The sequence below is a fragment of the Crotalus tigris genome, unplaced genomic scaffold, assembly GCF_016545835.1.
Source record: "Crotalus tigris isolate CLP2741 ecotype Arizona unplaced genomic scaffold, ASM1654583v1 scf7180000019942.648020, whole genome shotgun sequence".
Taxonomy (NCBI): Eukaryota; Metazoa; Chordata; class Lepidosauria; order Squamata; family Viperidae; genus Crotalus; species Crotalus tigris.
Window position 1 is genome coordinate 1,623 of NW_024097781.1, and position 144,179 is coordinate 145,801.

The 144,179-nt window shown below is 37.7% G+C and overlaps 1 long non-coding RNA gene across 3 annotated transcripts; it reads left to right on the plus strand.

Annotated features, from left to right (window-relative positions):
- The first annotated feature begins 14,392 nt into the window (after nt 1-14,392).
- Nucleotides 14,393-107,884, plus strand: LOC120317926. Of its 3 annotated transcripts, XR_005559351.1 has the most exons (6): nt 14,393-14,506; nt 86,466-86,598; nt 88,862-88,889; nt 100,039-100,149; nt 103,499-103,613; nt 107,297-107,408. It is a non-coding gene; the product is annotated as an uncharacterized LOC120317926 (long non-coding RNA). The 3 variants fall into 3 exon arrangements; XR_005559350.1 differs by lacking the exons at nt 88,862-88,889; nt 107,297-107,408 and adding an exon at nt 107,436-107,884; XR_005559349.1 differs by lacking the exon at nt 88,862-88,889.
- Nucleotides 107,885-144,179: the final 36,295 nt, after the last annotated feature.

The following is a 144,179-nucleotide window of genomic DNA, read 5'->3' on the forward strand; positions in this document are numbered from 1 at the left end:
ATGCTTCTCCATTGAGATTACCTTTGTAGTATTTAAAATAACATTGTAAATAGCATGTTTTTACTAAGACGGCTTTTCAGAATTGAATAGCATTGTGTTTGCTGGTGAATTTTAAATGTGACTGCCATATAATTCAAGCTGTGAGCCAAACAGTCATAGATTGAAGACAGCTATGAAACATAATTTAGAAAGAACTGAAGAAGGATCTCTGATCAAAGGCAGAACATGGGCTTTCCACACAGAATTTAATCCCCAGTGTTTAAAATGATCAGGCTCTATCTGATGGGGGGGGAACCTCTGTGGGTATAGAGGGATACTGGACTAGATAGATACACCTGGCTTCCAGTGGTTCTAAAAAAACTCTTATCAGGTCTTCAAAGCATTATAAGTCAATCTTCTCAATTGTTCTGTCATACAGATTGCTGTATGATGTGTTGAAAAAAAATCAGGTCCAGTTCCCATCTGACAATAAAATGGATGCTGCTTAAGAAACAAGGTTTATTGATGAGCAGAACCAACAACAGCCTGCAGCTCTGGGACAGCTGACAAAATGGAGTTGAGACTAGGTGGGTTTTTACACCTTCTTTGGGCTTTGCATCTGAGATGCCTGTTCCTGTGCAAGAACATGTCCTTTAATATTCTAACGGCTGTTGCCAGATTCCTGTGTGGTCATGTAGGGATCATGGCTGGCTCTATAGGCAAAAGGGGAAATGCAAATCTTAGATATTTGTCTGAGCTAATCTTTTCAATTTTTGGCTTGCTTTCTGCCTTTGTTAAGATTTTTCTCCATTTTTCCTCTAGAGGAAATATTCTATCCTGCCTCTTTTAATAGTCCCCAAAATATTTCATTCTCTGGGGAGGGGGAGTGCTGACTTCCTACAGATGCTAACCCTATGCAGTTCAGATGCAGTTTTCTCAATGAAGCCTGATAGGACTCTGTTTACCTAGGAGTGCAAGGTACAACATTATTTAATCCCAGTGTCATGGTTCCAATAGATGAAACCCATCAAAAGAACTTCAAGGCAAAAATTCTTCCTTAAAGAACATTTTATTCAGGAAACAAAGTATCGGCACTACATAGTTGAACCCAAAAACTAAATTCCCTTCCCCGGGATACAAAGTAACAAAGTGCAATTCTCACCGCAATAAGCTGTCATAAATCACATTCTCCAATTAGCCTAAAAGGCAGGCTTTCTCCCTAGCTCATCAGCCCACCAAAACATTATCAGTTCGTCCTTGGGTTCCCACAAAGCAGCATTATTGTTATGGCTAAGTGAGCTCAAGCTTTCATCCCACCCCCACCCCCCTTCTGCACCTAATTTCTAAATACCAGAAAAAGCATGTTAAAAGCAAAGAGAAAATGGATGCAATTTCCATCAGTTGTCAGAGCAGGAAAATCCAATGTTTACAGTGTTGACACCCAGTCTTCCTCAAATTAATAATTTTGAATGATATTATAGTTGTATCCTTCCTTCCTTCCTTCCTTCCTTCCTTCCTTCCTTCCTTCCTTCCTTCCTTCAATTTTTTTCTGTCCAATTCATAAGTATGTTACTGTGTAGACATGTTGACAGATTACCTCTATAAATAGTTTCATATAATTATTGAACAGCAGCCCCCATAGAATAGAATAGAATAGAATAGAATAGAATAGAATAGAATAGAATAGAATAGAATAGAATAGAATAGAATAGAATAGAGCTGGAAGGGATCTTGGATGTCTTCTAGTCCAGCCCCCTGCTCAAGCAGGAGAACCTATATCATTTCAGACAAGTGACTGACTAGTCTCTTCTTAAAATCCTCCAGTGATGGAGCGGTCACGATTTCTGAAGGCAAGCTGTTCCACTGGTTGATTGTCCTCATTGTTAGGAAGTTAATCCTTAATTCCAGGTTGCTTCTGTCCTTGATTAGTTTCCAACCATTGTTTCTCATCCTGCCCTCAGGTGCTTTTGAGAATAATTTGACCCCCTCTTCTTTGTGGCAGCACCTCAAATATTGCAATACTGCTATCATGTTGCCCTTGTTTCTCCTTTTCTTTAGACAAGCCAAAACTTAAGTCCTGCAGCCGTTCTTCATATGTTTTAGTCTCCAGGACTTTGATCATTTTAGTTGCTCTTCTCTGGACAAGAAGGGGACATTCAGGAGCAAGCTTGTCTAGAACTGCATTTGATTACTTGTTCCAGTGGTTAATCAGATATTCCACAAAACTGCCTGCCAGAGCTTCCATAAAGTTTTCAAATACTTCTGGGCAAGCCAATCAAATAGTTCCCATCTCCCTGCTATGGTCAAAATGTACATTGTTATCTGAGTAAGAAGGTTTTACTGCCTTTTCTGTAGTGAAAATAAAGCCCAATGTAACAAAAAAAAAAAAACAAAAAAAACCTTCTGATTCAGCTTTATGTGGCTTTTTTCCACTATTCTTTTTAATAGGAGTGATATTAGCATTTTATCTTGACTTCCATGCCTTATTTTGAAGCTCAGGGAACTGTTCTCTTTTTTAGTCAAAGGGCCCTCTCTCCCCCCCTTTTCCTCCTTTCCTTTCCTTTCCTTTCCTTTCTTTCAGACCCTCCCTTCCTTCCTTCCTTCCTTCCTTCCTTCCTTCCTTCCTTCCTTCCTTCCTTCCTTCCTTCCTTCCTTCTTTTCTTCCTTCCAAATGAACAGCCCAAACACACAAATGGTGTTTCTGTCATACTTGTATTAATACAAAACACCACTTCCACTTTAGCAAAATAGGCTGGACTTTGATCAATTACTAGGACAACATGGGGAGGGTGTGTGTCTGTACATTATTCAGAGCTGTTGCATGTTTCATGAAGACTTAATTACACAACAACATAAATTAGCTAGAATAGTTACCTCCTTGACTAGGGACAAAGAATATTTTTAAGAACAAAGGAAGGCCAACCAATCCAGTGGGATTGACACACTTCTTAGCTGCAGGGTTGGAGTTGAGTGAAACATTTATTATACAATGTACTTTTTTAATGTTTGCTTGTCACCCAATGTTGCCATTATTCTCTTAGTTTGGCCTCACAGAATACCCCATAGATCCCAGGCAATTTCAGATGTTAACTACTTGCTTACTAAATATAAAAGTGGCTCAGCAAACTATTAATAGCTTGAGAACCAAATGAGGGTTTTGTTATCTGGAATCCTGGGCATTATTGTAAGGTTTTTTTCCCATAAAGCACCTGTGTCTGCTTTTGAAATGCAGGAAATCATGTTTCTTTTCAGCCACAGCCATTTTTAATTAGCTATTTTTTAGGTAATTCATAAACTAATCAGTATATTCTGGAGTCCTTTCATGATATGAGTATCAAAGAAACAAGCCTATCTGGGAAAAGTGAAGATGTAATAAATTTTAGGGGTGTCTGCCTTTTTAACATCTAATTGGTGTCTTTTATTCTTGTTTTCTGACACACCACATATACCAATATTTTACACCAATCATTTCTGTACCTATATAGAGACTTCCCCCCCACTCTTAATAAACAGTTCTTGATTTGCCCAATTTGTGGTTCATACTGGGAGGAGGGGTGAGGGGATTCACTTTGTACAGTTAGCGTCTTTCTCCTAAATTCAGAGACCAAATTCCCAACAGCTTCCTCCCCTGTTCCATGCTAAATCGGGTGCCTCAAATTTAAAGGCAACAGTACCAGAAAAATGTGGTAAATTCTATTTTTCCTTCTCAAGATGCTGTTTAATTCAGAATTTTAAAAATGGAAGGTATTTTATTGAAATTTTATACAACATTAATCAAAACCTTTTTACATTTTTGAAAATATTTGTCAAAATTTCACAGCATGTATTATAAATAAATTGATTTATGGTCATATTGTTAGTCCAAGAGTTCAATACAGAAAACTCTTGTCAGTTTTACCTCAATATCTTCCTGAGATTGTGAGAAAGTAAATGGACTAAAAACATCCAGTAAGCTCCTTCACAGATTTAGGCAACACCTAAAGTATTATTCCATACCTCCCTTTGGACTTCTCTTTCTTTACCTAAGGGGGTGGGGTGAGGGGGAAAGACAAAGATTTATCCAAGCACCTCAGTGAAATTATGACAGGACACTAAACATGAAACTATCTAATTTGGTTTCTCAGATGCTGTCTGTTTTGCAAATCAAGATATATAGTAAGCAATAGCTAAGCAATAGCTAAATATACTTTCAGTTTAAGATTAATAATGGAACAGGTGAGTGATTGATATCTTAAATGTCTATGGAGATTCTCAGTCATCCAGGTCATAGTTGTCCCAAAGGTGCTTTTTTATAGGCAACTGGGACTTCAGTTCTGAAGCTGAAGGAGCTTCTTGGATGATAAGTGAAAAGTCTTCAAAGAAAAACAAGAAAGTCCAGTTGCCTTGTGAAAAAGCAACTTTGGGATTGTTATCATACTACTATCAACCAGAGATAAGTAAAAGAAAGGTTGTGGTGTTATACATATATGAACCACCATACAATGAATTTAACAGCATTTGGAAAAGTTGGCCTTGAGGTGCCAAATTTGATTTTAGTAAGTTTGTATGATTTATCCCAAATGTTTCTGAAATCATTTGGACATCAATTCCTATTGGTCATTATTTTCATAGAAGAAAAAGTATCATCATACATATAAATCTTTTAATTTCAAGAGAATGAAAATGAGAGCATTATTTGTTACTCAAAAGGTATGTTTCAACACGGCAAATCTAAAAAGCAATCATTTTCTTTCCATCTAACTCAATCACTAACCTTTACTCTAACCCTCATCACACTCATGTAAAGCATGCATTTTAAATTAAAAATAATTATCTCACATTGCTCTCCAGCATGGCAAGTGCAAAATCCCATCTGAATTATAATGAACACCATTGATTTAGTTAAACTACAACTGAAAGAGTGATTGTTGTGATTCAGGCATAATGGTAGGAAAAGAAGTAGGACAGAAGATAAAACAATATATTAAATTCAACAAGCATATAATGTCAGAATGGCCAACTTTATCACCTTAATTTGATCCTTGACAGATCACAAGAGAGTTACAATACAAAGAGTTTTTCAGTTTTTTGCCAATGGATGTTTTGTAACTTTCAAGGAATACTTCTACTAATAAAGATGTAGAAAACAGATAAACAGCTTCAATTGACTCAGAATTGAGGACCAAGCACAACTACACAAGGGATGATTACAAAATTCTCTTCATCAGCATTTCTTGCCATACTTGGGAATTCTCATTAACTCAGTCTTGTTTTTGAGGAGATAAGAAAATGTTAGTAATCAGGTTTTTCTCTGTCTTTGATTTTAAGAATTCATTCAGTCTACTTTTCATGTGTACATTAATTCACCAACCAGAGAAGAATCTTGATGTGATCATGCAATTTTCATTAAGATTGATGGATTTGCAGTACACATCCTTGTCAGGTAATGACAAAACAGACTTTAGGAAACAGTGGCAAGCTGTATGGCTACCATTTTGAAATTCATTTGAGAAACTCTGCAAGATATATTAGTACAGAATAATAGAATAAAATGAAGACCAAATTGGTCCATTTATCATTACAAGTACCCTGTTTTCCAGGTTGATTTAAAAATGCCAAACGAGTGAAATACTACAAATATTACAAGTTTGGGAGTCAAACTACCTTGGCAACTGCTTTAGGATGCAGTTATTGATGCCAGGCCTGTTCCAATTATTTGAAGATTGTATTAATAGAATAACTTAGAACAACCAAGACATGTTGGAAATGAGATGAGCTTTTTCCTGGAATGTCATATAAAAAAAACTACATGACGCATTCATATACCTAGGTGAAATCTCTTAATAGACAAAATTAAAGTGTATGAATATGTCAGAGATATTTTTGACATGTCATTCCAGGAAAAATCTAGGTGAAATTATTTATGTAATCTTATAAATCATTGACTCTTATCAAAGCTAAACTTTCTATCTACAAAGAGGTTTGATTTGACATTCATTGAAAGTTCTCCTCTTACTCACCTTCATTTGCTACTTCATGCTATATATGAAAATCTGCCAAACTTTAGTAATGGGGGACAAAGCTTTTGAAATACTATGGGATGAATCTGAGGTAGTAGAAGATATTGTCCCATCTGTTGTATGAGTGAAGATGGAACTTGAGATCCAACTCACAGTACTATAATAACAGTAATCAGTTGAAGAAGGAATGGTGTGCTTTCTGCTTCAACAATGTGTTTTAGAACATTCTTGTGATGTAATGTGCACCTGGAGGGTGAGTTTTGACAACATAGACAGAGAAATGTATTAAAGGACTGCATAGTCAGAGCTGGGTGGAGAAGAAGTTCATGGTAGCCATACCCTATTATCTCCCAGGATACATCTGGTAGGTTAAAACAGGGGTCCCCAACCCCTGATCCATGGACTGGTACTGGGCCACGGCATACCAGCAACCAGTATGTACAAACAAGCAAAGCCCCATCCGCAGGATGCAGGCAGCATACAAAACTACACCCCTCTAGTCTGTGGAAAAACCTGTGTCCATGTAACTGGCCCCTGGTGCCCAAAAGATTGGGGACCTCTGGGTTAGAAAATACAGCTTTAGTGTGGCAACATCCTTGGTTGTAAGCAAATAAAGTGCTGTACTTGGTTGGATCTTGCTACGTAGTCTTTGGGTTTGGATCTGACAATTTTTGTATCTCATGCTTATACTTTTGAACTTGATTTTCTTTTGCTAGTTTACCCCCACACAGACACACACCCAAAGATAAAAACCAAATTTGGTTGAGTTCTTTCTGTTTTCAGAGTAGTTTTGCTGATGGATACACAGGCAGTAGAATCTTGAAATGTTTTCTTTTCAAATTTCTTCAGGCTGGAAGCTAGAACAAGGCAGAGAAAAAATAAAGAGTATAGCTTCTGGCATTTTACTTCTTTCATTCTTTACCAGCAGTGAACATAGGGAATCGTCTGCCTTTTCTTTTGTGGGACAAACTAATGTGGTGTGTATGTATTTCTACTCACACAGTGTTTTGAATGACTGCACTGAGCAGCATAGGTCAGACAGTATATGCTCCTCTCTAAGTCATGTAACCAAGAAGCCTGGAGCTTAGAATGGAACATTCAACAATATAGGCAGTCCCTGACTTATGTCAACTGGGTCCAGAATTTCAATCGCTAAGCAATTTAGCTGTAAAGTATGACCGCAATCTTAGCAATCCCAGTTGTTGTTGTTAATTGAATCCCATAGATGTTAAGTGAGGCAAGTTCCTGCTGGCTTCCCACAACCAAGTCAAAGTGAGAAGCTGCAGAATGTTGCAGGTCCCAGACCATTCATAAGGAGGTCAGCAGATCGACAATTTTTTTTTCCAGGTGGAAAAATGTGTTAAGGAAATGAGGATAAAGAAAGATACACAAGAGTGCAAGGGAGGCATGGCAATGGTCAGGGAGGTTATGCAAGGTTGCATGAGGGTGTGAGGAGCATGGAGAAGGCATTATGAGGATCAGGGAGAGTGCACAAGAATGTGAGTGGGTGCACAAAGGTGCAGGAGAGGCACAGGGGGGCTCAGGAAAAGTGTGTGCAGGGGAAGCATAGAAAGACTAGGAGAGGATGTGTTGGTTGGGGAGACTTACTCCAGCAACTTGTGACCTGCCTATCTGGCAATGACTACCTGTCATTGACTTTCTGGGAAAACCAACTGGGAAAATTGCAAATGATGATTACATGATTGTGGGGCACTAAAACTGGTTGTAAGTGCAAGCCAGTTGCCAAGAGTCCAAATCACAATCACATGGCTGTGGGAGTATTTGAATAGCCAGACCTACAAGAACTGGGTGCAACCACCATTTGTTCAGCACCATCATAACTTCAAACAGTTTGTAGGTTGAGGACCATCTGTGTTCAGAAGCACTGCCCAAATGCCTTGCCCTTAAGGGTGCACTGGGGAATTTATTTTCACAGTTTTCCCCCTAGTTTGAGCTAGATTAAGGCAATCCAAGGTTTTTTATACTCAGTTTTCTTCTGCCAGCTTCTCATATATATCAAACCTTGTCCTGTTCTAATCAGTTTTCAAATATTTGTCATGCTAGGTAGAATGTTGAGTTCCTTTACATAATTTTAGAAGAATGAATATACAATGTACAACAATTTCAGTTGACTTATTCTTGATCTATTTATTTTTCTAAGTTATTTATTACCAATTCTTTGTCCATAACTTACTCATGAGTTTTGAGTATGCACTAGGTGTTTCAGTTTCCAAACCAATTCAGTTCTTGCCTTTTCCCCAAGTATGCTACCCACTTAATAATTGTATCACAAATCAATAAAATACAACCTAAGTCAGTGCTGCAGAAATGCTTTGTTTCATAATGGGTAATCTACACATATTTATTACCATGGTAGGAACTCCATGGCAACAAACTCATACAATTAAGGCTATGTACTATTATACTGATTACAAGAGAACACATACTAATTAAATATACATTTTCACAACTTAATCTCTTGAATCATGAAAGGGGAAAGCACAGAATGGATGTGGTAAGTATATTATTTGAGGAAATGTGTGAAAAAGCCTGCTCTTATACGGTAGTAGGCAAAAATACTAAAACAATGGATGGCCAAAAGTAGCAGCACACATTCCATTGTAAAAACCAGAGTTAGCCCATAAATCTCAGATAAATCACTTTATAGCCTTAGTATTTTAATGCCTCAAGCACAATTACTTCACAATAAAAAAAGGTCTCTGTTTATCAATTTTTTGGCAAGAGTTTGAGCCAAGGCAGACATGAACAGTTAGAAGCCTAGGCCTAGTTTTATAGTTCACGTTATTTTGCAGTCAAAATTTATTCCAAAAAAAGTCATAATGAAATGATAGCCTTGCAATAACAGTTAAATAACTGGTGTCACAAGAAATACAAGATCAATCAAAATTTCTGTGTCCCAAGTTAGAAATTACTTCTCTCCTGCTGACTTTACAAAAGCTTGCATTATTTAGAGAGAAGGAAACAGAGTCTTACTTTAGAGGTGACATGAAAACATTTTACAAAAATACCAGATGGAACACATTTTAGATTCCATGTTGACTTAGGAAGAAGCCTACATCTAATGGATGTTCTTCAAGAATAGCCTCTTGAAGTGCTCATTATAGTGGATAAGATTTGAGACTGCAAAAGCATAAAGGATGGTTGCTAGATCAAACTGTAGCAGACAAGGCTTTAGCCTCATTATAACAAAGAATTGTAAGAAGCAGGCATCTGATATTCAGGCAATGTGCAGCCACCAGAAGCCTGAAATCATCATGCAAAACTTAGAGGCAAAATGGCCAATTTTCAGTAGTGCAATTTTTTTTTTGCAATGTGTTTTTGTTTTGTTTCTTGTTTTGTTTTTTTCTAAAAATAAGAAAGGAAAAGAAATAAGAGATCTCTGAGAGGCAAAGCATTCTCATTTCCATCTTTGTCAAACAATCCAAAGCTATAAAAATGGCCAGTATTGTGCTGGAGACACTTTGCTGAAGAATTTGGAGGGTGGGGGAGCATTACAGGGAAAGCTAAAAGTTTAAAGGATAGACATGAGAGCAGTTTGTCTCCTAAAAGCTTCTTATTCCCATTCCCATTAAAGAATCTAAGCAGCTCAAAACAGAGCAAAAAGTTTGCTCTTTTGATCTCACCACCATTTTTGTAATTACAAACAGACCTCCAACTTGTCCAGAGAACTAGTAGCTAAAAGTTTCCCAGCCCTTCTTTTAAATATTAATATTTTTAAGTATAATCATCAATTATTTCAGGGGTGGGTAATTCATTTTCCCAAGGGCATCATTAGAAAATGGGACTGTTGTGGAGGGCCAAATCAATAGGACTCTGAAGGTGCATAGGCATGCATGCATGCACACATGTAAACTTAAAAAATAACAGTCGCCTTCAAAATAAAACCAACCCATGTGGGAAGGACAGGGACAGCCAAAAGTCAGGATGTGGCCCAAGGGCCAGAAACTGCCCAGGTCTGCATTATTTCATTAATTACCAGGGCATTATTGAGAGCATAGCTCTCTAGTAATGCACAATGAAGATAAAAATAGCAAGAAAAAATGTATTTCTCTTGGAAAAAAATGCACCTGGTTTGTTTGTGACTAAGTCATGCAGTTAATGGTAGGAAAGCTTTAGTTCATAACTCCATCTTCCCGAAGCATAATTGATTTAAATTAAAACCAATGATATACAGTAAATGAAAGTAGCCTCGGATAGAATGGTGTTTATTTATTAAACAAATTTATATAGCACCCATCTCACACACAGTGACCCAGTTCGGGGACATTATGCCATTTATACTTTAATTTTCTGCCATAATACTTTGATTATAGTTGATATGGCTTACTGAACAGAGCTCAAGACTTGGCCCATATGTTACATTTACAATCATGGGTTGTCATAACTAGACACAACTGGTAGGATATTGCACAGTGTCACGTAATCTGTATAGTCTGAAAAGTGTCCTGAAAAATGTTACATTCTTAGCTAAGCACTTTTTCAAATCTTTATTTGTAAGGTAATAACTATTCTCGAGCTAGACTGACATTTATATTGTCTATTTTTTTTTCAATGAACATTTATAATTTATGTGTTTATTATTTTTAAGACTATTGGCTTTATTGCATGATTTTATTTAAGAACCCTTTTAATATTCTCTTGTAAACTGCTCTGGCTCATGGATGAGAAAGACCAATATAGAAATAAAATGAGAATTGTATCATATTGTATTATATTAGGTTATATTCATTTAAAAAAACCTTTTTTGTTATTATTGAAAAAAGTTGAATTGGGCAATTCAACAATAAAATATTTAGGGAACTTTCAAAGCAATCTTTTGTTTTGAATAGGCTCCAGTCTGAACTTCTCTTACAGCCATATCTATTTTGAGAGCTCAGGGCAAGTACTGTATTTCTGATTTTGCTCTCATTTATTGGAACGGTAGCAATACTGTGGATTTCTTTGTACTGCTGTGGTTCACAGACCTTGTGGACAAAATATTTTCCCACTGACAAGAAGTGTTTCATTCTACAGCAATGGTCCCCAACCTTTGCGGCTTGGCAGCCCAGCTGGAAGGGGAAGGGGGGAACTGCACTGCACAAGTGGCAGACCGGCAGACAGGCATAAAGCTTGACTTGAACAAGCAGAAGGCCAGGGTGCACATACATGAATGCCACCTAGCCCACTGGTTGCCCAAGTATGAGTTGTGTGTGTGTGTGCTCCAGCCAACCATTCGTGGCCAATTCCAAATAGGCCATGGCCCAGAAGTGGGCTTCAGGGATCTCTGTTCTACAGTGCCTATGGCTTCTAGGATCAAGTCACCATTTCTCTTTCACACTCTCATTCACATGCCCATAAGTACTATTTTATTCATGAAGCATATGTCCTCTTATATGGATTCTCTACAGTTTCTCTTGTCATTTTCCCAACTCAATTAACAGAAATACGCCACCAAGATCATAGTTATTTGAGAAAATCCCCAGCTTTACAACTCATAGAGACTTTTAAATACAAGATCAGAATGGTAGAAATAGAACTGGGAGACTTCCTAGAAGTTCACTGTTTTTTGGTATGCATTGAGGGACTTTTGGAAGATTGAAATCTCACTTAAGAGGTTGTGTGCCATGGCAGAAAAGGTTCATTTCCTGGTCACGCTAAACATAACCCCTTAGCAGACAAGACCCAGAGCATTCCTTTCTTGCCAGACCCAATGGGATGGGAAGATCTATTTTGGAGGTAGTCCCTCAAAATTTTGGAGGAGCCACAAAGTTTTGGAGCTATGGAATAGAAAAATATGAAAATATAGAAAAACTGGACTTTAAATAAAACCCAGTGTAGATAAAGAGCTTATAGAAAATAGTTAAAATAGAAAATAGTTTTATCATTAAATTAATTTCTGATTGGGTTGAAAGTACCAATAAAGGAGAATATTTGTAGCTCAAGGTTGAAATGAGGGATCCTTGGTGCTCTCTGAGCTTGCTTGTTTTCTTGCAGATGTTTCATTAACCAAACTAGATAATCATCAGTGCTAGTAAGGAGTGCAGTTTGCTTTGTGAGGGATTGGGTCTAGAAATGGTGGTGGTGTATGTAAGTACCCCAGATGTAGTAATTAATGCCAAGACTTAAATATTTTCTGCCTAGTATTATATTAGGGGACTGGAGGCTAAAGCATACAGTATAAGGAACGACTGCTGGAATTGAGTATGTCTAGTTTAATGAAGAGAAGGACAAGGGGGGGGACATGATAGCCATGTTCTAATACCTCAGGGGCTGCCACAAAGAAGAGGGAGTCAAGCTATTCTCCAAAGCACCTGAACGCAGGACAAGAAGCAACAGATGGAAACTAATCAAGGAGAGAAGCAACCTAGAACTAAGGAGAAATTTCCTGACAGTTAGAACAATTAATCAGTGGAACAACCTGCCTCCAGAAATGGTGAATGCTCCAACACTGGAAGTTTTTAAGAAGAGACTGACAGCCATTTGTCCAAAATGGTATAGGGTTTCCTGCCTGAGCAGGGGGTTGGACTAGATGACCTCCAAGGTCCCTTCCAACTTTATTATTATTATTATTATTATTATTATTATTATTATTATTATTATTATTATTATTATTATTATTATTACCAACAGTCAACTCCACATTTAAGCAACACACATTCAGTGGTTCAAACCTAATCATTTTGTTATATGCCTTCTCAGAATGAACGAATATGAAACAGACTTTTGTTTTTACACTCATACATTTCTCAGTGATCTGCTGAAGAGCAACAATGTGATCTGTATATTTTGTTCCCAGCATAAAGCTATACTGTATTTCCAAATGTTCTTATTGTCAACTTTGTTGTTGTTGTTTTGTTGTTGTTGTTGTTGTTGTTTGTTTTAATGGCCATCCTGGCTAAGCCAAAACAAGTAGGAACTGGATAACTGTTCAGATATCATCTTGAAAATATTCAACATCAAATTCTTAAGGGGGGGATTTGATAAGAATCTTTGTCCTAATTTTGTGATTTTTAGGAATTTGGGTAGAAAGTAAGCTTCCACTTTAATAACAGAACAAACTATCAAATGCAAAGTTGTGCTGAATTATAAATAACAACTTTAGGCCATCACATTCCAAATGGACTTTCCAAAGAAGAGAAAAAATATGATGGAGAGAGATTAATAAATTCTTTACAGACTATTGGTTAATCTTCCTTCCTTCCTTCACAATGAAAAATCTAACTTTATTGTTAGATATGGTTGCTAAAAGCACCTTTGAGAATGTTCCAAGATGTCATTCATTCCTATTATTCTGCCTGTACCAAATAATATTTTATTTCCTCATGGCCTGAGGGATACTATGATTCAGTTTGTTTCCATACCTTCCTTCTTGATTCACAGTTATATTTGGTTTCTCTGTTGTACCAGATTTTCAGTCAACTTGCTGACAGCTCTTCTAAGCTTTAGGGATGGATGTAAGATTTACTTGACTTATCATTTTTCAAGGCCAGTGTTGAACACAAGTTTGATTTGAAGTAGGTGGTAGTTAGTTTAAAGCAAAGGCACAGATTTATAAGGTACCAACATTTCTAGTTTGCTAAATATTTAATCCTGAAAAATTTACAGCATTTACCCTCTTACTGGGAAGGAAGCCACACTAAACAATAAAGTTTATATCTGAATAGACAGATATAGAACTAGGTTGTAACTCTATGGAATAATGGAATAACAGAGTTGGAAGGGACCTTGGAGGTCTTCTAGTCCAGCTCCCTGCACAAGCAGGAGACTGTCTTGTCACTGATGCCCACAAGCAGATTGATCCCCTAGGATACATTTACATGCAGTTTAATTTGCCCTCTATATTCCATTTCCATTGTCATTTCTCAACTGTTTATAGTGTCTTGCCTTTTTGATCATTAGGGTGCATCATTAACTAACAGAAGGTGCATCATTAACTAACTAAGGCAAGGTGACAGAGACAAATGTGGAAGACAAAGACTTCAAACAATGGGAGAAAAAAGTAATACATTTTAAAGATTTTTCCCTTTTTCAAACAGAAAACAATGCAGAGTATATATTGCAATGTGTTAAAATGGGACAAGACGAATAATATTGGTTTACAATCTATTGGTCTTTCCAAGTATTCAAAGTTTGTCAAATTGTGGCACTAAAATCATGGAGATCTGTTAAATTTAGTCCTGCTTATTTCAAGGGGACAAATCTATTTCAAATCTAAACACAGTCACGTCTGCAAACAGGCAGCTTTAGTGATTGGTTTGGCAGCTTCCTAGATACCTTTGTGGGGCATGGGTGTAGGTCACAAAGGTGGAGGAGCAGGTGGAGGAGCAGGTGCCTTTTGATAGGAGGATAAGGAAGGCAGATCATCTCCTTGGGGATTCTAATAGCTTTATGACTTCATCCCTGCAGGCTAAAGTGTCAGTTACTGTCAGTTATCAGAGTGAAGATGTCTTCCTAGAAATAAGTTGCTCTTCAATAGGGCTCCTGGACTCTGAGGAAGCTTCCTTCTTTTATAGTCAATTTTCAGAGGGGTAAGTGAGGATAAGAGTTTGGGTTAGGCTGAGAGTGGGGGTGAGGGTGAATGGGCGAGAGGGAGAGACAGGCTGAGAGGATAAGGTTAAGAGCCAGGGTCAGGAGCAGGGGGAGGGGACAAGGAGGATAATGGGTATGGGGAATGGGAAGAAAGGTAAAAAGGGGAGGGGAGGGGGAAAGGAAAATGGGAAAGGGGGACAAAAAGGTAGGGTAGGATAGATAGGAGAGGGAAGGAGGATATGACAGGGAGGGAAGGGAAGGGAGAGGGATGAAGAAGGGGAAAGAGAGGGGGATGAAGATGGAATGGGCTCAGTAGGAGAGGGGAGGGATGGGGGACAGGACAGATAGAGGTTAGGCACAAATAGGAAGGCAGGGATTTGAATGCCTTTATGACTTCATCCAAGTTATTATGAGAGGTAAGGGAGAGGGAGGGAGAGGGATGAGGAGGAGCGGGAAAGAAGTGAGAGGAGGGAAAGGCTAGGAAAGAGAAGGCATGGGGGATCAAGAGGTAGTGGATTGGGATGGAGTAGCAAGGGGAGAGGAGGCAGAAGGGACCAAGAGGAGAGGGGCATGGAGGGGGAAATTCTAATGTCTAAGACTTTGTCCATGCAGGTTATTATCAGAGATAAGGGGAAGAGAGGGAGGGTGAGGGGAATGGGGAGAAGAGACGCAGAGGCAGGAAAGTCAGGGGGATAGGAAGGAGGAAGGGGACAGGGAAAAGAGACAAGAGGAGGAGAGGGAGGGGGAGAAGAGCAAGGGGGTGGGACAGGGAGAAGGGAAGATAGAAACACATGGGGGTGGTTAATGTTTTCATAACTTCATCCATGCAGAGGTAAGTGAGAGGAAGGGAAAAGGAGGATGAGGGAAATGGAGACAAGAGAAGCAGAGGCAGGAGAAGGAGGGGGAAAGGTAGGAGAAAGGGGAGGGGGACAAAGAGATGGAGTGGGACAGGGAGGAGAAGGCATGGGGAGGGAGGGGAAGAAGGACTGAGGAAGGACAAGAGCAATGGGACTCTCATTGGCTTGTGTGACATAAAGCTGTTAGCACTTTCAGAATTTTTTGTCTTCATTCTTATATTAGGCATATATAATAGGGGCAATCATGTGGGAGTCAAGAAAGTGAAAACGTGACCATGGCAATGTCACCAAAACTTTCCCCCCTGAAAGGAGGATGCATAAAAGGCAGAAGGGTTTCCAATTATGCCTTTTCTCTTGACTTGATACCCCATTGCAGATGTCCCTGATGTATGAAATCTAATACTTTTGTGTAAGCACTGAACAAATTTGGTGTGCAAGTGATTTCATAATTCATCATGACTTTCTTCACGTACATATTGCTGAATAGTTTTTCACCAATTTTAATAGGATTACATTATCCATACATAAGGTACTTCATGAAGTATAATATGTGAGTAGTATTTCAATCTAAGCAGAAAAAATAGACATAGACCATTTCCAGGTTGTGATGCATAGACTGAGTCAATCCTTCCTCTTGTAAGCAACTCCATTGCTGTGGGATTACCATCATTCTATCTCTGCCTTTATTATCTCTAATCTCTATCTCTATATCATCTCTGTCATCTCCATCTCTACTTCTATCATCAATCCAAATCTATATAACCACCAATCCACCAGAAGGAACTTTTGGCAACAATAATAAAATTATTTAAAAAATAAAATACATAATAAAAGCACAGTACACTAAAAAGACAATTTAAAACAATAAACATTAAGACCCTGATAAACTTCACATTTATGTACCAACCACCACATGCTAACTCCATCAGTGTTCTGGTCCCAGTGCCTGGAAAGAAAACCAAATCTTAACTGCTGATGTTACAATCTGATGTCTTCCTGTTGCAATCTCAAGATTTTTGTAAGATGTGGAACTTCCATTTCAAGCAGCAAGTATCACTGTGGGAGTTGCTGCATTGTGCTGGTTTTTATTTTCCGAGGCCTTCTGTACAAACTATTGAAAAGTCAACTGGGTTGCCTAACTCTTATTCATTATTTTTTTTTCCACAGCCATTAATGGTAAAATTATCCACTATATGTTATAGAATTCAGGTGGTGTATTATCCCTGCCAAAAACTCTAAATGGCCTATTTCATGGCTAGTATAAAAATATCCCCTAAATCAGGGCTTTTCAACCAGTGGTATAGATACCACTTGTGGTACATTGGCACCTGGCAGGTGGTACATGACCATCCTAGTGGGGGAGGGGAATGAGCTGAACTGGTGGCAGCATCGCACAAGCCTGAGCGAGAGATGGCTGGAGCTGCAGGGCTGTCAGGGCTCAGCGGAAGCGCCAGGATCAGTGCCAGGCTCCAGCTGGAGCTCGGCGCTGATCCTGGTGCTTTTGCTAAGCCCTGAAGAAGCACCAATCAGCTGGAAAGCAGCACTGATCCTGGCACTTCTGCTGAGCCCAGAAGAAGCGCCGATCAGCTGGAATGTTGCAGCATCTCCAGGGTCTTGTGATTTACATTCAGATGCTTGGCAACTGATTCATATTTATGATGGACATAGTGTCCCAGGGTCATGTGAAGTGACCAAAACCTGCTGCAACCACCCAGCAGATGGGGGGAATAAAAAACAAACATCCCTCACCCCACCCCTGCTGCCAATCCTCAACAGAAATGCTCACAACAATGAAAACCTCAGATAGGAGGAAGAGTGCTGCTGGGTGGACAGGCAAGTGTCTTGCTCGGCTGTGGCTTGGGGGGGCACTTTTTTCAGTGGCTTTGTAACTTCAAACAGTCACTAAGCGAACTGTTGTAAGTTGAGGACTACCTGTACTTTATCACTTTTTACCTTTTTTGGGGGGTCATCAAGTTTTTGACACCTTGCTAGGTGATTGGTGGTACTCGGACGTTGCCATATCCTAAAAGTGGTACAATGGGTGAAAAGGTTGAAAAGCCCTGCCCTAAATAATATAAACCAGTTATACTTCTGCAGTATATTTAAAGTCAAAAGCAAACATTGCTTAATGCAAACAAGGAATGTGAGGAATGCTACTAGCTTTAATGAGAGAAGAATTTAAATGGCTTCAGGAGATGACTAAAACTTTAGCCCCTAGAGCATTAATCAATGCTGAGCAATTAGGGCTGTTTTCTGTTTATCAGCATTAAGACTACATACTGCCAGCTTATAAACATGCTCAGATCAGCTAGTTTCTCACAGATATCTCTAACAGGAACTGCTGGTAAATGGCACTTACCATCAAAACTATCCTGTTGCATTTTGGTCTGTTGTTTCAAAACCAAAGGTTCCCTATTATAAAACAGAAGTGGACTTTAGCTACATACTGTCATCCTTATTTCATTCACCCCATTGGCTCAAGTGCTGGATAAGCTCACTGGGTTTGAGCCTATCTTAGATTGTTCTTCCCAGCCTTTAGAACACTATTGAGTGAAAATTGGAGGAGAGAGTGCTGTGTAGATCTTGGTGGTCTCCTAGGAGAAGAATAGGCTAAAAATCTACCCTCTCCCCCAAAATACCCCACAAACAAACAATCAAACAAATAAAACATGCTACAGTGAATATTTAATAATAATAATAATAATAGTAAAGTTGGAAGGGACCTTGGAGGTCATCTAGTCCAACCCCTTGCTCAGGCAGGAAACCCTACCATTTCAGACAAATGGCTGTCCAGTCTCTTCTTAAAAACTTCCAGTGTTCGAGCATTTACCGCTTCTGGAGGCAGGTTGTTCCACTGGTTAATTGTTCTAACTGTCAGGAAATTTCTCCTTAGTTCTAGGTTGCTTCTCTCTTTAGTTAATTTCCATCCATTGCTTCTTGTCCTGCCTTCTGGTGCTTTGGAAAATAGCTTGATTCCCTCTTCTTTGTGGCAGCCCCTGAGATATTGGAATACTGCTATCATGTCCCCCCTTGTCCTTCTCTTCATTAAACTAGACATACTCAATTCCAGCAACTGTTCCTTATATGTTTTAGCCTCCAGTCCCCTAATCATCTTTGTTGCTCTTCTCTGTACTCTTTCTAGAGTCTCAACATCTTTTTTACATTGTGGTGACCAAAACTGGATGCAGTATTCCAAGTGTTGTAAAGTGGTATTAATACTTCACGTGATCTTGATTCTATCCCTCTGTTAATGCAGCCCAGCACTGTGTTGGCCTTTTTGGCAGCTGCAGCACACTGCTGGCTCATATTTAAGTGATTGTCCACTAGGATTCTGAGGTCCCTCTCACAGTTACTACTATTGAACAAGGTGCCACCTATGCTGTACTTGTGCATTTGGTTTTTCTTGCCTAAATGTAGAACCTTGCTTAACCTTGTTAAATAAACAACTCACTGAAAGCTCACTATTGTTTATCTTCTTTTTTTATTTTTCAGAAAATGTTTTTATTAAACCTAGAATGCATACATGCCTACATATCCACCAATTTCTTGCTTGCTGAGATTTTTGTTATATTTCTGCTTTTTACAGTAATTTAATGAAGTGAATTTTGATTATTTATTATTCTTATTTTTTATTATTTCCAGAAAGTGTTTGCTTATTTGTTTGAAATATTTCTAAACTGCAAAAGCTGGCTTAGTTAATAAAGTCACAGAGTAATTATTTGGCTTCAATGCACAAATCTTTAAAAGCTTTCTGAAAAATGAAACTCACTAATCTCCTAATCATCCTTATGTTTTCTGTATGCTATCTTTTGTTATAGCCTCAAAACCATATAATCTAAGTTGCACCTCTTATGATTTATAATATATCCCGTCAATCATCTATTATAATCAGCTGGATGCTTTTGGCAGAGATAGCTAATAGTTTTCGGGCTCAAGCTGTTCCATCCTATAAAAGTAGGCATTTTGAAGGTTTAGATAGATTTCTTCATCACTGTTGAAGTTTTTCTCTGTAAGGTTGTCATTTAAACATCTGCTAGTATGCATATCATTAATTGTTCATTGGTTTGGGGTCATGTAATTCTAAAATGTTCTAATAATTATATGAAATATTTTGATGCATTTTATTGTTTTATAAAATTTATTGGCCGCCCATTTTACCATGGGATAACTCTGAGTGGCTTACAGCTACATCTAAATTAAAACATAAGAAGTTAAAAGCAAACGTTAAAACCAAAGACACATGATGGAGTGTGTATGTGGGGGGGAATCTGTTATTAATCAACTACCTCTGTTGTTCTGTTTCCCTACTGGGGCCCCAAGACGACTGGCAAAACCACATCTTTAGGCCCTTACAAAAAGATAGGAAGGTGGGGGCCAATTTCACATCAGAGGACAAGATGTTCCAGAGGGCAGGAGCAACAGCAGAGAAGGCCTTCCTCCTGAACTCCGCCCGCTGGAATAATCAGGCTGACAGGACCTGCAGCATGCCTCCTCTGCTGGCACAAGTGGTACGGGTCAATCCCAGTGGGGTGAGACAGTCCCTCAACAACCTGGACCCATCCTGGGAAGGGCTTTAAAAGTGATTACAAACACCTGGAATTGTGGAATCAGATTGGTAACCAATGCAGCTTGTGGAGCAGTGGTGTTACAGGGGCCATTCTTGGGGACCCCAAAACTACTCATGCTGCCACACTCTGCTCTAACTGTACATATTTAAGTGCTAACTCTTTTCCAGAGAGCTTTAGATTTATGTGGACTAGAATGAACTCCTAAGTAAACATGCATAAATGGCTAGAAAAGAATTTGTGTGTCCCAAGTGAAAGAAGAAGAAAAAAAATCCTATTGATCAGAATTCAGGGAGTAAACAGAATGAACATTTTATAATAAGTTCTAGCATATGGCACTAATAGTTAAAGCAGCAGGCTAGAAAGTGGGAGACCATGAGTTCAAGTCCCACCTTAGCCATTAAAGTCAGATTTTACTTTGGGCCCAACTCACCATACAGGGTTGTTGTTGTTGTGGGGAAAATAGGAGGAAGAAGATGTGAAAAGCCCTCAGTGCTCTCTGAGCTTGGTTGTTTTCTTGCAGACAGTTCATTACCCAAACTAGGTAACTTTACCAGTACTGGTAGAGAATGCTCTCAATGTATACTCTAGTGGCTTGCCCCATCAATGTCAGTGGGAGTGATCTTGGTGGGTTTTTTTGGTTGGACTCTTTATTGTTGGCTTATGTGCCAGTTCTTTGATTGGGGTATTGTTCACTTCTTGATTTCATTTCAAACCTGAGCTACAAACATTCTTCTTTATCAGAAGAAGATGTATTGGATATGATTTCTGCCTTAAGTTACTTGTAAAAATAATACAAACACAAACAAATAAATAAATAAATAAATAAATATAATACACATGTGTTCTAATGTAAGAAGATAAACTTCTCTTGCAGTGCAAATTCATAGCTTGTAGGAGATGACCAGGTTGAGCCCAAGGGAGGCTGTCAAACATGTCATCAATCATGAGCCCCTTCATGCCCACAAGAGATCTACCTCTAGCCCATTTTGAATTCTTTTTCTTGAATTCTTTAACTCCCACTAATTTCCCTGGACCGTTAGTAGTTGAGATTCTCGTGGAGAGCTTTTACCTACAATAAATCTACGCAACAAAACTTCATACACCTGGATCGCCTGATTTCCCTCGGGCTGACATAGTCTTACTCATCATTTGATCCCCCATTTAAAAAAAATCTAAAAGTCAATTCATTTCCACCTGAAATCCACAGACATCCTCCACATAATGAGCAGCTCCTGGCCATGCAGACCTGTTATATCATGTTTAGTCAAATTTTGGCAATCTGTCTTCACAACTTTGGGGACAATCAGTAAATAGTAGACAGCCTATCTCCTCTGCATGGTTTTAAAATGCTCAAGGAAGAACATCTTATTTAGGACCAAGGAAAATGGCAAACATATTTTGGAATGGCATCAATGCTGGTTGTTTTTTTTTCAGATGGCATATTTGTTCATCTTCCTCCTGTTCATTTTTATGAACAAGCATGGATGTGTTTGTGCAAATAAGTGTGGGGAATTTATATCTGTTCTCACAAGCATGACAAATATTCATGGACGATAGAAGTTGTAGTTGCCATAACACATAGAGGACACTAACTTGCTTGCTCTTAATATTTCTTATCTACCTACCGTATATTCCGGTGTATAAGGCGATCCGGCATATAAGACGACCCCCGTCTTCGGCGCCGAGTCGCATGCCTAGAAAGTCGTCTTATACGCCAGAAACTACCACAATTTCTGGCGTATAAGACGACTCAGCGTATAAGACGGCCCCCGACTTCGGCGCCAATTTTAACGCTTGCGAAAGTCATCTTATACACCGGAAAGTACGGTACTCCTCTTTATCTGGTTTGTTAGTTCAAGGCTAATCTCCACCGTCATTGAGAACTTTATCTGTGGGAACATTCAGGTTTTTGATCTATCATTTGTAGGCTGAAATTATACAGCCTAGAAATTGTGATACCATATGATCCTGGCTGTTGTGCCTTTAATCTTTCAGGAGTGCTTGAAATCAACAGTGCCTAACCTATGTATGTATACATTAAGAAAGTGCAACATCCTGAATGATAATTCTGCTGTTCATACCTATATACTCTTTTCTATCCCAAGTGATTTAAAAAAAAATCACTTATGATTAGCAAAGACTGTCCTTATCATTAAATCTAAAACAGAGAATTCTGAAATATTGTGCCAGTCAGAAACAGGCTAGGTGAGTGGAAATAAAGAAATATCTGTTTTTCTTTCTTTCTCTCCAACTCCCTCTGTGTATTTCAGTCATTCTCTGGCACTGTGAGTTTCTCCAACAATTGATATAAATTTTCCCCAGAATAAATAGCTTCTTGAAATGTGGGAAAGAGTTTAGAAATCACATTCTATTTTAGCCTTAGCACCACCTACCTGCTTAAAGATTCTTTTTGGACTTTTCTATGTTGTGATAACTTAATATCAAAAACAGTCCTACAGAGGGAGAGATCACAGAGAACCTTATCCTGACCTTGAAGAGGGAAATCTAAAGAATCTCGTGTTCTCTAAAACTTAAGAGATACCTAGAATGATATTGAAAAACAATCAAGAATGAATGAACATAGACACCAAACTCATATTTGAGGCTATATCTTCATAATTCTAGTAAAAATCAATGCTTTTCTGTACTTATTATATCTATAGAGTATTATCTTAGATTGTTATCCAGCATCCCTATTTAAGATCCCTAAAATAAGGGCTAGAAGATCAGTTAATAAGTTACTGTGGTGAATTTGCAAGAATCTATAGAATAAAAACACCCACACTCACTTGGACATTGGCTGGAAGGTATGTCATAGATGTCTTGCAAGATGTCCTAGGAATAGTTTGAACTTGTCAGTCCTGAGTTTTTGGGTATGGTCTTCTGCAATGTAAGCTGTGCTACCTATACTTTGGATCCTTGTCACATCTGGGAAATGGCAGAAGACTGGGCATGGAAAGTAGTTAAACCATCATCATGAAAGAAGGCAATGTCACTTTCTTTGAAGAGGTGTGGCCCTCCTGATTTAATTCATTTGATTTCAACACCACCCAACTCAAGGGATCAACTATGGCTGCTTTGTGAATGATCACTTACACTGTTGTCATCTTATATTTTGATTATTGTCAATTCCTCTCAATGGATCTACTCTTAAAGAAGCAGGAGAAATCTATGTTAAAGATTTCCCTGAGAAATCTAAAGGAGACCAACATAGTATTAAGTAGGAGCACAAATTGTTTATTACAGCATGGAAGGCACTAGACGTAATCCCTCAAAAAGGGCTGGGATGTAACCTTGTTACATACATTTAAGCTAATTACAATATATAAGCCAGTTTTGTATAGAAGCCAGGAAACTGAGTTGTAGTCTTACCTTAGGCACAAAGCCAGCTGGAAGACCTTGAACCAGTCTCTCTCTCTCTCAGCCCTAAATAAAAAGCAAGGGCAAACCAGTCCTGAAATCTTGCCAGGAAAACTTCAGAGACAGTCACCAGGAATCAAAACTGACTCAAAGGCATGCTTGCATGCACACATGCACACACACAAAAAGTAGAATAGAATAATTTATTGGACACACCACATATTTTTGACTAAATACACATGTTCATGAGGTAACATAGAGAGCCACGGAGATGGCCTAGAAGAAAATATTCAGAAGCAGTTGTAAAAACAAACAAAAATATATAAACTTGTAATAGTATGTGATAATGACCTTCAGAGAAAAGAGAAAGAGCCCTTGACTAAATAACTATTATACAAAAAGTATCTGAGTTACCAGAAGGAAAAGAAAAGTGGGAAGCATAGGTTGCCAATGGCAATCAAGTCTCCTGCTTATTTTTACCACAAAGAAGTTGTGTGGCGCATTCTAACATGTCAGTTGGAAACTATATAAATCGTGTGTTTCTGTGCATGCTTCTGTTGTTTCCTGTTTTCAACTTTAGATCTTGGTATTCTTGAATGCTATCCACATCTGATTAGCCATATATCAGAGCTAACACTGATCACTTGTTTGAGAGGGAAAAATGGATTTAATTGCAAATATTTGAAGCACACTACAATGCTAATACTAAAATACTGTACATTGTACTGCATAATTCTAATGTAAAATTAATATGATATAAACTGTGACTACCATTCCACCCCATTTAATAGTAAGAAATGTCAAAACACTGACAGTATGTGTTTACACCCAAGTGCAGTATAATCAAACAATAAAAATAATATAAGCAATTTGATCCATATTCATATTCATTCAGCCTCTCCTCCATTCCTGCCTATAGTTGTTGAGAGTAAGAATAAGAAAAATTCTACATATTCCCTGAAGGGGAAGTTAGCTAATCTTATACAGGTTAGTTGGTTTTTATACTATAGAGGAGAGGCTGTTGATAATTTCTTTCTAATCTCTAGTGGAGGCCAAGGATGAGGCAGAGCTCCCTTTTAAAGGAGGGCTTTATATTGAAAAATTGGCATCCACAGGTTCCAGAACCTCAAAATTCAGATAGAAATCATCCTTGCTTTAACACAGCAAAGCATTCATTTTTAGAGCTGTAATGTTAATACTGCTAGTATTCTTATGGAAGCTTAGTAATATACTGTAAATTTGTAGAATGTTTATATAGTATGTGTTTGCAACCAAGTGCAGTATAATCAAACAATAAAAATAATATAAGCAATTTAATCCATATTCATTACTATTACTTTGCAAGCACCTTCTAGAATGCTTCCTGAGGTTCTGTTAATAACGTTCCATGAATTTCAATTTCTATTTATTTATAGCACAAATTTCAGTGTGGTGTGTAATAAGGAAATTATACTTGTATATATTCACATACAACATTAGCCTCTGCTTATGAACTATCCTAAAAAAAATTCATGCACAAAATCACATGCATGAAATATTATATGAGGCAGCAACCTCCCTGCTCAAGGAAGCAAAAAAAAATAGTACAAAAATATCAGATACATTGACCTACTTATATATATTGTAATTTTTATTTTTATTGTATATTGTATTCATTATATTTTATTTATTGTAATTGTACTGATTTTAACTCAGAAGTGGCCTGGATTGAAAACTGTTCCCAGAATAGGCCAATCCCAACATCTGGCAAAAAATAATAATAAAGATAATTCTAAACTTAATTTTCTGAAAAGTTTATAATGTGTTAAAAATAACTTCACCTGTCTTCCTAATACTCCTATCAGGGCTGGCTTCCAGATAAAAATATGCTCCTTTAAAATCAACGGAGAATGGCTTTAGCAATAGAAACACATTCCAGATGCAGAACTGTAACTTTCCTTCTCACATGAATCAGGTAATCATTTGCAAGCCCATTCAGGAGTAAATTGAATGAAGTAACAGGATTGGAAGAGACCTTGAGGTCTTCTAGTCCAACCCACAAGCAGGAAACCTTATACCATTTCAGACAAATGGTTGCCCAATTTCTTCTTAAATACCTCCAGTGTTGGAGCATCCACAACCTTCTGGAGGCAAGTCGTTCCACTGATTAATTGTTCTTAATTATAGGTTCCTCTTCTTCTTGATTAGTTACCATCCATTGCTTTTTGTCCTGCCCTCAGGTGCTCTGGAGAATAGGTTGACACCCTACTTCTTTATGGCAACCCCTTAGATATTGGAACACTGCTATTATGCCATTAAGAACTTAATAACATTAAAAATGTGAATCCTGGGTATACACATATCAATAAAAATATAGAAAAAACGAACACCAGGAGCCGACGAAAGCTCAGTAACTCTTTTACTTACAAGCTTGTTTATATTAAGCGGTCTTGCTTATTTTTATCCTGGTGTTCGTTTATATATATATATATATATAGGTCTTTGGTTGTTCGGGTTTTCTCCCGCGTAAAATTGGAAGTGTCTTGGCAACGTTTCGACGAAGTCACATTCGTCATCTTCAGGCTGGTGTTTTTAGCTTCTTGCTTTGAGCAGCAATGTGGGGTTTTAGCTGTTTCTTCCTTTTAACTGCCAGTGAGGGTATGAACTGATTGGATGGGAGCTTGGCTGTGTTCTGATTGGGTGGAGGTGTGTTCTGAATGGTTAGGGGCTTGGCTGTGCTCTGATTGGCTGGGGGAGTGTTCTGTTTGGTTGTGCTCAGGTTAGCTGACGAACAACACCTAAAACCCGAACTACACACTCTCACCAATGTACTAACATCCAATGGATTCCATAGAAATAAGATTACAAACCTAATCCAAAAAGAAACCCCCACCAAAATCCAAGACAAAAAACAAGAAAACGGCAAAGCCCTCCTCCCATACATAAAAGGCACCACAGACAGAATCAGTAAGATCCTTCATAAACACAACATCAAAACAGCATTCTGCACAAACAGAAAAATATCCACCATCCTTAGAAACCCCAAAGATAAAATTGAATTAGAAAATCAAGGAGTATACGAAATCCCATGCACCACTTGTCCCACCACATACATCGGACAAACCAACAGAAGAATAAGTGCACGCATTGAAGAACATAAGAACTCAGTCAAAAAAGAGGAACCAACATCTTCCCTGGTCCAACACCTTAAAGCCACAGGACATGAAATTGACTTTAAAAATACCAGAACCATTGCCAAAAAGTGAACATTTTAATAACAGAATAATCAGAGAAGCCATCGAGATAGAAAAACGCCCACACAGCATGAACAAGCGAGATGATACCTCCCGCCTACCAGCCATTTGGAAACCTGCCCTTATTGACAAACGACTCCCTAACCCCAAAATCTTAAACCCCTCTGCAACTCAGACTAACCTGAGCACAACCAAACAGAACACTCCCCCAGCCAATCAGAGCACAGCCAAGCCCCTAACCATTCAGAACACACCTCCACCCAATCAGAACACAGCCAAGCTCCCATCCAATCAGTTCATACCCTCACTGGCAGTTAAAAGGAAGAAACAGCTAAAACCACACATTGCTGCTCAAAGCAAGAAGCTAAAAACACCAGCCTGAAGATGACGAATGTGACTTCGTCGAAACGTTGCCAAGACACTTCCAATTTTACGCGGGAGAAAACCCGAACAACCAAAGACCTATATACAAATACCCGCGAAAACCTCAGAAAACAAATATATATATATATATATATATATATATATATATATATATATATTATATATATATAATATAGGATTAAAAAGGTAAAAATGTGAACCCTAGGGATATTCATAATAAAATATAAAAATGAACACTAGGGTAATAAAAACTAAGGAAGTTTTTAATAGGTTAAAACTATAAAAGTTTTAAAAAGCGCCAAGCTTTCGCCGTCACCTGCCGGCATCCTCAGGGCTGGCGTGCCAGAGAATGAGAAGGTCTTTTTATAGGCGTGCCGAGGTTTGCGCTCGGCTCCTTGATCTTGTTATGGGGCCTGATTGGTTCAGCCGTATGTAGTTGGCCTGCACTTTTTTTCTCTTCTTAGTTGTATTTTTATCCTCGTCCGTCTCCAGTTCTCCCAACCTCAGATTAGCTGAATGGCAATTCCAGTTATTTCGGTTGCTTTCATGTTCCGATCTCCCCTCAGGCTTGGGTGGTGGTGGACGTTCCAAGTTCCTTTCTCCACCCCGTTCTGTCCGGTTGCTACTTTTAGAGTCCCATATATTTCCGGTCTCAATGCTTTCGGTTTTAATATGTTTATCATCCTGGTAATCCCGTAAATTGTTACGAGTCTGGTGTAGCGTGGGGGGGTATTCCGCATGGTGGAGGGGTCATCTCTTGTTCGTTGTCATGCCCAGCTGTCTCGCACGTGTCTTACTGATTCTGTCTGTGGTGCCTTTTATGTATGGGAGGAGGGCTTTGCCATTTTCTTGTTCTTTGTCTTGGATTTTAGTGGGGGTTTCTTTTTGGATTAGGTTTGTAATCTTATTTCTATGGAATCCATTGGATGTTAGTACATTAGTGAGAGTGTGTAGTTCGGGTTTTAGATGTTGTTCGTCAGCTAAGCGTTTTGTTCTGGAGATGAGTGTCTTGGCTACAGAGTTGATCTGTGCTGGGTGGTGGTGTGAGAGAGCGTGCAGATAGCGGTTTGTGTGTGTTTTCTTCTGGTAGATGGTGTGTCCTAGGGAGCCATTGGATTTCTTGTAGACTAAGACATCCAGGAAGGGAAGTTGGTTGTTAGCTTCTGTTTCCATGGTGAACTGTATTTTGGGGTGTAGGCTGTTGAGGTGTGTGAGGAAGTTGTCCAGTTTTTCTTTCCCATGTGGCCAGATTATGAAGGTGTCGTCTACATATCTGAGCCAGAGCTTGGGTTTCAAAGTGTTCCATGTAGAGGTTGGCAATGACAGGTGAGAGGGGTGATCCCATGGGTGATCCTTCTGTTTGTTTGTATTTTTGTCCATTATAGATGAAGTATGTGTTGGATAGGCAGTGGTTAGTCAGATCTAAGATGTGTTTGGGGGGGTTATATTTGTTTTGAATAGCTGTCAAGGCTTCTTTGATAGGCACTTGGGTGAAGAGGGATATGACATCGAAGCTCACTAGTAGGTCGCTGGGCTGTAAGTTTTGTTTCTTTATGATCTCTATAAACTGGAATGAGTTTTTTACATGTGAGGTGATGGATTCTGCATAGGGCTGTAGTTGTTTGGCGAGAAATTTGGCTAGGTTTTGTAGAGGTGAGCCTATGGAGCTGACTATAGGTCTGAGTGGGGTTCCTTCTTTGTGTATCTTGGAGAGACCATAGAGTTTGGGGCATCTGGATGATTTCTCTCTGGGAATGATTCTTTGCTGGATCTCTTCGCTAATGGGGGAGGCTATTATTTTGGATCTGGTGGTTTTTTCCAGGTAGGTGGTGGGATCTGTATTTAGGGGTTTGTATGTGGAATCTTGGAGTAGGTTGGTTAATTTGGTTTGGTAGTCAGATGTGTTCATAACCACCATGGCGTTGCCCTTGTCTGCTGGTAGGATTATTATGCTGGTGTCTTCTTTCAGGTTATGTAGTGCTGTCAAATTTCTCGCCAAACAACTACAGCCCTATGCAGAATCCATCACCTCACACGTAAAAAACTCAACCAAACAGAACACTCCCCCAGCCAATCAGAGCACAGCCAAGCCCCTAACCATTCAGAACACACCTCCACCCAATCAGAACACAGCCAAGCTCCCACCCAATCAGTTCATACCCCCACTGGCAGTTAAAAGGAAGAAACAGCTAAGACCACACATTGCTGCTCAAAGCACGAAGCTGAAAACACCAGCCTGAAGATGACGAATGGGACTTCGTCGAAACGTCGCCAAGACACTTCCAATGTTACGTGGGAGAAAACCCGAACAACCAAAGGAAGCTTTGCAAATAGCTGAGGAAAGAAGGGAAGCGAAAGGCAAAGGAGAAAGAGAAAGATACACCCAATTGAATACAGAATTCCAGAGAATAGCTAGAAGAGATAAGAATACCTTCTTAAATGAACAGTGCAAAGAAATAGAAGAAAACAACAGAATAGGGAGGACCAGAGATCTCTTCAAGAAAATTGGAGATATGAAGGGAACGTTTCATGCAAAGATGGGCATGATAAAGGACCAAAATGGCAGAGACCTAACAGAGGCAGAAGAGATTAAGAAGAGATGGCAAAACTACACAGAAGAACTATACAAGAATGAGCTTAACATCCCAGATAACCACAATGAGATGGTCACTGACCTCGAACCAGACATCCTAGAATGTGAAGTGAAATGGGCCTTAGAAAATCTGAGCAACAACAAAGCTAGTGGAGGTGACAGTATTCCAGCTGAGCTATTCAAAATCTTAAAAGACGATGCAGTAAAAGTGCTACACTCAATTTGCCAGCAAATTTGGAAAACTCAACAGTGGCCACAGGATTGGAAAAGGTCAGTTTACATTCCAATTCCAAAGAAAGGCAATGCCAAAGAATGTTCAAACTATCGCACCATTGCACTCATTTCACATGCTAGTAAAGTTATGCTTAAAATCCTACAAGCTAGACTCCAGCAGTATGTGGATCGAGAACTACCAGAAGTACAGGCAGGATTTCGAAGAGGCAGAGGAACTAGAGATCAAATTGCCAACATACGCTGGATCATGGAGAAAGCTAGGGAGTTCCAGAAAAACATCTACTTCTGCTTCATTGACTATGCAAAAGCCTTTGATTGTGTGGATCACAACAAATTGTGGCAAGTTCTTAAAGAGATGGGAGTACCAGACCATCTCATTTGTCTCCTGAGAAACCTATATGCGGGTCAAGAAGCAACAGTGAGAACCGAACACGGAACCACTGATTGGTTCAAAATTGGAAAAGGAGTCCGGCAAGGCTGTATACTGTCGCCCTGCCTATTTAACTTATATGCAGAGCACATCATGAGAAAGGCAGGGCTAGATGAATCAAAAGTTGGAATTAAGATTGCCGGGAGAAATATCAACAACCTAAGATATGCAGATGATACCACTCTAATGGCAGAAAGTGAAGAGGAACTAAAGAGCCTCTTGATGCGGGTGAAGAAGGAGAGTGCAAAAGTTGGCTTGAAACTCAACATTAAGAAAACCAAAATCATGGCATCCGGCCCTCTCAATTCCTGGCAAATAGATGGGGAAGAAATGGAGGTAGTGACAGATTTTATTTTTCTGGGCTCCAAGATCACCTCAGATGGGAACTGCAGCCAAGAAATTAAAAGACGCTTGCTCCTGGGGAGGAAAGCTATGGCAAATCTAGACAGCATTCTAAAAAGCAGAGACATCACCCTGCCAACAAAAGTGCGTATAGTCCAGGCCATGGTTTTCCCAGTTTCAATGTATGGCTGTGAAAGTTGGACCATAAGAAAGGCTGAGCGCCAAAGAATTGAGGCCTTTGAACTATGGTGCTGGAGAAGACTCCTGCGAGTCCCTTGGACTGCAAGGCGTTCAAACCGGTCAGTCCTAGAAGAGATCAACCCCGACTGCTCTTTAGAAGGCCAGATCCTGAAGTTGAAACTCAAATACTTTGGCCACCTAATGAGAAGGAAGGACTCACTGGAGAAGGGCCTAATGCTGGGAAAGATTGAGGGCAATAGAAGAAGGGGACGACAGAGAATGAGATGGCTGGATGGAGTCACTGAAGCAGTAGGTGTGAATTTAAATGGACTCCAGAAGATAGTAGAGGACAGGAAGACCTGGAGGAACATTGTCCATGGGGTCGCAACGGGTCGGACACGACTTCACAATTAACAACAAGATATATATATATATATATATATATATATATATATATATATATATATATATATATATATATATATGTTTGTGTGTATGTGTGTGTGTGTGTGTGTGTGTGTGTGTGTCTTTGGTTATTCGGGTTTTCTCCCGCGTCAAATTGGAAGTGTCTTGGCGACGTTTCGACGAAGTCTCATTCGTCATTTTCAGGCTAGTGTTTTCAGCTTCGTGCTTCTAGGAGCAATGTGTGATCATAGCTGTTTCTTCCTTTTAACTGCCAGTGGGGGTATGAACTGATTGGATGAGAGCTTGGCTGTGTTCTGATCGGATGGAGATGTGTTCTGATTGATTAGGAGCTTGGCTGTGCTCTGACTGGATGGGGGGTTGGCTGTGCTCTGATTGGTTGGGGGAGTGTTCTGTTTGGGTGGGGGCTTTGTTGTGCTCAGGTTAATCTGAGTTGCAGGGGGATGTGAGATGGTGAGCATTGCTATTGTTTGGCTTCGCATTCGTGGTCATGCCTCATCTTCATGGTGGGTGTCAGTTTGCTTCATGTATGGATTGGAGGGGTTTAAAGTGGCTAATGATACAGCTGTGGTCTGGCTTCTGGTTTGTGGTCATGCCTCATCATCGGTGTGGGTTTGGGTTTGCTTTTTGCATGGATGTGTGGTGGTGACATCCTGTGCGGCTTTCATGAGTGTGGGTCCTTTGTGTTAAGGACTCGTTTGTCAATAAGGGAGGGTTTCCAAATGGCTGGTAGGTGGGAGGTATCATCTCATTTGTTCATGCTGTGTGGGCGTTTTTCTATCTCAATGGCTTCTCTGATTATTCTGTTATTAAAGGGTTCAGTTTTGGCAATAGTTCTGGTATTTTTAAAGTCAATTTCATGTCCTGTGATTTTAAGGTGTTGGACCAGAGAAGAAATTGGTTCCTCTTTTTTGATTCAGTTCTTATGTTCTTCAATGCGTGCACTTATTCTTCTGTTGGTTTGTCCGGTGTATGTGGTGGGACAAGTGGTGCATGGGATTTCGTATACTCCTTGATTTTCTAACTCTATTTTGTCTTTGGGGTTTCTTAGGATGGTGGATATTTTTCTGTTTGTGCAGAATGCTGTCTTAATGTTGTGTTTGTGGAGGATCTTGCTGATTCTGTCTGTGGTGCCTTTTATGTAAGGGAGGAGGGCTTTGCTGTTTTCTTGTTCTCTGTCTTGGATTTTAGAGGGGGTTTCTTTTAGGATTAGTTTGGTAATCTCATTTCTTTGGAATCCATTGGATGTTAGTACATTAGTGAGAGTGTGTAGTTTGGTTTTTAGATGTTGTTCATCAGCTAAGCGTTTTGTTCTAGAGATAAGTGTCTTGGCTACGGAGTTGATCTGTGCTGGGTGGTGGTGTGAGAGAGCGTGCAGATAGCGGTTTGTGTGTGCTTTCTTCTGGTAGATGGTGTGTCCTAGGGAGCCATTGGATTTCTTGTAGACTAAGACATCCAGGAAGAGAAGTTGGTTATTAGCTTCTGTTTCCATGGTGAACTGTATTTTGGGGTGTAGGTTGTTGAGGTGTGTGAGGAAGTTGTCCAGGTTTTCTTTCCCATAGGCCAGATTATGAAGGTGTTGTCTACGTATCTGAGCCAGAGCTTGGGTTTCAAAGTGTTCCATGTAGAGGTTGGCAATGACAGGTGAGAGGGGTGATCCCATGGGTGATCCTTCTGTTTGTTTGTATTTTTGTCCATTATAGATGAAATATGTGTTGGATAGGCAGTGGTTGGTCAGATCTAGGATGTGTTTGGGGGGGTTATATTTGTTTTGGATAGCTGTCAAGGCTTCTTTGATTGGCACTTGGGTGAAGAGGGATATGACATCAAAGCTCACGAGTAGGTCGCTGGGCTGTAAGTTTTGTTTCTTTATGATCTCTAATAAATGGAATGAGTTTTTTACGTGTGAGGTGATGGATTCTGCATTCTCATGTAGTTGTTTGGCTAGAAATTTGGCTAGGTTTTGTAGAGGTGAGCCTATGGAGCTGACTATGGGTCTAAGTGGGGTTCCTTCTTTGTGTATCTTGGGGAGACCATAAAGCTTAGAGCATCTGGATGATTTCTCTCTGGGAATGATTCTTTGCTGGATCTCTTCGCTGATGGGGGAGGCTTTTATTTTGAATCTGGTGGTTTTTTCCAGGTAGGTGGTGGGATCTGTGTTTAGGGGTTTGTATGTAGAGTCTTGGAGTAGGTTGGTCAATTTGGTTTGGTAGTCAGATGTGTTCATAACCACCGTGGCATTGCCCTTGTCTGCTGGTATAAACACAGATCCCACCACCTACCTGGAAAAAACTACCAGTTCCAAAATAAAAGCTGGTTTTTGTGAGTGTGGGTCTGGTGTCATTCTTTGTGTTAGGGACTCGTTTGTCAATACAACAAACTGTATAAAGATTTGGAGAGAGAAATATGTAAATTTAGAAAAAACAAAAAAATAGTAAACCATTTTTATAAATATTGGGTAATGCCTCAAAGATTGTCAAATATTCTTGTGGGGAAATACTTTATACTCTTTTATGTATACCGTGTTTCCCCAAAAGTTAGACCCAGCCTGATAGTAAGCCCTAGCTTGATTTTTGGGGGTGGACCTAATATAAGCCCTACTCCAAAACTAAACCCTAGTTTTGGGGTGAGGCACACCCCTAAAAATCAAGCTAGGGCAGGTGTAGAGGGGTGAAGCTGCCCCACGTGCCCCGCATCTGCTTACCTTACCAGTAGGACCACCAGAGTCAGGCTTTCCACACCTCAACACCTGTTGCACCTCTACTTGACTTCTTTTGTGGCCACATGCAGCCACTTGTGGCCAGCTGCCATGTGGTGCATTGCCCCATTGCTGCCCCTCTCGGCAGGATGCTGCATGGGGCTTTGGGCCACTTCCACTACTCACATGCTTCAGGCTGCTTCCACTGCTTGCACAGCACTTCTGTTGCTCACATGCTTTGGGTCATACCTGTTGCTTGCAGCAGGAGGCCACATGGCGCTTCGGGCCATTTCCGCTGTGGAAACAGCCCAAAGAGCTATGCAGCATCCTGCTGTGAGCAGCAGAAGCAGCACAAAGCACCATGCGGCGTCCTGCCAGGAGGACCAGCAATGGCGCAATGCACCACATGTCATCCAGCCGCAAGTGGCGGCAAACAGCCGCAGAAGAAGTCAAGCAGTGGCATGACAGATGTCAGGGTGTGGGAGGCCTGGCTGTGGTGGTCCTAATGAAGGCATTGTCCAAAATTAAGACCTGGTGCATCTTTTGGAAGTAAAAAAAAAATATAAGACCAGGTCTTATTTTCTGGGAAATATATAGCACATTCATTGTCTAGAGTTATGTCTTGTAGATAATTTAGGGGAGTTGCACATTTCTGTTCCTATTTTCTGTTATTGTATGAGCCTCATATGTTTTGCAGTAATTTCTTCTATATTTCTTAAAGGGGTCAAGTTAACAACTTTTTTCCTAACTCTCCAAACAAAATAATATATTTCTATGTATAAATTCAGTGACACACCAACACAGTTATAAAATTTATCAGTTTTAGAGTCAGCAGCACAATACTTGTAATCCCCTATCAAATGCAGCATCCTATAAGATTCTATCAATTTAACCAATGACTGATACCTGACATAATTATAAATCTTATGACACTTCAGTGCTTGTTGTGAAATTTCATAATATTTGGGGAAAAGAATGTCGAGCTATCAATGTTTTGGCTATTCCTTTACTGTGCATTTAAGCAATTGAATTTGATGTTTTGCAGCACCTGCAAATACTGCCAAACCTTCAGTAAAATAAAAATTGATGTGGAGTTAGTGGTCAAACACAACAGAAACATAATTGCTACAAATAAATTAGCAATGTCATTAAACCCAAAGAAACATTTTAGCATTATAAGCTGTTCTTAACATTTAATATAAATTAACTTAATTCTTATTTCCTGAACTTGTACAGTGTATACAGGGTTAGGGCATACATTTTAATGTATGTCAATTAGTGTACATTCAAAGTGACAATAAAGTTATTATCCTATCCTATCCTATCCTATCCTATCCTATCCTATCCTACTCTACTCTACTCTATTCTACTCTGTTAATACTTTAAACTCTGAACCTCAACACTGCCCAACATGGCATAACTCATTGTAACTATTTATTTCTTCAGAAATCAATCAATCAATCAATCAGAATAGAACTGAAAGGGACCTTGGAGGTCTTCTAGTCCAACCCCCTGCTCAAGGAGGAGAACCTATATCATTTCAGATAGGTGGCTGTTCAGTTTTTTCTTAAAAACCTCCAGTGATAAAGCACCTACAACCTCTGAAGGCAAGTTCTTCCATTGGTTAATTGTCTTCACTGTCAAGAAGTTTCTCCTTAATTCCAGGTTGCTTCTCTCCTTGAATAGTTTCCATCCATTGTTTTTTTGTCTTGCCTTCTGGTGCTTTGGAAAATAATTTGACCCCCCTCTTCTTTGTGGCAGCCCCTCAAATATTGCAGTACTGCTATCATGTCGCCCCTAGTCCTTCTTTTCTCTAGATTGGCCATTCCCAATAGTTGCAGCCATTTTTCATATGTTTTTGTCTCCAGACCCTTAATCATCTTAGTTGCTCTTCTTTGTACTTTTTCCAAAGTCTCAACATCTTTTTTCTAATGTGGTGACCAAAACTGAATGGAGTATTCTAGGTGTGGCCTTACTAAGTCTTTATAAAGCGGTACTAATACTTCACATGATTTTGATTCTATGCCTCTATTTATGCAATCAAGTATTGTATTAGCTTTTTTGGCTGCTGCTGCACACTGCTGGCTCATGTTTAAGTGATTGTCCACTAGACTCCAAGGTCCTTCTCACAGTTACACTTTTTGAGCTAGGTTTCACCTAATATGTAAGTGTACCTTTGTTTTTTCCTGCCTAGGTGTAAAACCTTGCTTTTCTCCTCATTAAATTTTATGTTGTTGGATATGTCCCAAGTCTGTCAAGATATTTCTGGAACCTGAGCTTGTCTTCTAGGGTGTTGGCTATTCCTGCCAGCTTAGTGTCATCTGCAAATTTGATGAGTTCTCCTTCTATTCCCTTTTCATTTATGAAGATATTGAAGATGGAGCCTTGCGGTACTCCACTGCTTCCTTCCTTCCATGTAGTACCATTAAGGATCACTCATTGAGTGTGGTTTGCCATCCAGTTACAAATCCATCTGGTGGTGATGCTGTCTATCCCACTTTTTTCTAATTTACCATGAAATAGGTTGTGGTCTACTTTGTTGAATGCCTTGCTGAAATCTTAATATACTGGTCTGCTGGCACCTAGTTCCATTTCACTGCTGCTCAGTGGCCTCCGTTTGCAATGCACTGCCCCTGCTCAGGTGTTGGGCTGTGTTGCTAAGCTGCCTCTCCAACTCTCAGGTTGGCTGTCTCTCCTTCTCTCAGATGGGCCTCCAGGCCACTTCTAAGTTGGAATACTGGGCTGCCTCTTAGCTGGGCTATCTCTCAGCAGGGCTGCCATCATTAATTTGATTAAAATTAATCAAAATAATTAGTATCTGGCTAATTAGGCATTGTAATGAAAGGTGAGAATACGTACCATTTCTTCCTCATGAAAAGCAAACCTATAAGAATTCTTTAGTTGCTTATCATCATGAATTTATTTTATTTTATTATTTACAGGTGAAAGTCGAAAAATTAGAATATCGTGCAAACGTTCATTTATTTCAGTAATGCAACTTAAAAGGTAAACCTAATATATGAGATAGACTCATTACATGCAAAGCAAGATAGTTCAAGCTGTGATGTGTCATAAGTGAGATGATTATGGCTTACAGCTCATGAAAACCCCAAATCCGCAATCTCAGAAAATTAGAATATTGTGAAAAGGTTCAATATTCTAGGCTCAAAGTGTCCCACTCTAATCAGCTAACACCTGCAAAGGTTCCTGAGCATTTAAATGGTCTCTCAGTCAGGTTCAGTAGGGATCACAATCATGGGAAAGACTGCTGACCTGATAGTTGTGCAGAAAACCATCATTGACACCCTCCATAAGGAGGGAAAGCCTCAAAAGGTAATTGCAAAAGAAGTTGGATGTTCCCAAAGTGCTGTATCAAAGCACATTAATAGAAAATTATGTGGAAGGGAAAAGTGTGGAAGAAAAAGATGCACAAGCAGCAGGGATGACCACAGCCTGGAGAGGATTGTCAGGAAAAGGCCATTCAAAAGTGTTGGGGACTTTCAGAAGGAGTGGACTGAGGCTGGAGTCAGTGCATCAAGAGCCACCACACACAGACGGATCCTGGACATGGGCTTCAAATGTCGTATTCCTCTTGTCAAGCTGCTCCTGAACAACAAACAAGCATCTTACCTGGGCTAAAGAAAACAGAACTGGTCTGTTGCTCAGTGGTCCAAAGTCCTCTTTTCTGATGAGAGCAACTTTTGCATCTCATTTGGGAACCAAGGACCCAGAGTCTGGAGGAAGAATGGAGAGGCACACACTGCCAAAAGCACCAAAACCTGGTTCAATGACTGTGGGATTACTGTGCTTGATTGACCAGCAAACTCGCCCGACCTGAACCCCATAGAGAATCTATGGAGCATTGCCAAGAGAAAGATGAGAGACATGAGACCGAACAATGCAGAAGAGCTGAAGCATCCTGGTCTTCCATAACACCTCAGCAGTGCCACAGGCTAATAGCTTCCATGCCACGCCGCATTGAGGCAATAATTGCTGCAAAAGGGGCCCAAACCAAGTATTTATGCATGCTTATACTTTTCAGAGGTCTGATATTGTTCTACGTACAATCCTTGTTTTATTGATTGCATGTAATATTCTAATTTTCTGAGATTGTGGATTTGGGGTTTTCATTAGCTGTAAGCCATAATCATCTCACTTATGACACATCACGGCTTGAACTATCTTGCTTTGCATGTAATGAGTCTATCTCATATATTAGGTTCACCTTTTAAGTTGCATTACTGAAATAAATGAACTTTTGCACGATATTCTAATTTTTCGACTTTCACCTGTATATGCAGTCTTTTAATCCAATGATTTTAACATTACTTTGTAAGCATATTACAATATGCATTGGTTAGTGTATCATATAGGATTCAAAATTCAACATTTAAGGGACTGGACCCCAGAGATTTCCAAAAAACATTACCAAGAATTGACCAAGTAAAAATAGAAAATGTTCTCTAAGACTCTTGGGGGGGGGGTGGATAAATCTGAAATACTTCTTAAAAGCTAAAAAAAAAAAAATGGCTAGGTAAAATAGATGTAAAGAATTTTCAGCATACAATGACTTTGTGTTATATAGCTACTTGGAGGTTTAGTCCTGTGGAAGTGGAGTCGTTTCTAATGTGTACATCATCCAGGATCAGAAGATACAGGATGAATAGGGTTTCCAGTAATTAATGATATTCCTGCTCATTGGTATGAAACTCTTGAGATTCTTAGATATTGTGCTAATATCTAAGCTAGAGTTCAGCAATACCCTTAAAAATACAACAAGAAGATCAGATGCGTAGCAGAAATTTTATGCTGATAAAAATTTCATGATAAGATGCAAGTTGTTTTCCATTTTCACAAGTTCTTTATTCTCACATAATTAGTTTCATTATGGTCTTTGAACAATTGCTATAACAATATTGTATTTCACAAAACTAGGAAAAGTATATGGATTGTTTTTGAGACAATTTATTAATGATGTATAATTTGGAGTGGTGTCTTTTTTAAAGGAAGAACCAGCACATCAATATGTTTAATTATGTCATCATTTTCCAAGGTAGTACTTTATACATACATGCATGTGTGTGTGTGTGTGTGTGTGTGTGTGTATAAATTTGTTCTCAGCAGGAAAAATTATTCTGAATCAAAATATTCTGCTTTTCTTATAAATTAGGTTGTATATGTGATAATGTAATGTACAGATGGTCAATTTATTCAACTAAACATGCAAATAATCCTGTTATCAAATAAATTATTCCATGTCTTCCTTTCATGAAACCTTTTTGTTTCAATTTAAGCCTTTTCTTTTTAATTCAAGATTCCCTCACTTTATGCTAGGGTTAAATTCTCCACCCACCCCCATCTTGCATAAACAAATTTGCATAAAACAAGAGATGAAACCAGTGCAAAAAACCAGTGTGGAATATGGGTGTCAGATTTTATAAATAGACTGACGAAAGTGATCATATTTTAGAGCTTTATTCTTTAGCACTACATTACCCAGATATGATTTCTTTCTTGGTTCATGTTCTATTGGCAGCAAAAACATTTTCTCCATCTTTTCTATAGCTGGATTTCAAATGAAGCTGGTTATCATGGCAGGCAAAGAAAATCCATCATAGCTCTGTGGATTTGATTAGCATGTTTTGGAATGTAGCACATAGTAGATTTGACCAGATTAAATGCTTGTCCTAGGGCTGAGATTCCTGATATTAGAGGGTCAGATAAATTGTTGATAATCATTTAGATCCTATAGTAATAGTAGTAGCTGCTCCAGATGTGGAAGTAAATAGAAGATGGATATAAAACTAAAATAACCACACAACTTGATGGGATTTTGTGTGAAATCCTGCCATGCTTCCAGGTGTTTGACACAAATTGACTAGTTTGGCACAAACGGCATAATAAAAATGTTTTTTTCCCCACATAAAGTGATTTCTTGGTTATTGTATAATGACAAATTTGCATAAAGTGAAGAAAACCTATACAATACATTGCTTGCATATCAAAAAATATGCAAGATTCGCTGTCTGTCTGGTTAATACTCTCTTTGCTGCATCGCATATCTTAATATATTAACCATGTATTATTTTCCTTATAATGACTATCAAAACAGCAGGAATTATATTTTTTTTAGCAGCTCCACTAGGCAATCTGGGTAAAAATAAAAAGGCATGTAAATGAGGCAGTATCACATATAAATTCTCTGACTAATTTTGATTGAGAACGGAATGGGTATTCCATGCCCCCAAAGATCAGAATATGGAGAAGCAGAACAATTTATTCAGTTCATTTCACAATAAGAAAACAGAGTTCTATTAATCCTTCACTGCATCTCAGGACAGAACAGCCTTCCCTAAACTGGTCCCTGTCAAATCTATTGGAAAAAAAATTCCCCAAATCCCTGGGCTATTACCAAAGTTGCATGAAAAGTTCTGTCGTGTTCTGCTCCCTGTGAAACTAATTTCCTTTGGAACTACCTTTTTCAGAAAGGGCCACAAGAATGCGCATTTAAACATTCAGGTGTATATTTAACTACTCACCGTGACCGTGAAAACTGAAACAAAGATGCTCAAAGGAGGAAGAAATTTTGGTGAAATGTTTGGGACCAAAATAGTAGCAAATAGAATTTTGAATGTGCTTACACTTTTGAGTGGGTTTTGACTTTTGGCAACTACTGTACATAGACAAATTCATGCAGTTTCCTTAACAACGTTTTTTGGAAGTATTTGCCATTACTTTCTTCCCAGGACTGAGAAAAAGTTGGCCTTGTGCCTCAAACAGTACCAGAACTCTCTGAGTGCCAGATTTTAGCCAGGTCCCTTTAAGTACTATCCCAAATTGGCTCTAAGCAGGTAATAATATATTTTACTTAGTACCTGTAATTAAAGTACAAGTAAGAACCAGGGGACTGAACTTGTACATCCACCCTACACCAAAGGAAAGTTGATTAATGGTTGGTTGGTCACTGAGCTATTTAGCCATTGACCTAGATGGCTAATAGCTCAATGACCAACCAACAAACTCATTGACTGAGATGAGTATCTATAGAAACTGAATAAATAAATATTTCCCAGTATTCTTTGAAGTAGGGTCATTGCATAGCTTTCATGAAACATCTACAAATTTACTTTTTCTGCCTTAAGCTAATTAGTAGTTGGAGAATTCTCTATGTGCATTCCTAAGAGTGGGAATTTGACCTGAGCAATGATTACTTAAATAAGCTGTACAACTACCTTAGAAAGAAGGTTTGCTTACAGAAAATAGATTAAAGGAACTCATTCCACCAGAAGAAGATTTGGAGCACATGCCTGTGTATTGAGGAAGGTAAAAGAAATTATCTCAGATTTAAAGTGTCATAGACTGGAAGCAAGCAAAGTGATAAACACATAATAAATCCTTAACTCTCTTTCTGCCCTCAGTGATCAGTAAATAAGTAAATAGTCAATACTATTAGATTTATATTTCCAACAAAACATAGAAGTCATTGAATCAGAATATGATCCCCAGATCACATGTTTTAAGTGTGGGCTCAAATGTCTTTGTCTGCCTTCTAGGGCTAAGAGAGGAACTGGCCCAAGATTTTCTGCTTAAGGTGAGCTGGAATGGATGGTCTCACACTTTTTAGCCCAGTGCCTTAGCCACTTCACCAAAAGATATAATTTTGGATTTTCATGGTCATTCTCACTTCTTAAAGCACTATGCTCAGTCTACAAGGGCCAAGGAACTGGACAGAAAAATGTCCAATTTTTCTGGACTGAAAACACCATTCTGCCAGGGGAAAAAGATTCATCTTTTTTGCCATCTAAATTAGTTATATGCAGAAGAATTGCTTAAGTCACTGGTTCTCAACCTTGTCTTCACCACAAGCTCCCTTTAAATATCTTTTGTGGCCATGAAGCATGGCCACGGAGCCCCAAGACTTAACTCAAGATTTAAATCATGATATTTCTTCAAGCCTTTGTGGACCCGCTGTAACAACATTGTGGCCCCAGGGCTCCACAGACCACAGGTTGATAACCATTGGCCTAAGTAATTGCCCAATTGTCCTGTAAAGAGAAAAGGAAGAGGATTACAGGAAAAGAGTCAGGATACTTTGACTGTTTCATTCAATGTGCAGACCAATTTCATTTATTTCAGGCTATACAAGAGATACAAATTGATGTCTAGCAGAGAAAAATGTATAATTTTCCCTTCCTGAAGGAATAGTGGATTTTTACTGCAGGATTATGCCTCAGTTAACTCAACATTGTTTCTGTTATTGTGTAGCATGACTCAAAAGCAGTATCTAAAATCTTGTATTGTTGCAATAAAAAAAAAACCTGCAGTTTATTTAGCTAGAAGACAATTACTGAAAAACTAATGTAAAATAGCAAGAGCTGGATGCATGCAGCTTAGAGCAAAGCAGTGAAAACGAGCTAGTTAAATGAAATAATGATGAGCCAAGGAGCTTATGAAGTCCTTTAAAATGCTCTTCTCTAATGAACTGTACATTTTCCCCTCCCATGAATTTTAGATGAAATTTTACCAATTAATTACATTTGGAGGTTGCCAGATAGCAATAGATTAGAATTCAACATTACTTGTTGAAACCTAGCTGCGAAGGAATAATAATGACCAGATGTGTGATATTTCACTTGCATCTATTGGAGCATTATTTTATCTTAATTTGCAGAAAATTAAGTCATATATATAGCTTTGAAAACAGGCGATGGAAGAACAAAACTACATAAGTATAACATTTGTTGTCTTACCAATAAAGAGGCCTCTTGTGTATGATATACTGTATATGTTTTCACTCAAGGATCTATAATCAGGTTGGTCAAGCTGAGCCTCAAAATGGTGGGCACTTCATCACTGGAAGTTTTTAAGAAGAGACTGGACAGTCACTTGTCTAAGATGGTATAAGTTCTCCTATTGAGCAGGGGGCTGGACTAGAAGACCTCCAAAGTCCCTTCCAGCTCTATTATATTATAAAATAAGCTGCTTATACTTTAAAAGAACATTCTAACTCCAAAATTCCCCAAAAAAGCAAAAAAAATTGTTATATAGATGGGTTTTTCCATGGGTTCCATTTGTCTAAAAGCCATCAAATGTGTCCCCAAACCACAGTTAAAATCAACTTACAAGAAATAAAAAAAAAATCTTCATTATTTCAGAACATATATCCATTCATCAGGGTCAACTCTGAATTATGAATTTTGCTTGATTTCATGAGACAACAAATCTCTTCAAAATTCATTTCAGGTCCAGAATTCAGCTAACTTTATGCACATCTTAAAATAGAGAAGCAAAACTTTGTTTTTTTTTCTTTTTTGGGGGGTTATTGAATATGTATTTATAAAATTCCCTTAAAATGATGTCAGTGCCAATGATGTCAGTGTTGGAGAGTGGATTGGAAGTCTGTAGTATCTCAGAATTTTCTGCTACTTTATTGCATTGTCTATTGCTCAGGTCCTTTACAGTGTAATTTTCTAAGCTTCTTCTAACTTTAGTCTAATCTTTTGTCTTATGGTTAATTCACCTTTCACTTATTTTTATTTTTACATTTCTATCCCACCTTTATTATTTATGATTTTCACTTTCATTATTATTATTTATGATTTCACATTAGGAAGTGTGATTTTCACCAATCACATTTGGCCAATAAAGAATTATATTTTTTAAAAAAACATATACACTTGTATTTGGAGAAAAAATAGCTGCCTTTTTTAGAATTTAGAATTAGCCATGTTCTTCAACTTTTTCAACTACTAAGAGTTAGATTCACTGTGGTGAGATGTAAATGCAGTAAATAAAATAAACTATTTATGTAACAAATAAATAAACCAAGTAGTACCACAGGTTCCAATGAGTAATTTACAAACAAAAAATATTTTTGAACAATGAATAGCAATGAGTAAATTAAAGAATAATTTCTCCTGTTTTCAAAATATAATTGTTGAGGTTATTCAACTTGATTAGAATCCATGTCTCTATATTGTTCCATTGTTGTTGTTAGTTGCGAAGTCATGTCCAACCCATCACAATCCCATGGACATTCCTCCAGGCCTTCCTGTACTCTACCATCTTCTGGAGTCCATTTAAGCTCATGCCTACTGCTTCAGTGACTCCATCCAGCCACCTCATTCCCTGTTGTCCCTTTCTTCTATTGCCCTCAATCTTTCCCAACATTAGGCTCTTTTCTAGTGAGTCCTTCCTTCTCACTAGGTGGCCAAAGTACTTGAGTTTCAACGTCAGGATCTGGCCTTCTAAAGAGCAGTCAGGGTTGATCTTCTCTAGGACTGACCGGTTTGATCGCCTTGCAGTCCAACGGACTCGCAGGAGTCTTCTCCAGCACCATAGTTCAAAGGCCTCAATTCTTTTGCACTCAGCCTTTCTTATGGTCCAACTTTCACAGCCATACATTGCAACTGGGAAAACCATGGCATTGACTATATGTACTTTTATTGGCAGGGTGATGTCTCTGCTTTTTAGTATGTTGTCTAGATTTGTCATAACTTTCCTCCCCAGGAGCAAGCGTCTTTTAATTTCTTGGCTGTGATGGTCTTGGAGCCCAGGAAAATAAAATATGTCACTATCTCCATTTCTTCCTCATCTATTTGCCAGGAATTGAGAGGGCTGGTTGCTATAATCTTGGTTTTCTTAATGTTGAGTTTCAAGCCAACTTTTACACTCTCCTTCTTTACCTGCATCAAGAGGTTCTTTAGTTCCTCTTCACTTTCTGCCATTAGAGTGGCATCATCTGCATATCTTAGGTTGTTGATATTTTTCTTGGCAATCTTAATTCCAACTTTTGATTCATCTAGCCCTGCCTTTCTCATGATGTGCTCTGCATATAAGTTAAATAGGCAGGGTGACAGAATACAGCCTTGCTGGACTCCTTTCCCAATTTTGAACCAATCGGTGATTCCGTGTCCAGTTCTCACTGTTGCTTCTTGACCCCCATATAGGTTTCTCAAGAGACAAATAAGATGGTCTGGTACTCCCATTTCTTTAAGAACTTGCCACAATTTGTTGTGATCCACACAATCAAAGGCTTTAGCACAATCAATGAAGCAGAAGTAGGTGTTTTTCTGGAGCTCCCTAGCTTTCTTCATGATCCAGCATATATGATCTCTAGTTCCTCTGCCTCTTTGAAATTCTACCTGTACTTCTGGAACTTCTCGATCCACATATTCTTCCGTAATCAAATATAAAGAGAGAAGGATTTCTGATAAGACAGATCTTGTATGTATAAATAAGTGGTCCAGTAGGTGTTCTTCTATAAAAAATGGTATGCATCTTAAATATTACTGTCAAAGCTGTTGTGATGTGTTCTACAGAAAAATAAAAATAGAAATTTATATAAACATTGAGAAGGTGAAGTGGATACATAAAAACATAAAGCAATAACTAGACTTTCTCATCAGAAATAAAATAACCCAGAATTGCTACAATTACATGCAATCTCTTCAAAATACAACATCACACCCAATCAAATGTTTCACTTATTTATAGCCTTCATCTTCAAAACATTTATTGGGGCTGGGGGAAAATTGGCTTTGAGTCAGTGTTTTGACTCCTGGCAACTGCCTGGACAAGTCCCTACAATTTTCTTAGCAAAAGTTTGCCCTTTCCTTTTTTCTGCGGCTGAGACAAAGTGACTGGTACAAGGTCACCCAATTGTTTTTTTTTTTGTTTGTTTTTTTGTTTTGCCTAAGACAAGGCTAAAACATACAGTCTCCCAGTGATTAGTCTAATGCCCTAACCATTGCACTAAACTGGCTCTCTTTAAATCAAATTATTATTACAATCCAAAATCAGAAGTTCAAAACCCAAATCTCTGTGTTCTTCACTTCCATCCCCCAATGTAAGGCATTCTAAGTATTAATCTGATTCTTCCAAATTCACATCCACAAATAGGCATCATTCATTAAAAACATCAATAGTCAGTTAAGGTAGCATCTTATAGCCATTCATGCCCAAATAGTTCTTTAGATGCAATGGGTAAACAACATGATACATATATTTGACAGCAACAATTATCTGCTATCTAAGAAGAAAAACGATTCCACAAATTTAGCAAGAAAAGTAACTGTTTTGGGCTGTTCTTTTGAATTCCTCAATCTGAATAATTAGGCAGGGAATTATCTTCAGAAAGTTTTAATCATTGCTAAAGAATTCAAAGACATGGGTTCTCCTACTGTACAGGAAATGAGAGGGAGGGAGAGAAAGAGAGAGAGGGAGAAAGAGAGAGAGGTAAGGAGGGGGAAGAGGTAGGGAAGGGGAGAGGGAGGGAGAGGGAGGGAGGGAGAATATGAAGATCTTTTTCTTTACAGCACTATCAATCTGGCATGTTTTTGAAAGCTACACATACCTTTTAAAATTAAAATAAAGTGACTGAATTAAAGCATGGGTATGCACTGAAGGAAATGCAGATAGCTTGTCTCTCCAATCTTGGCAGTAGTAATGGAAATGCCAGACAAATGAAGATAGGAAAGCTTGATTTTAAAGGGAGAGGGCAAGAGATTGAGTCCATTGGAGAGAAAGAAGACAGCTGCAAGTAGCTCTACCAATAAGAGGTGCAAAATGAAAGAATACCCAAATGCACAAAGAAGTTATGCCAAATAAATGGGGGAGGGGAACAATAACATCATTGAAATTCCTACTTTTTTTCCCCCTTAGCATCAAAGAGACAGCTGCAGTGCAATCTGCTATTTATGTACAGAAAATGCTAATAGGGAGAAGGACAGCATCCTCCTGGGAACGTTTATGCTAAACTTATTATTAACATGATAGCCACCAAGATAGATGGCTTTAAATGAGGATTTGAGAAATACTATGGCAATGTGTACTTGTTGTTGAATTCCAGGTGCAGAAGCATTATCTTCTCATTCAAATCCAATCAGTGGGGATTATATTTCAGAAGGTGGCAACCCTGGGCTCCTAACCTATTTGTGAGCTTTGTACCAACACCCATTTGGCTTCTGTGGGAATAGTATGCTGAAGTAGTTAGGCCATTGATCTGATTCAGCACAGTTCTTCACATATCCTCAATAGATGAAGCTGTATTATGCTAAAAGACACTATTTTCTCTAACCATACAACCACTATTGGGCAAAAAGAAGGGAAGCTTCTACAATACCCAATTTCTTTGTCTTGTCTTGGTCTTGTTTTTCTTTGTTCTCCCATACTTAAGGGTTGCAGGCATCTGTCATTTTTATTTACCAAAAATGATTACAGAGCCAAGTAAAAATTTAAAATGAGATTTTTTTTTATTAATGAAATCTTCAAAAACATTTTTTCAAAAAAGTCAGTTGGTACAAGGAAGCCGGGAGATAGCTGTAGGCACATTGGGACATGCACTTGGTATTTAGCAACTTCATGTGGACTGTTTCTATAGCATTTCCTTCTGATAGTTGTTCAGCAAATGCTAACATCCCCAAGGCTCTATCTTTCCTAGGGTGATTTAGGTAATAGTTTAAGTGTTAGCCAGGAGTAAACATGTAGTATATCTATGAGGAATAAATTCCCCATTATTTAGAACAATGTCTGCTGAAGCATGCACTGTGCATAAATCTATTGTACATCTGAGCACACTATAAAAATGCATTGATTCCAGATTATAGTGGATATTTATCAGTTTAAAATTTGTGCTTATATATCAAATTCTCAACTTTATTCATTTATGATCTTTCCATCTAATATTATACAAAATAAAATGGATTATATATATAAATGACTACACTAGTACTTATATACTATATAATATTTAATAAATGTTTATATTTATATTTAAATAAAATAAAACAATATTTAAAACTACTATTTAAATATTGTAAAATTTATGGATGAAATAATATAAACATTGTAGTCCTTGACACCTATTTTTTTTAAAAAATTCTTATGTCATTGAAATTAAAGCAAAAAGAAATTGGTGAGAATTTTATTAAGGTTATTCTCAATATTAATGTTTTAACTTTGTTCATTTAAATGTTTGAGAAAGACAGTTACAAATCCCACAAATACAATGGCCTCTCCTTCAGGCCAAAGAAACATGTTGGGGAAAGAAAAAGAAAAAGTAGAATTGGCAATGAAGTTTGCAGAGTTTGCAGATACAAACGATTCAAGAAACAATGATGATGACCCAAGAGGCAATAGCAAATAATCATGAAGAAATGAAAATACATCATAAAGAAATTAAGAATGATATTGGAAAAATTTGAGATGAAATTAAAAATATGAATGATAAGATAGCTAATATACAACAAACAATGATGGAAAATGAACAAAGAATTCAAAAAGTTGAAACAAAAATGGAACTTGTTGATAGTAAAATAGAAGGGATGATACAGAAATCTGATCAAGCAAATAGGGAGTTGACTGAATCTATTGCTTTTCTGTAAATGAACAAAGCTTTGTTTTGTTTAAGATTTCAAAATATTGTTGAGGAAAAGGAGGAAGATTTGGGAGAAAAAATGGCAAAGAAAAATTGGAAGTAAAAAGAGACATGGATGAAATATATAGAGTATACACAAATTATGCACGAAGGCATAGATTGGTGAGAGAGGTTTATATAAGATTTACTAGAAGATCAATAAGGGATGAAATATATAAAAAACAAGAGATGAATCAATAATGTATAAGGGTAAAGAAATAATTGTATTAAAACAAATACCACGAAGTATACGAAATCAGAGACGAGAATACCAATTTTTAATGACTCAATTAATTAAATATAAAGTCAAGTTTTGTTGGTTAATACCTGAAGGCATACTTTTAACTTGGCAGGAGAAAAAAATACAAGATAGATACACTTGAGAAAGCACAGGACTTTTATGAGAGTTACTTTTCACAAGGAGAAGAACAAGAAAGTAGGGAAGAGCCGGAGAGTAAAAGTTATGATGAAGATCTATTAGAGGAAGTTGATCGAGAGCGAGAAATACAAAAGTTACAAGAAAGAGAAAGGTTAGAAAGAGAAGCAAAAAGAAGACTTATAGAGACAATAAGTATAAAACAAAATAAAAACAAAAAAATAGATCAAGTTAAAAATGGGAGACGTAATTAAGCTCTTTTCTATAAATATTAATGGATTAAATATATTAAGAAAAAGAATTTAGACATTTAACAATTTAAGGAAATTGGATGTAGATGTGATGTATCTTCAAGAAGTTTACATAAAATAGGATTATAGAAAATTACTAAAGAAAGTAAAATTTAGAAACATTATACACAATATTAGCATAAAACAAGAAAGAAGGAATTATTATATATGTCAAAGAAAAATAAAATTAAATCAATATACTTGGATGAAAAGGGGTGAATTTTAATGTTGGAAATAGTATTAGGGTAAAAACAGTACATGCACTAAATAATATGAGAATATTTGTATGATCACCATGCTTAGATGGAATTCCGGTCAAGTCTTATAAAAAATATGAGTGTTACTACAATGAATAATATTGGATTCATAGTAAGTAGTAGAATATGAAAGAAGGAAAATGTAAATAAGAAACAATGGGGCAATAAGTACAAATATTTCAAAGAAGAAAGAGGGGGAAATGTAAAGAATAGAAGAGTACTGTTACAAACTGCTGTTAACAAAAAAGGATATATTACGTGTATATGTGTGTAATGTTTGTTGTGTTTTGTTTTGTTTTGTTGGTCTAAAATAATAATAAAAAAGAAAAAAAGAAAAAAAATAAATGTTTGAGAAAGCAACCATCTAGGATAGTGATTCTTTTAACACTGCAGTATCTGAATCCAATCACTATATCTGTATATATAAGTATATATGTAATTTTTCTTTTTCTATTATATATATATATATATATATATATATGTTTGTGTGTATGCACACACAAACATATATATAATAGAAAAAGAAAAATTATAATATAAATTATATATACAACTGTCAATCTTTTTTTTAAAAAAGCCTACTATCAAAAAAACCTACTTTCCTGCTTTAACAAAAACTATTATTCAGGTTTATCATGATATAATATAATAAAAACCTTTATTAATTCTTCCAACCTTGATGGGGGCTTTAAAATGTGACACGTCTATGACAACTATTAATTGGAATATTAGGTTCTGATATCTCATATCCTTGTCTCAATTTTAAGACATGGTACAATTTACAGCCATAAATATATCACCAAATTCAGATAACTGTGGTATAATTAGTGCATTAGTGGCAATACATAATTATGGATGCTAGTAAAATCTATTGCTACACTAATCTATCATGCATTTTGCAATATTTCAGAGAAAGCACAGCTTCCAAATGCATCAGAGATGAAACTAATTATAGCCTACAAGCATACACTGCCCACCACTCCTATAATTAATATAAAAAAGAGAAATAACATTTTAAGAAAGGAATATCAATATGTAAAGCCTTGACAGTTGCTATGAACATTCAAAACCATTCCAGAGACCTTAATAAAACATTCCATGTCAGTGTAAAATCACACCAGAAATGTGTAGGATGACATTTCAAACCGTTATACAATTAATGTGATCAGTCACAATATACTCCACGGTCACAATTATTTCAACACTGGCATGATCCATTTTGCCTTCAGTTGATAGAACCAATGAAAAGAAAACTTACCCTTCTTGATTTGAATGCATTTCATTCTCTTTCTCCTCTTTCTCATCCCCCCCCCCTCAATTCATTTCTTGTTTTGTCAGACATACTCTTATATATTTATCTCCCACTGTTTCCCCTTCTTATGTACTTATAATATCTTTTCTACTTTGCAGCTAGTCTTCTCCTGACTTAAATATCCACAGCTGTTACAAGTCTACAGGAAGCTTTCTTCATAGGCACTGATTAAAGTCTCTTGCTTGCTTGAGCTTGTCTGTTTTGGTTTGGTCTCTGAATAGTAGCGGTGCATGTGTGTTTTCTTGTTTCTTAAATTGTCTAGATTGTGTGTGATCTCTGTATTAGTTTCTCATCCTATTACTTCTGCTTCACTGTCCATGAACAATGTGTATCCTACATTTGCTTCTGTCACTGGCTCAGCAAGCAAAAGTGATTTTCTCCACCGGGTTTCTAGTGTTCCACAAGAGAGAAAGAGAAAATAGTTTCTCCAAATAATATTTGCATTTAAATAATAGGGATTGATGGTGTATAAAATATGGAAAGCAGCTCTAGTAGACATAATGTTGGACTGAATCCTAGATTGAGGACAGATTCCAGCTCAGCATTTGCAAGTGTTTTTCTCATGCTGTGTTGCCCTTCTCTTAAGTGGGATGTTGTTAATTTTTTCCTCTGCTCCTTACTGGATTTGGTAAAGAATTTAATGTATGAATATACATATTTGTTATTGTGTGGAGAAGAACAATATTCTCTGGCATCAGGTAATCCATAAATTCAAAGCAAAACTAGTTTATAAAAATAGAGCCAAAACTACTTTTATGTTTTCCCCAATTCTTATAATATGGTATTATATTTCATTAACAGAAAATATAAAGGTATTGGTTCAAACACAGTTGCTTTATAGCTGCAACAAAACAGATATTTTTAGTATCCCCAACTACCTATTTTTCTTTAGAATGTGATATGAAAGACACAGTTTCAAATAGGACCCCCAAAAAAGAGAGAATAGCAGAAAAAGCCAATTTAACTCCTCAAAATGTCTAATATGGATCTAAAAACAAAGCAGTCAAAACATTGGAGCATGGTTTCTAGAATTCCTTGCAACCCCTTAGCAATAGGTCCAATTTGAGTCACATGACTAGAAAAAAGACCAGAGCAGAGCTGAGGGATTGCCCAGTGTTCATTTCTGAGATCCTGTGCAACTACTACTTTGACTGGGATTGTTTTATAGAATTTCCTTCCTGACTTTCTGGGCGGAAACCAGCCCCATTTCTTATTTCTGTTGGCTTCTCCTGTCCTCCCAAATATTCACTCTGTCCTGCTGAATAATACAGATACAGTTCAAAGAGAGGGCAGCTTCTAACAGTTGCTCAATGAAGATGCCCAAATGCTAACAAGGAGCAATGGATGCTAGTTTTCAGGCTTCCCAACCAGTAGATATCTGTTATTGTGCAAAAAGAAGCAACAGGATTAAAGTTTGAGAATGATAACTAAGAGCTAATTTTAGATCAACATAGGAAATCCAACCAATGAATTTCTATATAGCCAAAGTTTAAACAGCTGTTTAAAACCGACGTTTTTCTTATATGGTCTCCTTTTTATTTTTTTAAGTTTATTTCATTTTAGTAGAGGTTTAACCATTCTTTCTATACAAGTGATATCATAAAAAGAGAGAGAGAGAGAAGTAAAGACGCAAATAAGAAAGAGAACAGCATCACCCAAGGCAGCCTTCCCCAATTTTTGTTATCCAGATATGCTATGGTTACAACTTCCAGCCTTTCTTTAGCTGTGCTGGCTAGGAATTTTGTGATTTTAGTATAGTCAGCTGGAGGCACAAGAAAACTGATAGCTTGCAATCTCGTGAAAACCACACCAAGTTTAATGAGACTGGCATACAGATGTCTCATATGATTTAATTAGCTAAGCCAATGGTAAACTACACATGGCTAAATGTACACGTTTTAAAACTTCTGTTTTCTTTTAATTGTTTTTCTCATTGTTGTATTAATGTCTTGACTATTAAATGAATGCTTATTTGGATAATTCTTGCAGCACACACACCTCTATAGCCTCTTCTGCCCCAAGTCTATTCAGAGCTGTATTAAGCAATGCTGTGTTCATATTCAAAGCAAGGATGCTAACCATGTTACCAAAAAATAGGAAAATCCAGCATTAATTCATAAGGATATGTCTTAGCAAATATGAAAATGACCTGAAATAAAGATAGAGAAGGATGACAAGAAATAAAGGAGGTGGAGATGATAAAAATAAAAGTGAGATGAATAGAAACAAGTAGAAAATATCAGTTAACTCTGAACATAAATCTAAACTACAGGTAGTCCTCAACTTACAACAGTTCATTTAGTGACTGTTTGAAGTTACAACAGCACTAAAAAAACTGACTCAGGACCATTTTTCACACAACCATTGCAGCATCCCCATGATCACATAATCAAAATTCAGATTTTGGCAACTGACTCATATTTATGACGATTGCAGTATCCTGGTATCATATGATCCTTTTGTGTAACCTTCTGACAAGCAAAGTCAATGGGGAATCCAGATTCATTTAACAACCACATTACAAATTTAACAACTGCAGTGATTCACTCAACAACTGTGACAAAACAGGTCAAAAAATAGGGCAAAACTCATTTAACAAATGTTTCGCCTAGCAACAGAAATTTTGGGCTCAATTGTGCTCCTAAGTCGAGGACTACCTGTACTGCATCTTAGGGTGCTTAAAGAACTAACTGATGTGAGTTGAGAATGAAAGTAGAATGACTTCAGGAAGAGAAAGACTATGTGGAAATGTGGAAAAAGTGTTAGAATATCAGCCAATCTCCTACTGAATAAATTCAAATAGGATGTACTATAAGAATATGATTAAGAATCAAGGAACAGTTAATGTCAAAAGAAGCAGACAAGATGCAGACCAATTTTATTCAAAAAAAAAGTTTGCGAAGTGGGCTAAACAAAAAGCATCCACTAGGTTGAATGTTGTTGTTGTTGTTGAGCTGCTAAGTCAAGTCTGACTTTTTATGACCCCATGAACCACAGCACGCCAGGCCCTCCTATCTCCCATTCTCTCCTGGAGTTTGCTCAAATTCATGTTGATTTCATCAAGGACACTATCTAACCATCTCACCCTCCGCCACCCCTTTCTCCATTTGTCTTCAATAACAGGCTGAATAGAATCAGAAATAAAGAAATGAAATGATATGATATGGGATCAAACTGAATTCAGGGAAGTTCTATGGTAATGATAGTGATAGATAAAAGAATTAAATTATAATTAATGTTATAAAATGATGAAAAAAAGTCTCTCTTTAAACATTTTGCTGAAAAAAAAGGTAAGAACTTGAGTAGAGAATGAAACAGAGCAATGTTAAAATATGGACGTGGTTTGCTCGTGGAGTGACTGTGTAATTTGATTTACCTATGTGTGAAGGTTCCATCTGTGCCTGATGATAGGAAGAATGTAGCTATTGTTTAACTATAGAAAGGAAAATGTAACAAGAAGGATGTAAAAATTACTGAAGTGTGTGTGTTTAGCTTGATAAGAATGCCTGCAAAAGTATTTGCAGGAAATATGACTGAAAGGAAACAAAAAGTTGACAATAAGAACATTTGGGAAATACAGTATAGCTTTATGCTGGGAACAAAATATACAGATCACATTGTTGCTCTTCAGCAGATCACTGAGAAATGTATGAGTGTGGAAACAAAAGTCTGTTTCATATTTGTTCATTCTGAGAAGGCATATAACAAAATGATTAGGTTTGAACCACTGAATGTGTGTTGCTTAAATGTGGAGTTGACTGTTGGTTATGATAAGAGCAATATATGATAGGAACAGAACAAACCTAAAAATAAATGGAATGCTTAACAAATGGCCCTACGTTGATCATGGAGTAAGATAAATATGTGTAATATTATACATGCCAACAATAGTATTGTTCACTTAGTCATTTGTTGTAAATGTTAGAATGGTTAGAATCAGTAGAATCAGTAAGAAACATTAATATGAGTGTTAACTTATCAAAGAGACAGGTAATTGAGTTTGACAGATTAAAGCACCCTATGTACGTTGGAAGAATATCAACTAAAGCCAGAGAAATTCTAGGATATGCAAATACTTATAGAAAAGTAGTGGTGGTGTGCATTCTCTTGTGAAAAATACAGATATTTCAAAGGGTCAAAAAATGTGTAAAAGTGAGCTTCTGCTCACTTTGTTATAGGGAGTTGAAAGCCGAGTATGTTCAGAAGTGTGTGAAGTAGAAACAGGCGGGTATGGTCAGAAATAAATGGCTATGGAATGAATGTATGTTTATTCAAAAAGAATCTAAAAGAAAGCAATTAAGTTGATCTGATCCTATAGAAGAAATAAATGGAGATCAAATCCCAGAACAAATTATATGAAATCTGATTGGTTGAGAAGAACAGAAAGATTAAGAAAGTTATGGTTAGCTGCAGTTGAGATTTCCTATTTTAAAAAAGGAAGAGAAAGGGGCGTTGTCTTACCTGAATGCCTTTTCTCAGCATGATGATGGAGAATCCACGGATGGGTTGTCTTAATCTATCTGCTCCAATTAGACTAAGTCTGAAATTTAGTACCGCCCCCTCTGTGCCAACTGCACCCCAGTTTTAGGCTAAGGCGATACTCAGACTTTAGTTCGACGCGTCTGAACAATATGGGAACCAGGCCAACTGACCTAATGGGAGGGAGTGGATTCTCCATCATCATGCTGAGAAAAGGCGTTCAGGTAAGACAACGCCCCTTTCTCCAGCATGATTGGATGGAGAACCCACGGATGGGACATACCAAAGCCCTGTGTCCCTAGGGTGGGGAATTAGATTGGGCCTGGGTCCCATCCAACATTAATGTGTGTTCTAGAACCTTGCGGTCAATGAAGCCGTAGAAGAGGCATATATATATCCATCTTGTAGTGATGGACAAGGGAAGAGGGCGATGCCCATGTTGTTGTTCTACAATTTCCCTCTATGGAGGCCTGATTAGACCAGGCAGCTGTAGCAGCTGCGCCCGGGTGGAATGGGCCGTGAAATGCCTAGGAGCTTGCAGTGATTGAGACTGGTATGCCAGAGAAATACAAACTCTAATCCACCTGCGTATTGTGGTTGAAGAAACCTTCTGATCTGGTGATGAAGGGTGATAGGACACAAACAGAGCCTCTGTTCTGTGGAAAGATGAGGTTCTCTGTATATAACAATATAAGCCCTGCGCACATCGGATTTGTTCCACTGAACCTCTATGTCATTAGATGGGTTAGGACAGAAGTCCGGCAAAACTATTTCCTGAGATCTATGATACAAGGACTTGACCTTAGGCACGAAGGAGGGGCCTAGCCTAAGGGTTACCCTGTCCTTATGGAAAGTACACAGGTCCTTCCTCACTGAAGAGCAGCCAGTTCAGAGATCCTTCTGGCTGAAGTTACAGCAACAAGAAATGCCACCTTCATCAATAACTGTTTGAACAAACCAGTGTCAATAGTTCAAAGGGTGCGAAACAAGAGCCTATAAACCTGATGAAGATCCCACGAGGGGTATCTATGTACAGTTGATGGACTGACGTTGTTAGCTCCTTTTAAGAAGGAGCGTATCATAGGGTGATGTGTTAAGGATTCATTGCCGCAGGAAATAACTGTGGCAAGTGATGCTACCTGCCTGCGGATGGTGCTTGTGGAAAGCCCTTTGTCTAGACCATCCCTCGGGAACTCCAAGATAACTGGCATTGAAACCGCCAAAAGGTCAATTTTTCGAACTAAACACCAATTACAGGAGCCTCTCCATGTGACATCTTATATTCTATTTGTCGAGGGTCGCCTGGATTGCTGAATCATAGCTATGACCTTCAATGAATATGAGTCTCGGCCTAAGGCCTGCCTCTCAAGTGCCAGACAGTTAACTGGAGCCATTGAGGGTCTGGATGGCGTAGTTCCCCCTGAATGTGGGAGATGCGATTTGCTGGGATCCTCCATGGAGGGGATGCGGAGAGCTCCATCAGGTTGGCGACCAAGAGCGTCTCGGCCAATGCGGCACAACCAGGAGGACCTCTGCTCATTCGCGAAGGATCTTCCTGATCGTGGCAGGGGAGGGAAGGCATAGAGCAGTTTCCTGGGCCAGGGACTGCGGAGTGCATCTGTTCCCTCTGCTGATGAAGATGAGAACCTGGAAAGGAACCTGGGAACTTGTGAGTTAATTGGGGAGGCAAAAAGGTCTAAGGTTGGGGAACCAAACCTGTCCACGATCTCTCTGAACACCTTCGGATCCAGCTGCCATTCGGAATGGTCCACGGTGGCTCTGCTCAGTGAGTCCGCCTGCTGGTTGGTCACTCCGGATATGTGCTCCGCCCTGATGGGGGCAAGATTCAGTCCCGCCCAGGACCTCAGCAATTTGGCCTCCTGCATGAGAGGCCTGGACCTTGTCCCCCTTGTCTGTTGATATGGGCCTTGGCTGTAATGTTCTCAGTTAAAATTAGGAGATGTTGGCCCTGTACTATATCGGTGAATCTCTTTAGGGCCATATGTATGGCTCTGAGTTCCGGCCAGTTTATATTGTCCTTTAGGTCCTGTTTGGACCACCGACCTTGAGCCCAGTGCGTGTGGAGGTGTGCCCCCCCACCCAAACAGGCTTGCATCTGTGGTAATGGTAATCCTGTCTGGTTCTAATACTGCTCCCTGTGACAGCGCCGGGGAGTCCCACCATTGAAGGGAGTTCAATACCGACGTGGAACTCGGACCTTCTGGTGGGATGTGCTGGTGTGAAGTCTCTGAAATGGAAGGAGAAGCCATGTAATTCTCTGGCATGGAGGCGTGCCCATGGCACAATTTGCACGCAGGACACCGTCTTCCCCAGTAGCTGTGATAGGGAGGTCAATGTGACTACTCTGTCCCTTCGGATCCGACGTACAAGAGTCTGAATAGTTCCTTCGGTCCTAAGATAGGTAGACCATACAATTGTCCGTGTCTATAACAGCGACCAAATGGAGGAGCCGGGTTGTTGTATGACTTTTCTGGAAATTAACAGAAAACCCGTGCTCCTGAAAGACCTTGATGGTTAGGGCGAGGTCTGACTGAGTGTTTCGGAATGATGATGACTGAATTAGTATGTCATCTAAATAGCATTGAATTCTGATTGGAATTTGTCTAAGGTGGGCTGCGAGCACTGCCAGTACCTTGTAAATACCCTCGGTGTCGATGAGAGGCCAAATGGTAGGGCTCTGTACTGGTAGTGGCGTTGGGCATAGCTGAATCTGAGGAATTTACGGTGGTTAGGAAATGTCTCAGTTAGGTCTATTGAGGTAAGAAAGTCACCTTGCCTTGCTGGCCAGGATTGATTGAAGTCGTTGCATCTTAAACTTCTTATACCTCAAGTAAGGTTTAGACCTTTCAAGTCTAAGATTGCCCTCCAGCCCCCCAAGTCTTAGGGATGATGAAGAGGTTTGAGTAAAACCTTCGTCCTTCTTGGTCTTGTGTACTGGTTCAATTGCTCGTATCTGTAATAAATGAGCTATGGCCTCTGACATAAAGTCAGCCCTGGACCTGCTCGTTGGGATAGGGCAAGAGCGGAATTTGTCAGGTGGTTGAGAACAAAATTCTAGTCTCAGACCTTGGGTGATGGTGTCTAACCCCCATGCATCTGTAGTGATGGCTGTCTAAGTGCTGGAATAAGGGGCCAGCCGGCATCTGTAGTGGCGACTGCCCAAGTGCTGGAATAAGGGGCCAGCCGGCTTCCTATGGGAAGTGAGACTGTGAGATCACTTGCCTCGTTTAGAGGAACGGCCCCCCAGGCCTCGAAGGGGCCTCTTGGCCTGGATCTGTGGTCTGCTTCTGCATGCTGAACGATCCGCCTGGGCCCAGTCCCAGGATGGAGCTGGCCGAAAGGCAGCCTCCTGTAACTGCTCTGTGACATGAGTTAACCAGAGTTTTACGTTTGTCCTTACCTTCAGTTAAGTATGGTTCTAGTGCCTTACCAAAGAGATGTCCATCTGTGTAAGGTTTAGAGGCCAGACGCCACTTGGTCTTGGTGTCTGCTCGCCAATTCCTGGGCCAAAGGAGCCTTCATGCTGAGATGTCTGCAGCGATGGTCTGGCAGTGTATCTAGCCATGTGCAGAGAAGCATCAGCTAGGTATTGGGATGTAGCCACTAACTTACCCAGATTTTGGTGAGCTCTGAGCTGGTCCGGAGGGATCCTGTCCTGGAGCTCACGTAACCCAAGGGCTGAAGCCCTGGCGAAGAAGGCCATGGATGTTGCCGCCTTTGTTGCCCAGGCTGATGCCAGATGGGAACTACGCAATGTGGAGTCAATCTTTTTATCCTCCGCCCTAAGTGCCTCATTTATGTCCCCAGGGATGTTAGCATTGGGAAACAATGAGTTCAAGGCTCCTCAATCTCAGGAATCTCCAATAGGGAGGCCAGAGAATGGGCAACATTGAATAATGCTCCCTCTACTGCACCGGGGCTTAAGAAGGATCCTAAGTTCTCCCATTGTTCTTGAACTATATTCAGAAAAAGGGGAGGGCAGGGAATATTGTTCTGCGAGACTGAGGGCTCGTTGTATATGGCGTGGGGACCCTTGGACGTTGTAGGTGGTGTCTCTTGTTCTTGGGGGAGGTTTGCAGTAGTGCAGGCCCTGAGTATCAGGGAATTAAAGAATGAATGGTCAAAGAGACTGACAGGAGGGGTGGGGTCAGAGGGAGTGATGCCTTCGTCCTCAAACAAAATCAGGCCAGATTGTTCAGCCTCTGTAGATTCCAAATCTGATGAGGGATCCTCCATCAAATCTGGAGATTGTGGATGATACGTGGCCTGGGGGGGGTGGCTGTGGGATGTTGGAGGCCATAAACTGAGCCACAGCCTGGGCTATCATGGACTGAAGGAGGTCCGGATTCAAGGCCTGGTTCTCAGGAGGGCGAAGCCCTGCTGCAGTGGGGGTGAACGTGGCCTGGGGTCCTGGGGTGTCCTGGTTGGTTATGCCCCTCCCTGGGTCCCTCTTGTGGTTAAATCTAATTGGGGAATTCCCCTGGAGGGAGACCAGGCCCCTGGGGCTGAGGCACAATGTGAGGAAAGGGGTTCAAAAATGGACCTTCCCATCATGCCTGTCAGATCTGGGGAGGCCGCTCTCAGTCTTTGGGACTCCTCCTCCCTCTGTGGCTCCCTGCTTGGCCGGGCTCGCTTGGTGGTGTTCTTTCCACTTGCCTCTGTTTGGCGTTTCCTCTTGGCCGGCTCGCTGATTTTCTCTGCCATGATGAGTTGCTCTGGGCTCAACCTTGGCAAAACGCCCCCCCTCGGCGCTGTAACTCACCAAGGGAGCCTGCAGAGATGATTCAGCCCTTGAGGGGGGTGGGCGGGGAATTAATGGGCACCGCGTCCCTTGGGAGCGAACAGGCCCTCCCCGATTCAACGCTGTAGTCTCGAAGCCTCTGCCACCGGTGATGAACACTGCCTTCAGGAGAAACTCCAGGCAGTCTGGGCCTCAGTCACACACAAAATGGCCGCTGTGAGTCAATTCAAAATGGCAGCCGCAGAATTCGCGCCAAAAAAATGGCAGTTAGAAGAAGGCCTTGAGGCCTGAGGCCTAAGCTGCGATGAGCCCTCGTTCCGAGGAATCGCTTGGGCTACTAACGCAGCGAATGGATTCCAAAAAAAAAGGCCATTAGAAGAAGAAGAAGGCCTTGAAGCCTGTGGCCTAAGCTGCAATGAACCCTCGTTCCGAGGAATCGCTTGGGCTCCTAACGCAGCGAATGGATTACAATTAGGTGAGCTGAGAGAGGCTGAGGCAGGCCGAGGCCTAGTAAGGCCTCCAGGCTCTGAAAATTGGATCAGTGCCAAAAACTTTCTCCTGCTGCTGAGGCGGTCTGCTGAGGCCGAGGGACCTAGAAAAGGCTCCCTCCAGGCCTGATGAGCCTCGTCGTCCCTTGCGGAGCCCCCCAGTCAATAGGCAAGCTTACCCCTGCCTCTAAGGCCTCCAGACTCTGGTTAGAAGAATGGAGCCTCTGATGCAGAGGAACAGCCCCTGGTAGGAGATTTCTCTTGCTTCTGGGAATCCAATTTTCAAGCTGATTGTGAAGCTGAAAGGTTCTCAAAGGGAGAAAGGGAAAGTTTCCCCCCCCCCAAAGGGAGGTTTTGTCAGCCTGTCAGCCTGCTAGGCTACAGGTTGGGATGAAATAAAATAGGAATACACAGTCTTCTGCTCCAGGAGCGAAGAAAAAACGCGTCTTAGAGCAAAGAGACTAAGTCTAAAAACTGGGGTGCAGTTGGCACAGAGGGGGCGGTACTAAATTTCAGACTTAGTCTAATTGGAGCAGATAGATTAAGACACCCATCCGTGGGTTCTCCATCCAATCATGCTGGAGAACTTTGGAGAATAAAAGGGAATGTATGAAGTTATATATAGGTGTAATGGAAGTAAGGAAATTTGCACACCTAGAAAAATATAGTATGGTGGATGCTGTTGGTAAAAAATAGATTTAATCGGTTTACCTGTTCTTTTCTTTTATCTCTCCACTTAATTTTTCTTGACCATTACTTCACACTCTTTTTTGTGCATTGCATAACATATTGTGGTTCAATCATTTCCAGTTCTTTATGGCCTGATAGATATAATTTCATGAGGATGCATGGTAAATGTTGTCTAGTTGCTGAATATATAACTTGTTTGGAAATTATACTTAAAATATCCCAGTCAACATGGAAGAAGAGGTTATAAGATGTGTAAGTAATACAGAATTAGAATTAGGTGGGATAGTTAATATCCTATCAAGCAAAATAATATTTAGAACCATATTAATAGGTTAAAAAAATGGTAGAAAATAACAATGAAATATAACAAAGTTCTTCACTCAAGAAACAGAAATGAAATATATAGACATAGATTGGAGATTACTTTGATTGAGGAATATATTGGAATAGTAATTAATTAAAAATGAATGTTAATTAACACTGTGACATGGTTACCAAATAGAAACTAAGATTTAAAAAAGCTAACTGAGTTGTTCAATTGGACAATTAATTACCCAGAAGTGATAGGTGGTAGGTTTCCTTCACTCCCTATATTCAAGTAGAGGCTAGATAAGAATATGACTAATGTGCTTTGATTTGGATTCCTGCAATGAGTAGGTAATGGCTTAAATGGTCCCTTTCAACCGTTTCTTGCATCAAAAAAGCAGCCATCACATTAATACAAACTAGACATAATGTTCCACTTCTCTTCTTTGTATTGTTTGAAAGCCACAGATTTTTAGATTCTAACAGATACAACAATCCCATCATTCTGTTTCTATAAATTTGAAAAGCCATTGAGAAACATTGGAAAGAACATTGGAAACCAGAAGACAAAGAGGACTTGTAGGCAGCGAGAAAATGTAGAAGCAAACTTGAGTAAAGATGACAAAAAGAACCATCAAGATAGAGGAAGAAGATGATGATAGAAGAAAGCAAAATATTTAGCGTATGGCAAGCCATTCCACCAGTTAATTGTTGTCATTGCTAAGAAACTTCTCCTTAGTTCTAGGTTGCTTCTGCCCTTGATTAGTTTCCACCCATTGTTTCTTGTCCTGCCTTCAGATGCTTTGGAAAATAGCTTGACTCCCTCTTCTTTGTGGCAGCCCCTGAGATATTGGAACACTGCTATCATGTCACATCTAATCCTTCTTTTCATTAGACTAGACATACCCAATTTATTCCCTAGTCTCTACCTGAGATGGCCATTTCACAGTTTTGTCTGATGAAGGGCTAATTATATTTTTCCCTTCAAAACTTTTTGTCTGTTTTTAGAACAAAATCTTACATCAAACTGAAATCCTCTTCTTGTATCACTTGATACCTGTCTCATTTTAGGACATGTTTCAACACTATTTTTTAAGAAACCTGCAGATCAAAATATAATTTTACTAAAGTAGTCTTATCTGCAGTCCAAACACAAAATTTCGTATAACTTAACAAGCTAAATAATAATAATAATAATAATAATAATAATAATCCCCCCAGTGAGGCACTACCTTGACGTGGTTGTGGGGCTTGTGTACTCTGAGGAAGATGAGAGCTATGTCAGAGGTTCAACCATACTGGACAGGTCTCATCAGAGGAGTCAGATAAAGAGTGTCTCTCCCATAAAAAATATGGTGAGACGTAAATTTCAGAATGCCATACCGGCTCGGACGTCGCCCGGGTTAACAAGGTCCGCACTAGATATTGGAGTTCCTGGATATCTGGTGAAAAATGGGTTACAGGACTCAGGACTGTTGGCTGAGCAACCAGGGCCAGCAGCTGCAGAACTACTGGAAGAAAAGGTGTTTACCCGTCGCAGATACACAGTGATGGAAAACAAAGAAATAATGATCTGTTACTACAGATCAAGTCCAACAAGACGAGGATATCTAAAACGAATGCACCAATTCTGGAAAGAACAACATCCAGAATCAGAAATAACAGAACAGAGACTAGCAGATCAACGCCGATTTATAACACGAAATAAAGTATTTACAGAAACAGAATTGGACGAACTGCAAAGGTTTACCCAGGGCAAAGAAATCAAAGCCTTACCAGAAGTAATTCAGAATGTAGAGGCAAACCAGGGGGAGTTGGCAGTGAAGGAATCCAGTAGAGATATACAACTGTTCTCATTTGGAAACCAGGCACCTCTTCCTCAGGAAGAACAAAACCCTCTAACTAAAGAAATAAAAGAATTGAAACAAAGAATAACTGAGCATCTAGAACAGCACAAAAACAACAGAATAAGGCTGCCTGCATTGAAGCTTGTTCCAAAGAAACAGCTAGCACAAGCATTAAAAGATGCAAATACTGCAATATCAAGTATAAGCACCAATTCACTGCAAGAAACAAACCAACTAATGTACAGCACAGCTGCAGTTATAACAGAATACCTGGGATGCAAAATCAACAAAAAGAAAAACAAACAAACAGTGCACCAGAAAAATGGAAGGTTAGACTAGAAAATAAGATCAGCAAGTTAAGATCACATGCAAGCAAGCTAGAACAGATGAAAGAAAAGAAGCTGAAGAACAAGAAGACCAAAGAATACCTAATCAAGAAATACCACTTAGAAACAAGGAAGATCAAGGAAGCACTGGAAATAATAAAGCAACAAATAACAGCTATAGCCAGGAAAATCAGTAGATATGAAGCTCGAATTGCAAACTATAGGCAGAACCTCCAATTTCAATCCAATCAGAAACGTTTCTACCAATCCATCAATGGAGAAACTGCAAGGAATCAGTCAGTACCTGACAAGGAAGAAACAGTGCAGTTCTGGAAGCAGATATGGGATAACCCAAAGAAATACAACAAGGATGCGGCTTGGTTAAAAGAGGTGGATGCAAATAAAACAGAAGTTGAAATGAAAGAACTAGTAATAACAACAAAAATGGTAGAAAAAAGAGCAAAGAAAATCAAAAATTGGTCAGCACCAGGTGAAGATGAACTGCATGGGTTTTGGTTGAAACATCTAACTGTTATACACCCACTCATTGCCAAGCAGTTCAACAATATACTACAAGGAGGAGAAATTGAAAAGTGGCTAACAACTGGGAAAACCTACCTAATAATGAAAAATCCAGCAAAAGGGGCAACACCAGGTAACTACAGGCCAATTACCTGCTTACCAACAACTTTCAAATTACTAACTGGTGTGGTAGCTGATGCAGTACAACAGCATCTAGTTGAAAACAATCTCTTTCCACCTGAGCAGAAAGGAAACCGCCCCAATAGCAGAGGAACAAAAGATCAACTCCTAATAGACAAAATGATCTTGGAAAACTGCAAGAGAAGGAAGACCAACCTGAATGTGGCATGGATTGACTACAAAAAGGCATTTGACTCTCTGCCACATGATTGGATAATCAAGTGCCTAGAAATAACAGGAGTCAGTAGAAACATCAGAAAATTTGTGCAAAGATCGATGGCACAATGGAAGACACAGTTGCAGATCAATGGTGAGAGCTGGGAGAGGTTAATATCAAGAGAGGAATATTTCAAGGAGATTCATTATCACCATTACTATTTGTTATTGCACTGTTTCCTCTGTCAACAATACTGAATAACTCAGGACATGGTTATCAAACATCAAAAACATCTGCTAGACTATCCCACCTCCTTTACATGGATGATCTGAAGCTGTATGGAAAAACATCATCTGAAATAGAATCGCTGCTCAACACTGTCCGTATATATAGCCAAGATATTGTAATGGAGTTTGGCTTGGACAAATGTGCCACACTTACTATCAAACAAGGAAAAATAGTGAAAACTGAAGGAATCAAGATGCCCCACGAAAATAACATTAAGAGTCTGGATGAGGAAGAGTACTACAAATACTTGGGTATCCTTCAAGCTGACAACATCAAGCACACTGAAGTCAAGAAAAAGATTAGAGGTGAATACATCAAGAGAGTGAAGAAGATCTTAAAATCCAAACTCAATGGAGGAAATACCATAAAGGCAATCAACACCTGGGCAATCCCAGTCATTAGGTACACAGCTGGAATAGTGGACTGGACTCAAGCAGAACTAAAAGCAATGGATAGGCAGACCAGAAAAATAATGACAATGAATCATGCCCTTCATCCACGCAGTGACATTGATAGACTTTATCTACCAAGGCAAATAGGTGGGCGTGGAATGCTACAAGTACATCAGATGGTTGAAGAAGAAAAAATGGCTTTGGAAGAATATCTGAAGAACAATGATGAAGATGCACTGAAATTAGTATATCAGGAAGGCTTACTAACTACTGGAGAGACCAAACTGGCCTACAAGAAAGACCAAATGAAGAACAGAATAGAGGCATGGGAAGACAAAGCACTACATGGCCAATACATGAAAAAAATAGCTGGGAAAGCAGATAATAATAAAACCTGGCAATGGCTAAGAGCAGGAAAATTGAAGAAAGAGACCGAGGGACTAATTCTGGCTGCACAAGACCAAGCCTTAAGGACAAATGCATACAAAGTCAAAATTGAGAAGACAGCAACAGACAGTAAGTGCCGCCTATGCAAAGAAGCTGAAGAAACAGTGGACCACTTGGTAAGCTGTTGCAAGAAGATTGCACAGACTGATTACAAGCAGCGGCATGACAAAGTAGCAACAATGGTGCATTGGAAGATCTGCAAAAAATATCATTTGCCTGTAAGCAAAAACTGGTGGGATCATAAAATAGAGAAAGTCATAGAAAATGATAAAATTAAACTGCTCTGGGACTTCAGAATTCAAACAGACAAGCACCTGCAACATAACACCCCAGACTTAACAATTGTCGATAAGAAAGACAAAAAAGTCTGGATAGTGGACGTGGCAGTGCCTGGAGATAGCAGAATAGAAGAGAAAGAACTGGAGAAGATAACAAAATACAAAGACCTACAAATAGAAATAGAAAGACTGTGGCAAAAGCAAGCAAGGGTAGTACCAATAGTCATAGGCTCCTTGGGTGCAATCCCAAAACAACTGGAGCACCACTTGAACACCATTGGCATTGACAAATTCGCTATTAGTCAATTGCAAAAGGCGGCCTTATTAGGAACTGCTTCCATCCTGCGACGATACCTGTAATACCATCAAACATCCACATCTGCCTATCCCAGGTCCTGGGTAAGGACTCGATAGGTAGACAAAATGCCAAATCCAGGCTGAACATCTGGCTGACTGTGCGATGAATGATAATAATGCTATGAAGAAGCTATCAATTGCACTTTTACTGTCAGGAATGACTTTCAGCCTCTAGGCTTTCATCATTGTAGCAAAGAAAAAGAGAAGTCTGATTCTTATAATTTGTGAAAGGTGCTAAATGTCTTTGCTCATTTCTTCATCTCCAGATCCATCTGTCAGGTACCTGAAATTCATTAGCAAAGACACTTTCCCCTTTCTTTGTATCCAAATATGCCCTCTTGGTTTTAATACAAACGATGTAAAATATACCATAAATGATGCCTCTTAATGACATGAATTGGGTCTCCATAAAAAATATTTCTACCAGTTGAAAACTTATTTCTTTAGGTGTCAGTTCAATTTATTACTTATATTTAAGGTAAACTCACTGAAACCAGTATGACTCAATTTGGAATGATTGCCATTTTAAAAAGTCTCAATTTAGGATTAATACTGACTAGAATTTGAGATGAAATGTTTGTGCTCAACTCTTCAAAGCTTATAAAGTGGCTTCCAAAAATCTTGACAAAACTGAACACCTAATTTAAGCAACAAAAGATTTGAAGAAGAATTACAACCACTATCATAATTTATATTTTCTGTTTTTCATAGAATCCTTTCCATTTCTAAGCCACTCTGCTTTGTTTGCTACAATATATCAAGTAACATTAAACAGGCATTTACTGTAAATAGCAGTATGAATCTGAGTCAAAGAATTATGTCAAATATTCACACAGTTCTTAAATATGATATGCTAAAACTATCAGTTCAGTGATCCATACAAAGCTATCCTAGGAATCATAGAATTTTTCAAATTTCATTCTCAAAAGTCACAGAGCAAGCTCTGCTCTCCAATGCAGAAGAAACGAAGATTGGGATTGATGACCCAGTCAATATTTCAGTGATTTAATTGTTTCATGTGCTACAGCTCCAACATAATATTTCTCAAACTCCTGAAACCATCATCCTGTACATACATGCATCCTCTTATAGCCATCCATCTTATAACCAACTCCAGGTAACTCACAATTAATTTTGATATTCTTGTAAGCCTCATGCTGCTAGCTTAAGTTGCATAAGTAGCTAAATCTGGGATAAACTGAATGATCTAAAATGAAACGTAGGCAAAGAATAAAATATATAATGGCTGACCCATCATTGTCTGCCCATCATTGTAAGACTTAGCTTGTTTAACCAAAATTTACTGAATAGTCCAAAACAGTTAGACTCATAGTTTAAGCCATAAACTATGGCTGTAACCAGGGCTTTTTTTTGTCATTGAATGCCCAGAACAGAGTTCCAGCACCTTTTTTGAATGGAACCTTGTAGGGTAGGCAAGGAGAGTTGTATGACATGTGTGAGTTCCGGCACCTTTTTTTTTTTTTTTTTACAAAAAAAGCACTGGCTGTAACAAATCACAATTACTAGGTTCATGTAACAAAATAAGATCAGATCAGAATACCTATATTATATCTTATCAAGATGTAAATATAATTCTCATGCTAATCCATAAATTATGGGCTACAGTCTACAAATGCTGAGCTTCCACAGCCAGCAAAAGCAAAAGCAACCATATTATAAAGTATAGCTGAGCAATTCTTTTAGGTCCAATAACACAATTTGTGCATATTTTTCAAGAGATACAGTAATACCTCTATAATGGGATTGATTTTTCAAGTAAGGCTGTTTGTAGGATTTGGCATCTAAAAACATTAATCTTATATCATTTGATTGTCTGATTTTATCACTCTATACCTTTTATAGAAAGTGCCTCTGTGGATAAATCCCATATTTTTTTCAGAACTTTCCTTCATTTTTAACTAAGACACTAAATTTCTTGACATAGTGTCATGATGGGCTCTGGAGTTAGAGAGGGAGACCAGTGATGAGTAGCCAGGACTAGCTCCAGAAGGGCCAACAGACAATAAGCAGTCAGCTCCAGCACTACCAGATAAATTGCCAGCTGAGCAGACAGAAGAGACTGGACAGTCCAGTAATAAGCAGACACAACTGCCATCACTCTCTGAAGATGAGGGTGTAGCATTACCACCACTGCCCAACACAAAAGTTTAACAGGCTTCAAAGAGAATAGAATAAAGACTCATTGTGAGACTGCTTGTGTGGAAGGAGTCCCACCCCACTAAATGAATTACACTGCTTCGATTGAACTGGAGCAACAAGCACAAATTCCCGATTTGCAATAACTACTCATTAATTCCCACTCAATGTGTCTTGAGTTGTGAAGCTCGTACCTCTGAGTCTGAACCTGGACTGGCTGAAGATTCTGCTACAAGCTCTGATTTTTAGACTCTGGCTAACTGCTCTTCTGCATGCTGCTTTGATTTGAAACTCTTATAGGTCAAACAAGTCAAACTCTTGCTGAATTTGGGGAGGAACCTGTCTCTTTACCACAAATGTGTATTTGCAAGTCTCGTTTAGTAAAGAGGGGGAAAAATCATCTCTTTACCTATTTGGAGGAGTGCATTATCTGGGACACATAAGACGAATTTAAATAGAAGATGCAAAGAAACCACTTCCAAGGATAATGCTGCATGCCTCAGGTTACTCAAAGTCATTCAACTATATATGTGTTTTCACCTTTGGTTCTCAAGAACAGCCTTAAAGTCTAAAGACATCACCATTAAATTAATACAAAAGAAAAGTTCTAGTGCTGATATATTCAGTGATAGTTGATGCTCATTCTTTCACACTATTTTTATTTCTACTGTTTTTTTTAGTATAATTGTCTTCACTGGTTTCCTCTCTCATTTATTCTTTGCCTAGGTTTCATTTTAGATCATCCAGTTTATCCCAGATTTAGCTACTTATGCAACTTAAGCTAGCAGCATGAGGCTTACAAGAATATCAAAATTAAATTCAGCACATTAGTTTAGTTCAAATACAATCGTTTTTCCAGTTTAGCCAACAGAAAATGGGTAATACATTTATGCTACAAGAACCTTGTGTTGATGAAGAATGTACACTAGGTTGCTGAATAAATCAATCAGATTCTAGGCCCTTCGATATTTTTACATGTTAAAAACATACAGTCTGATGTCAATTAGACATTCTGTGAACATTTGCTGTTTTCCACTAGACAAGATTTCTGGCAGTAGAAAAATGACAATGTTTCCACATGGCCAGGCTGTCCGTCTGAAAATCTAAAGCATCAGATCATGAAATCTGTGATAATGCTTTAACTGAAATTATAGGCATTTGGCTACAGCTTGTAAACTCAGCCACTGATGTCTGAAAACATGTTCACACATTGATGTATCCACTGATGATGTTTCATGCAATCATAGTGTTTCATGCAAAAGCTATTTCTAAACAGGTTTTAACTGTCTTCCTAATTGTGCCTTGGGTTTTACTTTAGTTTCAATTTTCATTCCTTCTGCTAAAGATTATTTAAAAGTAATTTTTACAGACAAATCTAAAACTCCACCAAAGCTAATAGTATGCTTTGTTCTAACAGCAGAGGAAGCCAATGCTAGGCAATATGAATAGTTAGTATACACAATCTGGCCTGAAAATGTGGCTCTCTCTAAAAAGCATCTGCTATAAATTACAGCCAATTGGTCTGCCACGATGGATGAAATCCATAAGGAGCATGGAGTAGCCATTAAGATATAATTAGGGACACCTGAATGGGACAGCAGCTTCTACGTCTATTAGATGTGTGCACTAAACAAACACATTAAACCTTAATTTCCTTCTAATAATAGCAATAATGATTTTCTCCCTTTTTAGTTTTGGAAACATGAAAAGATGTGAAATCAGTTATTTCAAGACACAAGATTATTATCACACAGCCAAATCAAATGCTGTGTGATAATAAGATAGTGTGCATGTAACGAGTTTGGGGATTTTTTTCTTTTCCTTTGAAATGAGTTTGGGGTTGATCTAGATCAAAACTTTGTCATTCACAGAGAAAGACTTAATGGCTTTCTTCTTTCATTGTTGTCTTTACAAATATAATCATTGTGATCATCATCAACAGCAGAGGTAGACATCTTCCAGACTTGTGTTTTGAAATGGATGGCTACACAAATATTTTAAATAAAGAAATAAACTTTATTGTGGTATGAAACTTTTCCTTCCTTCCTTCCTTCCTTCCTTCCTTCCTTCCTTCCTTCCTTCCTTCCTTCCTTCCTTCCTTCCTTTCTTTCCTTCCTTTCTTCTCTCAGCAGAAAGGAGTGTAGCTGGTGATCATGTGATAGTTTTTTTTCAAAAAACCTTTGGAGGTTAAAAACAAAATGGCAGCCCTATAAAAGTCCAACAAATGGAAAAAATCTAACTAATTTGGGGGTAGTTACGTCACTTATTTCATTACTTAAATCACTCCAATCTCCCCAAATGCAAAAAATAAAGAAACCTTCAAACTCTCTATGCTGCTCCTCCCTCCCTCCCCCCCCCCCGAATACAGATGAGGGCCTCACAACAAGGAAAACTGTTTAATTCTGTTATGCAATTACACTTCCATTTCTGTGAGACACAGCTCTCCTTAACATAATACAGTCTATATAATATTGCTTTTAGACAAACCAACTAGGTCAAAAAAAGGTACAGAATTATCACCCCAAGAATTCAACTACAGTAGGTAAAATAATGAATAAAATAACCCCTTATCAATATAAAAGCAACATAATAATGCCTAAAAACAAAACTATGGTCCACTTTTGTTTAGCACTGCACATTTTTAGCATTACACATTTTTTATGATTTTTTTAAAATACTCTATATAATTTTTCTCTGATAAAAATGGCAAAGGACAAGGATGCTGAAAACTCTACATCTTGGTGAAGAAGCATAGATTATATACTAACAATTCAGGCTAGCCCTGTTTCTGTGCCATCAATTAATTAGGTGGCAGAAAGATGTATAGTTGGAAGATTCAGTCATCTGAAGCAGCATAATGGTAACAAAAAAAGATAATCTATTAAAGACAATCAGGCAAGAAAAATATCTGATATTTGAGGAACAAAAAATGCATTTGGTGTAGGAAATGAATTCTAATTAGAGACAATTAAACTGAGCAAAGAATACTTCATATTACTTACAAGAATTTTGAATTCCTTAATTGAAAATAGTGGCAGTTTTGTATACAGATCAGTAATTTAATTGTACAGCTAATAGTCTACACAGTTCTGCTTCAGGGACCTCAAAAGATTATCATCAAGCTGAAAAAAGTGTAGGAAAGAGCAACTCAAGTGCACTTTTTTACAAGGAAACTTTGCAATGGTTGGAAAAAAATGAAAGCTAAAAAAATAAGCATTATAGAAATATATATGTTTGTGGTGGTGTATACAGAAAAAGTTTTTTTCATGGTTTTGTTTCATAGAGCTAGAAATTGCTTCACATTTTTTTAAGCTTTTAAATTTTTCTTTACAGTCAGTGGCCAGCACAATAGCCACAACACTAAAGCAACGTGTAAAAGCAGGCTTAAATAGAATAAGAGCAACAAAACCAACACATAGACCTGCCAATTAAAATGAACGTGTATAAGGAGTACACAAAAGAGATTGAAATAAAGCAAAACCAAATAGGTAAAAGAAAGAGAAAAGAATGAACGAATCTCCTCATACATTTTCAAGAGGCAACTGGATTTTCTTGTTTTTCTTTGAAGACGTTTTGCTTCTCATCCAAGAAGCTTCTTCAGCTCTTTATACATTGTTCCAAAACTGGGGCACCTTAAGTCTTATTATAGTAATAACTGCTGATGAGAATCTGGCAATTTTAATGGCAATAGCAAAGTTATTAGACTGCGAGTATGAAATAATCACCTCTCCCTCACTGAAAATTTGATCTCTGCTATGAGATATTACAGGTACATTGGTTGTATGTGTGTGTATGTTGCTTGTTTGTTTCTTCAGGGAAGATGAATGGTGAGATGTTTATGAAAGAATGAAAGATTTCAACCAGCACAACCTTAAATTATAAAAATTGCTTCTAAAAAATACCAAAGCAGCTTAGTCTTAAGGAGAGTAGACAGCTTTATCATGGCTATATACTATTTCCACATTCATAGCCAGTATAACCCTTATTATCATTTACTGGGAACTACAAGCACAAGTCACACAACTGCATTCATTTCATTTGTGATCTTCTGATCACAAATATAGTTGGCTGGGTAGAAAATTGGATGCTGGACTAGTTAGATCTGATCGATCAAGATTTTCATATTATTTTCACCTTTGAACTTATACCAGTGTAGTTGCTTAGTGAACATGTGTTATTTATCATTTTCTCAGTAATACACTAATAGTAACTTATTTGCATTATTTGTTATGAAATTGTGTTTTAGCCAGACTTGGAGTTAATAATTTTTTTAATTGCTCAGATATTTTAAAAAATAATTAGCTTTCAATGGCAGAACAGATGGAGGTACAGATCTGTTAGTTATCTGTCTCTCTGCTAATATATTTTGGTTCTGCTGACAATGTAGGTGTTTTTTTAAAAAAAAAATCATTACATTAAAAAATAATTATGCTTACAACAAGAAAGATTGTGGGTATCTAAATTAGCTGTATCTTCGTTTTTGTCAAGAAGATAGTATATTTTGTGAAGTTGGAACAATAATTCCAAAATAGCTTCTTTCAACTTTGTTATTTTCAAGATATGTCAAGAATTTTCTGAATTCATTATATAATTCTCCTTGATAACTTTCAAAAGACGTTCTTCTCCTAAGCTTTTGCTCCATCAGTTTGTGGGGTGACGCTCTATTATTTACAGCTGTAAGTGAATAATAGTAATATTAATAATATTATACTCTCATTACTGGGCCTGTTGTCATTAGGATTTTTCTGCTTTGTCTTATGATCAGGGCAGGACAAAAATGAAGTGCAGTAAATAAAAATAATAAATAGAGAAGGGTCATAGTGACTCTGAATTAAGAGACATAAAGTCTTTACATCTAGACTGCTCTAGAATATCGAACAATGTGTCCATACCTATCTTTTTCTATTTATTGCAATTAGCTTTCCTTACCTCCCCAAGCCTGATTAGATCTGATGATAATCTAACATCTAGACTGAAAAGCAAACTTGAAGCCTGTGATTTTTCTTGAGAATGCACTATTATTTTAACTTATTTCTAGCAAATTCCCTTTCCCCTGCAGCCTTCTTAACCCATGCCTTCTGCTCAGAAGGTCCCTATGTTGGAAATAAGGAAGAGACAAGGGTTAATATTAGAATATTTGTAGGAGATATATTGTGAGTTTGAATATTTACAGTTCCCACGTAATTTTTTTAAAAACTCTGTCTAAAGCATTATTATTAGAAGCTACCTCTTACCACGTGTTGGTTGAAGTAAAAAATTATGATTACATATGTTCCCAAATAATCGTATTCAAGATGTTCTTTTTACCATGTTATTACACAGAAAATACTCGATCTACTAAGCAAACTGTCAGGTTAAAACTTCAGCATACATTCCTTTACTGTCATCAGAAAAAAAATAAATCATAAGAAAATTGAACCTTTAAAGTATCCTGCAGAGAGCCCTTTCAGAGATAATTTTGGAGAAAAGTGAACATGGCCATCTTAAACATCTTTCTGGATTCACCCATAATCAGTCATCAGTGCCATGAGATGCAAATCAATAACATTAATACAGAATGTGATATTTTATATTCAAATGGTGGGAATATTCAAAGATGTGATTGCAAGAGGGGAAAAAATTATACTACTTATTGTCTCAAACCAGTTTGCAAAATAAAATTAGTAAAATAATTTTTTTGCTATAAGTAAACTTTTAGTACACATTCCCAGCAGTAACTACAAAAAATAATTATGAAAGGTTGAATGGAAAAAGGTGCACCAACAAATAACATTCCTAAAAAAAAAAAATTGTTTTAGCCTTTAGAGATGAGTGACTAAATAATTTATTATTATTATTATTATCAATCATCGCACAGTCAGCCAGATGTTCAGACTGGATTTGGCATTTTGTCTACCTACCGAGTCCTTACCCAGGACTTGGGATAGGCAGATGTGGATGTTTGATGGTATTACAGGTATCGTCGCAGGATGGAAGCAGTTCCTAATAAGGCCACCTTTTGCAATTGACTAATAGCGAATTTGTCAATGCCAGTTGTGTTCAAGTGGTGCTCCAGTTGTTTTGGGATTGCACCCAAGGAGCCTATGACTATTGGTACTACCCTTGCTTGCTTTTGCCACAGTCTTTCTATTTCTATTTGTAGGTCTTTGTATTTTGTTATCTTCTCCAGTTCTTTCTCTTCTATTCTGCTATCTCCAGGCACTGCCACGTCCACTATCCAGACTTTTTTGTCTTTCTTATCGACAATTGTTAAGTCTGGGGTGTTATGTTGCAGGTGCTTGTCTGTTTGAATTCTGAAGTCCCAGAGCAGTTTAATTTTATCATTTTCTATGACTTTCTCTATTTTATGATCCCACCAGTTTTTGCTTACAGGCAAATGATATTTTTTGCAGATCTTCCAATGCACCATTGTTGCTACTTTGTCATGCCGCTGCTTGTAATCAGTCTGTGCAATCTTCTTGCAACAGCTTACCAAGTGGTCCACTGTTTCTTCAGCTTCTTTGCATAGGCGGCACTTACTGTCTGTTGCTGTCTTCTCAATTTTGACTTTGTATGCATTTGTCCTTAAGGCTTGGTCTTGTGCAGCCAGAATTAGTCCCTCGGTCTCTTTCTTCAATTTTCCTGCTCTTAGCCATTGCCAGGTTTTATTATTATCTGCTTTCCCAGCTATTTTTTTCATGTATTGGCCATGTAGTGCTTTGTCTTCCCATGCCTCTATTCTGTTCTTCGTTTGGTCTTTCTTGTAGGCCAGTTTGGTTTCTCTAGTAGTTAGTAAGCCTTCCTGATATATTATTATTATTATCGATCATCGCACAGTCAGCCAGATGTTCAGACTGGATTTGGCATTTTGTCTACCTATCGAGTCCTTACCCAGGACCTGGGATAGGCAGATGTGGATGTTTGATGGTATTACAGATATCGTCGCAGGATGGAAGCAGTTCCTAATAAGGCTGCCTTTTGCAATTGACTAATAGCGAATTTGTCAATGCCAATGGTGTTCAAGTGGCGCTCCAGTTGTTTTGGGATTGCACCCAAGGAGCCTATGATTGCACCCAAGGAGCCTATTTGGTACTACCCTTGCTTGCTTTTGCCACAGTCTTTCTATTTCTATTTGTAGGTCTTTGTATTTTGTTATCTTCTCCAGTTCTTTCTCTTCTATTCTGCTATCTCCAGGCACTGCCACGTCCACTATCCAGACTTTTTTGTCTTTCTTATCGACAATTGTTAAGTCTGGGGTGTTATGTTGCAGGTGCTTGTCTGTTTGAATTCTGAAGTCCCAGAGCAGTTTAATTTTATCATTTTCTATGACTTTCTCTATTTTATGATCCCACCAGTTTTTGCTTACAGGCAAATGATATTTTTTGCAGATCTTCCAATGCACCATTGTTGCTACTTTGTCATGCCGCTGCTTGTAATCAGTCTGTGCAATCTTCTTGCAACAGCTTACCAAGTGGTCCACTGTTTCTTCAGCTTCTTTGCATAGGCGGCACTTACTGTCTGTTGCTGTCTTCTCAATTTTGACTTTGTATGCATTTGTCCTTAAGGCTTGGTCTTGTGCAGCCAGAATTAGTCCCTCGGTCTCTTTCTTCAATTTTCCTGCTCTTAGCCATTGCCAGGTTTTATTATTATCTGCTTTCCCAGCTATTTTTTTATGTATTGGCCATGTAGTGCTTTGTCTTCCCATGCCTCTATTCTGTTCTTCATTTGGTCTTTCTTGTAGGCCAGTTTGGTCTCTCCAGTAGTTAGTAAGCCTTCCTGATATACTAATTTCAGTGCATCTTCATCATTGTTCTTCAGATATTCTTCCAAAGCCATTTTTTCTTCTTCAACCATCTGATGTACTTGTAGCATTCCACGCCCACCTATTTGCCTTGGTAGATAAAGTCTATCAATGTCACTGCGTGGATGAAGGGCATGATTCATTGTCATTATTTTTCTGGTCTGCCTATCCATTGCTTTTAGTTCTGCTTGAGTCCAGTCCACTATTCCAGCTGTGTACCTAATGACTGGGATTGCCCAGGTGTTGATTGCCTTTATGGTATTTCCTCCATTGAGTTTGGACTTTAAGATCTTCTTCACTCTCTTGATGTATTCACCTCTAATCTTTTTCTTGACTTCAGTGTGCTTGATGTTGTCAGCTTGAAGGATACCCAAGTATTTGTAGTACTCTTCCTCATCCAGACTCTTAATGTTATTTTCGTGGGGCATCTTGATTCCTTCAGTTTTCATTATTTTTCCTTGTTTGATAGTAAGTGTGGCACATTTGTCCAAGCCAAACTCCATTACAATATCTTGGCTATATATACGGACAGTGTTGAGCAGCGATTCTATTTCAGATGATGTTTTTCCATACAGCTTCAGATCATCCATATAAAGGAGGTGGGATAGTCTGGCAGATGTTTTTGATGTTTGATAGCCATGTCCTGAGTTATTCAGTATTGTTGACAGAGGAAACAGTGCAATAACAAATAGTAATGGTGATAATGAATCTCCTTGAAATATTCCTCTCTTGATATTAACCTCTCCCAGCCTCTCACCATTGATCTGCAACTGTGTCTTCCATTGTGCCATCGATCTTTGCACAAATTTTCTGATGTTTCTACTGACTCCTGTTATTTCTAGGCACTTTATTATCCAATCATGTGGCAGAGAGTCAAATGCCTTTTTGTAGTCAATCCATGCCACATTCAGGTTGGTCTTCCTTCTCTTGCAGTTTTCCAAGATCATTTTGTCTATTAGGAGTTGATCTTTTGTTCCTCTGCTATTGGGGCGGTTTCCTTTCTGCTCAGGTGGAAAGAGATTGTTTTCAACTAGATGCTGTTGCACTGCATCAGCTACTACACCAGTTAGTAATTTGAAAGTTGTTGGTAAGCAGGTAATTGGCCTGTAGTTACCTGGTGTTGCCCCTTTTGCTGGATTTTTCATTATTAGGTAGGTTTTCCCAGTTGTTAGCCACTTTTCAATTTCTCCTCCTTGTAGTATATTGTTGAACTGTTTGGCAATGAGTGGGTGTATAACAGTTAGATGTTTCAACCAAAACCCATGCAGTTCATCTTCACCTGGTGCTGACCAATTTTTGATTTTCTTTGCTCTTTTTTCTACCATTTTTGTTGTTATTACTAGTTCTTTCATTTCAACTTCTGTTTTATTTGCATCCACCTCTTTTAACCAAGCCGCATCCTTGTTGTATTTCTTTGGGTTATCCCATATCTGCTTCCAGAACTGCACTGTTTCTTCCTTGTCAGGTACTGACTGATTCCTTGCAGTTTCTCCATTGATGGATTGGTAGAAACGTTTCTGATTGGATTGAAATTGGAGGTTCTGCCTATAGTTTGCAATTCGAGCTTCATATCTACTGATTTTCCTGGCTATAGCTGTTATTTGTTGCTTTATTATTTCCAGTGCTTCCTTGATCTTCCTTGTTTCTAAGTGGTATTTCTTGATTAGGTATTCTTTGGTCTTCTTGTTCTTCAGCTTCTTTTCTTTCATCTGTTCTAGCTTGCTTGCATGTGATCTTAACTTGCTGATCTTATTTTCTAGTCTAACCTTCCATTTTTCTGGTGCACTGTTTATTTGTTTTTCTTTTTTGTTGATTTTGCATCCAGGTATTCTGTTATAACTGCAGCTGTGCTGTACATTAGTTGGTTTGTTTCTTGCAGTGAATTGGTGCTTATACTTGATATTGCAGTATTTGCATCTTTTAATGCTTGTGCTAGCTGTTTCTTTGGAACAAGCTTCAATGCAGGCAGCCTTATTCTGTTGTTTTTGTGCTGTTCTAGATGCTCAGTTATTCTTTGTTTCAATTCTTTTATTTCTTTAGTTAGAGGGTTTTGTTCTTCCTGAGGAAGAGGTGCCTGGTTTCCAAATGAGAACAGTTGTATATCTCTGCTGGATTCCTTCACTGCCAACTCCCCCTGGTTTGTCCTCTACATTCTGAATTACTTCTGGTAAGGCTTTGATTTCTTTGCCCTGGGTAAACCTTTGCAGTTCATCCAATTCTGTTTCTGTGAATACTTTATTTCGTGTTATAAATCGGCGTTGATCTGCTAGTCTCTGTTCTGTTATTTCTGATTCTGGATGTTGTTCTTTCCAGAACTGGTGCATTCGTTTTAGATATCCTCTTCTTGTTGGACTTGATCTGTAGTAACAGATCATTATTTCTTTGTTTTCAATCACTGTGTATCTGCGACGGGTAAACATCTTTTCTTCCAGTAGTTCTGCAGCTGCTGGCCCTGGTTGCTCAGCCAACAGTCCTGAGTCCTGTAACCCATTTTTCACCAGATATCCAGGAACTCCGATATCTAGCGCGGACCTTGTTAACCCGGGTGTCATCCGAGCCGGTATGGCATTCTGCAATTTACGTCTCACCATATTTTTTATGGGAGAGACACTCTTTGTCTGACTCCTCTGATGAGACCTGTCCAATATGGTTGAACCTCTGGCATAGCTCTCATCTTCCTCAGAGTACACAAGCCTCACAACCACGTCAAGGTAGTGCCTCACTGGGGGATTATTATTATTATTATTATGGATCATTGCACAGTCAGCCAGATGTTCAGACTGGATTTGGCATTTTGTCTACCTATCGAGTCCTTACCCAGGACCTGAGATAGGCAGATGTGGATGTTTGATGGTATTACAGGTATCGTCGCAGGATGGAAGCAGTTCCTAATAAGGCCGCCTTTTGCAATTGACTAATAGCGAATTTGTCAATGCCAATGGTGTTCAAGTAGTGCTCCAGTTGTTTTGGGATTGCACCCAAGGAGCCTATGACTATTGGTACTACCCTTACTTGCTTTTGCCACAGTCTTTCTATTTCTATTTGTAGGTCTTTGTATTTTGTTATCTTCTCCAGTTCTTTCTCGTCTATTCTGCTGTCTCCAGGCACTGCCACGTCCACTATCCAGACTTTTTTGTCTTTCTTATCGACAATTGTTAAGTCTGGGGTGTTATGTTGCAGGTGCTTGTCTGTTGAATTCTGAAGTCCCAGAGCAGTTTAATTTTATCATTTTCTATGACTTTCTCTATTTTATGATCCCACCAGTTTTTGCTTACAGGAAAATGATATTTTTTGCAGATCTTCCAATGCACCATTGTTGCTACTTTGTCATGCCGCTGCTTGTAATCAGTCTGTGCAATCGTCTTGCAACAGCTTACCAAGTGGTCCACTGTTTCTTCAGCTTCTTTGCATAGGCGGCACTTACTGTCTGTTGCTGTCTTCTCAATTTTGACTTTGTATGCATTTGTCCTTAAGGCTTGGTCTTGTGCAGCCAGAATTAGTCCCTCGGTCTCTTTCTTCAATTTTCCTGCTCTTAGCCATTGCCAGGTTTTATTATTATCTGCTTTCCCAGCTATTTTTTTCATGTATTGGCCATGTAGTGATTGATTCCTTCAGTTTTCACTATTTTTCCTTGTTTGATAGTAAGTGTGGCACATTTGTCCAAGCCAAACTCCATTACAATATCTTGGCTATATATACGGATAGTGTTGAGCAGCGATTCTATTTCAGATGATGTTTTTCCATACAGCTTCAGATCATCCATGTAAAGGAGGTGGGATAGTCTAGCAGATGTTTTTGATGTTTGATAGCCATGTCCTGAGTTATTCAGTAATTATTATTACTATTATTATTACTATTATTATTATTATTATTATTATTATTATTATTATATCAGTTTTCTGCCAGATTGCCTTCTACCTGGAACGCACCTTTACACATGAACATTTCAGTGCAAAAGCTGCCTTACTCCTGTCTCTTAAGCAAGTAAAATCAAGGGTCTACCACCAAATAATCATAGTATATCTGCATGTATCATCTGAAATCAACAAAGCTAAATATGAATAATAGAATAATAGAGTTGGAAGGGACGTTGGAGATCTTCTAGTCCAGACATGTCAAACTCGTGACATCATGTGACATCGCACAATGTATCAGCACTTTTTCCCCATTGCCAGCAATGGGGTAGGCACGGTTTCCTCATGACGCATCTGGCCTGCGGGCCAGCAGTTTGACACCCCTGTTCTAGTCCAACGCCCTGCACAAGCAGGAGACTCTATACCATTTTTAACAAATGGCTGTCCAATCTCTTTTTTAAAATCTCCAGTGATGGAGCACCCACAACTTCTGAAGGCACCCTGACCAATTGCAAATGAAAAGAAATGAAAATTATGTTAAAACCTATGGTCAACATAAACTTCGTTTTTCTAAATCTGAATATGTCTCGAGATTCTCAATCATCCAGGTCACGGTTGTTCCAAAGTTCCTTTCTCAAACGGCAATTGAACTAAAGAAGCTTCTTGGATGAGAAGCAAAACGCCTTCAGGGAAAAACAAAGTCCAGTTGCCTTTTGAAAAAGCACTTTTTCCATATCTGATTTTGAAAATTCTGAGACATAAACTGAAAACCAGAAGTTCTTAAGGCAGATTAGGTCAACAAACAACCTCAGCATTAAGGCCATGAAGCAGAAAGTCTAACCCTTTGAAACATGAAAAAGACAATAAGCATCAGCAATATATTTGAGCTGCTATAGGCAGAGCAGAGACAGAAAGCCAATAACTGTTTTTCAGGCAGCTTCATTCTGGTTTACCATAAGGAGTCTTATCTAGTTGTACCAAATCATGTCTCTGAGAGATGCTGACAAAGTTCAAACCCAGCAGCCCACTGAAACCATGACAATTTGACAATTATATCTGCTTCTAAGAAGCCTGACAGTAAATTTTGTTTATGAATGTTGAGACAAATTACTCATTACTATGGATCACCCATGTGCATGTACCCAATTCAGTCCGAATCAACCATTACTCTATTTAATGTACATTGATGGAATTATGACCATGTGGTCAATGTAATCCTTCCTAATTAACTATACAAAGCCCATACAGTCTGTAACAATAGGGCCAACATTGAAGATGAAGAGCAGAGTAACTTAAATATTATTTATTTTAAACCTTACATAAAATACATTAATATGATTGCCTTTTAATTAGCCAAGTCTCTATTGCAACACCTAGAATCTAATTTATATATAAAACAGGCCCTTGAAATGACCTAATAAGGAGCCAATTTGAGGGTTCCTGCTAAAAATACAACTCAATGCATAAGGGCTTGGGACACTAAACCTGCTTGCTTAACTCATTGTCAATTTTTCTTGAAAATCACAAATGTATTAAGAAACCAGTACTTTTTGACAATCTTGTGATGAAACAAAATTTCTCCATTATTTTTTATTACATAATATAACCTCATATAAGCCAGGAAAAGATAGTATTGGTAATAATAATAATAATAATAATAATAATAATAATAATGATGATGATGATGATGATGATGATGATGATGATGATGATGATGATGATGGAAGGGACCATGGAGGTCATCAAGTCCAGCCCCCTTCTCAGGCAGGTAACCCTATACCATTTTGGACAAAGGGCTGCCAACTTGGTGTCGTCTGCAAATTTAATGAGTTCCCCATCTATCCCCTTGTCCAAATCATTGATGAAGATGTTGAAGAGCACTGGGCCTAGAACAGAGCCCTAGGGCACCCCACTACACACGTCCCTCCATGTAGATGTGGTTCCATTGAGGACCACATGCTGAGTATGGCCGGTCAGCCAGCTATGGATTCATCTGGTGGTGATGCTGTCTAACCCACATTTTTCTATCTTATCAAGTAGTAGATTGTGATCTACTTTATCAAATGCCTTACTGAAGTCCAAGTAAATTATATCCACAGCATTCCTCTGGTCCACTAATTTTGTCACTTGGTCAAAGAATGCAATAAGATTTGTCTGACATGATCTGTTTTTGACAAATCCATGTTGGCTTCTAGTAATGACTTGGTTTGCCTGTAGGTGTTTGCTGATTCGTTGTTTGATTATCTTTTCCAGAATCTTCCCAGGTATTGAAGTCAGGCTGATAGATCCGTAATTTCCTGGATCCACTTTTTCCCCTTTTTTGAAGATGGGAACTACATCACCTCTTTTCCAGTCCTCTGGTAGTTCCCCAGTGCTCCAGGATCTTTGAAAAATATAGTTCAGTGGTTCTGAGATCACATCTACCAGTTCCTTGAGAACCTTGGGATGTGATCCATCTGGTCCTGGTGATTTGAACTCGTCTAGACTGGACAGATGCTCACTTACCATTTTCTTGCCTATCTTAACGTGTTTCTATTCTGTTTTTTATGGCACTATTTTTGATAGGTTGGTCTGCTTTTTCCCTTTGTGTAAAGACATATGCGAAAAACAAGTTAAATAGTTTCGCTTTCTCCCTGTTGCTTGTCACCTTCTTGCCACTTTCACCCACTAATGGACCAATCATTTCCTTCACTTTTTTCTTTTATATATATATGTTGAAAGAAGCTTTTTTTGTTATTTTTGACTTTGGTCACAAGACTTAGTTCATTTTGAGCCTTAGCTTTCCTCACTTCATCTTTGCAGGCTCTGACTATTTGCTGATATTCTGACTTAGTTATGTGTCCCTCTTTCCACTTTCTATACTTGTCCTTTTTATCTTTCAATTTATCAGAGAGTTCTTTGTGCAGCCATGCTGGTTTCTTTTGAGAGCTGTTATTTTTCCTCTTTGTTGGTATTGTGCTAGACTGGGCTTTTATTATCTCACTTTTCAAAATTTCCCAAGCATCTTGAATTGTTTTCCCCTGGAGGATTCTCATCCATGGAATCCTTCCCAAACCCTCTCTAAGTTTATTGAAATTAGCTCTCTTGAAGTCCAAGACTCTAGTTTGACTGTGTTCTAGTGTTTGTACTTCCATAATGTTGAATTCCAATATTGCATGATCACTTCCTCCCAAGGTTCCCATGGCTTCAACATGTTCTATCATTTCATCTCTGTTAGTGAGAATTAGATCCAAAATGGCTAATCCCCTAGTTCCCTTCTCTACTTTTTGGGAGACAAAGTTGTCTGCTAAGTTTGTCAGGAATCTGTCTGATCTTCCACTTGGTGCAGAGTTTGTCTCCCAGTGATGTCAAGGTAGTTAAAGACCCCCATTACTATTGTGATGTGCTTCCTAAATACCTTAGTTAGCTGACTAGCAAAATGTTCATCTATTTTCTCTGTTTGGTTGGGTGGCCTATAGTATACACCTATGGCAATGTCATTTTCCCCCCGTTTTATATTACCCCAAATGCATTCAAGACAGTTTTCATTGTTGTTGTGCTCTATTTCTATAGAGATGTAGTTATTTCTTACATAGAGAACAACTCCACCTCCTCTTTTATTTGGTCTGTTTCTTTTAAATAATTTAAATCCCTCTAGCTGTGTGTTTCATTTGTGAGTTTCATCCCACCATGTTTCCATAATGGCAACAATATCATATCTGCCCTCATTAACGTGAATTTCTAGTTCACCCTGTTTGCTGTTCATACTCTGTGCATTGGTGTATAGACATTTGAGTCCTTTATGACTGGCTCTGTGTTTACTTTCTACATAATCTGTGTGGTGCCTGAGTTCCCCTATTGTCTTACCACTTGTTTGGTTAGTGCACTTTGTGTGGCACTCGCTATTAGAAGCTTGATTTTGCTTGACAGCAAGGTTGATTTTCTTGTCCACACATACATCTATGTTACATGCACTGATAGCCCTATAATTTTTAGATTTCCAGGGACAGGGATGTTCTGTATCAATTAGCTCACTGTCCCTGCTGTTTAGTTTAAATATTCCTCCAGAAAATCTGTGAATTTATAGCTGAGTAACTCAGTCCCTTTCTTTGATGGATGCAAACCATCTCTTTTGTATGTTTTTTCATTGGACCAGCTGCTGACATTGTGACTAATATAACCAAAGCCTTCCCCTTTACTCCACTCCTTTAGCCACATATTGAATTGTGCTATATGCTGGCCTTTTCCATTTTGCTCCTTATGCACTGGTAGAACATCTGAAAAAATAAGCCTACAACCTATTCTGCTAAGTTCCTGCCCCGGGCTCTGGAAATCATTCTGCACAGAGAGTACATCTTTTTTGAGACAGATCATTAGTGCCAAGATGTACAATGGCCTCCACATCACAGTCCTTGCTGGCATTCTTGATTATTTTACAAATACGCTTCTTGTCCCTGCTGGCAGTAGCACCTGGAAGACACCTGACCTCTTTCAAAACCTCTGTGTCCTTTCCTAAATTTACATCCATTATAATTGAATCACCAACCAGAAGGTGGCTTCTCTTTTTGGGTGCCTTTTTGTTCTTGCATGACTGATGTGTAATGTCTGATTTGCACTTCTCCCTGTTGAAAACAAGTTCTTCATCTTGGACCAAGATCCCCTGCTTATTTGAGTTATCATCACAAATACTTTTACCTGTCTCCTTAATGTCCCTATAAAGGTCAGCAAGGGCACTGTATCTGTTGTGCAGGGATACACCGAAAGCTTTGTGTTTGTAGTTCACAGCTCTCACCCTGCCAGATCCCACAGTTGTCCACACTGCCCTTCTCCTGCAGGATCTTTGTGGTAGAGGGGGCTGATAGTGCGGAGGCTCAATGGAGTAAAAGGGCTGAACCGGACACCTAGTTTCTGCCTGAAGAGCAGAGATTACAGACCCTAGATAAACAATCTGTCCTTGTAGACTAGTGATTTGTTTACAGATAGGACAGTTTCCAAGATTGAAAAGGGTACTGCAAAAGACAGCTGCAAAACAAATGTTGCACTGAACCATGCCAGACATTCTTAGATACAAGGAATCTCAGATGCACTTGCCCTGACTGTACCGCTGCTGTTTTGATTTTTAGTTATATAATTTTCAGCAAGCACTGGGTAGTTTGAATGCAACAGATCCAATCAGCAAGGCCTCAGTTACGTTTTGAGCTGCACCCCTGATAAAACTTACAGTTATAACAAATCCCGGCAAGCACTGGGTAGTTTGAATGCAATAGATCCAATCAGCAAGGCCACAGCTACGTTAGTGATTTGACAAACAGAAGAATCTATCTGTAATACTGAATGATATATGTAATGAGGAGATTATCTATCTATAACAAATCAACAGATTGTGGTTTTGCTTCCCTGACCATCACAATCCTAGGAGAAACACTAATTTTTCCACCCTTTCATTCAGCTTTCATGGATATACATTAGATAGTTTCTAACTTAAGTACCATAGGACTTTTCTATTCCCATGTGGTTAGATCTATTTCAAAACTTGAAGACAAATTTTCTGAAGAGAAGATTAGCAAGTTAAAAACATAGATTATCTAGCAAATTGATTCATTTTTATTATTATTTTTAGAAAATAGGAAAAAGCTACAGATAAATTTGTTTTGTTTCTCCCAGTGGAGACTTTTGACTACTTAATTAAAGGCCTCATTGCTTCATCATTAAATTCAAAGAAGCATATCTAATGTGAGCACTTAAATGTAATGTCACTCATTAGTCTTTAATGAAGAGAAACTTATTCTTTCTCTGAAGAACAGCTGTAAAAATAGTGTCTGTGTCACCCACAGAATTATATTTTCTGAAAGATATTAATGAGGGTTTAATCATTTTTGTTTTTTTAAAGACCTATACAGTCTTGGACACTATTTAAAACCTTGGTTAGTTTCATTCACAAAGGTTAATTAAGGCTGTAACTTCTATAACTTTGTGGGATATTAGATCTGCCTTTTGTGATAGCAAATCTTAATGATTTTTGGCAATGTAATAGATGACAATTTTAGGCCATGTTATTTAGAGATAACAGGAGAATAATTTTTCCATTATTTATACACATAATTATTATATACTGGGGTTTACCAAATTGTGCTGTTATGGTAACATCTTTTTGTGAACCATTCTTGGTCACAAAAGGGCAGACAGGCTTTTTGATGTGCGTAAAGTGGATTTTCTAAGATTATTTTGTCTAGATACCAGTACAACCATCTCTGAAGGAAGCTTGCCTCTCTGACAAAGGGGCTGGCTAGATCACAGCTGCAGTGCTGAGATCAGAACCGAAAGAGAGTGAGATACTTTATGTATATTGGTCCATGGATCATATTTTGGGGAAACACAATATCAGAAAGCCAATATTGCGCAATGACCCTTCCTTAGGCACAAAGCAGAGGAGGACTTCAAGCTCTCTGGTTTAACTGTTGCTCAGTGATTTCTCAGAGCATTTGCCAAAGCAAGGAGAAAGAGTGACTGCTGTTCTTAATGTATAAAGAAGCAACAATATAAGAGGTGGGCTTTATTAAGATGAGCTTGGAATTAACTTCCAGATAAATTGTTTTTTTTTAACTGTAATTAATTCTTTCATTCAATATCTGAGAACCTGAGTATTTTTAGTACCTGTTTCAATTGTCCGGTACACAGTTCTTCCTGATACATATCAGCATGCTTTCAATCTCCAGGTAGACTTTTTGAAACTTCACTCAATGATGTCATTTCTTCTGAGAGCCAGAAAACAACTGGCAAATTTCCTGATCAGGAGCAGGTCTTTTCTCTTGGCATGAGTTATTGCAACCAATGAAAAAACCTCAGAAGGTAAATAAGATTATTTGTACAGTATATTAAACTTTTAAGCCCATTGTATCACATTTTACTCTTCATGCTACATTAACTATTACGCCATCCTTGTTAAAAATATTGTTTTCTCTCTCTCTCAACTCCAATAAGCTTTATGGCTATGCTGTAATAATGATTAATAAATAGCCTATAATATTATTCTGTAATATTCTTCTACCAGCTTGATCTTAATGGTGTAAAATAAAAGGGAGAAGAAGATGTAACTGGCCTATGCAGAGAAAGGAATGATGACCTCATGGCTAAGACATCTAGAGTACTTTCCCCATGGGGGTAAATTCATGTAACTAAAATATCCTGATCAGCAATAATTTTATTCTGATGTAAGGCAGAGATTTCATTTGGAACAGGCAGCATTTTTTGATAATGTTAGTGCTGTATCTGAAAGCCCTGTTGCCATTTCTCTTTTTTAAAACAAATATTTATATTTATTAAGATTTTTTTCCATAGAAAAATAGAGGTTGAAAAAAGTTAAAAGAAGGAAACAAACAAAAAACTGTAAGAAATGAAAGAGAAAGAAACTAAAGTTAAGAAATATATAAAATTTCAAAACCTTCTTTTCAACAAAGTTTTCTTTCCTTCTTCTTAGATACTATAAAAGATCCTCAGCTCCTCTTTTAATCCACATCCTTCTTAATCTTCAAATCCTTAGATCATCATATCATTTTTTTTCTTAACAGAATAACAGTATAACATAGTTGGAAGAGATCTTAGAAGTCTTCTAGTCCAACCCTTTTCTTATTATATCATTTCAAACAAATGGTTGTCCAATCTCTTCTTAAAAACTTCCACCATTGGTGCACCCACAATGTCTGGAGGCGTCAGTCTATTGATTAATTGTTCTAATTATCAGGAAATTTCTCCTTAATTCTAGGCTGGTTCTCTCCTTGATTAATTTCCATCTGTTGTTTCTTGTTCTGCCTTCAGGTGCTTTGGAGAATAGGTTGACCCCCTTTTCTTTGTGGGAGCCTCTTAAATATTGAAACACTGCTATCATGTCATCCCTAGTCCTTCTTTTCATTAAACTAGACAAACCCAATTCCTGCAACTGTTCTTCATATTTTAGACTCCAGCCCCAATCATCTTTGTTGCTCTTCTCTGCACTCTTTCTAGAATCTTTTTTATATCATGGTGACCAAAACTGGATGTAATATTCCAAGTGTGGTCTTACCAGAGCATTATAAAGTAATACTAACACTTCACATGATCTTGATTCTGTTCCTTTTTTAATGCAGACTAGGACTGCATTGGCTTTTTTGGCAGCACACTATTGGCTCATATTTAAGTGATTGTCCACTAGGACTCTAAGATCCCTCTTGCAGTTACTTCTATTGAGCCGGATATTTTTCAGCATAAAAGCCCTGTAAAGTTTCTAGTCTTTCAAAAAAGTTTGTCATTTTTTTCCTCTGGTCAGTTTTGTCATTTCTGTGAATTCTGACATTTTCATAATCCAATCCTTTACTAAGGGCATTTCATTGTTCTTCCAACACTGTGTATACAACAATTTTATTGTAGCTAGTATATACAGAATTAATCTGCCATGCATCTTTTCTATCATCTTGCCATTTTTCAAATGTTTTCTTGCTCTGTGATAGTGGCTTCTGTTGAGCAAAGTAGTCCAGGTACTTTAGAATTCCTTTCCAATTTCTCTTGGTTGATTTTGTTGGTATTATTACTGGGTTATTACAGATATTGCTGTTTTCTGCTCTGTGTTTTTTTCTTAAACTTACTGATCCTATTCTATAAGGATTTCCCAACAGAAGCAAGGAATTATGGGAAACGATGGGAAAACAGGGAAGCTGCAGATGATTGAACTGATGCCAATGCAGTGGACTGTAGGCCACCTTGTAAACAATCAGTGTAACAGTCATCTACTCCAAAGTGAGAACTTCACCAACATTATCTTCTTTGGAAAAAAAATTCAAATGCATATCACTAGAGAGTGTTATATCCTTCCTTAAAGAAAAAGCAGATGGGAGGAAGAAGAAAATAAAATAGAATATAGAAAGAGTATAGCATGAAACATGAGTTAGAAGTGGCCTTAACCAGGAATGTCAGCATCAACAATATCTCATGTTCTGAAAGAACAGTCTGGAGGTGGGGAAAAAGCCTGATAAGAGCAAACAGGGGATGGCTGGACATGATTCTTTGGTGTTCTCCTTGAGTTTATTTCCTCTTATTAGTTAACTTATTCCCTCTTATCTTCCTTTTCTTTCTTTTCTAGGAAGAAAGCAAGAGCGCAACTAGGACTGGTAATCTTCACAACTAACACAATTAACCATGTTCTAAATGAAAGAAGAGTTGCTTCTGGAAAAGTCACTCTTTGTGGGGGGAGTGAGGCAGGACTAGGGCTTGTTGACAAATATCTATTAGGAGTAAAGCAGGGCTTTCTTTAATCCTAGGAGCTTGAATATATCTGTAGATGAATGAGAAGATTGTCCTTGTTGACTTAAAAGGGGAAAGAAAAGAAAAGAAAAGAAAAGAAAAGAGGGAAAAAGAAGAAAAGAACAGATTTCTTCCTTGCTGTAGCATTGATCCTGCTTATTTTGTTTAAAGACAATGCACTGGAAACAGAAATATTTTGAATTTAAAAGCTCTTTATATTCAACATGTTTATTTCCCCTTACAGTCAAAAATAAGTAACCATAGCAATAGATTATACTTCTCTCTATCTATATGTATACACATTGTGCTTAAAATGTAGTTTTAAATACCTTGGCATTACTATCAGACATTTAAGAGTTGGCATTTTGCTTTTAAACACACAGGCAACTGAACAGACAGGCGTTTATGGTTATTTTAGTTTTATTAATGTGGGAAAAGGTAACATGACACCAGGAAAGCATGAAAGATGCCTGTTTTAATTAGTCACTGAACATCTGCAGTGCTGTATACAAACTAAATCTTAATGTAAATTTGTTTATAGCAAACAGAATATTGCACTAGAACAAAGTAAACCCTCAACTCAACAGATCTTGGTTTGCCAGACTTGGGTATAATAGATAAAATCAATCAGGTGACACACGGCAGCCTCATTAACAATGTGTTCCCCATTCCTAACAGCTTCCTTAGTGGCATGTAAACAATTAATACAGCTTACCAACCAAGCCACCTGTTCCTCTCTTCACTAGTCTTTCAGATTCCTGCAGTAGCAGCAAGTAGCACCAAGTCTGTTGTTTGGTTTGAAGCATTCTAGTAGTCATTTAATGGACAGTGATCTTTAATGGATACCTCTTCTTCCCATTAATCCATTGAATATGACAATTAGTCCAGTGCCTTGTAGTGTGCAAAGATTAGAAGTAGCTGAACATTGCAGTAGACTAAAGAATATTAAATTGGATTAATAGATTGTAGGGTTAAATTTCTGCTTAACCATTATCTTACTTCAGTCAGTATTAGTGCTTAGTGATCACATAAATAGGTCTTCCTCAAGATAATTTGCCTCCAACCTGGTCTTTGAAGTTCCCAACAGTGCACTCATAACTGTTACAATCAAGTCTACAGTAGCCACCTTTCTGCTGGTTGCTCTCTTCTTCTCTTTCCTTGCACTTTTCCTAACATTATGAAATTCTCAAAGAATCTAGGTTTTCTCATAATGTGTCCATGATATAATGATTTAACCTGATCATTTGTGGCTTGAGTGAGAATACTGAAATGATTTGTTTTGTGTCCATTTGTTTATTATCTTGATTGTATGTAGTATTTATTTTCTTGGTTGTCTATGGAACACCAAAGTTTGAAAGTGCCAATATTCTTTCTGTCTTGCTTCTTCACTGTTAAACTTTCACTTTGGTGGGGTGACAGGGAAAACCTAACCAGTCATAAGTCAAAGAGTATCTGTACATGCAAAGCCAGTTCACTGGCAGGCCCAGAAGTATAGCATGCACAGACAACTGCAAAGCAGGCAATGACTTTACTGCGTCAAAGAGAGGTGCTTTGTTTTAAAAGAGTATCCTCCAAATCATTTGCACAGCCTGAATATTTACTATTCTCCTTTTAATATGTTAGCTAACCTTAATAAGAAAAAAATGCATGATTAGATTAAATCTGTTGCTTCTCTTACCATGCAAACAGTTAAACATAAATACACCTCCCTGAGATTTGTGGCTCTTTTCTAAATTCCCTAGAGCAGCAGTCCTCAAACTTGGCAACTTTAAGACTTGTGGACTTCAGCTCCCAGAATTCCTCAGCCAGCAAAGTTGAAGTCCACAAGTCTTATAGTTGCCAAGGTTGAGGACTGCTGCTCTAGAGTAGAAGAGGAGAACAACTTTATACCAAACTGATGTAATCTTGGGCCAAGAACAGAACAGTGGACAGATTGCATATTATAACTTCATATTATGTCAAAGCATCCAAGTAATGAAAAATCCTCATGAATATATTCTTTAAATTACTTCCTGATACTAAAGTGAAGCTTGCACAGACATTAGTACAACTGTACTAGATACAGTGTTTTGGTGTATATCCTGTAGTAGCTTAAGAACTTGCACTTTCTTCATGAACTGCCATGTCCTCATAGGAGAGCATATCTCTTATTCATAACTCTTAATATGGGAGCAATTAAGTTGATTTATCTTCCAGAGTTGTGAGAATTAATGAGATTGTGTATATAAAATGCCTCTTTAATTCTCTAGAAATTCTAACTATTTCTGTATGAATTGCTGTGGGTCTGGGGCTGTCATTTGCATTATTAAAAGTATTTAGATGAAAGTGACCTTCTTCTTCTCCAGCACTGCTGAAATCTTTGATCTAGCCCTATCCCCTTTTGCAGATGCTTAGGTTTTGTTTGCTCTTTAAATTCACAATAATCTCTTAGCCAAACTGTTTTGTTCATCCCCTAGCAATTTTTCGTGCCATTTTCCTTGTTCTAGCAGCTGTTGATTTGTCATTTGGTGTTTCTATCTAATTACCAGTTTTGCTTCCCCATTTTGGAGTTAACCTTTCTCAGCACCATTCTTCTCATAATGTATTAACCAAGACACTTTGGAAAAAAAAAATTGCATTGGACATTTAGAAGAGATGAAATGAAAATCTACTTAATGGGAAAATGCATGTTATGTAGCTATTAATATAAGTGGTGTTTCCGAACATCCAAATTCACAATTGCCTTTAAAGTACATACCTTCCAATTTGTACTTTAATTTGGACCTTTTATTTTTATCATTTAGAAATATAGCTCTTAATTGGGATCAGCTATGCCTTAAGGAAGAATGTGCGGGATAAATAAGTGAATAAATTAAGTTGCCATCAGCAATGAAAGGCATCAAGAGAAGTAGGCACCTGTATAGTTCTTGTTTGTCTGAGGCTCATCCAATTATGGAAAAACACCATTTCTGTGAACATAATAATGTTTTGTGATATGAGGTGTAGTCAGAATGTTGGAATGTGTTTATTTGTTAAAAAAGAAGCTCATTAGATATAATTAAGAGAGAAAAAAACTGAGTATTCAATTTTCATAGCATGCTGACAGTTAGCAAACTCTACTAAATTGCCTAAAGCAGAAATGCCACTTGGTTAGTACATGACTTGGTTAGTATATGGTTAATTATGTCCTTCACATAATTAACCAAGCAATTCTTTCTACACTGATATGAGATAAATCCCACTGAAGTTAATAAGGCTACTTTGGCTTGGTCATACCTGGCTTCTGTAAAGGCATCTAGCCATGTAATGGCTTGCCAATAGCTTGGCAACTATTTTTATATAGTCCACAATGTGATCTTGAAATTTCCTGTGTCTACCTACACAAAATGTTTAATAATGCCTACCTAACATCTTTTTAAATTATAAATAAGACCCAAATATTAAGAAGAATCCACATTATGGAACCAGTAGTAACATGGGTAGGCAGAGATTTAAATTATAATATTATTCTTCTAATATAGAAATCAGTTTAGAGAATATTGTGGTGACCGGGACTTCCGGTGGATTTTGCGTGCGTGATGGCGGCTACTTTGTAGCCGTCCTCCTGGGTAAGTGTAAGAACCGCTATGAACAGCAGATATCAGCTGTTCAGCGGTTCAAAATCCCCCTCCCGGGCAAAGGGGGGGGGTAGAGAGTGTCTGAATAGTGGTAGAGCCTCTTTCGCACCCCCCAAGTTTTTTTTTTGGGGGGGTGAAAGGAGTGCTCCCACGGAGTTCAGACTTGTCTCCGCTTCCCAGCTGTTTTTGTCCTCAGGGACAAAACGAGCCGCCGCAAACACCTCCGTGCTTAAAGAGAACTGGTGAGTTTTTTTTTTTTAAATGGACAGAGCTGAGTAGAGGATTTAGTTTTTGCTTTCTTTGACTTATTTGGATTTTAAGTTTTAAGATTTGTTTCTATTTTTATTCTCTCTTTTTATTTTTTTTCTTTGTTGAAAGGGAAAGTAAAATGGCGATCGGCAAACTCCTCGGTGTTTTTTTTTCTGGAAGTTAGAATGCTGACCGGCAGGCTTTTTGGTGTTTTTCTTTCTTTCCTTTCCCTTTCTCTTTTTATTTCCTTATGATTGGAATGGTTGTTTTTGGTATCTCTAAGTATTTTTTTTGGAACGGACTTTTTTTATTTAATTATTATTATTTTTTTTTCCTTCTCCCTTTTTTTTTCCTTTGAATTCCCTTTTTTTTTATTGTAATGACCTTTTTTTGAAGGACTTTTTTTCTGTTTAATTTTTTGTAATTTTTAAGAAGGAGTAAAACTTTTTTTTAATTCTTTTTCTCTTCCTTTTTTTCCCTTTTTTCTTTTTATTATAATGACCTTCTTTGGAGGGAGTTATGATTTTTGAAGGAATTTTTATAATTTCTTAAGAAGGACTAAAGGTTTTTCTTTAAGATGGCTCCAAAGCGTCCAGGGATTTCTACAGTTTCTAAATCAACAGTTTCACCCTCTTCTGGGGGTCAGCTAATAACTATGAAGGACTTGCAAGACATGATGGGAGATGTTATAATTCAAATTAGGGCAGAAATGAAAAAGATTTTAGAGGAAAACAATAAGATCTTGAGACAAGATTTTGTTTTGGCTTTAGAAGGTGTTGCTTCTGTTCTTGAAAAGGTGAACTCCCATGTGGAAGAGGTAGCTGAAAAAGTGGACATAATGGAGGGGAAAATTGAAAGTATGGAAAAAGAAATGGAAAATGAGATTCTTATGCTTCAATATGGACAAATGGAATATGCCTTAAGAATTAGAGGCCTGGGAGAGTCTTTGCAAGGAGATCTGAAGGAGATGGTTGCAAAGGACTTTGCATTGATTTTGAATAAAGAAAAAGAGGGAATACTTAATGAAATTGAAAAATTATTTAGGGTTAACTCTGTGGTGGCAGCACAGAAGAATCTGCCAAGAGATGTGGTAATTTACTTTGGTAAAAGATCTTTACGCAATGAAATTGTGCAAGCCTATTATAAGAAGAGATTTCAAATTGCTTCACAAGATGTTATAATTTTTAAAGAGATCCCATCTAAAATTTTAAGAAGAAGAAAGGAGTTTGCTTTTTTAGCAAATGAACTTAAAAAGAGAAAAATTTCATTCAGATGGGATGTTCCGATTGGAATGGTGGTGAATTACCTGGGGACATGTTATAGACTTAATACTGTTTCTCAAGCAAAAGATTTTTATACTTCGGTCCTGGGGGTATGTGCATCGCCATCAATTAAGTTTAAAGCTTTGGAAGAAAAGAATGTAGAATCACAGTTTGAAGAGCCTATATTTATGAAAACTGGAGAATCTTTGTGTGAGAGGCCTCAACAAGTCCAGGTTGAGGAGCAGAAGACAACTTGTGCAGTATATAATCCCAAAGAAAAGCAGCAACAGAAGAAGGTTAAGGAAGTTTCATATTTAGTGGTTTCTGAATCTCTGGGAGATGTTAGACCTACAAAGTCTTTGGAGCAATCTTTAAGGGTGGAATTGTTGCCTGAAATGGAAACTGGGAAATCTCAGTCTGAGGGGCATCAACAAGAGAGGAACGGGCAGAGGATAACTTGTACAACTTACAATTGTAAAGATCAATACAAGGAGGAATTTAAGGAACCCTTATTGGCTTCGGAGTCGATGGGAGATTCAGGAATTTTGGAGCAGTCTCCTAAGGCAGAACTTGCAGCATTTCTTACGAGTTTGATACAAGAATGGAGAAGGGAAATGGAAGAATGGAAGAATGGAGAATGGAAAAAACTGGAATGTGAATAATTAATAATACTAATATAATTGAGATTGATAAGGATGTAGTTTTTTACGGATGGAATTAGTTATTGGTGAAGATTGAAATGTTTAATGTGTTTATTAACTTTGTTGTTTTAAGTTTTGAACCTTTAATGATAATATTGTTTAAATTTGTGTTTTGAAGGGATTATAATTTGCTTATTTTAGTGAGTGGATTCTAATGTTTTAAATTTTAAAAATTTGTGGTTTTGGAGGGAGTTTATATAGAGTGATGATTGTATTTAGATTTGTTTAGGATTTAAAAGTGTTTTTAGTTTTTAAATATTATTATTAATATTTTTAAGACAAAATAATTTGTTTAATTAAATGTGCTTAGATTTGTTTAGGACTTATAGGTTTTTTAAGTTTTTGTTTTTTTTTTTTTTTTTTCTTTTTGGATAGGAGAGAAGATTATGAAGATTGAAGGAAATATGTACTTACTTTAAGTTCTTTAAGAGTATTTAGCTTTAATGGTATAACAAAGATTTGTATGTTTATTTTTTCGTTTTAGGATAAAGAAAGAGGGAGAAATTAGATTTTATATTATAGATATAGATATTCAAAGAAAGTAATGTTTAAATTTGTGTTTTTGGAGGGAGCTTATATAGAATGATGATTGTATTTAAATTTGTTTAGGTTTTAAAAGTGTTTTAAGTTTTTTTTTTTTTTTAATTAAGCCTGTACTCAGCTCTGGGAAGTCCAGGGGAGGGTTTGGGAGGTTGGGAAGGGGGGGGGTGAGGTAGGGGGGGGTATGGGAAGGGGATTTGTTTTTGTAAAATGTAAAAATTTTCAATAAAAAAAAAAAAAAAAAGAAATCAGTTTAGAAACAGTGTTAGAAGAAAACAGTATATAAAATTCAGAAATGAGAAACACTTAAGAGATGAAATACTCAAAGAAATATACTGTGCTATACTGTTGGCCCCAGATATTACATCAGTTGTTGTTCTTAATTGCGAAGTCGTGTCTGACCCATCGCGACCCCATGGACAACGTTCCTCCAGGTCTTCCTGTCCTCTACCAACTTCTGGAGTCCATTTAAATTCAACCTACTGCTTCAGTGACTCCATCCAGCCATCTCATTCTCTGTCATCCCCTTCTTCTATTGCCCTCCATCTTTCCCAGCATTAGGCTCTTCTCCAGTGAATCCTTCCTTCTCATTAGGTGGCCAAAATATTTGAGTTTCAACTTCAGGATTTGGCCTCCTAAAGAGCAGTCGGGGTTGATCTCTTCTAGGACTGACCGGTTTGAACGCCTTGCAGTCCAAGGGACTTGCAGGAGTCTTCTCCAGCACCATAGTTCAAAGGCCTCAATTCTTTGGCGCTCAGCCTTTCTTATGGTCCAACTTTCACAGCCATACATTGCAACTGGGAAAACCATGGCCTGGACTATACGCACTTTTGTTGGCAGGGTGATGTCTCTGCTTTTTAGTATGCTGTCTAGATTTGCCATAGCTTTCCTCCCCAGGAGCAAGCGTCTTTTAATTTCTTGGCTGCAGTCCCCATCTGAGGTGATCTTTGAGCCCAGAAAAATAAAATCTGTCACTACCTCCATTTCTTCCCCATCTATTTGCCAGGAATTGAGAGGCTGGATGCCATGATTTTGGTTTTCTTAATGTTGAGTTTCAAGCCAACTTTTGCACTCTCCTTCTTCACCCGCATCAAGAGGCTCTTTAGTTCCTCTTCACTTTCTGCCATTAGAGTGGTATCATCTGCATATCTTAGGTTGTTGATATTTCTCCCGGCAATCTTAATTCCAACTTTTGATTCATCTAGCCCTGCCTTTCTCATGATGTGCTCTGCATATAAGTTAAATAGGCAGGGCGACAGTATACAGCCTTGCCGGACTCCTTTTCCAATTTTGAACCAATCAGTGGTTCCGTGTTCGTTCTCACTGTTGCTTCTTGACCCGCATATAGGTTTCTCAAGAGACAAATGAGATGGTCTGGTACTCCCATCTCTTTAAGAACTTGCCACAATTTGTTGTGATCCACACAATCAAAGGCTTTAGCATAGTCAATGAAGCAGAAGTAGATGTTTTTCTGGAACTCCCTAGCTTTCTCCATGATCCAGCATATGTTGGCAATTTGATCTCTAGTTCCTCTGCCTCTTCGAAATCCTGCCTGTACTTCTGGTAGTTCTCGATCCACATACTGCTGGAGTCTAGCTTGTAGGATTTTAAGCATAACTTTACTAGCATGTGAAATGAGTGCAATGGTGCGATAGTTTGAACATTCTTTGGCATTGCCTTTCTTTGGAATTGGAATGTAAACTGACCTTTTCCAATCCTGTGGCCACTGTTGAGTTTTCCAAATTTGCTGGCAAATTGAGTGTAGCACTTTTACTGCATCGTCTTTTAAGATTTTGAATAGCTCAGCTGGAATACTGTCACCTCCACTAGCTTTGTTGTTGCTCAGATTTTCTAAGGCCCATTTCACTTCACATTCTAGGATGTCTGGTTCGAGGTCAGTGACCATCTCATTGTGGTTATCTGGGATGTTAAGCTCATTCTTGTATAGTTCTTCTGTGTAGTTTTGCCATCTCTTCTTAATCTCTTCTGCCTCTGTTAGGTCTCTGCCATTTTGGTCCTTTATCATGCCCATCTTTGCATGAAACGTTCCCTTCATATCTCCAATTTTCTTGAAGAGATCTCTGGTCCTCCCTATTCTGTTGTTTTCTTCTATTTCTTTGCACTGTTCATTTAAGAAGGCATTCTTATCTCTTCTAGCTACTCTCTGGAATTCTGCATTCAATTGGGTGTATCTTTCTCTTTATCCTTTGCCTTTCGCTTCCCTTCTTTCCTCAGCTATTTGCAAAGCTTCCTCAGACGCCATTTTGCTTTCTTGCATTTCTTTTTCTTTGGGATGGTTTTAGTTGCTACCTCTTGTACAATGTTGCGAACTTCCATCCATAGTTCTTCAGGCACTCTGTCTATCAGATCCAGTTCCTTAAATCTATTTGTCACCTCTACTGTATATTCATCAGGAATATGATTTAGTTCATACCTGAGTGGCCTAGTGCTTTTCCCTACTTTTTTTCAATTTAAGCCTAAATTTTGCAACGAGAAGCTCATGATCTGAGCCACAGTCAGCTCCTGGTCTTGTTTTTACTGACTGTATACAGCTTCTCCATCTTTGGCTGCAGAGCACATAGTCAATCTGATTTCTATGTTGACCATCTGGTGATGTCCATGTGTAGAGCCATCTCTTGGGTTGTTGGAAAAGAGTGTTTGTTATGACCATCATATTCTCTTGACAAAATTCTATTAGCCTGTGCCCTGCTTCATTTTGTACTCCAAGGCCAAACTTGCTTGTTATTCCGGTTATCTTTTGGCTTCCTACCTTAGCATTCCAATCCCCCATGATGATAAGGACATCATTTTTTGGTGTTAATTCTATAAGATGCTGTAGGGCTTCATAGAACCGGTCAATTTCATCCTCTTCAGCACCAGTGGTTGGGGCATAGATTTGGACTATTGTGATATTGAATGGTTTGCCTTGGATTCGAATTGAGATCATTCTGTCATTTTGGGGATTGTATCCCAGTATTGCTTTTCCTATTCTTTTATTGACTATGAAGGCTACTCCATTTCTTCTGAGGGATTCTTGCCCACAGTAGTATACCTGATGGTCATCTGAGTTAAATTCACCCATTCCTGTCCATTTTAGTTCGCTGATTCCTAAGATGTCGATGTTCAGTCTTGTCATCTCTTTTTTGACTACGTCTAGCTTGCCTTGATTCATGGATCTTACATTCCAGGTTCCTATGGAGAAAAAATCTTTACAGCATCGGACTTTCCTTTCACCACCAGATATATCCACAGCTGAGTGTCCTTTCGGCTTTGGCCCAGTCGCTTCATTCTTTCTGGCGCTACTAGTACTAGCCCTCTGCTCTTCCCCAGTAGCATATTGGATACCTTCCGACCTGAGGGGCTCATCTTCCAGCGTCAGTAGGATTCCCAAAACTTGCCTAGTTTCAGTCATTTCTATCAAGTTATTTTAAAATAAATATGGATATTTGTTGCTAGAAGGGAATAAAAGAATGAGCAAACATAGGATGTTTACTTCATATAAGCACGTTCCCTACAAGCATCTGATACAAAGAAAAGACAACCCAATTCATAGTGATAGCAACTCAGAAAATTTGGTTTGCAGCAGCTAATAAGAGAAATTAATGTTAACTTAGTTTATAATAAATAACCCAAGATCTGAAAGCATAATGAAAGAGCAAGGAACTCTTTACACTGTCAGGATCACCAGAAAAGAATTGACTCCAAGCTATTGTATCATTTGATAACAGATCCCATGAAACTTAATATGTGGCTTTCTTTTCAAGTAATGGTCACAGATTTGCACTGGAAACTGAAAGATGTTACCAAATAATTTACATAATTAGAGAGACTTCTGCTGTTGTATAACAAACAATTTGCAGTTTTTGCATAGAGATGAGCCAAAAGGTTCTTGCGAAGAAAGTTTTCATTTAACAAAGACAGAAAGTGGCTGAGGTTAGTTGAACAGCTGAGGTCTAAAGAAAGCCAACAAAAGTCTATCCTGCTTTATTAGCACTAAAGCTGTTGTTCCAGATTATGTGAAAGAATGCCTTCTATTCCAGGCATCAGCAATATTTGAGAGGCTAGTGACTAGAAGCAGACTTTTGGTTAGAAGAAGGGAAAAGAAGAGATTGATTTTTTTCCAAATCATTGCATCTACTGCAAGATTGATCTGGAGATGTGATGTACCTTCTAGAACAGCTTCAGATAATCAGATATTTTAAATTTCAAATGATAAAAATTGGACATACTGTACTTTGAGGTGGTAAGGGGACTGATAGAAATCAAATTTCAAAATATTGAGCAGACATCAGGTTTCTCCTGCTCTAATGGAGAACTGCAAACAATATCCTTCATTCCTTAATAAGAGGCTCCACTGAATCTTGGTCTGTTCTATAAACTGGAATGAAGACTTCAGTTCAGGTAAGGAAAAGTCTACATCCAATTCATTGAATAGGTTCAGGTGATTTTCTAAGCATAGCTCAGGTACAGGAATATCAGGCCTCTAAGATTTCTAGGAATCAATTAAAGTATTAAAAAAATGAAATGTTACTGAAGTAGAGCCAGCTATCCTAACAGACACATTTGCTTTCTGTTGGTAAGGTTTCAAGGGGATAATGTATGGGGCTGCATCTGCTTCTAAATTTAAATGAACTAAGTAAGTATGAATATGCTTCTTTTTCATACAAGGTTCAGAGAGTCCTCAGCAGAAAGCAAGAACTGCTTAAAAAGAATCAAAGAAAAGGCAATGGTGCAGAAGAGTTGTGGTAATTGCTCTGAATTAGTCAAAGACAAGTGAAGGTAACTGGTCAAATTTATTTTTCTTTTTTTAATGTAAAGTTATTGCAAAGCTATGAACAAAATAAAAACAGACCTACAACCGATCTCCAGATTATTCAGAGAATAATCTTTCAATTGATGAACCAGTAATATACATAAGAGACTGCCTGGTTATATTTCTCTAAAAGGACTTTCATAGATTCACACTGGTAAACCATTGGAAGATTTCTTCATAATATCTCTGTTTTCTTCTAAAATATAAAAAACCCATTTGTATCTCCCTCAAAAAGCAATATATTATTTTACATTCAATATATGATGTTACTGATTTAATTTTAGGTTGGGGATTTAGAAAATCATTTTTCACTGGCATTTATATAGGTATCTCTCCAACTTGGTGCTCTTTCCTGATGCGTAGGACTTCCACTCTAATAATCCTTCTAGTGACACAGGTTAAATGCTGACAAGATCTCTTTAGCCCAAATCCTTAAAGCAATCTTCTCCATCCTGGTTTGGTAATTCTTATCCTTAACTTTCCTAGACTGTTTATTTGAAGATTGGAATAAGATTGCCCCAAACAACTGAATTACATTGAACAATCAAATATTAACTTCACTCTTCTATTACTTTGTTCTCTTCCCAAGAATGTGTGTTTTTTAAAACAAAAACAAAAACAGCTGAGATTGAAACACAGGGCATCCTCTGATGTACATTGTTTATAAAGGTTTTGGAGGAAAGAGGGGAAAATCACCCGAGAATGATGGAAGGAGTATTTGAAAATCTTCTGGAAGAGGTGGCAGGGGACAGTTGTTTATTTTACAATGTTTGTAACTCACCTGAGTTCCAAAGAATTTTGCAATATCAAACCAAAAAACAAACAATGAATCAACAGTATAATAACTAAATCCAAATGACTATGAAGAACAAAATATAAGCACAAAGGGAAGAAAACCAAACCAAACCCAAGATAGGTGTCCACATTCAGTCAGCTGTGACTGAAAGTACATTGAAATAAAATAGCTTGAATTTGTTTATAGAACTGCAATGAAATAGGGGATGCATCCGGCATATGGGTGAAGGGCTATCACAGAGAAGTATATTGATATGAGTATTGAGCTGAAACTAAGGAGGAATATAAATGCCAAGAGGATTTTATGAGCACAGGCTCGTTCTCCATAGAAAAAATGATGGGATGTAAGTGGAAGCAAGCAAGCAGACAATAAATAAATAAATACATAAATAAGTAAAGGTTCAACAGAATGCTCCATTTACTGAAATGTTATATTACCCATTATACATCTCAATATTTTTATAGATTTCTGTGTATGCAATTCTTAGACATTTCACAACACTTTTCCAATTTCTGCAAAGTTATTTCTTTGCAGGGTTTCTTTTTAGGGACTTATTTTTGAATTGTGCTGCTGCTGCTCCCAGTTTCTCCAATCCTTTGCAAGTTCTCCCTGTAATTAATATTTCCCACCTGGCATGGAATTCATGCATGGAGAGGGATTTTCCATTTCTTCTCTGCCCTTTCCCATATTGAGGTCAGCCGTGGAAGATGGGACAAAACTTTATAAAGTTTCTGGTTACAGTTCATGAATTTAGATGTTCGTTTACTTACCTAGCTATTTAACAAAATAACAGTGTTGGAAACGACCTTAGAGGTCTTCTAATCCAACCCCTTGCTCAAGCCTGTACCAGTTTAGACAAATTTGTCCAGTGTCTTCTTAAAAATCTTCAGTGTTGGAGTACCCACAACCCCTGGGGGCAAATTGTTTCACTGTTTAATTGTGCTGTCAGGAAATTTCTCCCTAGTTCTAAGTTTCTTCTCTCCTTGATTAGGTTCCATCCAATGCTTGTCCTTCCTTCAAAAAATAGTTTGGCTCCCTCTCCTCTGTGGCAGCCCCTTAGATATTGTAACACAGCTATCATGTCATCCCTAGTCCTTCTTTTCGCTAGACTTGACATATCCAGTTCCTGCAATTGTTCTTCTAAACTTTCTAAAATATTTGTGTGGTATTAGACAAATATATGATCTAGAAGGGGTGAAAAACAATATACTACTTGGAGTTCCTTTCTTGTCCCCTTGAAAATGAAGGAAAATGAAGGGATTTTATCAGTTCTAGGATCTGTGTGTCGTAATTGCATTGAGGGATGCAATAGAGGGAAAAACAATCACTGGTTAGGTTAGATTTCTCAGAAAATATACTAGCATGTCCTAGCCTTTAATATGGATAGAATATAGTAGTTTTGCAGCACAACAGATGGCTGTCTGAAAGGATCATCGTAAGGTTTAAGTTTGTCATAAGAACAGATAGTTTTTTCTGTCACATTGAAAAACCAATCACTGTATAACCCAGTAAATAAAATAATTCAATTTGCTAATAAAATATAATGAATCAGTATACCTAGAAGATGTTATTGAGCAGAATGAACATTGAGCATTTCTGATTTTTATTCAGTTCATATATATTTCTTCCAGTAGCACGGACTATTTTTAGAAGTGCGCATGCATTAGAATATCTTGTAGAAAACAACTGATTTTTTTTGTTGTTTACAAATTGTCATAATTGCAATGGGCATTTCTTTTTAATGGATATTTATTTTGCTAATTTGAGTAAATGTACATGAGAATTCTCATTAATAGAGGACCCCCCAATAAAGAATAAAAAGGTTCAAAGCAATTGTGTACTTTTGGTAGCCATGCTGGGGCTTGCTTTTTGAAATGTATTTGTTTTCTTCTTCTTTTAAATGATATCCTGCTGTTATTATTTAAACAAAAGCAGTGTTGGAAACAATTGCTGTAAATGACCCTTCTAACCGCTGTAATTATGCCAACAAGCCTCACCTATTTTACTTAATGGGATTCTATGTTTAAACATATGTCAGGAAAGATAATTGCTCTCCTGTATAAGAGATTAAATGAATAGAATGTTTGTTTTACCACTTACTGCATAGGTCAGCCAGCCCAAATCTGGTGTTGTCCAGCTGGCCTTGACTGACTTGCAATCATACAAAGCAAAATTATTCTGGATTCTGAAAGGTTATTTTTTCACCTAAAATACATTTCATTTATTATTCATAGAAACATCTTAATAACTTTGCAAGTAGGTGCACGTGACATTGTGATCCACATACAAAAGCAGAGGAGCTTGAACTGTGAGGCCATGATGCAGGATGACTCATTCTGCTCCCCATTGGCCCCTCATCCCCAGAGATGGTACTGGAATGTGACTAGCCCATTTAATTCCTATGAATATTAACTTTAGTAATACTTTATCAAGTTATTATTTGCTGAATGTTCTACAGCAGTACAATTAATAACAGGGAATAGAAGAAATATTTATTTATTTATTTAAAATGTTTACAGCTTGTTTGCCCTTTATCCAGAGGACGTTGTGGTAACTACAGTCCAGATATGATATCCGAGAATGAGGCTTTAGACATAAGAGACAATTTGCCCTCTGCAGGTGAAAGAAGTCAAGGTGTGTGTGAAATTAAACTGTGAGATTTAACATTTTTATTCAGTTTTTATGTTGTTAATTTAGTTGTACACCACCCCAAGTCCTGCTGTGGGGGAGATGGGTGTTTCCTAGATATAAATACATGATAGATAGATAGATAGATAGATAGATAGATAGATAGATAGATAGATAGATAGATGATGGATGGATAGATAATACTCAGTAGAAAGGAGAACTATGTTTCAATAGCATACCATCTTTTAGATCTTGTAATAATAATTTCACCATGTAAGATAACAGGCTGTCTAGAAGGAGAAAGATAGAAAAAACTAAATATCCTAAGATGCAATCCTGTAGATGTCTTTCAAGAACAGGTCTCACTAAGTTTAATGAACCTTATTCCCAGGTTTAAGCTTGTAGTTAGTCCAGCATTTTATATGTTTTACTGATCAGACTTTACATCAGGATAGTTTTCTAGAAACTTGACTACTCGTCAGTAATTGGCTTAACAAAGCAGAAGACTCTCCAACTTGAGTCAACTGCATCAAAAACTTCATGATATCCAAGAATGATGCTTTAGATTTAGGAGATTATTTGCCCTCTGCAGGAGAAAGAACTCAAAGTCTGTGTCTGTGTTCCAGAAATTAAACTGTGGGATTTTCTTTCATCCTTCCAAGTTATTACATACTTGGCTGTTCTCTGGAGGGCCTTGTGGTGAATTATATCGACATAAGGGTATTCCACAGCCTGAAAACCATGGTTGCCATCTCACCAAATTCCTATTTTGCTTGGAGGCAAGACTTTTCACAAATAACAACCTGAGATTATATGGGGCTTCACAATTCTTAATGGAAGAGAGTCAGCGGAAATAAATGTTTCTGCTTATAATAATGGAGAAATGTATTGTATATGTTGAAAGAACTGGAGAGAGTTATCAGTATAAAATAAGTATCTATATACTAGATCTTATTCACAGAGTAAAATAATCTACATTTAACCATGAGGTACTGTAGGATATAAGCATAGGCATGAATGAGCCAAGTAACAAAATGCACAACACATCATCCAAAATACGAGCTCTCACACTCTTTTTTGTATTCCATACCAGTAGTAAAGGGCAGAGTTTGTGCCATGACATAACAACACACATTTCATAATGTTGATGAAAGCTCAGTTTGTTGTTGACACCAAAGAATATAAATAAGAGAGCTTAATGCTCTGTTTTCAGTAGCAAAAAACAGAGCATAACAGTTGTGTGCCAAATCAATTTAAAGCAGTGGTTCTCAACCTGTGGGTCGGGACCCCATTTGGGGTTGAACGACCATTTCATGGGGGTCACCAAACAAGGCTGTCCACCATTTTTCCCCCTTTTCTTTGGCCACGCCCCTGGCACCCGGTGATGTATAAGTGGTTGGGGGTCACCACAACATGGGGAACTGTATTATGGGGTCGCGGCATTAGAAAGGTTGAGAACCACTGATTTAAAGGAAAATAGAATCGATTCTATTCTGACTGCCATACATTAGAAGCACAGTTGGTAACAAAAATGACACCTAGTCTATTTGGACTCCTTCAGATCTATTTGATCATTGACATGCATTTTCAATTGTGAAAGAAGTTGGGATTGCTGCCTGTACTGTGGGAAAAACAGTAGAGTCAGACAAAAACACTTCCCGTGCACCTTTCTCGTGTATTCAGATCTGCACTAATACATTTACACTTAAGCTGGTGTTGCAGCTGCCTGGGCTCACTGAGCCACACCCTGGTGCTTTCAAGGATGTGCTGGCATCCAGAGGCAGCTTCAACCCACCCAGCCTTTTGAGCTTACAAAAGCAAATGCTAAGACAGAGTAGGAAAATGGGTGTGTGTAGGAGGAAAGGTGAATGAAAACAGCCTACACATGAGGAAGCAGAGGTGATGTCTGAAGATTGGCAGGTCTTAGGGCTAAGCGGTTAAAGATGCTGAGCTTGTCAGCTGGAAAGTTGATAGCCCAGGTTTGAGACCCAAGCACCATGTAATGAGGTGAGCTCCCGTTCTTGCCCCAGCTTCTATCCACCTAGCAGTTTGAAAGTATGCAAATGTGAGTAGATTAATAGGTACCACTTTGGTGGTAAGATAACAGCATTCCATGAGCCTTTGGCATATAGCCATGCTGATCACATGACCACAGAATATGTCTTCAGACAGCACAGGCTCCCTCGGCCAAGATATGAAGTTGAGCACTATGCTCTGAGCTGGACATGACTAGAGAAAGAGAAACACTTACATTTTACTAGCAAACAAGAGGTTTTTCATTCAATTGCCAGGACCACAAGCTATGGTAAGCAGCTTATCCTGGTGAGAATTCTGCCTGAAGCTTGGAGCTTTACCTGAAGCTCGGCAGCAACTAAAAAAGGAGCAACAACACTGAAATAATAGTTCATTTCAATAGTATAAGAATGTTTGGAGAAATGCAAAGGATGTATGTTAATTTAAAGACTTATAGACTTTGGTTTGAATTAAAAGAATGTGGTATTAAAGGATTGAGTACTAACAACATATTTATGTGGCAACATCATATATTATTATTATTATTATTATTATTATCATCATCATCATCATCATCATCCTGCAAAGCCTAGAAGGGTGGAGTTGACCCAGAACAATAGCCTGTTGTTGGAGAAGATGTGTGTTGCAATAAAGCATTTTGTACAGATTTGCTATGCTGTGGAGTGTCCAAGCCTTGAAGAACAAAGAACTCTGACATCTATAATGTAACAAGAGATTGTTTTAAAATAAATGCCATAAAATTAGAGTTATCTCTAAGTCTAAAATATCTTATCGGACATTAGAGCAAGACAACATTGAGTCTTGCAAATTATTTCCTTGTTCCTGTGTTTTCAGATCTTTAGATTTTGGCTATCTTCTTACCAAGTTTACTGAAAAAAGAATAAATAGAATATTTATGTGAAAAATGCAAATAAGGAAGTGGGAGAGAAAAGGATAAAATGTGCCTGGATTTTTAAAGAACAGCCGGTTGTGGGGTGTTTGTTACAAAATTCCACTTTTTTATTGATTACATTTTTTTTTCATCTCCATCCCTCCCCACTTCTCTTTCCCTTTTCTCTTTACATGGTTAGGATTTAAAAAAGAATAACTAAATGGATATAGAAGATAAAAGGCAATGATTTATCAAACACATACATCATATAATATAGTTTTGAAATGTCTCTCAAATTCTCACTGATGGCTTTTCCTTCTGGAGTGGTCCAAATTACATGTAATCTTTATTTCTGTTTAACAACAAAACACCTTCCTGCCATAAATAATAATTAGTTTACTTTTCATCAGGGGAGATGATGTTTAAAGTCTTTCATTTCTTTTAAAAATCCTAAGGGTATATTATTTGGTTGTTTATCTTGTTTGACTTTGTAATCTGATAAATTAAGGATCAATGTTAATATCTGGAAACTATATTAAAAGATGCAAAAAGGCCTTCAACACAAATCCTCCATAGATTCCTTCTGAATATACTGAAGAATTTCAGTGGTAGTTAATCTCATTAAAAGGATTGTTTTCCAAACTAAAGGCCATCTCCATTGATACACATCAAAGATAAATTATGTCTTCACTAGGCTTATCCTTTGCAATATATGATTGGCCTTTCTGTGCTATGCAGTCCGCTTAAGCAATCCCAGCTCAACATGTTTTTTATTCTCTTCCAGACCTCCCCAAACAAACCTGCTTATTATCATAAGGAAGAAGACTTCTCACAGACTCTTGCTGTTTGCTGATTCTACTGCAGCAAAACTGACCTAAAATATGACCATTAAAGATGCTAATTTCATTGTGTATCTTCCCCAGTTGTACAGGAAGAGCAGAAGAGAAATCAAGAGGACAGTAACTGAACAAAAGAAAACACTTCATTGGAAATATGGAAACATAGCTTCTATGATGAACCTCCTTCAGAGTTATGGGTCTAGCTGAGGAGTCTGAATTGGAGGGCTTGACAGCTTCTTGCCATGCAACTCAAGAACCAGGGAATTGTGCTGCTTAGAAAGGGCAGGATTTCTTGGAACATGGGCTTACAACTCTGAAGCAGTCAGGTTATCAGCTACCTATTGCAGAAGAATACTACTTGGCTGAGTCACCTGACCTATAGCCTGGTCAGAAAAGGATCCTCAGTCTTTGTACCTACAGAAAGATTGAATGGATTGTTCAATTAGATTCCTCAAAAGAAAATGGCATGAATCAGGAGAACAGGCATGTCATACCCAATGCTACAAAATTAATGCAAACTTTTGTTCCAAACAACTTTTTTAAATGTCACTGTTGTATTGATATTTCAGAATTAAGGAATTTTAAAATGAAAGATAAAAAACTAAAAGGATTAATATTTAGAATGAAAAAGAAGAAAAAAGAAGAAAAAAAGACCATAAAGAAATTACTTCCTTTTTTTTTTTTTTACAACAGTTACAAGTGTAAAATGTAGACTGACCTTTTACTGTCTGGTTACAAGATTGTTTAATTTTTTTTCCCTATAATCTATTTTTCCATTCAAAACCATATGTCATAATTTCATTTTTTCCATTTTATGTAAAAAATAAATGAGGGGTTTCCAGTCAGCATTAAACTTAGGCAATGTCCTATCTCTAATTAAAATTGCCAGTTTGGCCATCTCCACAAATTCCATCATCTTTGCCATCCATTCCTTCATTGTGGGTAAAATCAAATCTTTTCACCTTTGTACATATAATAGTTTCACCACAGTTATCATATACAAAACCCAACATTTTGTTAGTTTTTTCTATCGGCTGATACATCAGGTCCAAAATGTTGCAAACAACTTTCTAGAGTGGACCTGATTACCTGAGCATGTACTGCTTCTGCCTGCTTGATTGATCTTTGGACTCTTGAACTAGGAATCCTGGCTTTGCCTATATGGAACCTTGGCTTCTAATATATTCTAACTAATTATTTTTTCCTGAGCTCTCCAATTCCTGTACTGCAGTGACATTTGTAGCTACTATAAAGAACTCTAATCTAAGCCTGACCTTCTGCACTTTTAATTGCTGGCACAGGTCTCTTGATTGGTGTTATAAATTCTGAACCTTTAGTCATTCTGGATGGGAATTCTGGGAAGTGAAAAGTTCTTTATAAGTGAGGATTCAGAGATAGCAAATTTGTTCCAAAACTTAGTCTAAGTTGATGCCACTTCACACCAGGTATATATTATTATTGTTGTTGTTATTGCAAAGTCAGCCAGATGTTCAGACTCTATTTGGCATTTTTTATCCACTTATCAAGCCCTTCCTATGGACCTGAGATAGATGTGGATGTTTGATGGTGTTGGAGCTAGATATAAGTTGTTCCAAGTAAAACTGTCTTTTGCAGTTGACTGACAGTGGTGGTGATGATGATGATTTAAATTTGTTTGCCACCCATCCCACCACAAGGGAACTCTGGGCAATTTACAATATTAAAATGAAATCATAAGCATTCCAAAATAATATTAATTGACAGAATCCAGGCTATGCATTATCACCCTGAATCTCTGTCTCTTTCAGGTGGACTTCTCTTCCATTTGCAAGGGGGGAATAAATGACAAACTTTTGTAACTTACAACTTGTGACATTAGAACACAAGTACTGAAGACCAGGAGTTGCATCGCACTGGTTTCATCATTTTTTTTCTTTATACAAGTAGTCCTTGATTTATGAGAGTAATTGATCTGCAGCTGTAAGTCATGTCAGTCATTAAGAGGGTCATCACATGACTGCACCTGATTTTATAACTTAAGCAATCAATTGTAAGCCAAGAATTTCCCTATAATTAGTGGCAGAGATATATCATTTACTCGTGGTAAGCCATGATTTAATATTGATTTACTGAATAAACCACATCAGTGTGCTTCAGACAAAATGCTAAGCCATGAACCAGGAAATATGATCTGACTATGTTAACACAAATCTATACATACTTCAGTGTGACTTGGCCCAACGTCCATTTTATCTCTTAATCTGCATGCCATGTTCTTAAAACCCTTTTCCATGTTTGTTAGTTGGATTATTCTCTTATAATCTGCATGTATAAACCAACACATGATAAAATATGAGAGATTTTTAGTGGTTCACAGTGGCACATATACAGAAAACCTGAATTTTTTATCTATTTTCTTGGAAGTAGCTCCTATTGAATTCAGCTAAATTTTCTGTGAAAAAGCATAAATTTGCCTGTGTTTTTGTTTAAGCTAAAATGTCACTTTGTATATGTTGTGTGTTGTATGTGTGTGTGTGTGAGAGAGAGAGAGAGAGAGGGAAAGGGGGGTAGATGAGGGGAAATTGGCATATGCATACATCATTAATTTGTTTCCGTAGGCTTTGTTCTGAAAAAGTACTAATTTACGCTCTAAAACAAAATGGCCTATTAATAATGTAGAATGTTTATACTACAGAAATAATATAGCTGACATAAAATATATACCTGAAAGCATTGATATAGAAACTGGGACAAAGTGTCTCCTGTCTCCATGTGAGTTTCACTAAAGATCCTCAGAACATCAGTTCCATCCATGTAACTAATGCTTACACTGGTGATTAATTACGGTTGTAATCCAGAGCAAAGTTCCTCATACTTTAATCCCATTGAAGAGCATTCAGCATGTGGAGGATTTCAGCGGAAACTACTCAATTACAGTAACTGAAAGAAGCAAATTGAAAATGCATATATCAAATAACAGTGAGAAGCAAATATTCCAGAACAGTTTGGATTTCCAGCATAGACAGGGGCAGCCTAGGCAGAATTTGCTGGAATATGTTATAGTTTGCTGATCCTTAGAGACCCCCGGCACATTCTGATAGGTAGGGCGAGGGGGTTATAAATCACAGATCTCTTTATGCTGGTTCTCCAATCTATGACAAATTTCATGGGGTAAGAGAAGCCACTTGTCTAAATAACTGACACGGAATTGCAAACAGTACATATTAAATGTAGGAGACACAGAAAGGAGCATGCTGCTGATGTCTTAAAATCCACATGGGGCTTTTTTGTAGGATACTTGTTTTTTACAAATTCTTTCTTGAGCAATGTTTCTCCTTCCCCCACATTTATGTGCAAAACAGGTCTTCAGAAAAATAGCCATGCCTCAGACTGAAACCATTCCTTTTTTTTTCTTTACTTGCCTCAGTGGTTCATACTAAAAGATTGATTTTTAAAACAGCAAGAAGCAACATTAACATAAATATGGCCAGATATTCCAAAGAATTTTAAAAAGCAGATAACCTAATCACTAAAAAGGACCTTTCTTGAATTATCTAAGAAATGTGTCTAACATATGTAATTGGCTGAAAATGAATTTAACAATGACAGCAAAATGTACCTGACTCACACAGTTTGAAATTCTTCCCAGATTGTGTCTTTACAAGAGGGTTAAATATGTTGGAAAATTACTGTGGATGATTTTCAGTTAAGTTTCCGTCCGGCACATGCTCATACAGTGCTTATATCCAGATCAGTGCAAGCACATAGGCTGCTCAACACAACTAGCAAAATTACAGTTTCATGTTCATTAAACTTCAGCAAATATTAAAAACAGTTAAATTGCAAAAACAGAACAAAGGACAGGAAAAAAGAGAGCAAGAAAGATAAACATACTCAGGGGAAAAAAATTACATGATATATTTTTTAAAAAGGACATAACTCTGCAGAACCGCTGGGGACAAGTTTTGAGAGTAATTAGAGAAATAAGTGGCTTTTGGTTTTTCCAGCTTTCACTCTTTCATGTACAAATTAACAACAGAATAAAGATGGAAATATGACATCAACAGATTCTTCTTCTATTTTGCACCATGAAAGCAAACAATTTTGGTGAACAGGGATGATATATCCAACAAAATAAAGTATAGTACCATATTTCTCAACGTTAGCAACTTTAAGATGTATGGACTCCAATTCCGAGAATTCTCCAACCAGCATGCATAGGGAAATTTTGAGAATTGAAATCCATGCATCTTAAAGTTGCTGAGATGGACAAACACTGATATAGTACATCAGACATGTCAAACTCATGATATCATGTGATGTCATGCAACGTATCAGAGCTTTTTTGCCATTGTCAGCAATGGGGTGGGCGTGTCCAGCCTGTGGACCGGCAGTTTGATGCCCCTGTAGTACATGAATCTAAGTTTTAAAAGAGTGTGCTGAAGTGCTGCTCATCCACAACAGATTTACTAATTGTTGGGAATTTGGAAAGAATGTACTTACTCAGAGGTAGAACTGACATTTATAAGTAACATCAAAGAATTAGCTCAATCAACTATTAAAATTCCATAAATTAATTAGATTATTTTAAATACACATATAGAAAACAGCAAGAGATAATAACAGTTCACTTTATGAAGCAGATAGCATAGCCACTCCATTTTGTATGCAACGGAAGACTACTTCTAACACTAATTCTGAATAGAATGACATACAGATTACAAGGGTGAGGAAAGAAAATGGCATTTACCAGCTGGGAGGATGAAAATATGGGACTTTATTAATGAAGTCCAATGTAGATTTTTACTCAAAAGATAGTTAAAATATTAGAAAAGTTTTGGATATTTTAGAATACCTAGAACAGTGATGGCGAACCTTTTAGAGATTGAGTGCCCAAACTTCAACCCAAAACCCACTTATGCATTGTTGGGTGCCAGGTGGGTGTGGCCCATTGGGTGGGAGTGGCCTAGTGGGTGGGTGTGACCCATTGGGTGGGTGTGGCTGCAGTGGTAACAGCAGACTGGGTGGGACTAAAAAGTTCAATCAATCAATTCCAACTTTGCAAGATCTTTTTTTTCCCGCAATAAGTTGAAATTGACTGATTGATTGAACCTTTTTTTTTTTTTTGCACATGGCAGTGGAGGCCTAAAGCAAAAAGGTTTTATAAAACCCAGCTGAAGGCCTAGGACTGGGCTGATGGTGTGCGTGCCCACAGAGAGGGCTCTGAGTGCCGCCTCTGGCACCCATGCCATAAGTTCACCACCACTAACCTAGAAGTTAGAACAATATAAAACAAGCTGCACTGATTGTTATAGATGCAAAAAAATTGAAAGATATGGACTTTATTGACAATTTTATTAAATGGATATGGACTGCTAAAGGGGATATGTTTTAATTTTTCAGATTTCTTTCTAGATCTTTTATTGGATCTTCAGAAAGTTATGCAAATTATGTTTACCTTTATCTGCCTATTGATGTCTGATTTGTCTGAATGCTAAGTCTCTTGGAATTCTCTAACATTTTGGGATTTGGTTTTGTCTAAAATGCTAATAGTTTCCCAATTGAAACCATGATTGAGTCTGTCTATGTGTTGTGAGATCAGGGAATTTTTGTTATGTCTTCGGACAGCTAGTTGGTGTTTGTGGATGAGCTCTGCTAGTCTTCTGCTTGTCTCTTCTATATAGAGGCTGTTACAGTCCTTACATTGTATGTTGAAATAACCCTTGATTTTTCTTCCTGGGCTACAGGATGGTTTGGAGAGCTTTAGTTGGTTGGTGTGCTGTAGTGATGACATGTGATTGTAATAGCCTGTTGTTGTTTTCTGGAATGTTATAGTGTTACCAGATTGTCAAATTTCAGATAGTCTCCTAATACATATTGACTAAGGCAGGAGTAGAAAAACTTTCCAGAAAGCTACAGGACTATATTCAATTGCATGGTGATCTCACTGGAAGAGGTACTGCCTAAAAATGGGATTTGAGGCAACTGGGGATATGGGAACAATTTGGGTAATTTTTGCTATTTGATATGCTATTTTAACTTCCGGGGGGAGGTGGGAAGGGAGAAATGGAAAACACATTGAAACCACAGGTTCTTCACATACCCAAAGTATACCTATTGTGTAAAACTGAACTGCTATACATATTATGGTTTCTTCTGACTACAAGAGATTGTATGGATGCCTGCAATATAATACAATGAATATTGTACAGGAGTCGTGGTGATGCAGTGGTGAGAATGTGGTGTCGCAGGCAAACTCTGCTCACAGCCAGCAGTTTGATTCCGATAGGCTCAAGACTGACTCAGGCTTTCATCCCTTCGAGGTCAATAAAATGAGGACCCAGATTGTTGAGGGCAATATGCTGCCTCTATAAACTGCTCAGAGAATGCTGGTGGATATACATGGACAGTGCTATTGCTATTGCTATTTGAGCAATAGCAGGTATGCCAGATATTTTAATTATTCTGTTTAGGAGATTATTAGTTACATTCAACATATCTAAGAATAAAACTCAAATAAAATGAAGGGAAAACACAATGTTAGCAATTCAAAATACAAATAAGAAAACACTGTTTAGAATTCAGATCTGGTTAACCTGAGGAACCTGCCTGGCAGATATGAATGATATTTAAGCTTAGGCTTCTAATTAATTTAGTCAGTGGTGGGATTCAGCCGGTTTGCACCACTTCAGCAGAACCAGTAGCTAATTTTTTTGTTGCCCAGGCCCAGAATGGACTTTTGGAAGCAGCGGCCACCCAGAGAACCAGTTGTTCACATATTTGAATCTCAACACTGAATTTAGTATACCTGAGTGAGGAATTGAGTTTGCCCTAAATAATTTGGAGTACTTTTGGAAAGACTTGAATACTGCAATAAAGGTAGAAAATATATACCCACATACACACACACATACAGACATAAACACACCCTGGACCCAGATATGGTTTAGAAATTGTTAAGTTTATTTCAGGGACACCTACTTTTCTTGCCAGTTATACTCCCACTGTACTCCTAAGGACAACTGGTATAAAGCATTATAATTATTTACACACTGCAGGACTTCTAATCCTCATCGTAAGTGACTCTGTTTGATTCAGAAATAATATTTACTATTTTTCAAATCAGCAGATTTGTGCTTCAATCTATACAACAACATTGCATCCAGAGTTACAGTGTGTAGGTTCATTTAATGCAGCTAAAAAGAAACCTTACAAATCTTTGGTTTCATTTTGATAGGTATCCCATTGATTTTACTCGAGTTAAATATAAATCACACACGGAAGCATAAAATCTGCTCTTCTAAACACAGCCTATGCCCAGAAGTAAATGAAGCAAATCCTGTATCCATGCTATTGTCATACATCTCCTGTGCAAAAAGCTGCAGTAGTAATAAATAATGTTTATATAGTACTGTACCTGTGTGATGTTGTGTCATCATGAATCACTCAGAAATGACAGCCCAGAGGAAAGAAACTACAAAATGCTTACTAGAATAAAGTAACAGAGGCAGTGGGATTTTTTTAAAAATTCACTTGACAGATCCATTTGGTCACATGCTGTTAAGCCCACAATGATAGAATTTCAGGGCCTTGTTTCTAACAGGAGGATTACATTTTTTTTATGTGCCAAAAGCTGTCCAACAGCAATTGCTACTAGTTCTTGGATCATTTCCCCATTAGCTGCTCATACAACAATGACTGGGTGATTATGCAAATATGCTATATGTCAGTGCTTAGTGAAATGGTTTAAATTAGTGTTTAAAGACTATCTACTGGATTCCATAGAACCTGATCTCTTGTCATTTCAAACTCCTGTCCTTTAAGGTATAGAAAGGTTTTGCAGCAGTAAAGAAATCAGGCTATTGATATATTAGTGGGGACTCTCTGATTTCTTATACTGTGGGGATTGTTGTCTGATTTGTTGAAAGATTCTCATCAGAGCTGTGTTTGACTCATGCTTCATCAGAGGTCATCAAAAGGATGTAAACTTTCCTTATTGTACACGAATGTAGCTGAACTCTCTCTGAGGAAGTCAGTACCAAGCAGAATAGAATAGAATAATAGAATAATAACTTCATTATCACTTTGAATGTACACTAATCGGCATACATTAAAATGAAATTTCATTGCATACAGCTCTTAAAGGGTCACCACCTCAGATATACACTGCATACTGTAAATGTGACAAAAATAAATAAATAAATAAATACAGAATTATGCATATACCCACATATATTATATGACACAGAGAAACAACAGTCTAGTTCGGGTTATGTATACATGTGCATGGCGAGAAAAATGAATCTTGCAAGTTTACCAGACGGATGGCATAGGGAACAAAGCTATTACAGCTTTGTTGGCAATAATTGCTGTTTTCATGTTTTCATGAGAAGTTTATGAATGCTTCTACTATAAATTGGCACAAGGCTTGATGGATAATCCTTACACCCACTTTGTAGAATTTGGGAGAAAGAAAAAAGAGGTATCTCTTGCTAGGAGATCTTTATTCAGAAAATATAGTCAAAGAAACCTTAGCCCTGTTTCATGAAGCAATCATTCACGTTCAGCATCCTGTTCTCTCTTCTTCTGCTATGATCCTTTTTTCACTTCCTTTTCAGAGCCTCATATTCTCTGGAACTTTGTTCAAGGTCTCTTCTACCATTTTTAAACCCACAGAAAGAGAGAACAGTTATCAGTACATCTAGAGTCTGCTATCAAACTTATTCTTTCTGCTAATGTCACATTACATAATATATTGGCTATGAAGAAATAGAGTAGTAATATATTTCATCTTACACTAAAAAAATCAGATATAAACCCAGAAAGATTAGACTTTATTTATCTGGTCTGCAAACATCTGTATAACCACTACCTGGCAACACAGAGTTTGTCTTCTATATCACCTTGTTGTCATTTAACAGTCATGCTCATTTTTTTTCAGCCCATGAAAGGGCTGAAACACATGTCACTCATTATATTGGACAACAAAGGTTTTGCTTCCTGAACACTTCTGAGTGTATCTTCTAGATGTTTTTGCTAATCACAAAAGTAATCTGCTTTTACTTACACCTATTTATCCTAAATTTAACCTATCATATACCATTTTATAGAAATCTTCTGTTTTATATAATAGCAAGATACAGCCTCCAATACCTATTGATTGTGCTGTACAGATGAAAGAAACATACAAAAATATGAAATTGTTGTTGAAGCACGCCCACTACACCAAATACAACTGGAGTGACTCTGGAGATCTAAAAGTAGTGGTTCTGCTACTTGGAATGCAGCAACTGTTGTTATATATTCAAATGGTACAGCCGTGCAAAAGCATTGCATTGCAATAAAAAGAAATGGCAACTCCAGATGAATTTGAATCCAAGCAGAGAAAAGGTGGCACATGAACCACTTGTTGAACTGATAGAATGTTTTTGTCTCTGCTTCACATAAAATCCGTACTAATGAAAAATTTTATGAAAGCAATGAACAAGGAAGGTGAAAGTATTTGTTACTTGAGACAGATGATTCCCAGAATAACTTATGGCAAGATTAAGGAAGGCATTTTTTGTTGATTCATAGATCAGATATCAATGACAAATCATAAAGTAGATCACAACCTACTACTTGACAAGATAGAAAAATGTGGGGTAGACAGCATCACCACCAGATGGATCCATAACTGGCTGACCAGCCATACTCAGCGTGTGGACCTCAATGGAACCACATCTACATGGGCCCAGAGTTCTTCAATATCTTCATCAACGATTTGGATGAGGGGATAGATGGGGAACACATCAAATATGCATACAACATCAAGCTGGCAGGAATAGCCAACACTCCAGAAGACAGGCTTAAGATACAGAAGAATCTGGACAGACTTGAACACTGGGCACTATCTAACAAAATGTAATTCAATGGTGAAAAAAGCAAGGTTCTATATTTAGACAAGAAAAACCAAATGCACAGGTATAATATAGGGGGTACCTTGCTCAATAGTAGTAACTGTGAGAGGGACCTCGGACTTCTAGTGGATAATCACCTAAATATGAGCCAGCAGTGTGCTGCAGCTGCCAAAAAGGCCAACATAGTGCTAGGCTGCATTAACAGAGGGATAGAATCAAGATCACATGAAGTATTAATACCACTTTACAATGCCTTGGTAAGGCCACACTTGGAATACTACATCCAGTTTTGGTCACCACGATGTAAAAAAGATGTTGAGACTCTAGAAAGAGTACAGAGAAGAGCAACAAAGATGATTAGGGGACTGAAGGCTAAAGCTTATAAGGAACAGCTGCTGGAATTGGGTATGTCTAGTTTAATGAAGAGAAGGACGAGGGGTGACATGATAGCAGTGTTCCAATATCTAAGGGGCTGCCACAAAGAAGAGGGAGTCAAGCTATTTTCTAAAGCGCCTGAAGGCAGGACAAGAAGCAATGGGTGGAAACTAAGCAAGGAGAGAAGCAACCTAGAACTAAGGAGAAACTTCCTGACAGTTAGAACAATTAACCAGTGGAACAACCTGCCTCCAGAAGTGGTGAATGCTCCAACACTGGAAGTTTTTAAGAAGAGACTGGACAGCCATTTGTCTGAAATGGTATAGGGTTTCCTGCCTGAGAAAGTGGTTGGATTACATGACCTCCAAGGTTCCTTCCAACTGTATCATTATTATTGTTATTATGGATCATCGCACAGTCAGCCAGATGTTCAGACTGGATTTGGCATTTTGTCTACCTATCGAGTCCTTACCCAGGATCTGGGATAGGCATATATGGATGTTTGATGGTATTACAAATATCGTTGCAGGATGGAAGCAGTTCCTAGTAAGGCCACCTTTTGCAATTGACTAATAGCGAATTTGTCAATGCCAATGGTGTTCAAGTGGTGCTCCAGTTGTTTTGGGATTGCACCTAAGGAGCCTATGACTATTGGTACTACCCTTGCTTGCTTTTGCCACAGTCTTTCTATTTCTATTTGTAGGTCTTTGTATTTTGTTATCTTCTCCAGTTCTTTCTCTTCTATTCTGCTATCTCCAGTCACTGCCACGTCCACTATCCAGACTTTTTTGTCTTTCTTATCGACAATTGTTAAGTCTGGGGTGTTATGTTGCAGGTGCTTGTCTGTTTGAATTCTGAAGTCCCAGAGCAGTTTAATTTTATCATTTTCTATGACTTTCTCTATTTTATGATCCCACCAGTTTTTGCTTACAGGCAAATGATATTTTTTGCAGATCTTCCAATGCACCATTGTTGCTACTTTGTCATGCCGCTGCTTGTAGTCAGTCTGTGCAATTTTCTTGCAACAGCTTACCAAGTGGTCCACTGTTTCTTCAGCTTCTTTGCATAGGCGGCACTTACTGTCTGTTGCTGTCTTCTCAATTTTGACTTTATATGCATTTGTCCTTAAGGCTTGGTCTTGTGCAGCCAGAATTAGTCCCTCGGTCTCTTTCTTCAATTTTCCTGCTCTTAGCCATTGCCAGGTCTTGTTATTATCTGCTTTCCCAGCTATTTTTTTCATGTATTGGCCATGTAGTGCTTTGTCTTCCCATGCCTCTATTCTGTTCTTCATTTGGTCTTTCTTGTAGGCCAGTTTGGTCTCTCCAGTAGTCAGTAAGCCTTCCTGATATACTAATTTCAGTGCATCTTCATCATTGTTCTTCAGATATTCTTCCAAAGCCATTTTTTCTTCTTCAACCATCTGATGTACTTGTAGCATTCCACGCCCACCTATTTGCCTTGGTAGATAAAGTCTGTCAATGTCACTGCGTGGATGAAGGGCATGATTCATTGTCATTATTTTTCTGGTCTTCCTATCCATTGCTTTTAGTTCTGCTTGAGTCCAGTCCACTATTCCAGCTGTGTACCTAATGACTGGAATTGCCCAGGTGTTGATTGCCTTTATGGTATTTCCTCCATTGAGTTTGGACTTTAAGATCTTCTTCACTCTCTTGATGTATTCACCTCTAATCTTTTTGTTGACTTAAGTGTGCTTGATGTTGTCAGTTTGAAGGATACCCAAGTATTTGTAGTAATCTTCCTCATCCAGACCCTTTATGTTATTTTCGTGGGGCATCTTGATTCCTTCAGTTTTCACTACTTTTCCTTGCTTGATAGTAAGTGTGGCACATTTGTCCAAGCCAAACTCCATATCAATATCTTGGCTATATATACGGACAGTGTTGAGCAGCGATTCTATTTCAGATGATGTTTTTCCATACAGCTTCAGATCATCCATGTAAAGGAGATGGGATAGTCTGGTAGATGTTTTTGATGTTTGGTAGCCATGTCCTGAGTTTTTCGGTATTGTTGAGAGAGGAAACAGTGCAATAACAAATAGTAATGGTGATAATGAATCTCCTTGAAATATTCCTCTCTTGATATTAACCTCTCCCAGTCTCTCACCATTGTTCTGCAACTGTGTCTTCCATTGTGCCATCGATCTTTGCACCAATTTTCTGATGTTTCTACTGACTCCTGTTATTTCTAGGCACTTTATTATCCAATCATGTGGCAGAGAGTCAAAGGCCTTTTTGTAGTCAATCCATGCCACATTCAGGTTGGTCTTCCTTCTCTTGCAGTTTTCCAAGATCATTTTGTCTATTAGGAGTTGATCTTTTGTTCCTCTGCTATTTGGGCGGTTTCCTTTCTGCTCAGGTGAAAAGAGATTGCTTTCAACTAGATGCTGTTGCACTGCATCAGCTACTACACCAGTTAGTAATTTGAAAGTTGTTGGTAAGCAGGTAATTGGCCTGTAGTTCCCTGGTGTTGCCCCTTTTGCTGGATTTTTCATTATTAGGTAGGTTTTCCCAGTTTTTAGCCACTTTTCAATTTCTCCTCCTTGTAGTATATTATTGAACTGTTTGGCAATGAGTGGGTGTATAACAGTTAGATGTTTCAACCAAAACCCATGCAGTTCATTTTCACCTGGTGCTGACCAATTTTTGATTTTCTTTGCTCTTTTTTCTACCATTTTTGTTGTTATTACTAGTTTTTTCATTTCAAGTTCTGTTTTATTTGCATCCACCTCTTTTAACCAAGCCGCATTCTTGTTGTATTTCTTTGGGTTATCCCACATCTGCTTCCAGAACTACACTGTTTCTTCCTTGTCAGCTACTGACTGATTCATTGCAGCTTCTCCATTGATGGATTGTTAGAAACGTTTCTGATTGGATTTAAATTGGAGGTTCTGCCTATAGTTTGCAATTCGAGCTTCATATCTACTGATTTTCCTGGCTATAGCTGTTATTTGTTGCTTTATTATTTCCAGTGCTTCCTTGATCTTCCTTGTTTCTAAGTGGTATTTCTTGATTAGGTATTCTTTGGTCTTCTTGTTCTTCAGCTTCTTTTCTTTCATCTGTTCTAGCTTGCTTGCATTTGATCTTAACTTGCTGATCTTATTTTCTAGTCTAACCTTCCATTTTTCTGGTGCACTGTTTGTTTGTTTTTCTTCTTTGCTGATTTTGCATCCCAGGTATTCAGTTATAACTGCAGCTGTGCTGTACATTAGTTGATTTGTTTCTTGCAGTGAATTGGTACTTATACTTGATATTGCAGTATTTGCATCTTTTAATGCTTGTGCTAGCTGTTTCTTTGGAACAACCTTCAATACAGGCAGCCTTATTCTGTTGTTTTTGTGCTTCACTAGATGCTCAGTTATTCTTTGTTTCAATTCTTTTATTTCTTTAGTTAGAGGGTTTTGTTCTTCCTGAGGAAGAGGTGCCTGGTTTCCAAATGAGAACAGTTGTATATCTCTGCTGGATTCCTTCACTGCCAACTCCCCCTGGTTTGCCTCTACATTCTGAATTACTTCTGGTATGGCTTTGATTTCTTTGCCCTGGGTAACCTTTGCAGTTCATCCAATTCTGTTTCTGTGAATACTTTATTTCGTATTATAAAACTGCATTGATCTGCTAGTCTCTGTTCTGTTATTTCTGATTCTGGATGTTGTTCTTTCCAGACCTGGTGCATTCGTTTTAGATATCCTCTTCTTGTTGGACTTGATCTGTAGTAACAGATCATTAGTTCTTTGTTTTCAGTCACTGTGTATCTGCGACGGGTAAACACCTTTTCTTTCAGTAGTTCTGCAGCTGCTGGCCCTGGTTGCTCAGCCAACAGTCCTGAGTCCTATAACCCATTTTTCACCAGATATCCAGGAACTCCAATATATTATTATTATTATTATCGATCATCGCACAGTCAGCCAGATGTTCAGACTGGATTTGGCATTTTGTCTACCTACTGAGTCCTTACCCAGGACCTGGGATAGGCAGATGTGGATGTTTGATGGTATTACAGATATCGTCGCAGGATGGAAGCAGTTCCTAGTAAGGCCGCCTTTTGCAATTGACTAATAGCGAATTTGTCAATGCCAATGGTGTTCAAGTGGTGCTCCAGTTGTTTTGGGATTGCACCCAAGGAGCCTATTACTATTGGTACTACCCTTGCTTGCTTTTGCCACAGTCTTTCTATTTCTATTTGTAGGTCTTTGTATTTTGTTATCTTCTCCAGTTCTTTCTCTTCTATTCTGCTGTCTCCAGGCACTGCCACGTCCACTATCCAGACTTTTTTGTCTTTCTTATCGACAATTGTTAAGTCTGGGGTGTTATGTTGCAGGTGCTTGTCTGTTTGAATTCTGAAGTCCCAGAGCAGTTTAATTTTATCATTTTCTATGACTTTCTCTATTTTATGATCCCACCAGTTTTTGCTTACAGGCAAATGATATTTTTTGCAGATCTTCCAATGCACCATTGTTGCTACTTTGTCATGCCGCTGCTTGTAATCAGTTTGTGCAATCTTCTTGCAACAGCTTACCAAGTGGTCCACTGTTTCTTCAGCTTCTTTGCATAGGCGGCACTTACTGTCTGTTGCTGTCTTCTCAATTTTGACTTTGTATGCATTTGTCCTTAAGGCTTGGTCTTGTGCAGCCAGAATTAATCCCTCTGTCTCTTTCTTCAATTTTCCTGCTCTTAGCCATTGCCAGGTTTTATTATTATCTGCTTTCCCAGCTATTTTTTTCATTTATTGGCCATGTAATGCTTTGTCTTCCCATGCCTCTATTCTGTTCTTCATTTGGTCTTTCTTTTTTTTTTATTGAAAATTTTTGAAATTTTTACAAATAAAGAAAAAGGAAAAAAAAACAACCCTACCCAACCCACCCCAACCCTCCCACTCCATCCCCCCAACCTTCCCAGAGCTGAATATAGGCTTAATTAAAATTTCTACAAATCTTAAAAAAAAAAATTAAAAAAGTATAGACCATAGATAAATCAAAATAAATTACCTAAACAACTTATAAAATAATTAACAATAATATATAAGTAAAAAAAACATAAATATTAAAAGAAAGAAAAAACTTAAAAGGAAAAAGAATAAAAAAGAAAAGAAAGAAGAAAAGAGATATAAAAAGATAAAATAAAAATGGGAAATATAGGGAAAGAGAAAAAAGAAAAAAAAGATACAATCTATAAAATATTAAAATTTATATATAAGTTATTGAAAAACTAAGTAATATTTTTTTATATCCAACTTATGTTGTATAAAATCTATCCATTTTTCCCATACTGCAAAAAACTTCTCTTGCGATTGGTCCTTTAAGAAAGCCGAAATCTTTGCCATTTCCGCCAGATAAGAAATTTTAAAAAACCACTCTTGCAAGGTAGGCAGAGATTCCTTCTTCCAATATTACCCTAATAACAACCTTGCGGCTGTAATTAAATTTAACATCAGTATAACCTCCTTAGTATCACAATCAGTAACGATACCTAACAAAAACAATCGTGGAGTAAATTTTACCCTCCTTCTAAAAATTCTTTGAATATTCGGACTTCCGGTGGATTTTGCGCGCGCGATGGCGGCTACTTTGTAGCCGTCCCTCCTGGGTAAGTGTAAGAACCGCTATGAACAGCAGACACCAGCTGTTCAGCAGTTCAAAATCCCCCTCCCGGGCAAAGGGGGGGGTAGAGAGTGTCTGAATAGTGGTAGAGCCTCTTTTGCACCCCCCAAGTTTTTTTTTGGGGGGGTGAAAGGAGTGCTTCCACGGAGTTCAGACTTGTCTCCGCTTCCCAGCTGTTTTTGTCTTCAGGGACAAAACGAGCCGCTGCAAACACCTCCGTGCTTAAAGAGAACTGGTGAGTTTTTTTTTTTTTTATAAACAGACAGAGCTGAGTAGAGGATTTAGTTTTTGCTTTCTTTGACTTATTTGAATTTTAAGTTTTAAGACTTGTTTCTATTTTTATTCTCTCTTTTTATTTTTCTTTCTTTGTTGAAAGGGAAAGTAAAATGGCGATCGGCAAATCTCTCGGTGTTTTTTTTCTGGAAATTAGAATGCTGACCGGCAGGCTTTTTGGTGTTTCTCTTTCTTTCCTTTCCCTTTCCCTTTTTATTTTCTTATGATTGGAATGGTTGTTTTTGGTATTTCTAAGTATTTTTTTTGGAACGGACTTTTTCTATTTAATTATTTTTTTTTCTTCTCCCCTTTTTTTTTCCTTTGAACTCCCTTCTTTTTATTGTAATGACCCTTTTTTGAAGGACTTTTTTCTGTTTAATTTTTGCAATTTTTAAGAAGGAGTAAAGCTTTTTTTAAAATTCCTTTTCTCTTCCTTTTTTTTCCCTTTTTTCTTTTTATTATAATGACCTTCTTTGGAGGGAGTTATGATTTTTGAAGGAATTTTTATAATTTTTTAAGAAGGACTAAAGGTTTTTCTTTAAGATGGCTCCAAAGCGTCCAGGGATTTCTACAGCTTCTAAATCAACAGTTTCACCCTCTTCTGGGGGTCAGCTAATAACTATGAAGGATTTGCAAGACATGATGGGAGATGTTATAATTCAAATTAGGGCAGAAATGAAAAAGATTTTAGAGGAAAATAATAAGATCTTGAGACAAGATTTTGTTTTGGCTTTAGAAGGAGTTGCTTCTGTTCTTGAAAAGGTGAACTCCCATGTGGAAGAGGTAGCTGAAAAAGTGGACATAATGGAGGGGAAAATTGAAAGTATGGAAAAAGAAATGGAAAATGAGATTCTTATGCTTCAATATGGACAAATGGAATATGCCTTAAGACTTAGGGGCCTGGGAGAGTCTTTGCAAGGAGATCTGAAAGAGATGGTTGCAAAGGACTTTGCATTGATTTTGAATAAAGAAAAAGAGGGAATACTTAGTGAAATTGAAAAATTATTTAGGGTTAACTCTGTGGTGGCAGCACAGAAGAATCTGCCAAGAGATGTGGTAATTTACTTTGGTAAAAGATCTTTATGCAATGAAATTGTGCAAGCCTATTATAAGAAGAGATTTCAAATTGCTTCACAAGATGTTATAATTTTTAAGGAGATCCCATCTAAAATTTTAAGAAGAAGAAAGGAGTTTGCTTTTCTAGCAAATGAACTTAAAAAGAGAAAAATTCTATTCAGATGGGATGTTCAGACTGGAATGGTGGTGAACTACCTGGGGACATGTCATAGACTTAATACTGTTTCTCAAGCAAAAGATTTTTATACTTCGGTCCTGGGGGTATGTGCATCGCCATCTATTAAGTTTAAAGCTTTGGAAGAAAAGAATGTAGAATTACAGTTTGAAGAGCCTATATTTATGAAAACTGGCGAATCTTTGTGTGAGAAGCCTCAACAAGTCCAGGTTGAGGAGCAGAAGACAACTTGTGCAGCATACAATTCCAAAGAAAAGCAGCAACAGAAGAAGGTTAAGGAAGTTTCATATTCAGGGGTCTCTGAATCTCTGGGAGATGTTAGACCTACAAAGTCTTTGGAGCAATCTTCAAGGGTGGAATTGCTGCCTGAAATGGAAATTGGGAAATCTCAGTTTGAGGGGCATCAACCAGAGAGGAACGGGCAGAGGATAACTTGTACAACTTACAATTGTAAAGACCAACACAAGGAGGAATTCAAGGAACCCTTACCTGTATTGGCTTCGGAGTCGATGGGAGATTCAGGAATTTTGGAGCAGTCTCCTAAGGCAGAACTTGCAGCATTTCTTACGAGTTTGAGACAAGAATGGAGAATGGAAATGGAAGAATGGAAGAATGGAGAATGGAAAAAACTGGAATGTGAATAATTAATAATAATACTAATATAATTGAGACTGATAAGGATGCAGTTTCTTACGGATGGACTTTGTTATTGGTGAAGATTGAAATGTTTAATGTGTTTATTATGGATAGGCGTATAAGGGAATTTTGTTGTTTTAAGTTTTGAACCTTTAATGATAATATTGTTTAAATTTGTGTTTTGAAGGGATTATAATTTGTTCATTTTAGTGAGGGGATTCTAATGTTTTAAATTTTAAGTAATGTTTAAATTTGTGTTTTGAAGGGAGTATAACTTGTTCAAGTTTTAAGTATGCTTAAACTTGGTTTTTAAATATTATTAATATTTTTAAGAGAAAATAATTTGTTTAATTAAATGTCTAGATTTGTTTAGGAAAGAAAGTAATGTTTAAATTTGTGTTTTTGGAGGGAGTTTATATAGAATGATGATTGTATTTAGATTTGTTTAGGATTTAAAAGTGTTTTTAGTTTTTAAATATTATTATTAATATTTTTAAGAGAAAATAATTTGTTTAACTAAATGTGCTTAGATTTGTTTAGGACTTATAGGTTTTTTAAGTTTTTTCTTTTTGGATAGGAGAGAAGATTATGAAGACTGAAGGAAATATGTATTTACTTTAAGTTTTTTAAGAGTATTTAGTTTTAATGGTATAACAAAGGTTTATATGTTTATTTTTTTGTTTTAGGATAAAGAAAGAGGGAGAAATTAGATTTTACACTATAGATATAGATATTCAAAGAAAGTAATGTTTAAATTTGTGTTTTTGGAGGGAGTTTATATAGAATGATGATTGTATTTAAATTTGTTTAGGTTTTAAAAGTGTTTTAAGGTTTTTTTTTTTTTAATTAAGCCTGTACTCAGCTCTGGGAAGTCCAGGGGAGGGTTTGGGAGGTTGGGAAGGGGGGGGTGAGGTAGGGTTGGGGGGGTATGGGAAGGGGATTTGTTTTTGTAAAATTTAAAAATAATTCGATAAAAAAAAAATTCTTTGAATATTCCACCATATCTTAATCCAAAAAGCTTTTATATTTTTACATGACCACCAAATATGATAATAAGTAGCATCCAAACAATCACATCTCCAACATTTAGGCTGTAAGTCAGGATACATACGAGACATTTTTTGTGGATCAAGGTGCCATCTATAAAACATTTTGTAAAAATTATCCCTTAAGTTCTGGGCTTGTGTAAATTTAACATTCCTCACCCAGATGGTTTCCCAGGTATCTAGTAGAACTGGTTCACCAAAATTTTGTGCCCATTTAATCATACATTCTTTAATTAGTTCTGGTTCTGAGTCCAGTTCTACTAGCACCCCATAAATTCTCTTAATGTGAGTTCGCCTTTGGTCTTTTACTTGTTTAAAAAAGTTTTCATCTTCTCTAAGCAGACCCACATTACGATCTATCTTCCATCTATCCACTATTTGTCTCTACTGAAACCATGAATATATAATATTTTCATGTGCTAAATCTTCCAAAGATTTTAACTGCCAATTTTTACCATCCCACCTGAGTAATTGTGCGTAAGAAACACTATCCATCTTAACTCCTCTCCTTATCCCCTCTATTGCATGCCAAAGTATAGCCCAAAATGGTATTTTAAGATCACTTCTATAATATTTCCTCCAAACCCGAAGTAAAGAAATCCTTATAATATGAGATTTAAAAACCCGGTCAACTTTTTTATTAAAAATTAAATAGGCATGCCATCCAAAAAGTAAATCCCAACCCTCCAAGTGGAGTATTTCTACATTTGTTAAATTAACCCAGTCACTAATTAATGTTAAAGCCACAGCATCATAATACAATTTCAGATTTGGTACCTTGAGTCCACCTCTCTCACGAATATCTTGCATAATTTTAAGCTTTACTCTTGGTTTTTTCCCTGCCCATATAAATTTATTGATACCTTTCTGTCATTCATTTAAGTTAACCTCATTCTTTAAGATAGGTATCATTTGAAATAAAAAGAGAAACTTTGGCAGGACATTCATTTTAATCATGGCAATTCTTCCCAAAAGAGATAATTGCAACTTCTCCCAATTTTTCAAATCTCTTTGTACCCTGACCCACAACCTTTCATAATTGTTTTTATACAATTTTACATTAGAAACAGATAAAATAACCCCCAAGTATTTTACCTTATCAACAACTTCAAAATCTGTCAAGTTAACCAAAGTCTGCTTATCCAAATTAGTCATATTTTTAGGTAATATTTTAGTCTTATTATTATTAATTTTAAAACCTGAGACCGGTCCATATTGGTAAATCAATTGTAATAACTCTACTACAGAATAAGTAGGTTGGGACAGGGTAACCACCAAGTCATCTGCAAAAGCTCTTAATTTATATTCTTTTTTATTGACTTCTATTCCTTTTATTTGCTGTGATTCTCGAATTTTAATCAGCAAATTTCCAAAGTTAAAACAAACAGCAATGGTGACAATGGACATCCCTGTCTAGTCCCCTTTTCTATTGTGAAAACCTCTGACAAACCCCTATTAACTATAAGTTGTGCCGTTTGTTTTTGATAAATGGCACCAAGAGCTTGTGAAATTTTTTCTCCAATATTCATATTCTCAATTAATCTTAACCTAAACTGCCAGTTCAATTGGTCAAAAGCTTTTTCAGCATCTAAAAATATCAGTCCTGCGGAAACTTGGTTATTCTTATCTAAATATTTTTTCTTCTTCAACCATCTGATGTACTTGTAGCATTCCACACCCACCTATTTGCCTTGGTAGATAAAGTCTATCAATGTCACTGCGTGGATGAAGGGCATGATTCATTATCATTATTTTTCTGGTCTGCCTATCCATTGCTTTTAGTTCTGCTTGAGTCCAGTCCACTATTCCAGCTGTGTACCTAATGACTGGGATTGCCCAGGTGTTGATTGCCTTTATGGTATTTCCTCCATTGAGTTTGGACTTTAAGATCTTCTTCACTCTCTTGATGTATTCACCTCTAATCTTTTTTCTTGACTTCAGTGTGCTTGATGTTGTCAGCTTGAAGGATACCCAAGTATTTGTAGTACTCTTCCTCATCCAGACTCTTAATGTTATTTTCGTGGGGCATCTTGATTCCTTCAGTTTTCACTATTTTTCCTGTTTGATAGTAAGTGTGGCACATTTGTCCAAGCCAAACTCCATTACAATATCTTGGCTATATATACGGACAGTGTTGAGCAGCGATTCTATTTCAGATGATGTTTTTCCATACAGCTTCAGATCATCCATGTAAAGGAGGTGGGATAGTCTAGCAGATGTTTTTGATGTTTGATAACCATGTCCTGAGTTATTCATTATTGTTGACAGAGGAAACAGTGCAATAACAAATAGTAATGGTGATAATGAATCTCCTTGAAATATTCCTCTCTTGATATTAACCTCTCCCAGCCTCTTACCATTGATCTGCAACTGTTTCTTCCATTGTGCCATCGATCTTTGCACAAATTTTCTGATGTTTCTACTGACTCCTGTTATTTCTAGGCACTTTATTATCCAATCATGTGGCAGAGAGTCAAATGCCTTTTTGTAGTCAATCCATGCCACATGCAGGTTGGTCTTCCTTCTCTTGCAGTTTTCCAAGATCATTTTGTCTATTAGGAGTTGATCTTTTGTTCCTCTGCTATTGGGGCGGTTTCCTTTCTGCTCAGGTGGAAAGAGACTGTTTTCAACTAGATGCTGTTGCAATGCATCAGCTACTACACCAGTTAGTAATTTGAAAGTTGTTGGTAAGCAGGTAATTGGCCTGTAGTTCCCTGGTGTTGCCCCTTTTGCTGGATTTTTCATTATTAGGTAGGTTTTCCCAGTTGTTAGCCACTTTTCAATTTCTCCTCCTTGTAGTATATTGTTGAACTGTTTGGCAATGAGTGGGTGTATAACAATTAGATGTCTCAACCAAAACCCATGCAATTCATCTTCACCTGGTGCTGACCAATTTTTGATTTTCTTTGCTCTTTTTTCTACCATTTTTGTTGTTATTACTAGTTCTTTCATTTCAACTTCTGTTTTATTTGCCTCCACCTCTTTTAACCAAGCCGCATCCTTGTTGTATTTCTTTGGGTTATCCCATATCTGCTTCCTGACCTGCACTGTTTCTTCCTTGTCAGGTACTGACTGATTTCTTGCAGTTTCTCCATTGATGGATTGGTAGAAATGTTTCTGATTGGATTGAAATTGGAGGTTCTGTCTATAGTTTGCAATTCGAGCTTCATATCTACTGATTTTCCTGGCTATAGCTGTTATTTGTTGCTTTATTATTTCCAGTGCTTCCTTGATCTTCCTTTTTTCTAAGTGGTATTTCTTGATTAGGTATTCTTTGGTCTTCTTGTTCTTCAGCTTCTTTTCTTTCATCTGTTCTAGCTTGCTTGCATGTTATCTTAACTTGCTGATCTTATTTTCTAGTCTAACCTTCCATTTTTCTGGTGCACTGTTTGTTTTTTTTTCTTCTTTGTTGATTTTGCATCCCAGGTATTCAGTTATAACTGCAGCTGTGCTGTACATTAGTTGGTTTGTTTCTTGCAGTGAATTGGTGCTTATACTTGATATTGCAGTATTTGCATCTTTTAATGCTTGTGCTAGCTGTTTCTTTGGAACAAGCTTCAATGCAGGTAACCTTATTCTGTTGTTTTTGTGCTGTTCTAGATGCTCAGTTATTCTTTGTTTCAATTATTTTATTTCTTTAGTTAGAGGGTTTTGTTCTTCCTGAGGAAGAGGTGCCTGGTTTCCAAATGAGAACAGTTGTATATCTCTACTGGATTCTTTCACTGCCAACTCCCCCTTGTTTGCCTCTACATTCTGAATTACTTCTGGTAAGGCTTTGATTTCTTTGCCCTGGGTAAACCTTTGCAGTTCGTCCAATTCTGTTTCTGTGAATACTTTATTTCATGTTATAAATCGGCGTTGATCTGCTAGTCTCTGTTCTGTTATTTCTGATTCTGGATGTTGTTCTTTCTACAACTGGTGCATTCGTTTTAGATATCCTCTTCTTGTTGGACTTGATCTGTAGTAACAGATCATTATTTCTTTGTTTTCAATCACTGTGTATCTGTGACAGGTAAACATCTTTTCTTCCAGTAGTTCTGCAGCTGCTAGCCCTGGTTGCTCAGCCAACAGTCCTGAGTCCTGTAACCCATTTTTCACCAGATATCCAGGAACTCCGATATCTAGCGCGGACCTTGTTAACCCGGGCGACGTCCGAGCCGGTATGGCATTCTGCAATTTACATCTCACCATATTTTTTATGGGAGAAACACTCTTTGTCTGACTCCTCTGATGAGACCTGTCCAGTATGGTTGAACCTCTGGCATAGCTCTCATCTTCCTCAGAGTACACAAGCCCCACAACCACGTCAAGGTAGTGCCTCACTGGGGTTATTATTATTATTATTATTATTATTATTATTATTATTATTATTATTATTATCGATCATCGCACAGTCAGCCAGATGTTCAGACTGGATTTGGCATTTGGTCTACCTATCGAGTCCTTACCCAGGACCTGGGATAGGCAGATGTGGATGTTTGATGGTATTACAGGTATCGTCGCAGGATGGAAGCAGTTCCTAATAAGGCCGCCTTTTGCAATTGACTAATAGCGAATTTGTCAATGCCAATGTGTTCAAGTGGTGCTCCAGTTGTTTTGGGATTGCACCCAAGGAGCCTATGACTATTGGTACTACCCTTGCTTGCTTTTGCCACAGTCTTTCTATTTCTATTTGTAGGTCTTTGTATTTTGTTATCTTCTCCAGTTCTTTCTCATCTATTCTGCTGTATTATTATTATTATTATTATTATTATTATTATTATTATTATGTGATTTGAAGACTTGCTAGTGGAGCAAAAGAAAGTGGGCAACTGTGATTTTTCCATAGTTGTGTTAGAAAAAAGTCTGAATTTTTTCAAGTCCAAGCTTCCATACATTTGTTTTTAATAATTGGAGTATTGTTTCATGGAAGTAATATGCAAAGAATTCTTTAAAAAAAATTAAAAGCCTTCCCTAGTAGTGACAGCTGGGTGTTAATTTTGGCCTTTTTGATTACAAACAAGTCTATTTTACAGGTGCAAAATGGAAGCAGAACAATGATTTGCTCAATACAGCACGGTAAATAGTGAAGTTATAAAAATTTGGACTCCTAGTTTATGGCCAAGGTGTTCCTTACTGAATCCCATCATAGACATTTTCAATAATTGAAAAGGCAATTCTGAGTTTGCAGATGGCTGCAGCTTTCAGTTTTCATGAAAACCTGTTCCAAAGGCTATATGATATCAGTTTTTTCTACAGTAAACTCCAATTTTTTCTCATGCTGCTACTCTATGTATCATTAACATTCATCAGTTTATTGGTACTTATTTTGCATTCTTCACACACTTTTATAATAAAGCTGAGTTGGATGGCTAATGCCTGGACACTTGAAAATATGCATAAAATATAGTGTGTACATTTGTCAGAACATATTACAAATGGTCCATTAGGATTACTGCCTGTGTATCCAGCTGGGTTATTTTTGATCTTCATTCTTTTAATAATCACCATTCATACACTTTCATTTGTTTTGTCTTATAATATATTTTATTAGTCAAATTAACACTGGTAGAAAAAAGATCAGCATCAATTCTCCATTTAATTTAAAAAACAAAAAAGGCAGAAGGATCAGCAATAAAAATACTTCTTCAATAACAAGCTGTTCTTTTAAGATATACAAGAATGAAATATGCATAATACATTAGTTAAATGTTTTAATGCTTTTTTTAATTTGCTGCATAAGAACTTCTTTCAAATATGCTAAGTGCTTTGTTGGTTTGCAAATAGTAAAAACCATAAACTGTTCAATATGGAGCTTGAATTTATATTCACCTGGAAATCAGACTCATTGACCAATTGGAAATTTAGCCTTCTATTCAAACTCTGGTCTGTTATAATGTGAAGTGACAATCAAAATCAGATTTGCAAACTCTATGACTTACTACTTTGAATACTTGCCTAGCATTTCAGTATCCTCACTTTTATATTAGTTACAATCATCTAGATTTTATATTTTATCTTATTTCTGTTCAAAAGCCACCTGACTCCATGAGCTTGTGGGCATTACAAGTAGGAACATATATCATGTACCTCTAGAAGATAAAGCTTAAGAAAAAAAATAACTCTAAAAAGCCCCATTGATACAGATCCTTGTCTCAATGCCAGTTTTTAATAATTCTGTGACTACCATTAGGATGGGACCCATAGAGATCTCTGAGGGATGCTGTTCCAGAGAATAGACACCACTTTCTAAGTCCCAACACTCACTATCTCCAGATAGGTAAATGTCATTGTTTAATTGAAGACATAGGGAATAGACCAACTTAATGTCTTTCCTAAAGGCAAGCAGATTTGGCACTTGTCGTACGTCAGATGAGAGTTTTTCCAGAAAATGGGGCAATTACAACAATAAAAAAAATACTTCCTAGGTCGCATAAGATGGCATAATTTAAAAGAAGGTACCTAGCGATCTCACCTGTGGTCAGGTGATTCATTCTTGATTTTTTTTGTCAGTGTTGCTTTAAGTGCCTTTCTGATGCTTCTTAACTCTCAGATCAGTTAGTTCAGATACTTTCATTGTTGGTTCAGATTCTTCCTGTTGTCATCCTGACAAATCTCTACTAAGTTGGCTACTCCATTCATGATGGTAGGCGGGACCGAAGCTCCCTTGCATGTTTACCTCTGATTTGAATAATAAATGGGAAATAGAGAAAACATCATATTCATATTCACTGATATATTTACATTTTCACCATAAGATCATTGGCAATTCCATTTGTTACTATTGGACCATGGAAAACATACTTTGATATCTGGTGCCATGTATTCAAAAGAGAATACTTTTTTTTTCAAATAATTTGCATTTAAAACGGGATGGGGAAGTCAGGTTGGAATTGCCAAGAACAAAGGAAAAAAGGCAGAAAATGTATTTCTATCCAGGGACAAAAGTTTGTCTTAGATTTGGTGATCTTTTGAGTGAATGTAACATTGTGAACAGCAACTCCAACAGTATGTCTTGCCTCTTTCTTGGCTAGTTCTTTCAAGCATGTGCAAATTAAAGAGCATGCAAAATAGAAAATATCACTTTTAGCTCAAATTTGAGAACTGTACACAATGTTTAAACATTATACATATTGGATTATCATATTCTGTTGAAAATGATGAGTGTGGAAATACATGTGGATAATTCAAATGATTTTTGTAAATAAAATGGATTATCAGGTAGAGAAAATTTTCTGTCACAGATTATCAGGTTCGGTTTTAGACATTAATTTTATTAATTGCATTAGTATCCCCTTTTTTTCCTCTGGCACTTCACATTTATTGGTACAAGGAATCCCTAATTTTATTTCCATAGCAACCCTATAAGATTTGATTTGAGATAGCAACTGGCTTAAAGCCATTCAAGGGGGTTCAGCACTTGTGCTTTTCCAATCCATTCCAACAATTTAACTACCTCTGTCTGCCTGCCTGCCTGCCTGCCTACCTGCCTATCTATCTATCTATCTATCTATCTATCTATCTATCTATCTATCTATCTATCTATCTGCCTATCTATCTATCTATCTATCTATCTATCTATCTATCTATCTATCTATCTATATATCTATCTATCTATCATCTATCTATTTTTCCTTCTTGTTTCCCTTATTTGCATTCCTGTATAATGATGGCTTCTACTTGCTAATAGAAATAGAAAGAAATTTAGTTCTTGAGATGTTGATAAGAAGTTTTCAGGAAGTCTTAATGGAACTATTTCATTGTGTTATGCATGTTTAGAAGTTACTAAATGTGGTATATGTGTATGCATTAAAGTAACTTCAAATAGCTGTTCAGTTGTTCAGTCACTTCTGATGGTGGTCTGATGGACATAATTTTGCAGAATAATCTGTCAGTAACTGCATCTTTGAGTTCTTGTAAGGTAATTAAAATTAAACCTGATTGAAATATTCACCAGGTCATTTTCAGAAGCATAGAAAATGTACTTAAAAGCCTTCAGTTGGTTAAAAAAATAACTAAAAGGAAAATAATATTTTTTTCAGAACTCTTGTGTTTACGTTGGGGTTTCTTTGATACCCTTTTTAGTTATTTAACTATCCTTCAATTCCAACCTATTTCCAATCAAGAAGTAGTATATTATGCATGATAATACTCCAGAATATCAGTTAATAAACCTACTATTTTCCTGTCTTGGTTATATCACTGAAGGAAAATGATAGAAAATGAAGCTAGTTCAAACAAGACAGCTTACTTATTCATATGTATTTATATATACATTCTACTTCTTCATCCATATAAAACAAAAAGAATCTCTACCCAAAGAGATTTGTATGGGATCGTCAAATACATTTACTTTCAGCTCAATTTTCCTGGAAAAAAGAATACAGTTAATGCTATGTTGTGTTTCTCTTTTCCACACATAATCTTTTAGGCCAAATTTAAACTTAACAAGAGAAGAGCCTCTTTGTCCCTCATGCATAGGAGAAAATGCTTTGGATAATTTATCCATGTGAAGTTGCAAGCTGCAAGGTCACTAAGAGCATCAAAGATTGCTGAGTAAGTGCCAGACAAGCAATACAAAGGTGCCTCGTTCAGCTTTACCATATGGACCCAATTTGTCTTATTATTCTTCTGTGTTTTCTCTTGGCATGGTTACCTCTTACAACTCTCTTGCTTTTTAGCATCCAGTCATTATTCTCCACCATATGAAAAAGACAGTAACTTTACAATGGTTCTGGACATTGTTTTTCAGAACAGGATATTGTATCTATGTATGCTGAAATCTGTAGAGTATCTATTAATGCAATCAAGAATGTGGTCAATCTGGTAAAATTACTGAGGCACAAAACACATCATGCAGCAGCAGATATTCTAAGATCTACATGATTTTTTTTTTTTTTTTGTAGAAATTGCCCAATCAGCCTTTTGACCAGATTCCACATCACATTAAAAATGGTTGGCAGCTTAATGGCAGGTGCTTTTTTAAAAGTTATTTTTGATTAAGGCAAATTGATAATCAAGCTTAATTTTTCTCTCCTCTCCCGTTTCTTTGGTTTTAAGTTTGTGTGGTGTGTGTGTGTGTGTGTGTGTGTATAGATATAGATAGATAGATAGATAGATAGATAGATAGATAGATAGATAGATAGATAGATAGATAGATAGATAGACAGACAGACAGACAGACAGACAGATAGACAGACAGACAGATATGCAATTTTGAGGCTCTGATGGGTTTGAATTCAATTCTTGGTCCTTCACACATCCATGTTGAATTAGATGCCCAATGGAGCTGCCTCTAATTTCCTTAGAAACATCACTATCTCCTAACTTAGTAGTGTCCCTATGGGAAAAGTCACAGCTAGACTTTTGGCCAGTAACCAAGCAGTAGCCTGGCTGTGTTCAAAATGGGAAAGAAAAAAAATATGCAAAGGCCACAAAACACACACGAAGAAGCTACATTTCTCATTAGTTTCTGGAAGAGTAAAAGTCAAACCCACTTCATCAGATGCATGGAGTTTAGGGGAATATTAAATAAAACTGTTACTAGGGGAAAAGGAAAGGGAAAAATGAGAAGTGAAAGAAGTGAGAATTACCTTTAGTGATCTATACAAAGCAGTAAAGTGATATGTAGATTTTTTTCTTTTTACACTGCACAGCTTGTTAAATTATGTAGTGTCATAAGAAAAGCTACTCATTCTTTAATCCATGATAAATAGTTTTGCATTTTGATCAGAATCCTAATTATGCTATTTTGTATTAAAATGTGTATCAATAAGGCTGTTTTTCAAGGATGGCCAGCTGGAAGGCAGTGACAGCATTTCCTGAGGAATTCAAAAGTTTTTTCTTTAGTTTTTAGACATGGCCCATTTGATTATCAAATTTTGGTCCGTTAATTTGGGGGGATACAGATTGGCAAATTTTTCCACTATCAATCTCCGTGATCTCTCTGTGACTTTCTTAAATCCAGCACTCTGACTTCCAGTGGCTGAACATCTAGCAACTTAAGACACAATTTAAAGGTAAATTTTGTAAATATTTCTTGTTTAGTAAGCAGGCAAATATAAGTAAAATAATAGCTTAAAAGGGAGTGGGTAAGAATGAAGAAAGGTTTCTGTCACAGAAATCATGTGAATGAACTATAGAGAGTTAAGAGAGAAATTGTAGTGTACAATTAATTTGAAAAGTATAAATTATCTGCATCCTGCAAAGGAAACAATATTAAGGTGACCAACCGTCCACCTTTAGGGAGGACAGTCCTCCTTTTGTAAGTTCTGTCCTCCCTCAAAAAGTGTCCTCCTACATGTCCTCCTTTTTAATATTTGAAAACTAATCTGCAGGGCTTTTGTTTTCTCATAGAATGCTCAGAATGGCGTTCTGGCACCTTTTTTTTGATGGTTTCTTTTCAACTTTTGCATGAACTGTGCTACTCCCCCTATTGGCTTTCGAAAGCCAATAGGAATTGCTGCTGAGCGTGCCAAACACCTAACTGGCAAACTTTGCACATGCAAGTTGTCTGCAGCGAAGGTGAATTGGCAGGAACTTAGCACCCCTGCCTGCTATCCAACTACACCATCTCCTAGTTAGTTCTGAAGATACCGTGCTGTGGGAACCGCGGGGCCCTCTCTACACGGGGCTGCGCAGGTTGGGCGGTGGTGCTGGCAGGGCGGCTGCAGGAGGGTTGTGTCAACGGCGGGCTGCCCCCCAGGCCGGAGCTGGCGCGGCTGGTGCTTTGGGAGCCGTGGGGCCCGCTCTACATGGCAGGGCAGCAGTGCTGGCGGGGCAGCTGTGGGTGGGGGCACAGCAGGCGGTTGACCTTCCATGGGCTGAGCCAGTTTTTACGATATTTTTTTCTTCAATTTATTTGTGTCCTCCTTTTCATTGTAAAAAAGTTGGTCACCTTAACAATATCCTTACTTAAACTTAAAGCAATTTATGTTCTCGCACCCCAGATAAGGTCAGCTAAACCACTTACTGAGGCCTATATGACATTTTGATAGTTAAAATTAATAGAATGATTCAAGATGCACAATGTTTTGACAATGAAATGTACACAAATCCACAAAATCATTTTTGTTGCATTTAAATGGTTTCTCCAATTTCAGTGCTCAGGGTCAGCTGTTCCAAAGGACTTTTGATTTAGAAGCAGGGCAGGAAGAATGGTGGCTTACCATCCCCCACATGTCACTTATTTCCTGGCATGGTTTCGTTCTTCTCTTCAAGTCTTCACCTTCCCCTGCTACAAATTCTACAAATACCTTGGCAATAATTACTAAAATAAGCTTCTATCAATTAGCTTGCAAGTGTAAATTTCAGTTTTCAGTTTGAATTAATTAGTGATTGAAAAATCACCACAGTTTTATTTGAGCTCATATTAGCAATTAGCAAACGATCCAAATACTATAAATCAGTCTTTCACCATCTGAGGCACTCCAGGCCCCAAAGTTATCATGAAATCAGATGAACTACAAATTTATATATAGATGTACAGAAATGTATTACAGAGATGTCTTCTTCTCCCTGGACCTTCTTCTACTGTGCTAAGAAAGAATCATGATAGTGATGACAAAGAACTGAGGTTCCAAAATGGATAGAAAATTACTTTTGAAACACAGGTTCTTGACTTCAGTGGATTCTATATTTCAGTGGGTTCTCTGTGCTACTTTCTTCTCCTGAACCAATGATGAGGAGAAAAAAGGACACAAGTGGGCAAAACCTTTGGCAGACTCCCAGACCACCTTTCTCTTTTTATACTTCCAATTAATGAACACATTCTTGGAGAGAAAAGGTTTTCTTGTCCAGAAGAGTCTTGAGATTAGATAGTATGCTGTATTATGAGAGATGTAAGAAATAAAAGCAAGGGAGGAAGTGAGAGCAACTAAAAAAGTCTGGTGCTCCGTAATAGCGATAGCTAGTTGAATCATGTCCATTTTTGTTTTTAAAATGTACACTAAATAAAATTTGTAAAAAAAAATAGCGATAGCAATAGCACTTAGACTTATATGCTGCTCCACAGTGCTTTACAATGTTCTCTGAGTGGTTTACAACATCGGCATATCACCCTCAACAATCAGGGGTAATAAAATTGGGTCTTCATTTTATGCCAACCTCAGAAAAATAGAAGGCTTAGTTAACCTCAAGGCTGATCAGGATTGAACTCCAGGCTGTGGGCATTCTAACCACTGCACTGCTGGGGTTCTTTGATTTAACTGTGTGCTAGTTGTACTTTGAATTTCCTAGAGTCTCTTGTCCTAAAAGAGAACCAATAACTAAGTCCACTGGGTTATCTTGGAGAATTGCATTTCAGAAGGTTCTCATCAACAAGGTGACAAATACTAGCCAGGAGGTGGTATATTTTGTATAGTTGCATATTTTTCATTGTTTCTGCCTCAACAACAAGGCCAAGCCAACCAAAGCTCTGTTTTTAGAAATTTAATTAGAAGGAATTGAAGAAAGGGATTATTGGGAGTCTTCTAATGATGCTTGCCGATAGGTAAAACAACTACTAATTGTTTTCCCAAGGAGAGATTTTGACAGAAGGAGTTAGAGCCATGGTCTCCAAAGTTTGGTAAAGCAAGAGAGTTTTTTTTTCCTCCTGACTTCCCTTATCTCACCATTTCATCCATGGATCAAGTGCTGCTCAAGTGACTGATGACCTGGAGAAGTAAAGCAGTAAAGGCTAATTTCAGATAATATGTTCCAATACATTAGTGCAGATCAAGAGCTCTTGTTTTAATATTTGCTCACAAAATGTCTGGATTTAATCAAATAAAATAAGGTTGTTCTTAAATGTTAGTTATTTGTTCTGATCATCAGCATAACAAGAAAAAAAACTGAGAAAAACTTCTAAAGTTGCTTATAGATATTTTTGCACCTGAAGCGAAAAATCAAAATTATATGGATCACAAATCAATGCTTTAATGATAGAGAAAGGACAGTCTGTAGCACTGAAATTATGCTCCTTCTGGATTCTACCTTACAAAATGAAGTTTGCTTTTACCTTCCTTTATAAGCCCATTCTTAGAGATGACAGTTTTGCAGGCAATTTGTGATACTTCATTAGGCATATGTAAGGCTACTTCGATTTTTCTGAGATTTCTTGATAATTGTGGCTGGAATGTACTCAGCGCATGCAATTTTAGAAATTTATATTTCAACAAATAGTTATGTACTTGGCGTGCATGGCAATTATCTGAGGTTGCAAGATTTTATTTTTATAACTAATTGGATAAAAAAGAGTAATGATCTATAACATCTGATCTAAGGCTGAGAATTTCTAGCTGACTTGGAGGAATGCCATGATTGTTCTAGCTGAAGGACAATATAAACATTGTGTGCATGCTGGAAAAGTAATTCCACTCATTTTTCATTTACAATGTATAATATACACCAAGTGCAGCAGCACTGTGTGTGCATCTTTCCTATGGAATATCTTAGCTGTGAATTAAAACAGTCTGAATTTTTTCAAGTTTTCAGGTAAGCTTGGGGGTGAAAGGATGCCTTGTTTTAAGAATACACTCATTTACCTTTAGTGCCACTCTTCAAGCAATGATTTTTTTAAAAAATTCAAGGATAAAAGCCCTAGAAAAATTTGGTCTGCTTTGGCAGTTAGAAAAGAGATGCTCTATGTACATCATGTTCATGTTCTGCTAACCGTAGCATGAACATGCACAGCTAAGGTTTTTAGAGAAATGTCTCAGTCATCCAGGTCCTGGTTGTCCCAAAAGTGTTTTTTTCAAGAGGCAACTGGACTTTCTTGTTTTTCTTTGAAGATGTTTCGCTTCTCATCCAAGAAGTCAAGTGGCATCCTGAAAAAGCACCTTTGGGACAACCATAACCTGGATGACTGAGAATCTCCATAGACATTTAGCTATGCACTTTGGGATGAATACCCTTCGAATGGTGCGAGCATGTGAACGGATTTCCAGAAAACATTGCAGACTACAGGAACTATTTCTGCTTCAGCTGAGATTCAGACAACACGGACTCATCCCCCAAAGCCTATGCCTGTATTCTACAGTGAAGGAACAAGGGCAGAAAACATCCTGCAGCCAAGAAGGCTCCACATACATCTGCACTACTCAGGTGACCCTGAGGAAACAGGTAAACCTCCAAATGGCCCCAACAACTCTCTAAAAGAATGCAAATGACCTGCTGTTTGCAAGCAATATAAATCCTTCCACTCCCCACCATCCAGTCAGAACTGAAGAAGCTTCTTGGATGAAAAGCGAAACCTCTTCAAGAAAGTCCAGTTGCCTCCTGAAAAAACACCTTTGTTTTTTTAGAGAAGATTTTACAACAGTCTTTTTTTCATCCCAGTCAACCTTAGTGGCAGTATACATGCATTTTTAACTGTTCCAATTTTAAAGTAAACTTTTTGCTCTTGGCCCAACAGTTCTTATATTCAGCTAGTCACTGATGATAGTGGTGATAAGCTGATCATGATGACAGATGTGCCCAGCTGCTATTCTACACTTTTATCTGCAACACTCAAGTTCCAGCCTATCCAATCACTGGATCCTGTTCTTCATGACCATCTTGGCTTAGGCTGAAGGCCTGATGAAGGTCCTTGGCTCCTACAGAGGAGCATTCAGGTATTTCACAAGCTTCTTATATTGAAAGGTCTACTCTTTTTCTAACCTGTTTTTAGTCCCATATTTATTGGACATGTTTTGGAAGGAGGAGCAGACCTGTGTTTAAAAAACAGGATGAGCATATTTTACCCCAAAGTTTAGTTTAAACAAAAAATACACTGGATTCTGCCAGCTACATGTGGCTGATTCTGTTTTTGACTATTTCTGCTGATAGCAGCACTGGCCTCCTTTTTATTGTTATTACTCTGACCAGGAAGGGGGGGGGGGATGCTTCACAGTGTTGCTGGCAGACACTACTCACTGCCAGGACTCTCATGTGTACCTTGGGAGAGATTTGGAAGCTGATGTTTTGCTGCTTTCTCTGTCTAGCTGAGTATCAAATCATATGTACAGATGAGGAACATGGATACCGGCACAGAGGAGTACCCTCTGGCTTCTTTCAAAGCCTCCATCATTCCTGTGACTCTAATTTGGACTATTTCTGAACAAGCTTCAGGAAGACGGACAGACACATATTCAGAAGTAGCCTGACTTGCCATCTGAGTAATTTACAGTAGAAGGTAGCTAGAGCTGCTTTGTCACCAAGACTATTTCTGCACACATGACAAAGTATTATCCTGGTTACTTTTCCAGATGGCTGGTGAAGGGAAATGCAGACAACAGAATCTATCATTTTTGGCTCTATTTAAGTTTATTAATTTTCTTTAATGATTAGTTGTTTCTTTCATTTTATTTTTATTTATTTATCAAATTTAGAAAACACCCTCTCCCTCAAAGGGAGACTTATTTTTTTATTAAAAATAAAGTAATAAAACCATTGCCACCCCATCTTCTGAAACAATTATTGCTTTTAAAGCTTGAGGAAAGCCACTAACAAAGTCAATGGTTTCTATAGCCAAGGTTCACATTAAGAAGTTGCACCTGTGAATCTTAGCCTCAGCAATATGAAGGCCTTCCTTCAATCCAGACCTATGGTGAGCTATATGCTCTATACTTCAAAAATTGTTATTCTGTTTCTCTGATTCTCTAGTTTCTGGATTATTCTTCCAAGAAGTTAAAAAAAAAATTCTTCCGGCTCTGAGACAGGCATAGGTTGATCAGCTTTGTTTTGATTTCCTTTCAGCTGCATCTGGCATTTCCATTTCAGTGCTCTGAACAGGGAACTTCCCTGAATAAATTCCATCTACAGAAAGGTGATTTAGAATACTCATCTATGGAAAGGTGATTTAAAACATTCTATTAACATTATTATATTTCTTGATATCTTATTGTATATAGATATATATCAATATATCTATTTCTGTCTATCTGTCTATCTGTCTATCTATCTATCTATCTATCTATCTATCTATCTATCTATCTATCTATGATTTATCGTATCAAAACTTAGCTAGGATGCGTTTGAAAGGATCTCTCTCTCCCTCCCCCCCCTCTCTTATATTTATATATACTAAAGTAATAAGTAGTCCTCGATTTACGACCACAATTGAGCCCAAAATTTCTGTTTCTAAGTGAAATATTTGTTAAGTGAATTTTCCTCATTTTATGACCCTTCTTGCCACAGTTGTTAAGTTATTAACATGGTTGTTAAGTGAATGTGATTTCCCCATTGTCGAAAAGCTGCAAAAGTTGATTATGCTATAACCATCATAAATATGAATCAGTTGCCAAGCATCTGAATTTTGATCATGTGACCATGGGAATGCTGCAATGGTCTTAAGGGTGAAAAATTGTCATAAGTCACTGCCGCTGTAACTTTGAATGGCCACTAACTGAACTGTTGTAAGCCAAGGACTACTTGTATAAATAAAGTGGTATACTGTATATAGATATAGATTTTTTAGAAAAGGAAGAAAAAAATATTAATATAAACTAATATAAAATAAGAAAAAGAAAAGAAAATCAAAGAGAAAGCTAAAATTGTAAGAAAGAAAAAAGAAAAACAAAAAAATACAAAGAAGTAGCATCTGATCTTCTTTACAGCAGTTATAAGTACTGTATAATTATACATTTACATCACACTCTATGGCAGTGGTGGCGAACCTATTACACAGGTGCCAGAGGCGGCACTCAGAGCCCTCTCTGTGGGCACGCACGCCGTCACCTCAGTCCTAGGCCTTCAGCTGGGTTTTATAAAACCTTTTTTGCTTTAGGCCTCCGCTGCCATGTGTAAAAAAAAAAATGTTCAATCAATCAGTCAATTTCAACTTCTCGTGGGGGAAAAAAGATCTTGCAAAGTTGGAATTGATTGATTGAACTTTTTAGTCCCACCCAGTCTGCCGTTACCACCGCAGTCATGCCAACCCAATGGGCCACACCCACCCAATTGGCCACACCCACCCAAAGGGCCACACCCACCCGGCACCCAACGATGCATAAGTGGGTTTTGGGTTGCAGTTTGGGCACTTGGTCTCTAAAAGGTTTGCCATCACTGCTCTAGGGTTACAACATAGCTCTCTTTTTTGTATAATTTATCCTGTCTAATCATCAAAATCATAAAACATACCTTCACTTTTTTCTTTTTATACAAAAAATCCATAAGGGATTTCCAGTCAGCAATAAATATATATATCAAAGAAGTCAATTTAGCCACCTTAGCAAGTTCTACCATCTTCACCAACCATTCCTCTATTGTGGGAAATACTGAATCTTTCCATCTTTCTGTATACAATAATTTCATTGTGGTTATCATGTAGAGAGAAACAAAATTGTACAACATTTTTCCAATTGTCTGTCCATTAATCCCCAAAGGAAAACCTCTGGTCTCACTTGTATCTTAATCTTTAAATCCCCTGATTCAGGCTATGTATTTGAATCCAGAATTTTCTCGCTTCTTTATGCATCCTCCAAACAAGATAAAATGTTCCTTCTTCATAAATGTTGAAGGTCAGGGATGTCAAACTGGCTGCCCACGGGCTGGATGCTTCATGCACAGGCCATGCCCACCCCGGTTCTGCAAACACTATGTTCTAGACTATTCTAGATATTCTAGATAACTTCTCTGGTGATATATACCAATGGTACATCATTTATAAAAAAATCTTTCATATTATAATCTAATGTAAATTTTAATACTGTCAGCCACATATTTTCCCATTGTTCCATCTCTATTGCATAAACAAAAAATTAGCCCACTTTCGCATACAATCTTTGCTCTTTTTCTGTTTCAAAATTCAATAGAAGT